Consider the following 132,020-nt stretch of genomic DNA (forward strand, 5'->3'; position numbering starts at 1 on the left):
TGTTTTTATTTGGGTTCATCTTGTTATTTGGCTTCTCTGGGCTTGTGAACTATAGGCTTAATGACCTTGGTTTATGACTAAAGAGCACAAATGAGTGAGCACATACCATATTCATCTTTTTGGGTCTGGGTTATCTCACTCAGGATAGTGTTTTCTATTTCCATCCATGTCTATGCAAAATTCATGATGTTGTGTATTCCACACTTTCCATATGCATTCTTTCACTGAGGTGCATCTAGGTTGTGTCCAGGTTCTGGCTATTACAAATAATGCTACACTTTTTTTAATCCCAGCACTTGGGAGGCAGAGGTAGGCAGATCTCTGTGAGTTCTAGACCAGCCTGGTCTACAAAAGCTACAGAGGAACCCTGTCTCAAAAAACAAAAATCAAAACAATAACAACAACAAAAAAACTCAAATATTTCTACTATGAACATAGTTGAACAAATGCTTTTGTAGTATGATTCGGCATCTTTTGGGTATATTCCCAAGAGTGGTATTGCTGGATCCTGAGGTAGGTGGATTCCGAATTTCCTGAGAAACCACCACACTGATTTCCAAAGTGGTTGTACAAGTTTGCATTTCCACCAGCAATGGATGAGGGTTCCCCTTACTCCACATCCTCTTCAGCAAAGGCTACCAATGGAGTTTTTGATTTTAGCCATTTTGACAGGTATAAGATAGTATCTCAAAGTTCTTTAGATTTGCATTTCCCTGACTACTAAGGAATTTCAACATGACCTTAACAGTCTCTTGGCCATTTGAACTCCTTCTGTTGAGAATTCTCTGTTCAGTTTAGTAACCCATTTTTAATTGGGTTAATTAGAGTTATAAAGTCCAGTTTCTTGAGTTCTTTATATATTTTGGAGATCAGAATTTTGTCTGATGCAGGGTTGGTGACGATCTTCTCCCATTCAGTTGGATGCCTTTTTTAAAAATTTATTTATTTATTTGTTTATAACAATTTCCACTTCCTCCCCTCCTCCCCATAACCTCCCATTCCCCCTACTCCCTCTCCTCCTTCCCCCCACTCGCTCCCCTCTTCCCTCTCCAGTCCTCAGAGCAGTCAGGGTTTCCTGCCCTGTGGCAAGTTCAAGTTCCACCCCTCTCCCTCCAGGTCTAGGAAGGTGAGCATCCAAACAGACTAGGATCCCCAAAATGCCAGTACATGCAGACAAAACAAGTCCCAGTGCCATTGTCAATGGCTTCTCAGTCAGCCCCCACGTCAGCCACATTCAGAGAATCCAGATTGATCACATGATCGTTCAGTCCCAGTCCAGCTGGCCGTAGTGAGCTCATATTCGATCAGTCCCCTAGTATCAGAGGGTTAACGCACCCCTCGTGGTCCTGATTTCCTTTTTCATGTTCTCCCCCCTTCTGCTCCTCATTTGGACCTTGGGGGCTCAGTCCAGTGCTCCAATGTGGGTCTCTGTCTCTTATCTCCATCTATCATCAGATGAAAGTTCCATCTGGTCCTGCCATTCTTGCTCACGTTCTTACTCCTTCTGCTTCTTATTTGGACCTGGGGAGTTAAGTACAGTGTTCCAATATGTGTCTCTGTCTCTATCTCCATCCATTGCCAGATGAAGGTTCTATGGTGATATGCAAAATATTCATCAGTATGGTTAAGGGCCAAGGCCAGTTCAGGCACCCTCTTCTCTGCTGCCCAGGGAACAATCTGGGGATCTCTTCTTGGGCCTGGGAACCCCTCCAGATTCAAGTCTCTTGCAAACTCTAAAATGGCTCCCTTAGTTGAGTTATATACTTCCCTGGTCCCACATCCATCATTCCTCCCTCCCCTCATCCCATTCCCCCAAGCCATCCCCAATCCTCCCCCTCTTCCTTCTCTCTAACCATCTCCCCTTACTTCCACCACCAAACCCAAATGCACCCAAGTTTGCCTGGCAATCTTGTCTACTTCCAATATCCAGGAGGATAACTACATGATTTTCTTCAGATTCACCTTCTTATTTAGCTTCTCTAGGATCACGAATTATAGGCTCAAAGACCATTAACTATGGCTGGAATTCACATATGAGTGAGTACATACCATATTCCTCTTTTAGGGTCTGGGTTACCTCACTCAGTAAAGCGTTTTCTATTTCCATCCATTTGCATGCAAAATTCAAGATGTCATTGTTTTTTGCCACTGAGTAAAACTCTAATGTATATATGTTCCACACCTTCTTTAATCATTCTTCTATTGAGGGGCACCTAGGTTGTTTCCCTGTTCTGGCTATTACAAACAGTGCTGCTATTCATTTGTTCAACATAGTTGAACAAATGCTTTTGTAGTATGATAGGGCATCTCTTGGGTATATTCCTAAGACTGGAATTGCTGGGTCCTGAGGGAGGTTGACTCCCAGTTTCCTGAGAAACCACCACACTGATTTCCACAGTGGCTGTACAAGTTTGCATTCCCACCAACAATGGATGAGTGTTCCCCTCCCTCCACATCCTCTCCAGCATAGGATATCATTGGTGTTTTTGAGTTTATCTATTCTGACAGGTGTAAGATGGTATATGAAAGTGGTTTTGATTTGCATTTCCCTGATCGCTAAGGAGGTTGAGCATGACCTTAAGTGTCTTCTGGCCATTCGAAGTTCATCTGTTGTGAATTCTCTGTTCAGTTCAGTACCCCATTTTTTAATTGGATTGATTAGAGTTTTAGTGTTTAGTTTCTTGAGTTCTTTGTATATTTTGGAGATCAGACCTTTGTCTGATGAGGGGTTGGTGATGATCTCCCAGTCGGAAGATTGCCTTTTTGTCTTACTAACAGTGTCTTTTGCTTTCCAGAAGCTTCTAAATTTCAGTAGGTCCCATTTATTCATTGATTCTCTTATTGTCTGTGCTATTGGGGTTTTACTTAGGAAGTGGTCTCCTGTGCCTATATCTTGTAGACTACTTCCCACTTTCTCTTCTATCAAATTCAAAGTAGTCAGATTAATGTTGATGTCTTCAATCCATTTGGACATGAGTTTTGTGCATGGTGATAGATATGGATCTACTTTCATTCTTCTACAGGTTGACATCCAATTATGCCAACACCATTTGTTAAAGATGCTTTCCTTCTTCCACTGCATACCTTTAGCTCCCTTGTCAAAAACCAGGTGTTCATAGGTTTGTGGGTTAATATCCGGGTCTTCTATTTGATTCCATAGGTCGACTTCTCTGTTCTTATGCCAATACCAAGCTGTTTTCAATATTGTTGCTATGTAATAGAGTTTGAAGTCAGGGATGGTAATGCCTCCAGAAGTTCTTTTATTGTATAAGATTGTTTTGGCGAAGAATTAGAAGCTGTTATCAAAAATCTCTCTACCAAAAAAAGCCCAGGACTAGATGGTTTCAATGCAGAATTCTAGCAGAACTTCCAGGAAGAGCTAATACCCATACTCCTTAATGTACTACACAATATAGAATCAGAAGAGTCATTGCCAAACTCCTTTTATGAAGCTACAGTTACCCTGATACCAAAACCACACAAAGACACAACCAAGAAAGAGAATTACAGACCAGTCTCACTCATGAACTTCATTGCCAAAATTCTCAATATAATTCTGGCAAACAGAATCCAAGAACACATCAAAAAAAAATTATCCATTACGTTCAAGTAAGCTTCATCTCAGAAATGAAGGGCTGGTTCAACATACAAAAATTTATCATTTCATTAGATGTTGAAATAGCATTTGACGTAATTCAACACTCCTTTATGATAAAGGTCTTAGAGAGGTTAGGGATACAAGGATCATACCTAAATATAACAAAATCAATATATAGCAAGCCAACAGCTTAGAACAAACTGAACGGAGAGAAACTCAAAGCCTTTCCACTAAAATCAGGAACACGAAAAGGCTGTCCACTCTCTCCATACCTCTTCAATATAGTGCTTGAAGTTCTAGCAATAGCAATAAGACAACTTAAGGAGATCAAGTGGATTTGAATTGGAAAGGATGAAGTTAAACTTTCGTTATTTGCTGACGATATGATTGTGTACATAAGCGACCCCAAAAACTCTACAAAAGAAGTCTTACATCTGATAAACACCTTTAGTAATGTGGCAGGATACATGATCAACTCCAAAAAATCAGTTGCCTCCTATAAACAAAGGATAAAGAAGTAGAGAGGGAAATCAGAGAAATATCACCTTTCACGATAGCCACAAGTAGCATAAAATATCTTTGGGTTTTTCTAACCAAGGAAGTGAAAGATCTATTTGAGAAGAAGTTTAAGTCTTTGAAGAAAGAAATTGAGGCAGATACCAGAAAATGGAAAGACCTTCCCTGCTCTTGGATTGGGAGAATCAACATAGTAAAAATGGCAATTCTACCAAAAGCAATCTATAGATTCAATGCAATCCCCATCAAAATCCCATCAAACTTCTTCACAGACCTTGAGAGAACAATAATCAAGTTTATATGGCAAAACAAAAAACCCAGGACAGCCAAAACAATCTTATACAATAAAAGAACTTCTGGAGGCATTACCATCCCTGACTTCAAACTCTATTACAGAGCTACAGTATTGAAAACAGCTTGGTATTGGCATAAGAACAGAGAAGTCGACCTATGGAATCCAACAGAAGACCTGGATATTAACCCACAAACCTATGAACACCTAATTTTCGACAAGGGAGCTAAAGGTATTCAATGGAAGAAAGAAAGCATCTTTATCATATGGTGCTGGCATAACTGGATGTCAACCTGTAGAAGAATGAAACTAGATCCATATCTATCGCCATGCACGAAAGTCAAGTCCAAACGGATTAAACACATCTACATTAATCTGTCCACTTTGAACCTGATAGAAGAGAAGGTGGGAAGTAGTCTACAAGATATAGGCACAGGAGGCCACTTCCTAAGTAGGACCCCAGTAGCACAGAAAATAAGAGAAACAATGAAGAAATGGGATCTACTGAAACTGAGAAGCTTCTGTAAAGCAAAGGACACTGTCAGTAAGACAAAAAGGCTGCCTTCTGACTGGGAGAAGATCTTCACCAACCCCTCATCAGACAAAGGTCTGATCTCCAAAATATACAAAGAACTCAAGAAACTAGACATCAAAACTCTATATAACCCAATTAAAAAATGGGGTACTGAACTGAACAGAGAATTCACAACAGATGAACTTCGAATGGCCCGAAGACACTTAAGGTCATGCTCAACATTCTTAGCGATCAGGGAACTGCAAATCAAAACCACTTTGAGATACCATCTTACACCTGTCAGAATAGATAAACTCAAAAACACCAAAGATAGCCTATGCTGGAGAGGATGTGGAGTGAGGGGAACACTCATCCATTGTTGGCGGGAATGCAAACTTGTGCAGCCACTGTAGAAATCAGTGTGGCGGTTTCTCAGGAAACTGGGAGTCAACCTCCCTCAGGACCCAGCAATTCCACTCTTGGGAATATACCCAAGAAATGCCCTATCATACTACAAAAGTATTTGTTCAACTATGTTCATAGCTGCACTATTTGTAATAGCCAGAACATGGAAACAACCTAGGTGCCCCTCAATAGAAGAATGGTTAAAAAAGGTATGGAACATATGCACATTAGAGTTTTACTAACCGATAAAAAACAATGACATCGTGAATTTTGCATGCAAATGGGTGGACACAGAAAACGCTTTACTGAGTGAGGTAAGCCAGACCCAAAAAGAGACATATAGTATGTATTCACTCATAAGTGGATTCTAGCCATAATTAAACGTCTTTGATCCTATTATTCGTGGTCCTAGAGAAGCTAAATAAGAAGGTGAACCTGAAGAAAATCATGTAGTTATCCTCCTGGAGATTGGAAATAGACAAGAGTCCCAGGTAACCTCGGGTGCATGGGGGGGGAGGGTTGTTGGAATGGGAGAGGGTTAGAGAGAAGGAAGTAGGGGAGGAATGGGGAAGCTCAGGCGACTGGGATGGGGGGAGGGAGGAAGGATGAATATGGGAAGAATATATCTCAACTAAGGCTGTCATTTTAGGGTTCACAAGAGACTCGATTATCAATGGGAACCCAGGTCCAAGGAGAGATCCCCAGATTGTTCTCTGGACAGAGGAGTGGGTGCCTGAACTGGCCTTGGCCTATAACCATACCGATGAATATTTTTCTTATCACCATAGAACCTTCATCTGGCGATGGATAGAGATAGAGACAGAGACCCACATTGGAACACTGGACTTAACTCCCTAGGTCCAAAGGAGAAGCAGAAGGAAAGAGAATGTGAGCAAAGAAGGCAAGACCAGAGGGAACCTTCATCCGACGATGGATGGCGATACAGACGGAGACCCACATTGGAGCACTAGACTGAGCCCCCCAAGGTCCAAATGAGGAGCAGAAGGAGGAAGATCATGAAAAAGGAAATCAGGACCGCGAGGGGTGCGATCACCCACTGATACAAGGGGACTGATCTAATGAGAGTTCACCAAGGCCAATTGAACTGGGACTGAACGAGCACGTGATCCAACCAGATTCTCTGCATGTGGCCGGATTCTCTGAATGTGGCTGGCCTGGAGTCTTTCTGAAAAGCCATTGACAATGACATTGGGACTTGTTTCCTCTGCATATACTGGATTTTTGGGATCCAGTCTGTTTGGATACTCACCTTCCTGGACCTGGAGGGAGGGGGGAAGAACTTGAACTTCCCACAGGGCAGGAAACCCTGACTGCTCTTAGGGATGAAGAGAGAGGGAGGAGGGTGGGGAGTGGGGGGAATGGGAGGGTGTTGGGAGGAGTGGCGGAAATGCAAAATTTTATAATTTAATAAATTTCAGACAGTTGGAAAAAAATTAATAAATTCATCAAATAACTTTTTCCTATGCTTAAATAAATTTGAGTTGATTATTAAAAAAAATGAAACCTGCCATTTTACCTGTTAACCAGCAGGTGGCGCTGTATCTGAGTCGTGACCAGAATCATTGGAACCATGTCAGGATAGATCCTGTGGTACTGGAGAAATTAGATGTACACAGAGGAAGAAAACCCAGAGTCCAGGCACAAAGAACAAAAATCCAGGGAGCTTCCAGCAGCTGATAAACAGCACCACTCACCCCAGGAACCCGCCCTGCTCCAACCCGATACAGGTGGTCATGACACAGCCACTGTGAGAATGGTTGACTGCCCACCCAGTTTCCCTATGCTGTTCCGCTGGGACAAAGGGTCATGGTGCAAATGCAAACGCTTTGGTGGGGATTTCAAACAGCGCTTCCACAGGATGTGGCAAGGTTTGTGCTCTGACTTGTGCTGCCCAAGCACTGTCCTTAGGAAAGCAACTGCTCAGGAAAGATCAAACCAGACAGGCAGAGACTGTCTGGGCCCATGGATCCTGGGAGGTGTGGAGTTTTTAGCTGCTGACTCCATGCACTGAGGAGGGCTGCAGTTGAGTGAGTGCCCATGCCAAGCCAAGCTGGCAGCAGGCAGCTGAGCCGGGGGATGGAGGGATGAGGGGATGGAGGGAGTGGTTCTGAAACCAAAAGTTGGGCACCAGATAAAGAGCAAAACAATCCCACACCAGTTTGGAATTATTATTAAAAGGGTTATTTGAGGGGGAAAAACTTATAGAACGCCATCCTACATGGCCAGGAAAGGAGTCTTGTAGCTGCAACCAGAGTTTGGAGCAAGAGAGCTAGAGGAGGGCTGCAGCTGCTTTTTAAAGAGAAATAGACCACGCCCCAGTGGGCTGGTATCTCAAAGGCTATGGGCTGATGGAGCAGAAAAAGCTCCTGTGGCATAGGGAATGATGTACACATTCCCAAGAGATGGGGTATAGGTGGTTTGGGGTAATCCAATGAATTATAGATTATTGTCATTTTTTAGAGTGGGGTTGGTCACAAGTTGTTATTGGTCATAGTAAAACAAAGTCAAACTAAAGAATTCAAAATAAGACAAAAAGTTCATAGTAAAACAAAACTAAAGAATTCAAAGATCTCTTTCTAAAGGGAAAAACGGTATGTGATATAGAAATTATGAGATAAAATGGTAGAATATTGAATCTACTTTAATCCATAAATCAACTACTAATCTCAAAATATTTTATATTGGTATAGATTTTTGCTTGTCTGTACAATTTGAAGTTAATTTTGTTACACTGTATGTATTTTCTACTCCTAATTGAGGTATTATATTTGTGCAGCTCTTTTAAAGATGCAATGTATAACTAAGAAATGCAAACTAATAGTCATCTACAATAGTCAACATAGTAGAGATGTTAGGTTTGTTTTGTAGGCCATACACAGATATATTTAGATAGACAGACATCCTTCAGACACTACAAAGCCTAACAGAATTTGACATATCATATGTTTAATAGTCTAACATTTATTATGACAGTGAGACACATCTGCTTCTTATAGAACAAATTTAATTCAAAAGAGAATAATGGGCATCAAAGAACCTCTCTGTAAGGAGTTTTCTTTATGAAAAAGTTAGTCATTTGGTCAAAGAATCTGTCCTTGTGGCAGTTTCTGACAATATATTGTCCAAATTGGACAAACAAGATGTAAAAATAGTGAGTGCCAAACTTTGCTGGGAAGAGATATGAGAGTCCTTCAAAATTCCCTGCTACTCAGAAATGTCTGTCAGATAATGCTACGCTTGTAGACCAAAGTTGAATGTCCAAGTTACATAAGAATTTTGGGTCAATGTTCATGCAGCTAGCTGTCCCTGTCCATAGGTGACCTTATTCCCTTCTGGGGTCTTTGAGGGAGTAAAAGATTAAATAATTTAACTTATACTTTTCCTTAGTAATGATAAAAATTACATTAGGTATAAATCTATTTTGCCTTATATCATGGCTACATAACTTTTGGGAGCAGGGAGTATAATGTAGTAGTTTGAAAGAAAATAGCCCCTAAAGGAAGTAGCACTATTTGGAGGTATGGCCTTTTTGGAGGAAGTATGTCACTGTGGGGTAAGGCTTTGAGATCTCTTTTGTTCAAGCTTCCCTCACTGTGACAGTCAAATTCTTGCCTGTGAGTCAAGATATAGGACTCTCAGCTCCAGCATCATGTGAACGGAAACAACCTAAAAGTCCTTCAACTGATAAATGAATCATAGAAATGCCTAACATATATGCAGGGAATCTCCACTCAGCCCATTGCAGACCATGACCCTCAGAAAACCCACCAAAGGTCAGTTCCCCAGAAGATGATCAAGGACACAGTTACAGGATATTTAAGAACCCAAACCAACTAACAAACACACAAATAATCAGCAAGAAAAGCACACTCTTTTGAGTTTTTGGTTAGGCTTATCTTACAACATTCAAAATATTATAAACTAGTGCTATTGATTGTCCTTGATTGTCTCCAAAAGGAAAAAGATTAGTTCATATTGGTGAAGATACAATGTACTTTGTCATTGACTTAAAGAACCCTGAGCTAGAGCTGCCCTGAAAACCTCCTCTTTGAGAATTAGCATTCATGGTATCAAAAATCACCTTGTCGGTCTCAAAGAAGAGAATCAACCAACAGTCCTTGCCCGGCTATGATACCTAAAAGAAAGCAAAAAAAAATTAATCTTTTATCTTCCTTGCTTAATAACTTGATTTCATATTGATACGGATTGAATAGGATACTGGCACAAATAAATTGAATGGTATTTTATTATTTAATAACTGTAAAATGATTAACTTAGAGTATTAATGTGTAAACAAGATTAAACATTGTTTATTTTGTTCCTCTTTCTATGACCTTTGAAATTTACCAAACTAGCTGCTGGTAATACACTGAAATTCAAAGTCATGAACAGTACTGTTAATGACAAGGCTCCCAGAAACCCCACTACTGGAGACCTCTAAGATTTAAAAAATGGGGTGGTCTAGAGTATTGCTCTTAGGCAATGTTCTAATCCTAGGGCTCTATACTGCCAAAGGAGAAAAAGGTAAGTGGAAAAAAAATTGATTTCTGTAGTTCCTAGTCAAATGTGTTTATCTTCTGTATGTACATGAGAATATTTTTAATTCATTTTAATTTTTAATAAAATGTTGCAAACTGAAAATAAACTATAAAAATGTTTTAATGAAGACAGAAAACATTTTGAATGATAAAATACAACCTATCTATGGAAATACCTTCTGACAATCAGTAAGAGAAAAATTGAGTAAAGGGGATTTTCCCTCTATTTTAAACTACAAATTGTATATAGCCTCTAAATATAATTTTGAGAGAAAAAAATTCATTTTAAAAGTGTGTAAATTTTAAACATAGTAAGATGAATTTTCAAAATGAACTTATAATTAAACAAAACCACTGGCCAGGGCAAAGCTCCTGACAGACTTTATACACCTCTGAGACTGGGCAAGGTTGATTTCATCTTCACAGATTTCATAACTTTTAACTTCCTAGTCATTAAAATGACTAGCTTTTTCAAGTTCAATTAAATCATCATTCATCAAATGTAAATATTTTTAATGAGACAATGAGGACTACTGTTACTTTTGTAATAAACCACTAACGTGCCAACAAATTGCTCATTTCTGATCTCTCTAATGTATATAGAAAGTAGGAGAGTATAATATATCCGTATTAACATTGTGTCTAAAAAGGAATTATCAGCTTTCCCTTGATGCTTCATGAAGTCACCACATAAAGTCACTAAACCCACAGAATCACAAAAAATGATTTAAACAAGGTATAGGATTGTGGAATTTAGTCATTGTGCTTGACCCTGTTTTCAGGAAGTCTTTATTTACTATTTGTGGTCAAATTTTGTAACATTATTTCAGAGATTTAAACTTATTTTGTTGTGTTATGACTTTTTGTTGTAATCATGGGTAAGCATTCCTTTAAAAATAAAAATCCATTCTGCCAAATGACAGAAAATTTTTTTTCAAATTTTTATACTTTTATAATTTTTGAGATTATAAAACAATTATATTTATTCTGTTCTTTTCTCCTTTCAAACCTTCCCATATTTCCCTCTTTGTTCTCTGAGTCATAGTCTCTTTTTTCATTAATTGTTTCTTCATACGTGTATGTATATTTATTCCTATATATACGTATGTATATGTGTATATATTTTTACAGACATATATTATGTAACATACATATATAACTATATAATATGCATATGCATATATTTTATATACACCTGCTCAGTCTATTCAATTTGACCGTAAATACTGTATATCTGGTATTCAGTAGAGTCTGGATAATGACTTACTATATATAGTCCCACTTTTCCTTTTGAATTGAGGTTACACCATGTACAGGAAGAAAATAAAAGAATAGATAGCAAATACGGGGTACATAAAAAGATGACCGATGGACACACAGACAGAAACGCACTATTGCAGGCTCCAGATGCCCAGCATTAATCGTCTAAGGTAGCAGTAGCTAGTTTATGGCACTTATCTGGACTTCACTTCTGAGAGTCCCCTTGGAAGTGACTGGTAAGTAATAGAACAAACAACAACAAATGGAGATCATATGAACAAATGAGATGCTCATAATTTCCAGCAGAAAATAACTAAAATGATTAAAATAGTAAGCTGAAATTTCCAAATGTTCACCATTCCCACCTCATGATAAACTTGCTTTGGCCAGTCTCACAGTTTTTCTCTGTTTCCCTGGGAATTCAAATGGGGAACTCTTGCTAGCTGCCTAGGACATGATTCCTCAATTTCTGATGGATAGCTCCAAGAAAATTTGATGTTGTTATTTTTATGATATTCTAGTTTATTACTTAAAAGCTTTGTGCAATAGGACATTTCTTTGTCTTTGGGCATTTTCTGCAGCCAATTTGATGAAGATTTGTTAGCAGTCTTCTCACCTGTCTGTCTATATATCTGTCGGTCTATCATCCATCTATCTATTCTTTAAATGTATTCTTTTTCTTTTTATGAGAAAGAGATTCTTTTCCCATGCAATATATCTTGGTTACATTTTTCCTCTGCCTCTACTACTCCAAGTTCCTCCCCAGTTCCCTCCCCACCAAATTCACGCCCCTTTTGTCTCTCATTAGAAAAAGAACAGGATTCTAAAAGATAAGAACAAAATATAACCAAATAAATATAATACAGTAAAACAAAAGTACTACACTGACTTTGGACAAGGCAAGGCAACAGAAGAATAAGAGCCCCAGAGATGACCTGTGTTTCATGTTTCAGATTTCATATGAGATTTTTTTTAATTTTTTTGATTTTTATTGTACTCTATATTTTTCTCTGCTCCCTTCCTTGCTTCTCCCCTTCCCTTCAACCCTCTCCCAAGGTCCCCGTGCTCATTCTCCAAATTTACTCAGAAGAACTTGTCTTTTTCTACTTCCCATGTAGATTAGATCTATGTATGTCTCTTTTAGGGTTCTCATTGCTCTTTAAGTTCTCTGCGATTGTGATTTGTAGGCTGGTTTTCTTTGCTTTATGTTTAAAAACTACTTGTGAGTGAGTCCATATGATAATTGTCTTTCTGGGTCTGGGTTACCTCACTCAAAATTATGTTTTCTAGCTCCATCCATTTGCCTGTAAATTTCAAGATGTCATTATTATTCTCTGCTATGTAGTCCTTCATTGGATAATTGTATCACATTTTCCTTATCTGTTCTTCAGTCGAGAGGCGTTTAGGTTGTTTCCAGACTCTGGTTGAGACAAAAAAAAAATGCTGCTATGACATAGTTGAGCACATGTGCTTGTGGCAAGATTGAGCATCTTTTAAGTATATACCCAAAAGTGGTATTACTGAACCTTGAGGAAGGTTGTTTCCTAATTTTCTGAGAAACCCCTACTCAGACATCCAAAGGGGCTGTACCAGCTTGCCCTCCCACCAGCAATATAGGAGTGTTCCTTTTACCCCATAACCTCTCCAGCATAAGTTGTCACCAGTGTTTTTGATCTTGGCCATTCTTACATGTCCAAGATGGAATCTCAGAGTTGTTTTGATTTTCATTTCTCTGATGACTAAGGATGTTGAGCATTTTTTTTAAGTGTCTTTAAGCCATTTTAGATTCCTCTATTGAGAGTTCTCTGTTTAGGTCTGTATTCCATTTTTTATTGGATTATTTGTTTTTTGTTTTAGCTTTAGGTTTTTTTTGATGACCAATTTCTTGAGTTCTTTTTATATTTCAGAGATCAGCACTCTGCCTGATATGGGGTTATTAAAGATCTTTTCCCATTCTGTAGGCTGTCATTTTGTTTCATTGGCCATGTCCTTTGCTTTACAGAAACTTTTCAGTTTCAGGAGGTCCCATTTATTAATTGTTTCTATCAGTGTCTGTGCTACTGGGGTTGTATTAAGGAAGTGATCTCCTGTGCCAATGCATTCAAGTGTACTTACTTCCAGCTTTCTTTTCTATGACGTTCAGTGTGGCTGGCTTTATGTTGAGGTCTTTGATCCTACTACAGAGCTACAGTACTGAAAACAGCCTGGTATTGGCATAAAAACAGACAGGAGTATCAATGGAACTAAATTAGAGGCCCAGATATTAATCCACACACCTGGGAACACCTGAATTTTGACAAAGAAGTGAAAAAATCAAATGGAAAAAATAAAGTGTATTTAACAAATAGTGCTGGTATTACTGGATGCCAACATGGAGAAGAGTGAAAATAAATCTATATCTATCACCTTGACCAAAACTCAAGTCCAAATATATCTCAGAGTAACTCTAACCAAAAAAGTGGAAGACTTGTATGACAAGAACATTAAATCTTTGAAGAAAAAAATTGAAGAAGACACCAGAAAGTGGAAAGATCTCCTATGCTCTTAGGTAGATAGAACTAACATAGTAAAAATGGCAGCCTTACCAGAAGCAATCTACAGATTCAATGCAACTCCCAACACAATTCTTCACACCTCAAAAGAATGGTATTAAATTTCATATGGAAAAGCAAAACACCCAGGATAGCCAAAACAATCCTGTACTAAAAGAACTTCTGGAGGAATCACAATGTCTGGATTCATATAAGATTTATTCAGTTGATCTACCAGTATAACAGAATACCATTAGGAATCATTTTATTATTTTATTTAAGAACTGTATATTTGATTTTACCTTTTATCTCTGGGCTATCTAGTCTCTGGCTCTTGTCATCCAGAAGTATTGATATGAGTTCCATCTTAGTCTTTATAAAAAATCAGACATTGTTTGGTGACTCCTAAAAGTGGCATGCCACTATTGCCATGGCATATTTGGCAGGCAGGACAGTATTGTATATCAAGGGTTTTGTGGTTGGGATGGTGTATATGTTTTTCTTTTGATATCCTGGGGAGTAATTTCCTCTAGCAGAGTTAATAAGACATAGGGATGAAGGTTTTATGTAGGCACTAGCTTGTCATCTCCATGATCAGTGAGTGGTGTGGGTGCTACCTTAACCAATGGTACCTTTTCATCAGTTTGGGAAGAGGAACCTATTGCCTTAACAGCTTGGGTCATTAGGGACTTTCCATGGGACCCACTAGTACAATAACTCAATTGGATATAAACCAATCCAAAGCTGAAGCTTCACTGGGTGACAAGAAATGGGACTCTACCCATACAATTTAGGAACTTCATCAGGATCACACACATATCTTTTAGGAAGATTGCAGTACAGTAAATATCCATATCACCCTTTAAATGCCCCTCAATTTTAGCTGTCTCTCCTTGCATTCCATTCCCTTCCCACCTGATCATCCAGTTCCAGTTGACCCTGCCCCCAATTTCACCCATAAAATCTATTCTATTTCCCCTTATAAGGAAATCCATGTGTTCTACCATAATCTTTTTCTCTATACTGAATCTATATGGATCTACATATTATATCATGATTATTATTTATTTAATGACTAATACCAAAATATTAGTGAATACATACTATATTTATCTTTCTGATCTATGAAAAAAAAGTGTTGTAATTTTGATGGGGATTACATAGAAAATATAGATTCCTTTTGGTAGGTTATTAATCCTACTGATCCATAGCATGGTAATCTTTCCATGTTTTGATATTTTCTTCAATTTCTTTTTTCAAAGACTTGAAGATTTATCATACAAGTCTTTCACTTGTTTGGCTATTTACCCCAGGATATTTTACGTCATTTGAAGCTATTGTGATCCATTTGTTCTGTGATTTCTTTATGCGTCCATTTATCAATACATGTATGCTTTTTTGAGTTAATTTTTATGTAGCTTCTTTACTGAAATTGTTTATCAGCTGTAGGATTTCCCCCAGTGGAATTTTTAGAGTCACTTATGTATACAATGGTACCATTTGCAAAGAAAGATAACTTGACTTCTTTCCAATTTGTGTCCACTTGATCTACATCAGTTGTCTTACTACTCTAGCTAAGACTTCATGTACTGTATTGAATAGGTATAGAGAGAGTGCACAAACTTGTCTTGTTCCTGATTTAACAGAATTGCTGCTCTGCTTAAATTAAAGCAAGATAGGGGTTTGATGTTATTTGCCTTTGTTGTGTTGATTTATGTCCCCTTTATTCATAATCTCTGGAATTGGATTTTTTTTCAAATTCTTTTCCAACTAGTGAGGTGATCACATGGTTTTTTTTTTAGTTTGTTTATATAGTAGATTATAATTATTGACCTACATGTGTTCAACCATCCCTTTCTGGGACGAAGCCTACTTGATCACACTGGGTGATTTTTAGATGTTATTGGAATAGATTTGCAAGTATTTTATTGAGTATTTTTCAAACTATGTTCTAAGTTTGAACATATGTTCAAACTATGTTCTTAGTTTCTAACTAAGGAAAACTGGTCTGTAATTCTCTTTCTTTATTGAGTCTTTGTGTGATTTGGGTATCAGGGTAACTGTGGCCTCATTAAAAGGGTTTTTTCCTTGTGTTTTTATTTTATGGAACAATTAGAGAAGTTTTAGTGTTAACTCTTTGTTGAAGGTCAGGTACAATTGTATCATCCGATTTTGTGTTACCCTCTCGGTACAGTTTGCGGGCAATGGTACCTTATGCGAGTTTGGGCAAACGATTATGAGCTTTTTTTGTAGCTCTATAAGATTTTTGACTAATTGTATAAATTTGGTGAGTAAGCTGATCAGCCAAAGCATTTTCCTTGCTCAAGGGATCAGGGAGGTCATTATGAGCTCGTAAATGTCCTACGTAAATGGGAACAGATCGGGCCCAAAGCAAAGTTTGAATAGTTAATAACTGTATCTGGATTTGAGATACAGAAGCAATATAAGATGTAATTTTTAAAGGTGTAAGAATGTTGTTTATATATTGACTGTCAGTAAAAAGTTTAAATGGAATTTCCGCATATTTTTTAAGGCCATTTGTATAGCGATCAATTTAGTCATTTGAGCAGATGTGGCATCAACAGGCTGAATATCAAAGTCAGGAAGGGAGGCCATCATAGCTCTCCCGGTGGAAGAATCATTAGTAAATATATTTTTTGTCCCGGTCAGAGGTTGTAAAGAAATGATTTTAGGGAAACATATCAGATGATTTTTGAAAAAGGCAACCAACTTATCAGAAGGATAATGATTATCAAACTTGGAGGGATTAGTACATAAAAACAAGGTTTAATCCTCAGCAAAATTTTGTAGCCAAGTTATTTTTGTCTGGGTATATGGTGTAATGACCTCATTAGGTAACATTTTAAAGGTTTGTAAATCAAGTTTATATCCTTTTTGAATAACATGTAGCATAGCTGATGGTTATGAGATAACATTTTTTATAGGTGACATATGTTTATGTACCCATAGAATGGATCCTTTTTGTCAAAAAATTTTCATAGGACTATGTTGAGAGGGAAAAATTATCAACTCATGAAAGGAAGTTGGATCTGGATTTTTTTTGTAGAATGTTTATATAACCATTTATTGTTTTAAGACCTTATAGTAATCTCCATTTATTAGACTTTTTTAATAACAAAGATAGGAGTATTTTAGGGAGAAGTGGATGTCATTATGTATTTTATTTTGTAGACCAGGCTGGCCTTGAACTCATAGAGATTTGTAGGTCTCTGCCTTCAAAGAATTGGGATTGAAGGCACGTGTCATTATATTTGGCTTTTGGGGGGGGAGGGGGCTGAATAACCATCCCTTTACTTTTAGGGCAAGTTTTTTTAATGTGTCCTGATCATTTATATTGAAAACAATTTTTAGATTTAGCTCTGTCTTGATCTTTTTTAAGGGCAGAAACAATTACCTGATTTAGCACGTGAGTGCCATCATATAACAGGATAAAATTATTTAAGTTGTTATTTTTATGGGGGTATATAGTCTTTTGACAAAATTTGTTAGCGTTTTTAAAGGCTAATTGTTTTTATGACCGACATAGCTGACTCCATATTTTCAAATATGTGACTTTTCATCTGTAGCAGGCGGTCAATAAATTTAGAATAAGGTTTTGAAGATCCTTGAAGGGTCTTAGAAAGCTGTTTTCCTGCCTCTTTGTTAGGTAAAGTTTTTTAAACTTTAATAGTCGAGGCAGCTATCTGAGCATAAATTGTAGGATCATATGTGATCTGTGTTGTTAAACCAGTATACTGTCTTTTATCATTTAACATTTCAAGGTTATGCTGGGGAAAACCTGTGATGGCATTATTTTGTGTGGTTTTTTTGTAATTTTTTGTATATCATCTCTTTATAACAAATAATCTCCCCATGAGAGACAAGCTCTGTAAAGCTGTACCCAGTCACTGGGTGTAAGGTTGAGCTCTGTAAAGGATTCTAATAAAGCCATAGTGAAAGAAGCATGCGCTCCATAGGCCATAACTGGTATTTTTTTTTTGGAAGAAAATAAGTATTGGAATTTATTATGTGTGGACCTCAAACGAAGAACTCACAAAGTTTCCATTTATAAATGGTAATAGTTGGTAAGCCTGATGCATGGAAAATCATGAAAACTCTCTGAGTTGATGCTGTCCGAGTCAGAGCTTCACGTTTAGCTGATAAAGTCCGGCCTCTAGAAATAACTGCACAGAACAGCAATGCACCATACAGAACAATATTAGGACCATCTATGAGACTTTTATTTTTTCCCTAGCACTGCAACATTTCTTTTCAAAGTTTATTAAATTATAAAAGTTTGCATTTCCACCCCTCCTCCCTACACCCTCCCACACCCCCCAATCCCACTCCTCCTCCTCCCTTTCCATCCCTAAGAGCAGTCAAGGTTTCCTGCCCTGTAGGAATATCAAGTTCCTCCCCCTTCCCTCCAGGTCCAGGAAGGTGAGTATCCAAACAGACTGGATTCCAAAAATCCAGTATATGCAGAGGAAACAAGTCCCAGTGTCATTGTCAATGGCTTTTCAGAAAGACTCCGGGCCAGCCACATTCAGAGAATCCGTCCACATTCAGGGAATCTGGTTGGAACACTTGCTCATTCAGTCCCAGTCCAACTGGCCTTGGTGAACTCTCATTAGATCAGTCCCCTTGTATCAGTGGGTGATTGCACCCCTCGCGGTCCTGATTTCCTTTTTCATTTTCTTCCTCCTTCTGCTCCTCATTTGGACCTTGGGGGGCTCAGTCCGGTGCTCCAATGTGGGTCTCCATCTGATCGCCATCCATCGTTAGATGAAGTTTCCCTCTGGTCTTGCCCTCTTTGCTCACATTCTCTTTCCTTCTGTTTCTAGTTTGGACCTAGGGAGTTAAGTCCAGTGTTCCAATGTGGGTCTCTGTCTCTATCTCCATCCATCGCCAGATGAAGGTTCTATGGTGATAAGCAAAATATTCATCAGTATGGTTATAGGCCAAGGCTAGTTCAGGCACCCTCTCCTCTATCCAGAGAACAATCTGGGGATCTCTCCTTGGACCTGGGATCCCCTTTATAATAAAGTCTCTTGTAAACCCTAAAATGACTCCCTTAGTTGAGATATATTCTTCCCTGATCTTATATCTATCCTTCCTCCCTCCCCCCCATTCCAGTCCCCCGAGCATTCCTCATTCCTCCCCTACTCCTTTCTCTCTAACCCTCTCCCCTTCCAACAACCCTCCCCCCTACCCATGCACCCGAGCTTACCTGGGACTCTTGTCTATTTCCAATCTCCAGGAGGATAACTACATGATTTTTTTCAGGTTCACCTTCTTATTTAGCTGCTCTAGGATCACGAATAATAGGCTCAAAGACCTTTAATTATGGCTAGCATCCACTTATGAGTGAATACATACCATATTCCTCTTTTTGGGTCTGGCTTACCTCACTCAGTAACGCGTTTTCTATGTCCATCCATTTGCAGGCAAAATTCAAGATGTCATTGTTTTTTACCGCTGAGTAAAACTCTAATGTATAAATGTTCCACACCTTCTTAACCATTCTTCTATTGAGGGGCACCTAGGTTGTTTCCAGGTTCTGGCTATTACAAATAGTGCTGCTATGAACATAGTTGAACAAATGCTTTTGTGGTATGATAGGGCATCTCTTGGGTATATTCCCAAGAGTGGAATTGCTGGGTCTTGAGGGAGGTTGACTCCCAGTTTCCTGAGAAACCGCCACACTGATTTCCACAGTGGCTGCACAAGTTTGCATTCCAACCAACAATGGATAAGAGTTCCCCTCTCTCCACATCCTCTCCAGCATAGGCTATCATTGGTGTTTTTGAGTTTAGCTAATCTGCCCCGTGTAAAATGGTATCTCATAGTTGTTTTGATTTGCATTTCCCTGATCGCTAAGAATGTTGAGCATGACCTTAAGTGTCTTTTGGCCATTCGAAGTTCTTCTGTTGAGAATTCTTTGTTCAGATCAGCACCCCATTTTTTAATTGGGTTAATTAGAGATTTAGTGTCTAGTTTCTTGAGTTCTTTGTATATTTTGGAGATCAGGCCTTTATCTGATGAGGGGTTAGTGAAGATCTTCTCCCAGTCAGAAGGTAGCCTTTTTGTCTTACTGACAGTGTTCTTTGCTTTACAGAAGCTTCTCAGTTTCAGGAGGTCCCATTTATTCATTGATTCTCTTATTGTCTGTGCTACTGGCGTTTACCTAGGAAGTGGTCTCCTGTGCCTATGTCTTGTAGACTACTTCCCACTTTCTCTTCTATCTGGTTCAAAGTGGTCAGATTAATGTTGATGTCTTTAATCCATTTGGACTTGATTTTTGTGCATGGTGATAAATATGGATCTACTTTCATTCTTCTACAGGTTGACATCCAGTTATGCCAGCACCATTTGTTAAAGATGCTCTCCTTCTCCCATTGCATACCTTTAGCTCCCTTGTAGAAAATCAAGTGTTCATAGGTTTGTGAGTTAATATCTGGGTCTTCTATTCGATTCCATCGGTCGACTTCTCTGTTCTTATGCCAGTACCAAGCTGTTTTCAATACTGTAGCTGTGTAATAGAGTTTGAAGTCAGGGATGGTTATACCTCCAGACGTTCCTTTATTATATAAGATTGTTTTGGCTATCCTGGGTTTTTTGTTTTGCCATATAAACTTGATTATTATTCTCTCACAGTCTGTGAAGAAGTTTGATGGGATTTTGATGGTGATTGCATTGAATCTATAGATTGCTCTTGGTAGAATTGCCATTTTTACTATGTTGACCCTCCCAATCCAAGAGCAAGGGAGATCTATCCATTTTTTTGGTATCCTCCTCAATTTCTTCCTTTAAAGACTTAAAGTACTTGTCAATACGTCTTTCACTTCCTTGGTCAGAGTTATCCCAAGATATTTTATGCTATTTGTGGCTATCGTGAAAGGTGAAGTTTCTCTGATTTCCCTCTCTGCTTCTTTATCCTTTGTGTATAGGAGGGCAACTGATTTTTTGGAGTTGATCTTGTATCCTGCCACATTACTAAAGGTGTATATCAGCTGTAGGAGTTCTTTGGTAGAGTTTTTGGGGTCGCTCATGTATACTATCATATCGTCTGCAAATAACGAGAGTTTAATTTCTTCCTTTCCAGTTCAAATCCCCTTGATCCCCTTATGTTGCTATTGCTAGAACTTCTAGCACTATATTGAAGAGGTAAGGGGAGAGTGTACAGCCTTGTCTTGTTCCTGATTTCAATGAAATGGCTTTGAGTTTCTCTCCGTTCAGTTTGATGTTAGCTGCCGGCTTGCTGTAAATAGCTTTTATTATATTTAGGTATGATCCTTGTATCCCCAATCTCTCCAACACCTTTATCATAAAGGGATGTTGGATTTTGTCAAATGCTTTTTCAGCATCTAATCTGATGATCATATGGTTTTTTTCTTTCAGTTTATTTATATGATGGATTACATTGATGGATTTGTGTATGTTGAACCAGCCCTGCATCTCTGGAATGAAGCCTACTTGATCATAATGGATAATTTTTCTAATGTGTTCTTGGAATCGGTTTGCCAGGATTTTGTTGGGAATTTCTTTGTCGATGTTCATGAGTGAGATTGGCCTGTAATTCTCTTTCTTGGTTGTGTCTTTATGTGGTGTTGGTATCAGGGTAACTGTAGCTTCATAAAAAGAGTTTGGCAATGACTCTTCTGTTTCTATATTGTGAAATACCTTAAGGACTTCAGGTATCAGGTCTTCTTGGAAGTTCTGGTAGAATTCTACATTGAAACCATCTGGCCCTGTGGTTTTTTTGGTCGGAAGGTTTTTGATAACCGCTTCTAATTCTTCATGACTAACAGGTCTATTTAGATTGTTCACCTGGTCTTGATTTAACTTTGGTAAACGGTATTTATCTAAAAACCAATCCATTTCTTGTACATTTTCCAACTTTGTGGCATATAAACTTTCATAGTAAGATCTAATGATTCTCTGAATTTCCTCTGTGTCTGTTGTTATGTCCCCCTTTTCATTTCTGATCTTATTAATGTGAGTGTTCTTTCTCTGCTGTTTGATTAGTTTGGCTAGGGGTTTGTCAACCTTGTTTATTTTCTCAAAAAAAAATCTTATAGGTCAGGTGAAAAGGTGATGTTCAAATGTGCATGATCTTATCAAATGGATGGGTCCCACATTGTGACATGTGTAAATCGCATGTGGATTGGAGAGCTGGTATGCAAAGGTAGTTTGATGCACTTTCATCATATATTTATTATAGTTTTAGAAGACTGATTAAAAAGGTCTAGCATAATTTAATGATGGACAAAGATTATCTCTTAAATCAAGCCAAAGTTGATTTATGTTTAAAATAAAATCATGAAATTGAAAACCCAATGGCTAAGCAAATGGAGTAATGGTCTCCAGAATGTGGTTCTGTGTCCAAAATCATCAGTATCTTTGGACCAGGTTGGTGAACGTAATTAATACTGAGGAGCTCCTCCTAGAGATCTTAAGCAGAAAAACATCTAGAGCGGAGACCTTGAGTCCACTGTAATTTTCCTCAGGGATTCTGGGAAAACTCAGTTTGGAAAATATAGCTGTAAACTCTAAACATTTGTAAATGTATTGTTATAGAATAATCTTTCATTTGATATGTTCTATATATCTCATTTTCTCTAATTGTTGGGATATTAGAATATTTTATTTGATCATCTTTTCCTTATAACTTTGATAATCTTGAAACAACGTTTTCCTCCTTATATTGAAAATAGAGTTTGCTCGCATGTATATCCTTACTCTTTTTTTCTTCCTCTACTTCTCCCAGTTCCTCTCCACCTCTTGTCCCATCTGAACACATAGCCTTACTGTCTGTCATTAGAAAATAAAAGCTTTCTAAGGAAGAATAAAAGAACAAAACAAATAATAAACACATAAGAATGGGACAAAATAGACTGTTTAAGGGAAAAGAGCTGAAGATAAGACACAAGAATTGATACAAAAATAAAGCTTCACTTATTTGCATACTCAGGAATCGTTCAAAGTGGTAATGGAAACTGTATGTAAACGACTTGTAGGGTAAAAAGAGAGAAGGAAAAATATAAACAAAATAAAAATTAAAGCAAATTAAAAATAAGATGGAATTTAAGAAATAAAGAAAAATGAAAGACATGACGGTACATTACGAGACAAGGAAATTACAAATATGCCCTTGAGTTGTTTGATGCAGCCTACCCTTAGGAGTAGCTTGTTTTTCATTTAATACTTCCTTGGAGAACTCTAGATTTTCATCTGCAAGTAGTTATCAATTGGAGATTGCTTCTGGGTTAGGAATGTGTGCTTATGCCACCTTCTTTTTTCAGTTTTAGGACCCCATCTGGTGCTCCTCAGTCTGTTAGTTTCTATGCACATCAATCTTGTTGATTTAAAGGGCCTTGGTTTTGCATCCTCTATCCCTTCTGGTTCTTACTCTCTTTCTGTTGGCTCCTATTCTGCACGGTTCCCTGAGTCATACAAGAGTGGATTTTATACCCCAATACAATAGAGGGGGGAGGCAAAAGACTGCCTTTATATGATACAAAGGACAACTGCAAAAGTTGCTTGCTTCAATACTTGAGACATCAAGCCATTAATTAATAAGAAAATCATTCTGTTGTTTAGGCAGTGAACCCATTTTATACCAAATATCCTGAAGGCAGTAACTCCCTAGGTCAAATCTCTTAATTCAAAAAAAGGAGCAGAAATATGTTTGAATTCTCTGACCTTTGGTAAGGTCTACGTATTGGGCCATCTTAATGTCCAAAACACCAAGTAAATATACTCTAGATCAGTGTGTGTAGCCATACTTGTCAACAGTCTCTCTAACCTTCAGACAAAGAGAAATAAGCTCACATTTTTGGGGCCTCTACAGTTTTTTAAGTTTCCTTTTTATTTAACTGATTTTTTTTCTCATATACTACAGCCAGGCCACAGCTTCCCTCACTCTACTCCTCCCAGTTTCTCACTCTCCCCTGTACTCTAGATGCACTCCCCACCTTTTCCCTTCGGAAAGGAAAAGGCCTCCAAGACAATAACTTAGCATGCCAAAACAATCTACAATAAGACAAGACAGACAGCTTCATAACTAGGCTAAACAAGGCAATATGACAGGAGGGTAAGTATCCCAAGAACAGGCAAATATATTAGAGACACACTCACTCTTACTGTTAAGAGTCCCACAAAAAAAAATGTCAAGCTAAAAACCCTAACATGTAGGCAGAGAACCTGGTGCAGAGCCTTGCAGGCCAAGTATTTACTGCTTCAGTCTCTGTAAGCACATGTGAGCCCTGCTTAGTTGATTCAGAGGGTTATGTCCTCCTGGTTGTTGTGGTTATATAAAATACTGCAGGTCTCCAAGTGGGCTGCACCAGTTCCCTAAGTGGCTGAAGGCAGCAGGCAGTGGGTCCCAAGAGCAGACAGTACTAGGCAGGGATGGTGCAATTCCCCAAGTGGCTGCAGTGGGCCACGAAGGGCCAGTCCCAGGCAGGGAGTCGTGAGGTGGTGGAAAGACCCTGATGGGACAGCCAGTCCTGTAAGGAGAGACAGACAGATGATTACACTAGGAGACTATGCCTCAGGTCTCCAAAGGCCGCCTGTCCCTGGTAGGGAGTCTCTTGGTGGGTGAAAGACAGAGACCTGCCATGCAGAGTGAGGTTGGATATTTATTTAGTGGGTTATGAAGGGGGAAGGGGAGAAGGGAAGAAGAACAGAGAGAGAGGCAGAGGGGGGAAGTGAAGGGGAGAGAGAGAGAAACAGAAAGAGAGGGGAGAGTGTGGACAGGGAGAAGTGGAAAGAAAAGAGAGACAGTATATTCCTCTTGAAGGAAAAGATGGAAAAGAAGGGACTCAGGGTGGAAGCTGAAGATAAACTTACCTAGGTAGACAGGGGAGGGAGTAGGCCTGGTTTGACTCTCCTTTTATTTTTACCTCATTTTAAAATGACTTTTATTGAGCTTTACGTTTTTCTCTGCTCCCCTTCCTGCCTGTCACCTCCCCAGTTCAACCCTCCCCCAAGGTCCCCAAGTTCCCAATTTACTCAGGAGATCTTGTCTTTTTCTACTTCCCATGTAGATTAGATCTATGTAAGTCACTCTTAGTGTCATCATTGTTCTCTATGCTCTCTGTGATTATGGTTTGTAGGCTGGATTTCTTTGTTTTATGTTAAAAAACCACCTATGAGTGAGTACACATAATTGTCTTTCTGTATCTTGGTTAACTCTCTCAAAATAAGGTTTTCTAGCTCCATTCATTTTCCTGCAAATTTCAAGATGTCAGGTTTTTTTTCTGCTGTGTAGTGCTCCATTGTGTAAATGTACCACATTTTCCTCAGCCATTCTTTAGTCAAGGGGCATTTAGGTTGTTTCCAGGTGCTAACTATAACAAACAATGCTGCTATGAACATAGTTGAGCACATGTTCTTGTGGTACGATTGGGCATCCTTTGGATATACACTTAAAAGTGATATTAATGGGTCTCGAGGAAGGTTGTTTCCTTATTATCTGAGAAATTGCCACACCAGAGGGGTTGCACCAGCTTGCATTACCACCAGCAATACAGGAATGTTCCTCTTTCTCCACAACCTCTCCAGCATAAATTGTCATCAGTGTTTTTGATGTTGGCCATTCTTACAGGTGTAAGAAATGAAATCTCTAACACCAGTAAGTTGTTTTGATTTGCATTTCTGTGATGACTAAGGATGTTAAACATTTCCTTTTATGTATTTCATCCATTTTAGATTTCTCTGTTGAGAGTTCTCTGTTTAGATCTGTACTCTATTACTTTTTATTGGAGTATTTGGTTGGTCTTGTTCAAGGCCTCTGGCTTCTGCAATGCTATTGATACTGGGCCTCCTCTTAGACATTTTGTTGTTACCCTGTGTCATTGAGATCCTGCAGATTTAGATCTGCAAAAATGGCACCTTCATGTGCTCTAGCAGTTCATAGATAGAATGGAGGTTGGGGTGGAGTCATCTCAGATTTCTGGTTCTTGTGGTCTTCTTGTTCTGGTTCTGGGTTGGTCAGCCAGCCAACTCTTCTTCCTCATTACCAAGATGATCTCTCCAGCACTGCCCAGATAGCTCACAGAAGTCAGCAAACAGCAAGAGATGGGGCAAGTTCTCCTCTCCCTCCCTCAGGGCATGCTCACTTACTTCTTCCACTGGACCAACTCTGCTTACTGTGCTGCCCAGGTGAGGAGCAGAGCCCACTCTCCCAGATGCAGAAGCCTGGAAGGGACAAAGCCAAGGTTTTCTACTCCCAAGAGCCAAGGACAAGCTCTGATATCTGCCACATGTAATAAGGGGTGAGGCGCTATGGGATTTCCTTTTTTCTTACATACTGATTTAAAAATAAAAGACTTTATGAGTACATGTCAAGACTTAATTTTATGAGTACAGAAATTTCCCAAATTACTTCAATTAGTCATTTAGTATTGAATGTGAACTATGTATTTTTGATGCAAAATTTTACATCATATCTATAAACAAACATTAACTGTCTAGTCCACTACTCAAATTTTATTTCAGATTATTTCCATGTGAAACAATTACTAGTATGCTTGATTTATCTTTTCTTTTGTTGATTTTTGTATGCTTCCTCAGTTTATCAGTCTTATTTCCCTTTTCCTTTTTCTTTAAGAAATATTTCTCAATATTTTCTGGCAAGCATCTTTTTTTTTGGTTTTGAGTACATAATTTGAGTATGCTATCTCTGTTTCCTAACTGTTGTAGGAGTTTGCATGTTTGTTTCCTGATTGCTCAGCCCCAAAATAATCACACAGAATTTATTATTTAAATCACTGCTTGGCCCATTAGTTCTAAATTCTTAATAGAACTCTTACATATTAAATTAACCCATTTCTATGCATCTGTGTATTGCCCCTTGGCAGTGGCTTACCTAGTAAAGTTCCAGCATCTGTCTCCGGTGGGGCTACATGTCTCCTTTCTCCCAGCACTCAGTATAGTTTTCCCTGCCTTCATAAATTCTACCCTATCAACAGGACAAGGCAGTTTCTTTATTAACCAATGGTATTCACATCATACAGAGGGGAACCCCACATCACCTAACTACTTGTTATTGAAGTCACCCTAGGTATTTGTATGTGAGTGTGTGTGTGTGTGTGTGTGTGTGTGTGTGTGTGTGTGTGTGTGTTTGTCATCCTTTACTAATTATGGCATTTTTATACTTCAATGGAATCTGAAAACTGCACTAAACCTTATAATTGATTTATAGTTCCCACTTGCCATGTTTTACTTAAAGATTTCTGCTACATATGAAACATTTCTGCTTCATATGTTCGTACATACTGAACACCATTCTCAAATGCTAGGTTTCCCCTCAGACATGAGCATAATTTAATGAGCAGAAAGATCATTTAGTATATAACCCTCATTTTACCAGTTACTTTTCATCTAAAGTCTTAATTTTTATTTTTATTTCTCCAATAAATTCAGGTAGTTAGTATTTCTGAGGAACTCTTTGTGTGAGATAAATCCTTTTTATCTTCTTTTATCTGATAGTGTCTACCTTGAAGGGGCTAACACCACTGGGCAAAGATTTCAAGGCTGACTCTCATTTTCTTTCATCTCCTATGGCCTCCATGGTGGTAGATGGGAAGTCACTTTCTTTCAATCTTCATCCAATGTGGATAGTGATGACTTCATTCATTTAAAAAAAATTTCTTTAAGCAGTTTCCATGCATGTGTCTGCATGAGCTTCACAACTTGTTCTGTTTGAGTTTACTCAGTTCTTAAACATGCATAATTATGCCTTATACCCAGCTGTTTTCATTTTCCTTCATGGTATAACATTTTCATTGGATCTTGAACATTTTATTTTTCTTGTAAACAACATTGGAAATCAGTTCTGTTTAATGATGTTCCTGTTGAAATCTTACTCAACAGATTATACAACCAGTACTTGATTTCAGTCTTTTCCTATGATCTCATTGGACAATCAGACACCCAAAAGAAAAACAAATGGTATAAAACATTGTACAGCTAGTTGCACCCTGAATTTCTTAACTAGAATTCTCGGTCTTCCCTCTTCCTATATTGTTTACTATATATTAGAATCCCTGTTGTACCTAGCAAAAGTATAACCTATAGATACCAATAAATATTTGTCCACTTTAGGAAATCAGAAAGCCTAATTAGCCTTCTGTAGCTTTATAAGCTTTAATTTCTTGTCCATAAATGTGTGTTTCTGCAAAATTTATGATGAGGATTGGGAATATACAAAGCAATAAATACACCAGTGTCTTAAAAACAAAGAAACCTTGACTGTCTACACTAGCATCTGTATGTTCACAAGTTGTTAAGATATTTACTAGCACTGGAAGGCTTCAGAGCAGACATGCACACTCCAATTCAATAAGTACTTTAGATGAGAAGAAAGAAAAAAAATAGTAACTGTTTATTTGATTGAAATTTCTTCAAGGATTAATTTATGCAGCATGAAATCACTAAAGTCTTGTTTAGAACTGTGCTTTCATTGGTTCTGTTTAAGGCTGTACTTTGATTTGATTTCTCAAACATTCAAATGTTGTCATTCTTAGATTAGACGGGGAAATGTGGGCCTCCTCCATCTATTGAAAATGGAGACATCACCTCCTTCCCATTAGAAGAATAAGCACCATTATCTTCAGTCGAATATCAGTGCCAGAACTTGTACCAACTGCATGGCAAAAAGAAAATAACATGTAGAAATGGAGAGTGGTCTGAGCCACCAAAATGTTTAAGTAAATAACTTGTTTTTATAAATCACAGGAGATTCAGTTTCATAATATGCATATTTTTCAGTTAATAAAGAACATTCACAGATTAAAAGCACCCTTTTGCTTAGTGCTTCACTGCCAAATATCAGCATGTGAGGAAAACAAGATTATTAGATTCCTTTTATATAAAAATAGTTCACAAATATAATTATGCAACTTATTCTTTATTATTCTGTTTTATTAGCATGTATTTATTGATGTCCATAAAATATCATGCCAGCATGATATTTCCATACCTGTTGGATCAGTTTATGTTTTCTTGCTTTGAAGAGACACCATAACCCTAGCAACTCTTATAAAAGAAATCATTTAAGTGGGAAGTGCTTACAGTTTCAGAGCCTAGTTCATTATCATCATGTGAGGGTAGCATGGTGGTACACAGGCAGATTTTGTGGTGTGGAAATAGTTGAGAGTTCTATATCTGACTCTCAAGGCAGCAGGATGCTATAGACACTGGGCCTGCCTTGGTCTTTTGAAACCTTAAAGCCTACACCCAGAGATACATTTCTAACAAGGTTACACTTACTCCAACAAAGTCACAGCCCAGTCCTATTCAAGCAGTAGCTCCCTGATAAATAAGCAACGTATAAGTAAGTGGAGGCTGCTGTAGTTAGGGTTTCTATTGCTGAGATGAAACAACATTAGTCAAACAAGTTGGGGAGGAAAGGGTTTATTTGGCCTTCACTTCCATATTTCTACTTATTATCGAAGGAAGTGAGCACAGGAACCTGGAGGCAGGAGCTGATGTGGAGCCCACGGAATGGTTATGCTCACTAGCTTACTTTTCATGGCTTGCTAAGCCTGCCTTTTTATAAACTCCAGGACTGCCATGGACTGGTCCCTCTCACACTGATCACTAATTGAGAAAAGGCTTTTCAGCTGGATGTCATGGAGGCTTTTCCTCAACTGAAACTCCTTCTTCTCTGTTGATTCCAGCTTGTGTCATGTATCTATTTGACACAGAAAATCATTCAATACAGAGGCCATTCTTATTCATATACCACACCTCTACACACCTTGCAGTTACTAAATCTATGTCCCGCATGGAAGCTACCCTTCCCTTAGATAAACGACCTAACTTCTACTAATCACTGTCAGGCAGTCTAGAGGAATTTTAGTTTTTCTTCCATTGTGTGGGAAAGAATATGAAGGACTTGTATTCCTGTGTTTGGCTCATTTCACTTAAAGTCCTTCAATGCCTTTTTCTAACTAAAATAATAAAAATTATCTATAATGTCTGAACCGTATTTGACATACAAATATACTATGTTATCTTCATAAGTTCATCAGTTGGTGGGTACCCAGACTGTTATCCCATCATAGTTACTATATCATGGCAATGTGCAATAAATGTTTACGTGCAGGTTGAGAAGGCTGGTTTCTTTTCCTCTGGGTACATATCAAAGAGGGATACAGCAATAGTATATGGAAGATCAATTTTTAGATTCTCGTGAAATCTCCATATTATTGTCCATAGTAGCTATACAAACTCATATTCCCATTAATAGATTTCAAGTTTCCTTTCCACTACAACTCATGAACCTTTGTAATTTTTAAGGGTTCCTTTCTGCAATGCCATTAAACATGGGTGATAAGGTATATAAGATTGGAAATCTGTCAGGGAGATGAGAGCTAATGATACTAAGCAACTATTCCCCCCTCACCCACATGTATAATATTCCTTTCAGAAGTGTCTCTTTATTTTACCCAGTTTTGGTGGTCTTTTTTGTTTTTAAAATATTTTCATTTCCATTTGTATTTTTGAGATAGGAAACAACTATGCCCCTGACAACAAAAAACTCAACAATTTTCTCCAGTTCTATAGGCTGTCTCTGCTTCATTGTATTGATTATGTTCTTTGATATACACAAGCATTTCATTGTGATAAACTCCATTCATCAAGATTTGTTTTTTTGTCTTGTGATCCCATCTAAACATTGAGTATCCAAACCCAATGAGGTGTTTTCCTGTTATTTTTTATTGTAATTTCAACATCTCATTCTTACATTTATATCTTTAATCGACTTTGGGTTGATTTTTGCCTAGAAGGAGAGATAGGAATTAAATTTTAATTCTTTCCATATGGATATTGATTATTCTTGTATTATTTATTGAATATGCTATCAGTTTTCCTCTATTAAGATCAATTAACTATAGACACATAGATCAATTTATCAAATGTCTTTTCTCATTCACTTTATTGTTCATCCAAGTGTCACAGTGCTCTGGCTACTGAGGGGTTTCTGGTGTATATTGAAATAAGGTATTATGATATCTCCTGGATTTTTTGTTTAAGTTCTAGTTGTCTAACATTTTATGGAACTTCTATTGAAGTTTTGAATCTCCCATCCATTTGTATAAAGATTTTATTGGTATTTCAATGGAGTTTCATGGAGTATGCTAATTGGCATGGGGAAGATGTACATTTTAATATTAATACTGATATTGATTCTTCTAAAAATTTAACATACAAGATTTTTCTATTTTTGTCTTTCATCATTCTTCCACAAGTTAAATAATAGTTATTGTTAAATTCTTGCACTTCAGTTGGTAATTCATTGCTAAATTGAGTTTTTGATGTTAATGATAATGAGGTTGCTTTGCTAATTCACAGAAAATATTGGTCTATGAAAAGATCTGATTTTCATATAAGGACAATGAATATTGACAGTTTTGTATACTGACAATGAAGGAACTACCTAACCAGTTTTGTTTTCAATTTTCATGTTTTGGTTAAATATTTAACTTTTACCATGTATAAAAATATATAGTGCTCAAGTAAGAATGATTTACTTTTAATTCAATAATTGTATATTTTATCTTATTCATTATTACAATAATTCAAGTTCTGATACTGTGGCAAAAATGTTTAGAGAGAATGAATGCATTTTTATTGCTGATCACATAGCCATTTTTCTTAATTTAAAATAGTTTTTCACACAATATATCTTTATTATAATTTTCTCTCCTTCTATTCCTCCAAATTCACACCCCATATAGCTTCCCCTCAAAATCTACTTTAAAAAGTATGAGAAACTTTTATGGCATTTGATGATTCTACTGTAATCTCTTTTATATTCTTAACTATTCAATCATTTTTAACATTGTAGATGCATCAAGGTTTCTCATATGCTTTCCCTGCTTCTATTGAAATGATCTCTTAACTTACCATTCATCCATTGATGTAATGCAGTACATTATTAATATATATGGGTTGAATTATTCTTACTTTCCAAGGAGGCAATAAAGTTGATTCTGGTGGACCATTTTTAAGAATTCCTACAGAAATATTATTTATTTACTTATGTATTCATTATTTAAAAAAAATCTTTTCTCATTTCACATGCCAATCACAGTTCCCTGTACTTCCTCTCTTCCACACCCTCTAGTTTTCCCCTTACTCCCATTCCACTACTCAAAGAGGGTAAAGCTTCCCATAGGAAGTCACCAAAGTCTAGCACATGCTGTGAGGAAGGACCAAGGGCCTCCCCATCATACAATAAGCAGTGACCCACAGTCTTCCCCATACATCTGTCATTTACATTCAAAGGGCATCGTTTGATCCTATGCTGGTTCCCCCACTGTGAGGTAAGATTGGTGGGCTCCCATTATGTCTCAGGTTGACTGTCTCATGGATATCCCCATCTTGGACTTGGCCCTTTTGTTCATATTTTTGCTCCTTCCTCTCTTCAACTGAACTACGGGAGATCAGCCCAGTGCCCTGATGTGGATCTTTATATCTTTTTTCATCAGTTGCTGGGTGAAGGTTCTATGACAACATTTAATATCATCATCAATCTGACTACAGGGCAATACCAGTTCAGGAACTCTCTCCACCATTGCTTAGGGTCTTAGCTGGGGGTCATCCTTGTGAATTCCTGGTAATTTCTTTAATGCCAGGTTTCTTGCTAGCTCCATATTGCCTCCCTCAATTAAGATATCCCTTTCCTTGCTCTCCTACTTTGTCCTTCCCCCATCTTTATTATTCTGTTTGGTTGTAGGAGTCTGCTTGTTCTTTCCTGGGTGCCCAGACCTGAAATAACCACACAAAAATTATATTAATTAAATCATTGCTTGTTCTATTAGTTTTAACTTCTTATTGGTTAGGTCTTACTTCCTAAACTAGACCATCTCCATTAATCTGTGTATTGCCATGTGGCTGTGGCTTACTGGATAAAGTTGCATCCAGCATACATGGATTCTCCTTGACTCTACCTTCTTTCTCCGTGCATACAGTTTTGTTTTCCCTACCAAGCAAAGTTTTAACTTGCTATAGGTCAAAACAGTCTCTTTATTCATTAATCAATAAAAGCAACACATAGGCAGAAGGACCTCCCACACCGCTGTTCCCTCAAGTTCTCCTCTCCCCTCCTCCTCCCCTTCCACCCTCCCTTTCTTTCTCACCCTGATGCTCCTAATTTACTTCAGATGTTGTTTATTTCCCTTTCCCAAGGGTATCTATATATGTTTCTCTTAGGGTTCTACTTGTTACCTAGCTTCTCTGGGGTCATGAACTATATGACTGTTGTCTGTTGTTTTATATATAATATCCACTTGTGAGTGAGTACATACTGTGCTCATCTTTATGTAACTGGATTAACTCACTCCTGATTTTTTTTTACTAGTTTCATTTATTTGCAAACAAATTTCAAAATGTCGCAGGTTGTTTTTTTTTTTTTCTGCTGAATAGAGCAGAATCTGTTCTTCCAGAACAGAATTTTACAAAGGTTTTGGAATCCAAAGGTTTACTATATCTTGCCAAACTCCTCTCTGTCCCAAGAAGTCCCACCTAATCTCTTCCTGCCATTCATCTCTCTATTAATCCAATCACAGTAACACGTCTTCAGACAGTGTAAAGAAATATTCCACAACAGTTAGTCACACAGATCAATGTTTATCTGATGGCTTTGAACCCAATCATTTATTTTTATGGTGTTTGTGATTTCTTATCAGAGAAGTAGTATTTGCAGTAGTACCCTAGCATTAAACCTCTTCCATGAATTTAATTCCAGGTGTCCTCCTAAATAAATCATTTATCCACTAAAGTATCAAAATACAACCCATAAAGTGTTATTTTATATTAAGTCTTTGTCTTACACTTAAGAAGAGCTTTTCAAAAAAATCATCCCAGCCTTAAATGAATTAAGTGCAGGATACAGAGAATTTAAGTCTCTTACATGTTATTTAGTGTGACAGGACTACTGCATTGAAAACTAAGGCTTTTATGTTTCTCTTGACCACTTAGTCACTTGACTAAAATCTCTTCCTTGGCATTCATTTGTTTTTAAGCTGAGAAATATGTGTGGTTCCCCAAGTGTGCTTCTGCACTTCCTAAGCTTGCTTTTATTTTTGAAAGAGAGAAAGAGAGAAGGGGGAGTGAGAGAGTGAGGAGAGACTCTACATTTAATTTTCCTTTAAAACACTTCTCAAACACAATTACAAGTCAAATGTTAAAAGTTTAAGTCTGTGGGTTGTTTTTTAAATTTATTTATTTATTAAAAATTTCCATCTCCTGTCTTCATGAGAAGTTAGTCTGATATTATTTGTAATCTGTATAATTATGGCAACACTTTCACTTCAGTTTATAATCATAATAACGTACACATGACACAAAATGTATCATTTTCCAGCCTTTTGAGACAAGATCTGGATATGTAACCTTGGTTGACCTGACAGTCACTGTAACCTGCTTGTCTTCCTACCTCAACTCCCAGGTGTGAGCTACCACACCCAGACCATTTTATATTGTTGTGCTCAGTATCATTAAATGCATTCATATCATCAAAAAAATTTCCATCTCCTCCCCCCTCCTATTTTTCTCACACTACCCACACTCCCTCTCCCCCCCCTCTCCAATCCTAAGAGAAGTTAGGGTGTCCTGCCCTGTGGGAAGTCCAAGGCCCACCCCTCTCCATCCCGGTCTAGGAAGGTGTGCCAGTTTATGAAGTTATTGCCAGTTATGGAATCATGAAGCACTATATGTGATGGTTTCAATAGAGAAATATTGCTATCAGAGAGGCACAAATACATCAGGAGGAGAGAGAGGAAGTCATACTGATATTTGAAGCATATGCAGATATGCTCATTTCTATGTCATTTTTACATTTATCAGTGCAAGTAAATTGTATCTACCATTTAATGTTCCTATTATTAAGTTTTGTGAGAATTGAGAATTAAATATTCCTCATAATTTATATATGTTTCCTTTCAGAAATGACTTGCAAAATGCCTTCTATTACAAATGGTGACTACACACCTAAAAGGATTAAACACAGAGCTGGTGATCAAATCAGCTATACATGTAATAATGGCTTTCATCCTGTAACGGGGGAAAACGTTGTAATGTGTACAAATACTGGCTGGGTCCCTGTTCCAAGATGTGGCTGTAAATTTATGCACACCTTTAATCCCCATAATTCTGAAATTATTTTTCTTAACATGGAAAAATGGAGATAAGTAGCAAATGTTTGTCTTTTTTGTCTGTGTCCAACCTTTTAAAAGTAAGTAATATTTTAAATGACACTATATTTTTCCTTTTGAAATATTTTTTTCCGTTTCTCAGACAATATATTATGATGATAACTCCTCTCCCTCCACTCATCCTAATTCTTTTCTAACTCCCCTCACCACCAGATCCACTCCCTTTCTGTCTCTCATTAGAAAAGAAATGGCTTCCAAGAGATAACACCCGAACATATTAAATTACAGTTGAGATGAAGCAAAAACTATCATGTCAAAGTTGGAAATCGCAGCCCCAAAGGAAAAAAAAGAGTTCCAAGAGCATGCACAAGAGTAAAAGACTCATTTGTTGTTGCAGTCAGGACTCCCATAAAAAAATTCAAAGCTTATAGCTATAATATATACACAAAGGACCTGTTGTAGACCTGCCTAGGCCCTGTGCCACTAATTCAGTGTCTGTGAGCTCATATAAGCCTTGCTTATACGACAGAGAAGGCCTTGGTCTCCTCGTGTCCTTCATCCCTTCTGGGTCTTATACTCTTTCCACCTGTGTTAGTCCCTGGGCTCAGTGGGGAAGGTTTGGTGGAGAACTCAAATTTAGACTCTCCATCTAATATTTGGCTGTGAGTCTCTGCATCTGTTCCCATTTGTTGACAGATCAAGGTTCTCTGATGATGACTGAATAAGGTCTACAAGTATAGCAGATTCCACTAGATATGTTCTTTCTTCCCTCCTTCTGTTCATCTTTCCTTCCTTCCTTCCTTTCTTTATTTCACAAAAATTGTGTTACAAACCTATTTAAACTGTTTATTTTATTTGATTTAACTTTGGTAAAAAGGTACCTATTGAGAAAATTACCATTTCTTTGAGATTTTTCAATTTTGTAGAGTTCAGATTTTTTAATGTGTCTATATGATTCTATGGATTTTCTTGATGTCTATTGTTATTATCCCCTTTTCATTTCTGATTTTTGTTAATTTGGATATTCTCTGTGTGACTTTTAGTTAGTTTGGAGAAAGGTTTCCCCATCTGATTGATTTTTTCAGAGAACCAACTCCTTTTTTTATTGATTCTTTGTTATGTCCTCTTTGTTTTCATTTTATTGGATTTAACCCTCAGTTTGATTATTTTATTTTTGCTGTTTAATCCTCTTGAGTGTTCTTATTTCTTTTCATTCTATAGCTTTCAGGTGTGCTGTTAAGTTGCTAGTATGAAATCTCTCAATTTTTTTCTAGGCACTTACTGTTATATACTCTTCCTTTGCATTGCTGTCATTGTATCCCATAAACTTAGGGATGCTGTGTATTCATTTTTATGGAATTCTAGGAAGTTTTTATTTTCTTTATTTCTGTCTTGAACCAGTAACCATTCAATGCAGAGTTGTTCTGTTTCCATGAGTCTATAAGCTTTCTGTTGTTTCTGCTGTGTTTATATTCAGCTTCAATCCATCATAGAGTGCATATAGTTATTTCCGTTTGCTTGTATATATTGGGTCTTGCTTTGGTTCTGAGTATGTGGCCAATTTTGGAGAAAGTTCCATGAGTAGTTGAGAAGAAGTTACCCTCTGGGTGAAATATTATGGAAGTATGTAAGATACATTTGATTTATAATGCCTGCTATGTCCGTTATTCTCTGTTCAGGTTTTGTCTGCATGACCTGTCCTTTGGTGAAAATGGGGTATGGAAGCCCTCTATTTTCTCTGTGTGACAGTCATTATGTGATTTCAGCTGTAGTAGTTCTCCTTTTACAAAAGTGAGCGTGCTTGTGTTTGGGACATAAATATCAAGAATTGAAATGTCATCTTGGGAAATTTTTCCTTTGATGTCTATGTAGTGTACTTCTCCATTCCTTTTGATTTATTTTGGTTTGAAATCTATGTTGGTAGGATATTAAAATGGCTACACCAGCTTGTCTCTTAGGAACAATTGTTTGGAATATATTTCTCCTAGTTATGACCATTGATATTGATGTGTGTTTTTAGCAAGAAGCAAAAGAATGGATCCTGATTTTGAGTCTATTTTCTTCATCTGTGGCTTTTGAGGAGAGGGGATTGAGTCCATGGATATTGAAAGTATCAATTACCAATGACTGTTAATTTTTCTTATTTTGTTGTCATTGTTGTTAATGGTCTCTTTCTCTTTGAGTGTAGGGGTGTGTGTGTGTGTGTGTGTGCGCGCGCGCGCGCTTTCTTCTTTTGGCTTTGCTGGTGTGAGATTATTAATTTCCTCTGTTTTCATGAGTATAGCTAACGTCATGGGTTGGAGTTCTTCTTTTAGCACCTTCTGTAGGTCTGGTTTCCTTGGTAGATAATGTTTCAATTTATTTTTATCATGGAATATCTTAGTTTCTCCATCTGTGGTGATTGAAAATATTGTTGGCAATAGTAATCTGAACTGGTGCCTGTGGTTTCTTAGAGACTGCTGCACATATATGAAAGCCATTCAGATATTTAGAGTTTCTATTGAGAAGGCAGGGTGTTAGGGGTATTTCTAATAGATCTACCTTTATATATTCCTTGGTCTTTTTCCCTTGCAACTTTTTTTTATTCTTTATTTGTTCTGTATATTTAGTGTTTTGATTATAATGAGGCAAGAGGACTTTCTTTTCTGGTCCAGTCTATTTGGTGTTCTGTGTGCTTCTTGTACATTTATAGGCACCTTGTCTTTTGGTAAGAAACTTTTTCTTCTTTGATTTCGATGAAAATATTTTCTGGGCCTTTGAGGTGAGATTTTTCTCCTTCTTCTGTTATTTTTAGATTTCGTCTTTTTACAATGTCTCAGATTTCTTGCATGTTTTGTGTTAGAAGTTTTTTTAGATGTAACATTTTCTTTGACTGATGTTTCCATTTCTTCTTTCCTATCTTCAACACCTGAAAGTCTCCTTTACTTCTCTTATATTCTGGTAGTGAAGCTTTCCTCCACAGTTCCTTTTCAAATTCCTAAATTTTTCATTTCCAGGATTCCCTTCATTTGTGTTTTCTTTTTTTAATTCTATTTCCATTTTCAGTTCCTGAGCAGTTTTGTTTTTTTCCTTCCACTGTTTGTGTTTTCTTGGATCCCTTAAGGTATGTAGTCATTTCCTCCAATTGTTTGTGTTTCCCTGGATTTATTTGAGGGATTTTTGATTTCTTCCTTAAGGACCTCTATTATCTTTATACAGGTGATTTTAAGCTCAGTTTCTTGTGTTTCAGCTATGTTGGAATATTCAAGGCCTCACATGATAAGAAAACCCCACTCTAGTGGAGACTTATTGCCCTGCCTATTGATTGTATTTCTATGCTTGCATCTATGCATCTGGTTTTAGGATGATTATAAGTTAGGTTCTGATTTCTGTATTTGTCTTTGCTGCATGGGTGGTTTGTTTCTTGGTTTCTGTTTACTCAAAGGAGTTTTGGAGTTTTGTGATTGCTGTGTTCTGCTGATTACCCTGGCCTGCTCAGCTGGTATGTTCACAGGGAACTTGGCTTAGCAGGGGGATGTCTTCTGGGATTGGGGGCTGGGACAAAGCAAAGTGCGTGGAAAGGAGGAGAGAAGAGGAAGATCTGTGGGATCTACAGGAGATGGAGCAGAGGGATAATATAGAAATCTGCCACAGGTGTTCTGCTACAGAGTTGTACTTGAGACTGGGCGATTGGATCTGTGGGGAAAGAGAGAAAAGATGAAGTCTTTAGGCAGCCTTCCTGGTTGTCTGGCAAGCAAGGCCTGTGGTATAGCAGAGGGGACCAACTGGAATGGGGGCTGAGAATAAGCAATAAGTAGGGAGAAGGAGGTTAGAAGTGGATAGTCTGTGAGAGCCACAGGAGATGTGGGCAGAGGGGAAGAAAGGCTGCAGCTGATGCTCTGTCTCAATGCAGAGGACACTGAAGAGTTGGTTTGTAGATAAGGAGGAATGGTGAAGGTCTTCAGTTAGCTTACTGGTCTCCCTGGGATGAGTTTTGGGAAGGAAAATTAGGGAGAGAAGAGCATAGTGATCTAGTGGGGATTGATGGGGTCAGAGAAGAAAGGGAGATAGTAGCATTTCTCCTTCTAGAGAGCTGGGGAAAAGACTAGAGGATTGAATCTCAGGAACAGGATAGGCTTGGGTCTGCCTTCAAGTCTACTTTTTGCCCTGGCAGGAACACATGGGTCAGAAGGGTGTGCCTCTTGGGGAGGAGACAGGGACAAAGCAATGAGTAAGAGGAGGGAAATTAGAAGAGGAACTCTGTGGGATCTACATGGAATGGAAGCAGGGGCGGAAAGGTTGCTACAGGTGTCCTCCTTCTAGCTGGGAATGAGAGTAGTAGGTTTGTAATTAGGGAACAGAGAGAAAAGAAGATCTGTAGGCAGTGGCCCTGGTTTTTCTTTTAAGTAACATTTAAGTTTTAAGTAATATTAATATTTAAGATTTTAGGTAATATTAAAAACAAATTTTAGAAAAATTAAGTTCATAATTCACTGCTAATCAAATTTATGTATATATGCATATGTACATTTTTCAAATTAAGAATCATGTTCAAAGACTTTTTAAATTGTTGGGAAAGAATGACATATAAGATTTAATTTTAGGTATTTATTTGCACTGTAGCAATATCAATCAAAAATATTTGCTTCATAACAAGATTTTTTGGCTTCCCATTATATGGGTCATATTTGAAGACGATTGGCTACTAGTTCTGTATTACTGTGGTACTCTCAGAGACTGTCATGGCTTTCAGTCATCAGGAGCTTTGGTTGGACTATATGTCCTATGTCCAACAAGTCACACTCACAAGGCTTTGGCAAGAGGCCTCAGTTTCTTACAGATAATTCTTTGCATAGATTGCTTGATGAAACCTAACTTTTTCGAGATTTACTGTTTAAAGAGACAGTGGGGGTCCAGAACCCATCTATGATTTACTCACAGTTGTGTTGGACATGGTAGTTCTTTACATTCTGAGTCCAACTCACATGAGAAGAGGGAAATTATGCAACCTACGCTGGAGATGGTTGCTTTGAAGGATTTCAATGGCTTCAAAACACACAGGCAGCACAGTGTCACTTAAGTCAAGACAGTTTATTTCGGTCGTGCGTCTTCCATTCTGTTCAGGTTTGGCCTATCTGTATCCATATTCACATTAGATTTCAGATCTCATAAAAATTATAAATAGGCAGTTATTACACTGGATATTAACAAATATTCCTGACCCACTTCTCTGGTGACATGTCAGGCATAACCTGAAATCCTGAGGAAAGACCTCCTCACATTCCTCAGCAGTCTGGGTCCTATTCCTCTCCTTCTCCGAACACTCTCTAGACTTGCAGTTATTGTAATTAATAGAAACTAATTCACTGTTCAAGTGGTTTATCTCTGATATGAGTGTTTTTCTGTCTTTTTGTTTTTATTGCAAGTTCCACCTTGTGGTTTTCCACAAATCAAAAATGGATATCTATCTGGTACATATGCACACCGGTCCTACTTCCCAGTACCGACAGGAACATCAGTTTTTTACTACTGCAACAGCGGATTTAGGAGTCCTTCAGGGAGTACCGGGGACTACATTCGCTGCACTGTACAAGGGTGGGAGCCTGCACCTTCATGCCGCAGTAAGTCAATTATTAAAATTGTCTGTATTAAAAATCATGTTTAACTCTATCAGAGACTAGAAAGACAACACCTACATAATTACAGTTAAGTCTCTCACAACAAAAACAAGAAACAGAGGAGTCTGTGAGCATAAAGACTAGTTCCTGTTCTTCATTAGCAGATCTTCACGGATTGGACATAAAAAATAGAGAGTATGAGAAAACCTTTTTTGCTTTCAGATTTCATTCATAAAAACTAAGATAAATGTTACTTTTTGATACATTTGGTTTTGGTTTTATTTTTGAATGCCACACATGTTTATTTACTGATTGTAAAGATAAACTTTAATTTTAAAAAATAAATGAGTGTTGTTTGTTTTAATTTAACATTTATGCTAAATTTATGGTCCTTAGAGATATGTTACACCAATCCAGTAGAGAATGGGAAATTTATACAACGGGAAAGATCCTACAGACAGGACGAGTCTGTAAAAGTCCAGTGTTACCATGGCTACAGTCTTCCTAATGGCCAAGACACGGTTACATGTACAGAGAATGGCTGGTCTCCTCAACCCAGATGCATTCGTGTCAGTAAGTAATTGGCTCTGAGATCACATATTGCTCTTGACTCCCTATGCCATCTATATTAACTGTGTCAAAATGTTTCTTTTCAAGTGTGTGTAAGTGAATACTAAGGATTCCTGATAAGTATATATCAAAGCAAACACAACTACATACATTAAAACCAAATACTCCGTAAACTTTTGTTGAATTTATAGTACTCTTAACTTTGAAATTACTTTGTTATTTAGTTAAAACAATTACAAAATATAGCTTAAAATTAAACAAATATGATAATAGCCACACACATAGTTCATATATTCAAGTAGTAACATGCCATTTTTAAGTAATGATAATTGTCTCTGAATCCTTTGTGATGTTGAAAAATTCTGAGGTATTATATATTGTCTAGTTTTCATGTTTTCTCCTATCTCTGGGCTAATATATTTGTACTGATAGTTACTTCATGTGCTATGTTCTTGTAAGTGACTGTGTGGTGTCATACATTATTTTTAAAATGAATGTCTGTAAAATAATAATCATAATAATGTGGATTTGAATTCCTTTCATTATCATTTTGGTTTTAAAAATATAATTCTAAATCAATTTGCAGTCAACAATTTTCAAATGCATTTTTAAGTCAATGCACTTGTAATTACTTTGCTGCAATATTAAGAATTCTAAAAATCAGTCTGAGTTGCATTATTCTTTAATTTAATATAGATTCTCAACTTCTTTTAAATAACCTTGGTTAGATTTGAATGGCATTATCTTGAATTTTCATAACAATTCTGAAATAATTAATTATATGAACATATTGAGACTTCTTATTTATAAATGCAATGTATACTTAAAAGTTTAATCTTATTTTGAATGTTTGACAACTGCCTCCTATTGTACGATTTAGCTGAAGAATAAATTCATTAGCATTATATTTTGATACTGTCCATTATGTATTTAATCTTTAAGAAATTTTATCATCTGTAATTTAAAATTTTATATGATTAATATTAAAATTTGTACTGAGTTCTTATTTAATAGCCTTTCCTCCATGCTGGTTTTGGTCATAGTTTAATTTTACAAATTTTTCTAGGGTCTTTGTTAATTGTGCTGATCTATTATTAACTTTCTGGTTTTTCACATTTCTGCATCTTTTCATTTTGAAAATATCCCATTTGGCTAAATTGCTTTAGCTTTTTTTTTCTCCAAAAAAAAAACTCAAAAAAAAGATCTTAAAACAACTGGCAGTTTTATGTCCACTTTCACAGGACTCATCAGTGAAAAATCATTCTATTCAGGAATAGTTCAAATATGTTTAGAGTTCAGGTAAGTGAAATTGACAAATGATTGTGCTTATATGAATACCACCCCATCAAGCTAGAATTAGTTTTAATCTAGTCAGGAATTTCTCATGTTTCCTTTGTCTTCAACTCCACCAACATAGGCAATAACTTTTCTTTTTGTTACTGTTGTATTGTGTTTCTATCACTTCATATCAAAATATTTTTTATCATGTTTTCAAACAATTTCATAAATTTTCAGTAGAATATCTGTGTTATTTTTCTATGTTATGGCTTGTATAGTAACTGATTTTATTGTTGGGAGACAACTCTACATAGATGCATAATAATTTAGCTGTTTGTACCATTTTAAAATCTTGACAACTTTTGAGCCACTTATGAAATTTAAAGATAAGTCATTGAATATAAATTTATAATGTATTTCTTAAATAAGTACTTTGACACGTGCATGATTCCCTCTGTAAGAATATGGCATGTGGATTTTCAGCATGTTTGGAACATTTTGCATCCATAACAACAATAAACAAGCTTAATTTGACTTGTTTCTCTCTAAATATCAGGAGAGTGAGATTTTATAATCTAAACATATCAGATTAGAAGTGTATATATATACTTTATCTTCCTAGTGAACTAAAAATAACAATTACATAAGAATATTTCATTTTAATTGCAAGTTTTGTTTTATAATTTATTTTATAACCCTTTACATGTCTAGAATATGATCCTTTATTAAATTTGTTAAGATTTTCTTGTATGACATGACTCATCTTATAAGTTTCTAGTAGTAAATTTTAGTAACTTTATTTTAACACAATGAGACCCAAATTTGTTAATTACTTTTGCTTACATAGGACCTTTTTTAAAATTTTAATTTTTTGAGAATTTCCTTTTTATAGGTCTTTTAAATTTCATAAAATGTTTTAGCATATTCACTTATCCCCAACTCTTCTCTGATATGTGTTCCTTCTACTACTCACCTAACTTGTGTCCTCTTTTCTTCTCAATATTTAATTATTATTTTATGTGTATTAGTGCTGTATCTGCATGCATGTCTGCAGGCCAGAAGAGGGCATCAGATCCCATTGCATGTGGTTGCTGAGAATTGAATTTAAGACCTCTGGAAGAGCAACCAGTGTTCTTAGCTGCTGAACCACCTCTCCAGCCCCTTTTGTTTTCTAAAACAATCCATGATATACAATTTATGATGTTTCTTTTTCTTCTTCCTCCTCCTCCTACTTCTACTCTTCCTCCTCTACTTCCTTCTTCTTCTAACACACTAAGAACACTTTCTGCTGTTTCTATTTTCTTGCACGTGTGGTGTTACACTGGAGCGTGGCTGATTCATCTTGGGTATGCTCATAAAGAGAACTTATTCTTCCTTTGCCAGCAGCTGTTAGGGGTGGGATCCTATGCCCATCACTTCCACCTTCCATGCAAGAACTCGTGATTGCTCTCACAACCATGCAGAATTCATATGTTCATCTTCCTTGCTGTGTCTGAAAAATGCTGCTTCCTGGTAGCCATGTAAATTTTCTGAGTCTTCTGCTCTTCCTGTCATTTCTTCTTCAGCATTCTTTGAGACTTGACAGTAGAGAATGTGATAAAGATATCCCATTTAAGACTGAATATTACAGTTCCATTCTCTGCATATTGGTCACTTGTAGATATTTGTGTTAAATGAAATCAACCTCCAATAGAAGCTTCTCTGGTGAGAGTTAGGAATGTGTTAATTTATTGAAAAATTCATCTCTCATATGCAAGTACTGTATTTATATCATTTTATTGTCTCTCTTCTCCTACATACACCTCTCCTTTCCTCCCTTCTACAATCATGACCTCATCTTTTTTTGACTATAATTGTTCACGCACACATACATACATGCACACACTCACACCCTACCGAGTCCTTTTAGGGATACTTGAATGTACATATATTTAGGCCTGGTCACTTGAGATGGGATAACTTATTAGGTGGAATCATTCCAAGAGAAAACTTATTTTCCTCTGCCAGAAAACATTAATTATCTATAACTCTTCATCTAGTGATTGAAATCCACATGCATTGGCATGTCCACTTCTCTTGTGCTGAACAACCTTATTTCTGAGATTTTGTGAGTGCAGTTTCCCTGTCATATATAAAAAGACACTATTTCATAGCAGACATCCTGGTTCTCTGGCACTCACAATCTTTCTGTTTATTCTTCTATAATATATTTAGGTCTTAGGTGTATTGATTGTCTTGAAGATGAATTAACTGGGATTTTCAACTCACAGTCAGTTGTTCTCTGCATTTTGACCTATTGTGTTTTTCTTAATTAATCTCAATTTGCTATAAAAAAGTAAAACTTCTTTGATAATGGGTGGGAGTGAGAGGACTAGGGAGACAAACCAGTGTGGTAACAGGTTCCTAGTAGCCCTGCCAAAGTCCAGACCTTAGTTTCAGTTTACTGGAACTGGCTGGAGCTGAGCAAACAGCTCTCAAAAAAAAACACAATTCAGGGACAACTAATCAACAAGCATCCCAGAGCCATCTGCTTGCTAAAGATAGCTTTCCCTGCCCTGCTGTTAGAGTGTCCCTAACCATTAGAGACACCTATCAATACTATACCAACCTATAAAAATACACCAATCAATCCCCAGACTAATTCCTCCTCCTTGTAATTTTCCTAACTCCATTTAAAGGAGCCTGAAAGTTTCTCTCAGGGTTGCCATTTGTCACTTTGTCAGGTGGTCAGATGCCTACATGGTGATAATTTTTAATAACTGCTCTTGATGATTGCACATGTGACTGGTAGTTGGTCTTTTATGGGACTTCTCATGAACCCTGTCAGGGCAGCATATATCTGTGTGTACAAGTATAATTATTTACAATGCCATTAGAAACAGTACTGGTTTGTGAAGGGGTAATAATAGGTTCTCCTCTAGGGTAGTTGTCTAGGTTTATTGCACTAGGTATGAATACTTGCTTATTTATTGGGACTTAGACCAAATTATACAGTCATTGGTTACCACTGATATATAAATTCACTATTTCACAATTAAGAATGTCTTACTCGATCCATCCATGCCTGCAGATTTCAAGATGTCATTTTTTTTCTGCTCTGTAGTACTCTGTTGTATAAATTTACATTTTCTTTGTTCATTCTTCAGGTGAGGGGCATTTAGGTTGTTTCCAGGTTCTGAATATTGAAAATAATGCTGCTATACCCAGAACCAGAAAGACAAATATAATATGTACTCACTCATAAGTGGCTTTTATATACAAATAAAAGAAAAACCAGCCTACAGTTCACAACCACAGAGGACCTAGACAACAAAGAGGATTCTAAGAGAGACATATGTGTATCTAATCTTAATGGGAAGTATAAAAAACCAAGATCTCCTGAATATATTGGGAACATGGGGGATCATGGGAGAGGGGAGGAAGGGATGGAACTGAAGAAAAATATTTAGCTCAATAAAAATAATGTTTAAAAAGCAATGATATCTTTTTCTGCCAGTTATTGTTGTGGTTTTACAGGCTTTACAGCTGGAGAGGGCTTTACTTGCTTTTCTCCCTTTGCAGGATGGATTTGCTGGATCCTTTGTAGATGTATGTTATCTACAACTGTGACTTCCATATTAACACATGCAGACTCTCTGAAACTAGCTTCTTCATATCCTGGAAATCTAAGCCTTTAGTGACATCTTAGGTCTCAGGGAACAAAGCTGAAAAACATCCTTTCTCTGCTCATCTGCCATCTGCATTTATTCTCTGAAAATGGTTCTTCAAAATGTTGTCCACTTTTTCTTTGTTGTTTGTTTTATTTGTACTGAATTTTGAGACTACTTAGTATACTGTGACTGTTAGCCTTCTGTAAGCTAGTGCTCTTCCCATGTGTTTCCTCACTTTTTCAGCTCTGCTTACATTCTATAAGTCTTTCAAGAACAAATGTTTACTTTTCACGATTCTTGTTTCTATTAGTTCTTTGAGTATTCCACACAACATATTTTGACCATATTCAGCTTTCTCCCCAAACTCCGTCCATATCTGCCTCTTGTCCCCACCCACCCATTTTTTTTGTTCTTAAAGAAAGTCATATGTGTACTGTCCCTTAGCTATTCTGTGTGTGTTCATCCACTAGAGCATTCCCAACCCTCTTGCTCTGACAGAATGAACAGCTTGTGTCAGACAAAATGCCAGCATCAATAAGGTAGTAGACACAATGTCTCACTACTAACGGTGGCTCCATTGTTCAATGATAGTAAGTTTTTGTTCTAATGCTCTTCAACAAACAAGAAAATTTCAATAATTGTTTCTTTTTTCTGGAAACCAAAGTGTCATTGACTAAGTCAAAAGCAGATGTTTTTCTAGATCATATTTTACTTTTAGGTATATGATCAATATTTGTGTTAATTATATCAGCATGAGAAAAATGTTGAAGTTTATTATTTTGCATTTAAACGCCTAAACGTTACTGTTTTATTTGATGAATATTATCTTGAGCCTGTTTTGGGGCTGAGGCTCTTGGATGGGGTGGTGAGTGCAACAGGGCAAGAGTTCCTTTGTTTCACTGAGCCTACACACAGCAAGCTAGTCCTTTTTTCTGTAAGGTCCATGGCCAGCAAGCGGCCCTGATCCTGTACCAGAAGATCCATCAGAGAGGTGAGTGTGTTCCTGACCTGTCGGCAGAATCCATGGAAAGGGAACACAGACAACCCTCAAACCCCTAAACTTTCTGGTCATTCTGTAGGGGATTCTCTCCCCAGCTACTGCCTTTCTTTTCCTATCCCAACCCAGCTTGCTCCCAGGTACCCCTTTCCTTCTATAAGGTCATAAGATCCCCCAACTCAGCCTGTTTTGGGGCTGAGGCTCTGGGGACTGGGTGATGAGTACAACCAGGCAGGAGTTTCTTTGTTTCACTAAGCCTGCAAGCAGCAAGCTAGTCCTTCTGCCTGCCAAGTTCCTGGTCAGCAAGGGGCCCTGATCCTGTACCAGAAGATCCATCAGAGAGCATTTGAAGGAGGAGATTGGCAGGCGCCAATGCAAGAATTCCTCCAATAATATGAAAAACAACATGATAGCACCAGAACACGGCAAACATACAACAGGAAGACTTGAACACCCTAATCCAGAAGAAGTAGAAAAAATAGACATTATGAAAATGATAGAATCCCTTAAGCAGGATGTGAAAAAATCCCTTAATGAAGTGGATGAGAAGAAAGACAAAAAAATTGAAGAAATGAATAAATCCCTAAAAGATACCCTAGGAAAACAAGAAAAAACTATCAAACAGATAATGGAAACAGTTCAAGATTTGAAAACTGAAATGGAGGAAATGAAGAAAATACAAACCAAGGGCCAGCTGGATATGGAAAATCTAGGTAAATGAACAGAGATGACAGAGACAAGCATAACCAACAGAATACAAGAGATAGAGAAAAGAATCTAGGATGCTGAAGACACTATAGAGAAAATAAATGCATTGATCAAAGAAATCAACAAATCCAACAAATTCTCATCACAAAACATCTAGGAAATCTGGGACATCATAAAAAGACCAAACCTAATGATAATAGGGGTAGAAGAAGGAAAAGAATTACAGATCAAAGGCCCAGAAAATATAGTCAACAAAATTATAGAAGAAAACTTCCCCAACCTAAAGTAGGATATTCCTATGAAGGTACAAGAAGCATACAGAACACTGAATAGACTGGATCGAAAAAAAAAAAAAAACCTCACCATATAATAATCAAAACACAAAGCATAAAGAATAAAGAAAGAATATTAAGAGCTGCAAAGGAAAAAGGTCAAGTAACTTATAAAGGTAAACCCACCAGACTTGCACCTGACTTCTATATGGAAACCATGAAAACCAGAAGTTCTAGATAGATGTGCTGCAGAAACTAAGAGACCATGGATGCAAGCCCAGACTACAATACCCAACCAAGCTTTCATTTACCATCAATGGAGAAAACAAAATAGTCCAGGATAAAAACAAATTTAAATAATACGTAGCCACAAATCCAGCCTTACAGAAAGTAATAGAAGGAAAATCACAAACCAAGGAATTCAACAATGCCCACAATAATTCAGACATCTAGCAACACTTCGCCAGCACAACTCAAAGAAGTGAAATACACAAATTCTACCACAGGAAAAAAAATGAAGTTAACAACCACGGGTCATAAATATCACTTAATATCAATGGACTCAATTCACCTATAAAAAGGCACAGGCTAAGAGATTGGTTGCAAAAACAGGATTCAACATTCAACTGTTTACAAGAAATACACCTCAACCACAAAGACAGTCATCTACTCAGAGTAAAGGATCAGGAAAAGTTTTTTCAATCAAACAGACCTAAAAAACAAGCAGGTGTGGCTATACTAATATCTAACAAAAACAACTTCAAGCTAAAATCAATCAGAAGAGATGGAGATGGACACTTTATACTCATAACAGGAACAATTCATCTGGAGGAAGTCTCAATCCTGAATATCTATGCCGCTAATATAAAAGCACCCACCTATGTAAAAGAAACAGTACTAGAACTCGAGGCACACATCAAACCCCACACACTAATAGTAGGAGACTTCAACACTCCTCTCTCACAAATTAACAGGTCAATCAGACAGAAACCTAACAGAGAATTAGTGGAGGCAATGAATCAAATGGACAACAGACATCTATAGAACATTCCACCCAAACAGAAAAGAATATACCTTCTTCTCAGCATCTCATGGAACCTTCTCGAAAATTGACCACATACTCTGTAACAAGCAAACTTCCACAGATACAAAAAAAAAATATTAGTAACCTCCTGTGTCTTCTCGGATCACCATAGAATAAAGTTAGAATTTAACAATAATTCTACCCCCAGAAAGCCTACAAATTCAAGGAAACTGAACAGTCAACTACTGAATCACCCCTGGGCCAGGGAAGAACTAAAGAAAGAAATTAAAGTCTTTCTTGAATTCAATGAAAATAAAGACACAACATACTCAAACCTATGGGACTCTATGAAAGCAGCGCTAAGAGGAAAGTTCATAGCTCTAAGTGCCCACATTAAAAAAAAAAAAAAAAACGGAGAAAGCTCACATTAGAGACTTAACAGAACAGCTGAAAGATTTAGAAAAAAAAGAAGCAGACTCACCTAGAAGGAGTAGAAGACTGGAAATAATCAAACTGAGGGCTGAAATCAACAAAACAGAAAGACAGAAAACAATTCAAAGAAACAGTGGAACAAAGAGCTGGTGATTTGAGAAAGTCAACAAGATTGACAAACCTTTATCCAAATTAATCAAAAGGCAGAGAGAGAACATGAAAATTAACAAGATCAGAAATGAAAAGGGGGACATAACAACAGACATTGAGGAAATTCAGAGAATCATTAGGTCTTACTACAAAAGCTTATATGCCACAAAGCTGGAAAATGTAAAAAAAAAATGGACTTCTTTTTATATAAGTACCATTTACCAAAATTAAATTAAGACCAAGTGAACAATTTAAATGGACCTATAAGTCGTGAGGAAATAGAAGCTGTCATTAAAAAACCTCCCAAACAAAAAATCAGTATTTTATCAGAACTTCCAAGAAGAGCTGATACCTATACTCCTTAATGTGTTTCACATAATAGAATTAGAAGAGTTATTGTCACACTCTTTTTATAAAGCTACAGTCACCCTGATACCAAAACCACACAAAGAGCCAACCAAGAAAGAGAATTATAGAACAATCTCACTCATGAACATTGATGCAAAAATTCTCAATAAAACTCAGGCAAACAGAATCCAAGAACACATTTAAAAATTAACCATTATGATCAAGTAGGTTTCTTCTCTGAGATGCAGGGCTGGTTCAACATACAAAAATCTATCAATGTAATCCATCATATAAGTAAACTGAAAGAAAAAAATATGATAATTTAATTAGATGCAGAAAAGCATTTGACAAAATTCAACACCCCTTTATGAAAAAGGTTTTGGAGAAGTTAGGGAAACAAGGATCATACCTAAATATAATAAAAGCAATATATAGCAAGGCAACAGCTAATATCAAATTAAATGGAGAGAAACTCAAAGTCATTCCACTAAAATCAGGTACAATACAAGACTGTCCACTCTCACCATATCTCTTCAACATAGTTCTTGAAGTTCTAGCAATAGCAATAAGACAACATAAAGAGATCAAGGGGATTCGAATTGGAAAGGAAGAAGTCAAACTTTCGTTATTTGCAGATGATATGATAGTATACATTAGTGACCACAAAAACTCTACCTAAGAATTTCTACTGCTGATTAATACTTTCAGTGATGTGGCAGGTTACAAGGTCATCTCAAAAAAATCAGTAGCCCTCCTATACACAAAGCATAGAGAAGCAGGGATAGAAGTCAGAGAAACTTCACCATTTACTATACCGACAAATAGCATAAAGTATCATGGGGTAACTCTAAACAAGGAAGTGAAAGATCTATTTGGGAAAAACTTTAAGGCATTAAAGAAAGAAATTGAAGAGGACACCAGAAAATGGAAGGATCTACCATGCTCTTGGATGGGTTAGGATCAACATAGAAAAGTGGCAATTCTACCAAAGGCAATCTATAAATTCAATGCAATCCCCATTGAAACCCCAACAAAATTCTTCACAGACCTTGAGAGAACAATAATCAACTTTATATGAAAAAACAAAAAACCCAGGATAGTCAAAACAATCATTTACAATAAAGAAACTTCTAGAAGCATTACCATCCCTGACTTCAGATTCTATTAGAGAGCTACAATAATGAAAACAGCTTGGTACTGGCATAAAAACAGAGAAGTCGACCTATGGAATCTCATAGAAGACCCAGATATTAACCCACAAACCTATGAACATCTGATTTTCGACAAAGGAGCTAAAAGTATACAATGGAATAAAGAAAGCATCATCAACAAATGGTGCTGGCATACTTGGATGTCAACCTGTAAAAGAATGAAAGTAGATCCATATCTATTACCATGCACAAAACTCAAGTCCAAATGGATTAAAGACCTCAATATTCATCTAAACATACTGAACTTGATAGAAGAGAAAGTGGGAAGTAGTCTACAACACATGGGCACAGGAGAGTACTTCCTACAAATAACCTCAGTAACATAGGCAATAAGGGCAACATTGAATAAATGGGACCTCCTAAAACTGAGAAGCTTCTGTAAAGCAAAGGACACTGCCATTAAGACATAAAGGCAACCTACTGTTTGAGAGAAGAGCTTCACCAACCCCGCATCAGACAAAGGTCTAATCTCTAAAATATATAAAGAACTCAAGAAACTAGACTTTAAAATGCTAATTAACCCAATTAAAAAATAGGGCTCTAACTGAACAGAGAATTCTCAACAGAAGAAGTTCAAATGGCCAAAAGACACTTAAGGTCATGCTCAACCTCTTTAGCGTTCAGGGAAATGCAAATCAAAACAACTTTGAGATACCATCTTACACCTATCTGAATGGCTAAAATCAAAAACACCAATGATAGCCTTTGCTGTAGAGGATGTGAAGTAAAGGGAACACTCATCCATTGCTGGTGGGAATGCAAACTTGTGCAACCACTTTGGAAATCAGTTTAGTGTTTTCCCGGGTTTTTCGGGGTCAACCTCTCCCAGGATCCAGCAATACCACTCTTGGGAATATACCCAAGAGATGCCCAGTCATGCTAAAAAATCATTTGTTCAACTATGTTCAACAACATTATTTGTAATAGCCTGAACCTGGACACAACCTAGATGCCCCTCAATGGCGGAATGCATAAAGAAAGCATGGAATATATTTGCATTAGAGTACTACTCAGCGGTAAAAAACAATGACATCTTCAATTTTGCTTGCAAATGGATGGAAATAGAAAACACTTTCCTGAGTGAGGTAACCCAGTCCCCAAAAGATGAATATGGTATGTACTCATAAGTGGATTCTAGCCATAAATAAAGGACGTTGAGCCTATAATTCGTGATCCTAGAGAAGCTAAATAAGAAGGTGAACCAAAAGAAAAACATATAGTTATCCTCCTGGATATTTGAAGTAGACAAGATTACCAGGCAAAAGTTGGGAGCACAGGGGTGGGTGTGGGGTGGGTGTAGGGAGATGTGGAAAGAGAAGGGAGAAGGGGAGGATTGGGGAGAGCTTGGGGGAATGGGATGGTAGGGATGGAGGAAGGGTGGATATGAAAGCAGGGAAGTAGATATCTTATTTAAGGGATCCATTTTAGGGTTGGTAAGAGACTTGACTCTAGAAGTGTTCCCAGCTGTCCAAGCAGATGTTCCCAGTTTGTTCCTTGGGCAGCTGAGGAGAGGGCGCCTGACCTGGCTTAATCCTATAGCCACACTGATGAATATCTTGCATATTACCATAGAACCTTCATTTGGTGATGGATGGAGATAGAGACAAAGACCCACGTTGGAGCACTGGACATAGCTCCCAAAGTCCAAATGAGTAGTAGAAGGAGGGAGAACATGAGCAAAGAAGTCAGGACCGCGAGGGGTGCACCCACCCACTTAGACTGTGGGGCTGATCTAATGGGAGCTCCCCAAGGCCAGCTGGACTGGGACTGAAGGAGCATGTGATTAGACTGGACTCTCAGAACGTGGCTGACAATGAGGGCTGACTGAGAAGCCAAGGACAATGGCACTGGGTTTTGATTCTACCTCATGTACTGGCTTTGTGGGAACCTAGTCTGTTTGGAAGCTCACCTTCCTAGACCTGGATGGAGAGGGGAGGACCTTGGACTTCCCACAGGGCTGAAAACCCTGACTGCTCTTTGGACTGGAGAGCGAGAGGAAGGAGGAGGGTGGGAGGAGGAGGGAAATGGGAGGAGGTGGAAATTTTTAATAAAACAATAAAAAAAGATTATCTTCTATGAAATAGAAATTAATAATTGCTAAATATGCACTCATTCTGTGTTGTTACTGACTCCCTGTTCTCTTCCACTGTATGTTTTTGTATATTCACCAGCATCAAAAATATCTTTAGTGACTACTGCATTATATAAGCCTTAATATCTTATAACATTAAACCTTCAATACCCTACTTTCTGAACAATTTAATTTAAAATAGTCAAACATTAAACAAAAGTATTGGTTGTAGCAATCTATCATTGGAGAAGTGTGATATTTCTATTAATTAACATATTTTATAATGCTTACATTTGCTTTAAAATATCTGGATCATTGAACATTTTGAAGTATTGTTTCACACCTCTGGTCCCTTGTCATGTGACTTTTAACATTATCTTGCTTATGAACATAAAATGTTTTCTGGAATGAAATTAGAGACAATTGATATAGCATAATTTAATTTTTATATTGATGACTACAATATACCAGTATATTTATTTAGACCTTCAGTTTCCTCTAGGATTGTTCTGTTGTATGCAGCAGAAAGGCCCTGTTTTATTTTGTATTGTTTAGGTACATGTTTTTTATACCGAAGCAATTATATTAATCTTAAACATTTTTCTTGAGTGAGTTGTATAATCTGTGGTTTTTAAACTGCATTAATTTTTAACTTGTCTAATTAATTGACATGGATGTCCATAATATTCTGATTGGTATTTTAAAATAGGTTAAAAAAATGTGATATAATTCCCATCATTACTGATATTGGTAATCTGTGCTGTCTCTACTGTTCACTGCGAAATTTGTTTAAATGTTCCTAACTTATGGGTCTTTTTATAGTATCAATGTGGAAAGTTTATTTTATGTACGAATGTGTTAACATATTACAAACTTCATTCCTTTTTCTTTTCTGCTTTATTATTTCAGTTCAGGATGTGACACACCCTCCCAAACACATTTACCCACTTTAATTTCTTCTTTTTCTAATGTCTTAAGAGAGCCTCAGGTAACTGATATCGGGCTACTGTACTTTTCAATGTGTCTGTTGAGTGCAACCAGCTTCCTCCATGTTCTCTGTTGCATCCCGTGGATTTGTTTGTGTGATTTCTCCGTTGATGCTTAGAGCCAATGGATGAGCATTACCAAATGCTTTTCTGAGAATTTTTGTTGGGGTAATAACATGTTGCCACAGTGTATTTTCTTTCACAACCACCAAAATCTTTGAATAAAGAATCAGTACCTTGCTAAAACCACTTGCTGCTAATGATTAGGATTGGATATCTTCATGAGTAAAACTGAGTTTCATTGATCATATTGGTCCTTTGAAATTTATTGAGACAGGCTTGGGAGCTTTTTCTTTCTAGCTAGTGTGTTCAGAATATCAATAAACCTCTGCTGGGATCTTATTAAAGAATTTAGGTGCTCATAAGGAAATCTTCCACTTTTTCAATTTAAATATCGCACATGGCAGGCATTCTGGGAACCTTTGACCTTAAAATTTGTGATCATTTTTTTTTCTGCTGCTGTCTTGCATCACAGAGTCTTGTACTTTGTTGTAGTATGCTGACATCTGGCCAGAGAAGCTAAGGGAGAATGGTGGTAGGGACCCGCTATTTTCTGCTCAATGTTTTCTCTCTTCTCTGCTTTTCTTTTTTTTTTTTCAAAGTTTATTAAATTATGAAAGTTTCCATTTTCACCCCTCCTCCCAACACCCTCCCACACCCCCCTCCCCCTCCTCCTCCTTCTCCATCCCTAAGAGCAGTCAGGGCTTCCAGCCCTGTGGTAAGTTCAAGTTCCTCCCCCCTCCCTCCAGGTCCAGGAAGGTGAGTATCCAAACAGACTGGATCCCAAAAATCCAGTATATGCAGAGGAAACAAGTCCCAGTGTCATTATTAGTGGCTTTTCAGAAAGGCTCCGGGCCAGCCACATTCAGAGAATCCGGCCACATTCAGAAAATCTGGTTGGATCCCATGCTCATTCAGTCCCAGTCCAACTGGCCTTGGTGAACTCTCATTAGATCAGTCCCCCTTGTATCAGTGGGTGATCGCACCCCTCGCGGTCCTGAGTTTTTTTTCATGTTCTTTCTCCTTCTGCCCCTCATTTGGGCCATGGGGGGGCTCAGTCCGGTGCTCCAAGGTTGGTCTCCGTCTGTATCGCCATCCATCGTCGGATGAAGGATCTACGATGATAAGCAAAATCTTCATCAGTATGGTTATAGGCCAAGGCCGGTTCAGGCACCCTCTCCTCTGTCTAGAGAACAGTCTGGGGATCTCTCCTTGGACCTGGGATCCCATTTATAATCAAGTCTACTGTAAACCCTAAAATGACTCCCTTAGTTGAAATATATTCTTCCCTGATCCCATATCCATCCTTCCTCCCTCCCCCCATCTCAATCCACCGAGTTTTCCCCATTCTTCCCCCTACTCCCTTCTCTCTAACCCTCTCCCCTTCCAACAACCCTCCCACCCACGCCCCCATGCACCCGAGGTTACCTGGGACTCTTGTCTATTTCAAGTCTCCAGGAGGATAAGTACATGATTTTCTTCACTTTCACCTTCTTATTTAGCTTCTCTAAGATCTCGAATAATAGGCTCAAAGACATTTAATTATGGCTAGAATCCACTTATGAATTTGCCTTCATTTCAGGTTTCAAGTCTTGAGCTGTTTCCATTACCTGTTTGATCACTTTTTCTTGATTTCCTAGGGTATCTTTGAGTGATGTCCATCCATTTGCATGCAAAATTCAAGATGTCATTGTTTTTTACCGCTGAGTAAAACTCCATTACTTTTCTCTCATTTGGCTTCTGCATGATGTGTTTACCTTTTGGAGTTTTCAGGGTTTGTGCTTTTGTTAGTATTTAGTTCCTTTCCAAGTTAACAAAGTGAAAACTTTTATTGAATTTTAATCCTCATTGAATTCTAAACTTTATTGTTTTTCAGTTGTTTGATGAAGTTTCTGCCCCTTCACTTTTTATTTTTTCCTCCCAATATATTATCTAAATTTTTTATTGGCATTTATATAAAACATGTAGTGTTTTCTTCTTTGATTTCCTACTTATCCATAAGCAAGCAAATATGTGTTCTGGGACGAAATCTAGTAACTGGATTTAATTATTATTTTTATGAAATATGTTTTTTTTCTGGTAAATTTCACAATTTCACAATGAAATATTATTCAACTGATAAGAAAAGTGAAATTTAAAAATTTACTTTTATGCTTTCAAGTCCAGTTATTTAAGACTTAGGGGACATCATGTTGTCATGAGAAGATTAATTTTTTGTTTGGTTCTCGTGATCTTTTTTGAATATTGCACATCCATTGTATTTTAGTCATGAGGTTACAAAGGCATTTCAAATTCTTGGCACTGGATTCCGTTTTAACTGTGTAAACAGATATTTTCCAAGATTTTCACCATACCTCAGGAACCCTAGCTGGGTAAATAAGTCTAGGTGCCCAAGAGAGCTAATTATTCTCAGGTTTAAAGAAACTGCAGGAAAAAAAAACATATTGTTTATAGTTCCGCCTTTCTGTAGAATTGTGGATAGCCTTGAACAAACAAAAGTAATACATTTTAGATGGAATTATGAGTGATTTAAATCTTGATATGTTAGAAAACATTTTAGACTATATATTGTATATCTTTAAACCTATTATTTGTTTTCCTTGTTCAGTAATGTGAATGATTTTGATTATTTCAAGTATTCATGTACAAGTGATTAATGACTATTTTTAAAATATTATTGTATAACATGCTCTCAACCTTTTTACTTCTTTCCCATTTAGAGACATGCTCATATTCAGATATAGAAATTGAGAATGGGTTTCTTTCTGAATCTTACTCTACATATGATCTAAATAGAAAAACACAGTATAGATGTAAACAGGGATTTGTAACATCGAATGGAGAGACATCAGGAACAATTACCTGCCTCGAAAATGGTTGGTCAGCTCAACCTTCATGCATCAGTGAGTACTTCATTTTATTGCTGCCATTATACTGGTGATGTATAAAGGTTTAGCTTTATTCTTCTATAAGTGGCTGGTGTTAGTTCTTGATGAGTTTTAAACTTCAAAAAAATGTGCTATTAGTTTTTCATTTTGGACTCATTTTTGTATTATAGAGTTTCAGCTCATATCCATGTTAAATGCTTCAAAATACCCTATACTTTTAAACATAGTGAAGGTTTTTTGACCAGCTCCATTTTTAAAGATGTTCTTCCTTGCATATCAATGACTTTGTTCCTAGAAATAAAAGTAAATTTCTAGGTGAAGATGTATGTATGTTTATATCTCAGAATATGTGATAACATTATAGTATATATTTGACACTATCAGTTAAAGTCAATTTCAGAAGGCCTCCCTCTTAGAAATTCTTTCCAAATATCATGATATTGAAAAGAAAGAAGAAAATGCTTATAAGTAGCAGCAAACCTTGGTGTTTTAGGACCTACAGATAATGAAGGTTTTCTAAGAGTAATTAATTCAGCTTGTCTTACTTATCAGAAAGCTAGCCAGTGCTATTTTTTAAAGAACTATTTAACATAAATTAAATGTTAAGTGTGGTTTATGATATTTACTGCTTTCATAATTTCTAATTTTCATTTATTGTAGTTTTACAGGATCTATTTAAAGATAAAACAATGAAAATTATTACCATGTAAGATTTATGTACATTAAATTATAATTAGCAAGACTTTTTGGATTTTCTTTTTGTGAAAGAAAAATACCTCTAATACAATATAACAAATGCACAAGGTTTAAATTTAACTAATCTATTTTTCTAGATTCTATGTTGCATATAAACTACTAAATATACTATTTTAATTCACAAACTATTATTGCACTTCATAAAATAAATATATTTGCACTTGTCTATTTATTTATAATATATTATAAGTATAAGAAAAATAAGCTAAGAAACTATTTTTAAAATAAAGTTTTATAAAACTTAATTAAGACAGTAAAAGCTAATAGAAGTATATTTTCATTTAATAACTGCTTTGGGATAATGATTTATTGTTGGTCTTCTAAGGTTGTTTTTATATAGTATTTAATTGTTATCAAATACTAACCTGGAACCACTTTTGTTCTCATGGGAATTGCTAAGATTGTCCACTGACACATTAAAAATAAAATCTTCCACTTTACTTTGTTTTAGAGTCTTGTGATAGGCCTGTATTTGAGAATGCTGGAACTAAAACTAATAGCACATGGTTTAAAATCAATGATGAATTAGACTATGAATGCCATGTTGGATATGAAAATAGACATAAAGATACTAAAGGTTCCATAATATGTACAACTGATGGATGGTCTGAGAAACCCTCTTGCTATGGTGAGTACTATTTTTTCTGAATATTTTTTTACATAGCAAAAAAAATTATTTATGTATTACTTAAAACATGAACTTCCCAGAATCTTCCTTCTGTTTTAATATGAACTGGGAAAAGCATTTTTTGAGGACTAAGAATGATCCTATTTGTTTTTAGTATTTCATTGCATTCATTTGTTTAACCTGTATGTTTACAAAGAGTGCTTATGTTTCTCAATGGAGGTTTGCACACCACATTAAACATGAAAAAGTCAGAGAACTTGTGAGTCAGCTCTGCCTTTTCCTCATGTGAGTCCCAGGGATTGAACTCCTGTCACTGAGCATGGAGGTAAGCTCTCTCACTGACTGAGCCATCTCAGCAGTTTAATAATCTGGTTTTTTTAAAAAATAATGTGTCCATCAGATGTAGATAGCACATTCTTGTGTTTCTTATGAGCCTGGAACACGAGGTTTTAGATTTGAGAACATGATGGGCTACATGCTGAGTCTCTGTTTCCATAAACAAATAAACAACAGGCAAAAATAAACTAATTATTCCTTTTTTGATCTGAGAATATCAAGGATCTATGATTAATATATAATTGTTTCATTATCATATAAACATGCTTTTAGGTATTTAAATTAGGTCTCCAGTACCAGAATTATTGATTTGAAGTATAAAACTATATCACTCAGATTTGAAGAATGAAAAGGAAAGAGATGGACAATTTGGAAGAGAAAAAAATTGAAAGCAAAAGGAAAGTATTGGCTCAGGACAAAGAACTGCTTCTGGATAGAGAGGAGACATAGGAAAAATGGTGATTTATAAAGGTAGAAGGGGAACCTGTTGTTAGGATTGTAAGGTCTGAGGAAACATTGAAGGAAGACTCCAGACTCAAATAGTAAGCAAGAGCAAAGAGAATTATTAATGTTTCAGAATGCATGCAGAATCATTCACTTGTCAGAAATGGCAATTATGCTGAGAGGAGCGTGCTGGCTCCTTTTTAGCATGAATAGAGGAATTTCATAGATAGCTAGGTCATCTTAAACATTATTGGTTACTCAATAGTGTATTTTTAATTGATTGAGGCTTTATCTTTGGACATACTTGGGTAAGTTTCAAGAGGGTGGCAGGAACTATGCTTGAGATATTGTGGGGCTGACTCAGGCCTTGTGCTCTTTCCCTTATCTCAGAATGTAATTTGTTGATGAATGACCATTTATTTGAAGAGATACACGTTTGCCCTTCTGTGAGAACTGAAACCTTAATTCTGTTGTGAAAGTGGGAAAGTTTAAACACTTCATGATGAGGTGTACAATTTTATTTGGGATTGTTATTTAGGTAAGCAAAAGGGGGCTTTTTGTTGGACATCAATACTTTGATAGCTGGAACTTAGTAGTCAACCTCAGGAGGAAGAAGAGGCCAAAAAAGGACTAGACCTTGGTGGGTAGTTTCGGGATGCAATCTAATGGTTTATAGCCAAGCAGAGGGAACAGATAGAAGGGCAAGGCCTGACAGAGCCATGTTTGCCATGCCTGGGCTGGCCAGAATCCCTTCGGAAAGGATAGCATCAGAAATTTAGAAATTTGATTTGCAGTATCAAGGGTCAACTCAAATATAAGGGATTAAGAATGTCTATATCTGTCAAGGTGATATACACCTGTAATCCAAGAATTTGGGAGGTAGAAGTATGAGCATCTTGAATTTGAGATTAGTCTAGGAGACATATAAAGATGTATCATAAACAATTAATTCACCACAAATAAAAAATTCAAACTAAACAAATGGTAACAATTAATTTCCTTCTGATTATAAAAAGTTCAAGAGTATGAAATTAGGGCTTTCTACAATATAGTGCTCAAATAGAATGTAAGGGTAAGGGAAATTACTTCATTTGGAAAATAATTATCCCTCGGCCTCAGCATTGGTCTTAGCATTACACATATAAAATTTTAAAAGCTATGAAATTATTGATGAATGTGACAAAAGTTTTCCTGTGGAGATGTTATATAGGCATCCACTCAGTCATTCCAGATAAGGAGTTCATGACAGATCAACATACAGATACCACCGAAGCCCAGCTTTATGACCAATGAGTTTTATTGGGGTTACTGAAATATGAGTGAAGAGTTACTTATAAGAATAGAAATGTCTCAAAGACAGCTGTATCACCAAGGCCCACCCAGCCTGGGTAACTACCCACAGAAGCATGGAACGTAGAATACACTGAACAGCCTGCAGGTAGCTAAACGGGTTGGAAAATGTTTTCCAAGTGACTCGGTTGATTTAAACTTCTTCCAGGCAGATGGACTTGTTTTTGCTTCTTCCAGGCAGCTGATATGGTCTCTATGAAGTCTTCTATTTTGTATCTATGCTTGTCTGAGTATCTTCTTTGCAGCTTGCCTTGTCTGAGAATGACTCATCAGCTTGGCTTGTTTACTTGGGAGTAAGGGGCCTACTGAATCTGGCCACTTTCAGGGAATTCCTGAACCTATTTAAAGTTCTTTACATACCTGCTAAAGAAGCTTCCCTACAAGATGAGATATTTTAATCTCGGATGAACTCCAAGACTTTCACAATCTGGTTCCACACCCTTGGTAACTGGTTACTAAACAAAAACCCTCTTCTTATTAGAATTTATTTATGGTCATGGTGAATATCTGAGTGACCCCAGACTTTTAATAGCTGTGAGTTTTCTAAAGGCTGATTTTTCTCTACTAATCTAAAATAATCAATATTAAAATAATTATGTGGGAATTGTTTCCAGACACTCTAATATTTATGTCATTCTTGTGTGTTCTATTGCCAGGCCCAATGTGAGGTTTTGGTTATTTGCTTTAGATATGGCTTTTAAAGCTTCCATTTAATTTCTGTTGCTAATGGTATTCTAACACTTGATTCTTGAAAGTAGGAATTTTATGTATAACCATACTTTTAAAATTGCAATCTTTAATTTTATAAATTAGAGAGATTTCAAACAAAAACATGTTTATTTTTGTAACAATTAACAATGTCAAAAAGTTTTAAAAAATTAACTGTAATGGAGAATGTTACACATTCTTAATTTGAGTCAGAATAATTAACAGTTAATAATAAGAGTTGAAAATACAACAAAATTACTTAGTGTGTTGTAAATATTCAAACATTCAACTAAGGTTAAGGTTTTGTATATGTTTCTTATGCTCTTTTATATTTTAAAATACACTCGTTTTATTTTCCTAACCTCAAATACATTAGAAATTATTTTGCCTGTTCTACTTTCTCAAATATATTAGACTGAAATAACTTTGAAGATGTTATAAATATATGGTATAGCATTAGTTTCAACTATAAAAGAATGATTCTGTGTGGTCAGAATGGAGTAGTTATGGTAGTTGTGAACTTAACATTAATAATTCTTTGCAGAAATTCATATCTAGTAAAAATAAGTTATATTATTCAATCCTTTAACAAATATATTACATCAGCAAACATTTCTCAAACTTCAATGTGAATTTGGGGGCTATACAAAATGTAATATGCAGCATTTTTCATAAGCAAGAGGGTTACTAATGTTTTCATGTGAATGTATATGAGAGAGATAAAACTACTTTTCAGTTAAATATGCACTCTAATTATTTTACATTTCAAGAAAGATAATGCCCCATTCCCTTTCTACAACAATACTTATTTGTTGAAACCAAGAAAGACAAATGTAAAGTTGGAGATTTGCTGAAATTTTCTTGCCAACGAGGATACAGAGTTGGACCAGATTCAGTGCAGTTCTGAAGAAGAAGAAGAAGAAGAAGAAGAAGAAGAAGAAGAAGAAGAAGAAGAAGAGGAAGAGGAAGAGGAAGAGGAAGAGGAAGAGGAAGAGGAAGAGGAAGAGGAAAAGGAAGAAAAAAGAAGAAGAAGAAGAAGGAGGAGGAGGAGGAGGAGGAGGAGGAGGAGGAGGAGGAGGAGAAAGGGAGAGAGAGGGAGAGAGGGAGGGAAGGAGGGAGACAAGGAGGGAGGGAGGGAGGGAGGGAGGGAGAGAAGAAGAAAGGAAAGAAGTGTCTTGATGTCTTGGGGATAACTCTAACCAAGCAAGAAAGAGACTTGTAGAGTATAAACATATAAAATTTGAAGAAAGAAATTAAAGAAGACATCAGAATGTGGAAAAATATCCAATGATTATTGATTGGCAGGATTAATATTATAAAAATAACAAATGCTTCTATATGCATTCAACAGATTTAATGCACCCACCTCTCAATAGTCCAGCACAATTCTTCACAGAAATTTAAAAAATACTCTTCAACTGCCTGAATAAAAACTAAATCTCAAGATGACTGAAACAATCCTGAATGATAAAAGAATTGCTGGAGCTCTCACCATTCCAGACTTTAAGTTATATTACAAAGTGTTAGTAATAAAAATAGTATGGTATTGACATACTGATATAAAAAGACACATTGATTAAAGGATTACAATTGAAAACCCAGATATAATTTCACACATCCACAGATGTGTGAACTTTTGACAAAGGAGACAAAAAATACGCACTGGAGAAAAGATAGCATCTTCAGGAAAAGATGTTCAATTTGGATAGTTCTATGGGGAAGATTGCAAATAGAACTATGTCTTTCATCCCTAGAAAAATGAAAACTCCGGATGGATCTTCATATCTTCATAAGACTGAATACCCTGAATATCATATAAGGAAGAGTTGAAAATTCACTTGAACTCATTGGTACAGTAGAGAATTCTCTGAACAAGACACCATTAGCATAGTCAATAGCACACTTTAGTGAGATAGAATCTCCTAAAACAAAGGGGTTTCTATAACAAAAGCTACAATAATCTAAACAAAGTGGCATCCAAAAAAAATGGGGAAATTTTTAAACATAAAAAGAAAGAGATCATATTCCCAATCACAATAAACTAAAAAAAATACTTAGGAATAAACCTAAGCCTGGGTCTATAGGACCTGTACTGTGAAAAAATGTTAAACCAGATTCAAATTCAGGGGAAAAAAGCATAAATACCCAAAAGTTATTCAGAAAAAAGCAATAATACAGGGAATACCCTTCAGATTTTAAGATATATTACAGTCATTGTGTAAAGACAGTATGTGATAAGCACAAAACAGACATGTATACTAAGAAAAGAATATCAAACATCAAAACATAAGAACATGTAACTTCAAGCACTTAATATCTGACAAAGATGTGAAAAACATATCCTGAAAAAATTATTTTTAACAAATGCTACTAATAAACCCAGATGTCTAAATGCAGAAGAATGAAATTATGCCCGTATCTACCACCTTGTCAAAAAGCTATCAGGCATAAAAGACCTAAACCTGCAATCTGAAACAAACAATGAAACTACTAGAAAAAAAAACATAGTTTGTATCCTGCATAATATAGGTATAGACATAGTCTTTCTTTGTAGTTCTACATTGTCACAAGAATTAAGGATAACAATTGATATGTGGAATTTCATACAACTTGTTTCTCTATAGTTAAAGAAACATTCAGTGAGATGAAGAAGCCCACAGAATGAGGAAAATATTTGTTAATACCCCTTTGAATATATATTAATTACTACACAATATTAACACATATTACTTAATATATTTATATATTATTTTTCTATTTATTATTATGTATAATCTTATATATATAAGATTATAAATATATGTATAAAATTAATATCCTGAATACAGAAAGAACTCAAGGACAAAAATATCAAACAAAAACATACAAATGACCCTTTCAAAAATGGGCCTGTAATTTTCAGAGAGAATTCTCAAAAGAAGAAAAACAATAGCTAAGAAATATTAAATAAAATTTTCCCTATTAGGCTGACAATACTTCCTCTAAAAACCAAGCACAATCTAAGAAACACACTAAAACTAGGCAAGAGAAACACTCTTCTGGGTTATTGAGTCCAAAGCAATACAGACTATTGTTGATTACAGCTGGTTGTTCACAACAGATGGAAGATAGGTCTCTACCAATGAAGAAAAACACCATGTTGAAACACAGGGTCTGAAGGACCTGAGCTGGGCCTTTCATGAATGACTCATCACTGATGACCAGCATTAATGACACCGGAAGTTGACAGGCAAACTTCGAGAAAAGAGAAGCAACCAACAGTCCTACCAGCAAAAAGGCAAAAAGGTTTAAAAAAAAAAGTTTACTCTCTCATCTTTTTCTCTCATTACTTCAGTTTGATGTTCCGGGAGACTGGCTCTTTCATTGCTTAATAATTCTAAAATGATTAACGTAGAGTATTAATGTGAAAGCAATGAGTAAACATTGTTTGTTTTGCCCTTCTCTTGTGATCTTTGATATTTACCAAAGTAGCTTCCAGTAATCAAAGTCATGCACAGAGTTCCCAGAACACCACCACTGCTGGAGCGCTTTATGTTTTAGAGAATGGGATGGTATAGTGTGTTGCTCTTAGCCAGTGCCTACCTAACCTTGTGCCTTTCTGCAGCTGAAGAAGAAAGTAAGTGGAAAAATATTTGCAATATCTACTCTCTAGTCAGATGAATTTTCTGTTATGTGTACAAGAATACTTTTTAAAACATTATAAATTTTATTAAAATATTGGAAATAGAAAATAAACTATAAAAGTACTTAAGTGAAGAAATAGGAAACATGTTGAATTATAGAAAAAAATTATTTATGGATATAGTGTGTGTAAGCAATTAAAGGAAAAATTGAATAAAGGTGGTTTTCGCTGTTTTATGAACTTCAAAGTGTGAATACCCTATAAATATGATTTGGAGAGAATAAATTTTATTTTTCAGATTCATAAAGAGCTAATGTAACCAAATGAATTCTCAAAGTTAAACAAAAATTGACTAGTACAAAGCTCCTGACAGACTCTAAACATCTCTCGGTCTGTGTGAGGTTCATTTCATCTTCATAGATTGCATAAGTCTTCACTTTATAGTCATTAAAATGAGTAACTTTTTCTATTTCAATCAAATCATCTTTTATCAAAACAGAAATGTCTTCAGTAAGACAAGGAAGAGCACTGTTATTTTTGTTGTAAACTATCAAAAATGCCAGTCATTTGCTCTTTTTCTGAACTCTCCAATGAACATAAAAAAAATAAAATGAAATTATCTTTCCTTTAGACTGACATTGTGTCTGAAGACAATCCCTCGGTGTTTGACAATTCCATCACATCCCCAGAATCACAATCCCCAAAAGAGGAGTTCGATTCAAAAATTTAGTCACTGTGCTTAACTCTGGTTTCAGAAAGACTTTATACTGCTACTTAGGTTTTGCTGATCTTTATAGATAATTAAGGCAATTTAGATAGTTCTTCATTTCTCACATAAGTAAAAAAGATAGGAACAAGATAATGCTTTCTAAGATTCACCCTTACAAGATTTGTAATATTATTTCAGAGATTTAAAGATACTTTGTTTATTGTGTTACCACATTTCTCTGTGAGTTATGGTCATCCTCTTTAATGAGAAAAATATTACATCCTGCCAAATGACAGAAAATATTAATTTCATTTTTTTCTTTCAAAACTTTTAGGCTTATTTTTATTTATTTATTTTCTTCTAGGCAGAGAATGTCATTAACCCTTTTCCAAACTTTATTCCCAGGCTTCTTCAGCTTAATTTGCTGCAAAGAATGAATTGTGTTTAAGCAAAAACTGAAAAGAGCTGCAGTGTCCCAGGGGCTTGGGCTTAAAAGTATTAGCGATCTAGATTTGATCAGATCCGTAAACAAAAGACCTTTAAAAAGCAGCCATGATGTAAAATAGCAGCTCCTGTAACTTCTGCAAGTGTCGCTTCTTCAGCCTCATCAAAATTCTCCACCAGGTCTGGGACTTCATCAGCATCATCCTCTCCAGTAGCAAGGGGTGCTTTTCCATCCACAGATTGCCTGGGCAGAGCTGCAGCCAGTCTCCGTAAACTAGTCAGGCTGCCTGCCCCAACCTGGTTTAGAATGCTGGGAAGCATTTTCTGTCAGTTGCTTTGTCTCGGCGTGGCCTGTAATGGTGAAGGTGTTTGCTGCCAGAGACGCCTGAACTTTAGGGTTGTTAAAATGGATCACTGTTCCTTGGTTTGTAAACATGTTCACCTCTTCAATACCAGAGATACTGTTCACTCCTAACGTCTTTAAAGAGAACTGCAGTTTTTTTTATCATCTGCTATGGCTGTTCTGTGAACCACCTTCTTTCTGTGAGCAGTTCCTTTCCCATCAAAGCGCACTTATGCCTGCAGCTTGGCCAGTTTTGCCTGGTTCATGATCGTTTCTTTCATCTTGTAGGAGTGGAAATGGGGCCGTGCGGTGCAGGGGACTAGGATTCGCGCTCAGGGGATCTCGGGCGGACCAGTTGAGATAAGGTGCACACACACATACACGCGGGGACGCAAGATGGCAGCCAATTTTTAGATTTATAATAGTTTATGTTTCTTTCTTTCCTTTCCTCCTTACATACCATCCCATAGTCACCTGCTGGTTCTCAAACCATGCCATGGCCTCCTTTTTGATTAGTTGTTAATGCATATATCTATCTATATCTATATCTATATCTATATCTATATCTATATCTATATCTATATATATATATATATATATATATATATGTTTGCTAGCCCAGATCATACTATTGTATTGGCAGATACTGTGTGTCTGGTTCTGGACCAACTGGAAAATGACCTACAATAGTAACACCTTTGATTTTGAATGAGTGAATTTACTAAGAAAGAAGGAAGTCAGAATAAAAGAAAAAGTCGTATATAAGAGCTTGACAAATAGATGAGAGATGAGCCAACAGAAAGACAAACAGTCAAAATGTTATTTCAGGCCCTGAAGAAATATGAGGCAAGCGTTGGCATTAATCCTCAAAGGTGGCTAATTTATGACAGCCATCTCAACCTGCCCTCTGAGAGTCTTCTTGGGTGATGTTTCTATGTAAGAATATATAGCAACATATAGAGATCACATGCTCAAATCAGATACTCACAACTTTCAGAAGAAATTGTCTGAGAAAGTAGAAACAGTAAGCTGGAGTTTCCAAACGCACTCCTCCCAGTACTGAAATTCACCATGGTTTAACTTTCATTTGTTTTCTCTGCTCTGCCTGGGAACCCAGAGGGGGAATGCAGTTGGCTGCATTAACGTGATTACTCAGTTTCTATACAAAATCTACAAGCTAATTTGAAGATGTTGTCTTGCTATATATATATATATATATATATATATATATATATATATATATAAATATATATATATTGGAAGCTTCATGGTTCTATGTTTTGAAAGCAACCTGACTAGAAGAAAAAAAAAAGATTGCCTCATAATTCTTCAGGGTATTCTGGTCAGTCAATCTGGTATTTTGCTATCAGTCATTTTGTCTGTCTATCATATATATATACCTATATATATAATATATATATATATATATATATATATATATTCTACCTAATATATATTCTACAAACCAATTTATTATTTTACTTTGGCTTGTCATATTCTTGGTCAACTACGTTAGTTGAAACATAAGATATGGACATTATATATAATTTTTCAGACAGTACAACTATTATCGTAAGCCTGAAATGAAAGGCAGTTGTTCAAAGACCATCACTGATCTTCTATATGCTTTAAATCTCAGTTAGAGATGATGTTAATAAGGAATTTATAGGAAGGAGAAAAGAAGATGGTGGAAAATACAAATTGTATGAATGATATAAGGACTTTTGATATCCCCAGAAAAGAAAGTTGAAGGAGAATTTAGGGTCCTGGGGAACGGTCATGAATCTCTATCATAAGTACCTGAAGCAAATACTTGTGTGAACTGTATTTTTTGTTATCTGTTCACATATTGACCAAACAAAAAGAATCAATACACTAAAGTCACATTTTTATATAAACAAAAACTTTACATACTTACAGCGGCAAAGCATTTATGTATTATGCTTCATTAGGCACCAAGGAAATTGTGAAGGATTTTAATCCACAAATGGAACACACTGTGATATGCAAAAGAAAGCAAACACATAAACAGGCAAATAGGTTGCAAGGCAAATGTGTGTGTGTGTGTGTGTGTGTGTGTGTGTGTGTGTGTCCCATATTAAAGATATTTTCAAATTTCTATCAGAATGTACAGGGAGAATAATCATTTCCATTTTTATTGTTTAGGTGAATAAGGAAAACTAGGGAGGTAAATATTCATAGCCAGCAGCATCGCTATTAGATGAGTGGTGTGGGAAGGGTTTTAAAGGAGGTTGGCGTACAGTTAGAGGATGGTAGCAGTGTTATTCAGGAAAGACAAGAACATGTGCAAATAAATGAATGCAAATAAAATTCTGTCATTTGGGAAATAGACAAAGAATATCTGAAACCACATCCTACCACATACATGGAGGTTTTACCAACAATATCTTCAAAAATACCTAACACCAAATATAGCAGGTTAGCAGTTTCGGGTTCCATGAGGCTAAATCACATAGGAAGAATAATTTTAAATATCATGCAAAATTGAGAATTAACCCTCAGTTAATGAAAATGAAATGTTTCACTATTTGTGAGGATATGACTGCAAAATATTACCAAAATTTCTAATATACACTATGTAGTCTAGGTAAAAGTTAAATTGACAACAAGGGAAGCTATGCAGTGTGCATGTAAGAGCACCATATGATTTTTGTGTTCTATTAAAATTTCATGTGGAATAACTTTCCTAAAACAAATCTAAAAGTGTTTACCTGTAGAAAATTGTAAAAATTTGATAAAAGACCTAACAATTTACATGTTAACTATTTTAATGTATTTATGCCTTTATATGTAGATATTGAACATACACATTATTCTAGGGAATTGTATTTAAAGACTTAATGTCATCAGATTTAAGCTGTAGTTTTATGTTAATTGGATTGATCTCTTTGATTCTTTGTGCCTTGTTAATTTTAATGAAAGTACATTTATCAGAAGCCTGACAAAATAAAATTATGTTCCTATATATCATACTAAACTAACGACTCAACATATTTACTACTCCCATGAAACATACACTAGTGAAAATCCTGGAAGACACATTAATGATATCAATGAGAAGAACGAGGAAGGATGGCAAAGCCAGCCCTCCCATTCACCCATAACTCACTAAGCAGTCAAGTTTCTATGCTAGCATTCTATTTCAGTTTTTAAAAAGTCTTGTTGGGCCACCTTTTTGAATACTCCCAAAAACTTTATAGTTCATATCAATCCAAAATATAAACTTCATTTTTATTAATAATAGCAGTCTCAAATATTCACATACTCAAGGAGTACTGGCTAATTAAACATAGCAGTGGGTTCATAGAGAAATTATTATACTTATTTACAAGCTTCTTGGTGTTTCTTGGTTCTTCAGTGATGAAATGATACACCAGAAGGCACTTAAACTATATCCACTTAACCTATATGAAATAAAAAATGATCATCAGATACAAAAATATTGATGTTTCATTAGTGATGATTAGCATTTGCTTTTTTGTCTTTGTTTTATTTTTCCAGAGAGACTTTGTGATTTTCCAAAAATAAGCCATGGAATATTATATGATGCAAAGAAATATGACTCACTGTCCCCTGTTCCTAGTGGGAAGGTTTTATACTACTCTTGTGAATATAATTTTGTGTCTCCTTCAAACTCCTTCTGGACTCGCATAACATGCACAGAAGAAGGATGGTCACCAACACCAAAGTGTCTCAGTGAGTAAATGCCTATTCTTAGAAGAATACTGACTGAAAGAAAGAGAAGAAGGGTCCGTGGGGTCCAGAATGTGACAGAGTTGGGCTGTGGAAGGGTCAGGTGCAGTCTTTACTTTGTGAGCTATTTTTCTTAGAAAAATACAATGAAGAACATATTGTCAACAGGTGATCTACAAAAATAGTTACTAACTGAAAGCTGATAATGAATATATTTGACAACTAACGGATCTTGTCAAACATACACTTAGTAGCAACGAATAATATAATAATAATGCAAAAATAAGTCACTTTGTGTATCCACTGTGTTTGGATGATCTTTTCTCTCAAATATTCTTTTTTAAATTGTTTTTATTGAGCTATATATTTTTCTCTGCTCCCCTCCCATTCTCCCCACTCACCTTCTAACCTATCTTATGATCCCCATGCTCCCTGTTTACTAAAAAATTCTTGTCTTTTTCAAGTGCCTATATAGATTAGATCCATGTGTATCTCTCTTAAGGTCATCTTTGTTGTCTAGGTTCTCTGGCATTTTGAATTTTAGACTGGTTTGATGTAGGAGTCTCTCTGTATGCTGTGAATATATTCGATTAATGAATAAAGAAATTGGTTTGGCCGATTACAGGGCAGAATAGAGCAGACAGAATTCCAAGCAGAGATAGAGGAGGAAGTAGACTGAGTCAGGGAAACACAATAAAGCCACCAGAGAAACAGACTCCTGAATCTTGCTGGTAGGCAACGACCTCACGGTGATGCACAGATTAATAGAGATGGTTTGATTTAAGATGTAAGAGTTATCTAGAAATATGCATAAGCTAATAAGATAAGCAGTATTGTAATTAATACAGTTTCTAAGTGATTATTTGGGGCCTGGGAAGCTGGGAATGAAAAAGCAGTATCTGCCAGCAATGGAGAAATGTTCACTTTACCTCACAGCCTCTCCAGCATAAAGTTGTCATCAGTGTTTTTGATCTTAGCTATTCTTACAGGTGTAAGATTCTTAAAACTATACTGAAAGCAGGCTGATATTATCATAAAAACAGAAAGGAGGACCAATGGGACTGAATTGAAGACCTGGTAATCAATCCACAAACTTCTGAGCATCTGATTATTGACAAAGAAGCAAAAAATATCAAATGGAAAAAAAGAAAGTATATTCAACAAATGGTACTGGCATAACTGGGTATCAACATGTAGAAGAATGAAAATAGATGCATATCTATCACCATGCACAAAACTCAAGTCCAAATGGATCAAAGATCTCAACATAAAACCAACCACACTGAACTTCTAAGAAGAGAAAGTGGGAAGTACACTTGAACAAATTAGCACAAAAGACTGCTTCCTAAATATAACACCAGTAGCACAGACACTGAGAGAAATGATTAATAAATGGGACCTCCTGAAACGGAGAAGTGTCTGTAAAGCAAAGGACATGGTCAATAAGACAAAGAGGCCATCTACAGAATAGGAAAAGATCTTCACCAACCACATATCAGATGGAGGACTGATCTCCAAAATATACAAAGAACACAAGAAATTGGTCATCAAAATAACAAATAATTCAATAAAAAAATGTGATGCAGATCTAAACAGAGAACTCTCAACAGGTGAATCTAAAATGGCTGACAGACACTTAAGAAAATGTTCAACCTCGTTAGTCATCAGAGAAATGCAAATCAAAACAACTCTCAAATATCCTAATAAAAGACATTTTACTTTTGCATATTCCAAAGCTTATTATATCTTTAGACTTGTTATCTATAATACATTGATCTTTTAGAGAATATGTGCTGCACACTCTGGCAAGACAGGTGTTTAAAAAAAGATAAGAAACAGAATAGCTAGGGTCAGTACAGCAGATAACATCATCACTTGTTGAAGAAACATCCAGAAATTAAAAAAAAAACAAGTCTATACAATATAGTCTTCCAAATGTGAACATGGAACACCTTTCTATATGTATGTCTTCAGTTTCTTTCATCCATGGTTTGTCTTCATTATAGCTTGATTACCTTCTCAGTTAAATTTATTATAGGTTTTGGAATTATATTTATTTTTTTAACTCTTATTCTCTTGATTTCCAACTAGTTTATTATTTTGGCATAGGACGTCCTTCTGTTTATGTGTTGCCTTCATTGGTTGAATAAAGAAACTGCTTTGGCCTCTTGATAGGGCAGAACTTAGGGAGGCAAAGTAAAAAAATAATACCATTTTATGAAGATGTCTTTCAGTTGGAAAATATTGAATTTGAAAAGTTATTTCAAAAGTAGAGACATGGTATTCTGTAGAGAACTCACACTGTAGACTACCGGGAGTTGGCAAGATTCAGAAACCTTATTCGTATAGCTTGCTTCAGGTGTGTCGGTCTTCTAACCATCCTTTAATACGCAATCTAATTTTTCTTAATTTCTCCCATAGTGTGAATTAATCTTTTTTCTTCTGAAGGGCTGTGTTTCTTTCCTTTTGTGGAAAATGGTGATTCTACATCTTCAGGACAAACACATTTACAAGGTGATGCTGTACAAGTCGTTTGCAATCAAGGCTACACCCTTCACAATAATCAGAGCAGCATTGCATGCACTGAAGAGGGCTGGTCCATTCCTCCCAAATGCATTTCCACCAGTAAGTACCACACTGTGCTCTCATTTCCTGCCATTGTCTATAGTGTTCAAAATCAAGCTTACTGTTATGGGTTAAAGGTCTTTCTCCTGACTTTTGACACAAGTCGTTTCTACTTGATTTACAGTTACATCTAAAGGGATATCCAAATATACTGGGTTTTGTGTCTCGTTCAAGTGGATATAATAAATAGAAATATCATAGGAGTACATTCTGAAGGCATACTGCTCAAAATAAAGTCAAACCATTCTCTGTCTGCAAAACCATGATTCATAGAAATCAAGACATGATTAAAGAGATAAAGACCTAAAATGAATTATAAATATAAACTGTAATGTGTACATTTTTAAATTCCAATAGACTTTAGGGAAAAGCTAATGAAAATGTTATCTTTTAAACTGATTTCTGTATTGTCAAGGGCCTCATGGCATTGTTAACAGCATTGTAAATCACATACTTTAGAAAATGAATGTTAGTGTCTTGCCACTGATCAAACATTTTATTTTTTATTAAAGGTTTAATATGGACATGCAAATGTAATGAAAACATTAGCAAAATATTCTTACACTTGAAGATAGGGTATTAGTTGATGCTCAGGATGACCTGAAACTCACTTATGTAGGCCAGCTTGTCCTTGAACTCAATGAAGATCATTTTGTATTAGCCTAAAGAATGCTGGGATATCAGACAAGAGCCACCATTCTTGCTGCAAATACCTTTCAAGTAACTCTTCATAATAATAAACTCTTCAAATAGTGCTGTGAGTTCAATAAAATAATACTAACTTTTGAAGTGCATTTGTCAAGCACAGCAAAGTTATCACCAGTGCAAATAATTATAACAAAAATATAGTCTATTTTCAGAAATTAAAGCCTGCATGTAGTTATAAATAAGTCTCTGGCTTTCCTCTTTAAATTGCTGAAGAATCTGAAAAGAAATGTTATTCTTTTAACAAGAGTTAAATGCCCACTTGCTTGATCTCAGCATTTTCTACTTAGACTTAATACTCCTCCAGTCTCACTTGTCCATTTACATGTCTTTGCAGCCAGTGGTTCAGTGTGAGGGGTCATCAGTGTTCAGATTCTGTTTCTTCTAGATTTTACAGTTTATTCTCAGCAAATGTTTAATACTGGTCTTCCCTGGAGCAAAACTAAAGAACAGATTTCAGGAATTTACCCCACATGAGTTCTTAGACAGCCCCTCTCATTGACTGGTAATCAGGATCTGTGATAAGGTTGCTGGCACTCCCACCAATGGAGCCTGCTGTAACTGTCCAGTTCACACTTCCTCCTCTAGTGGAGAGTTCTCCCCAAGCAAAACATTGTTACCATGTCAGTGTGTTGTAGCTCACTTTCCTTGGCACTGTTACATGTTTCTGTCTCCTACAAAGTTTCTATCTCTGATGATTTTCAAACCTGGTTCTAGGTTTCAGAATGGGATGCTAGCATGGGGTGTCTCCATTTATTCTTTTTATCTTTTTCTCTGATGATTATTTTTATTGTTAGATACAAAAAATATGTTAAGAGCTTTTGAAAAATTTTTGAATAATTAAATATACATAGACACTTTAAAATGTTCCATCAGTTTTAACAATACTTTTGGCCTTCCACTTTTTGTTCTGTTTTGTTTTTTTGTTTGTTTGTTTGTTTGCTTTTTCTGGTTTGTTAAGACAGTGTTTCTCTGTAGATTTGGAACCTGTCCTGGAATTCCCTCTGTAGATCAGGCTGGCCTCAAACTCATAGAGATCTGCCTGACTCTGCTTCTGCCTCCAGAGTACTGGGATTAAAGGTGTGTGCCACAACCACCCAACTGGTCCTCTAGTTTTTAAAACTACTCTTGCAATTATAACTTCCTAAACTACCATCTGGTTAAAAATTCTTTTGATATAACATAAAATATACTGAGGGGGAAAAATGTTTCAAAACAGTACAAAATCTAAATGTTCAAAGCCCTTGTGCTTTGAGTTTAAATCCCACATATGTTCAAAATGAACATGGGGGGCTGGAGATGAACCAGCACTTAAGAACACTGACTGCTCGTAGAGGACTGTATTTTCTGCTCCCATGTGTCAACTGACAGCCCTCTATATCTCCAATTCTGGATTTTCCAATGCCATCTTCTTACGTCTCAGGACACCATGGGTACAGGTGATGCGTGGATACACATTCAGAAGAACACTGCCACACATAAAAACAAAAATTAATGTAATAATTTTTAATATGGTTGTCATTTCTCAACCATTGCTGAAAAGAAAACAGTCATGTTTGATTGTATGAGATATGTTTATAAACATCAGTTGATAATATTTGTTAGAGAAAAACAAGAAAACTTTTTTTCCTAGTATTGAACTCTCACAAAATGGCATATCATTGCCTTGGTACAGTTGGATTTCTTTCTCTGACTACCATGACAAATCACTACAAATTTAGTGAAGTAAAACAGTATAATCTCTTCCATTATGACTTTGGAGACAAGAGATCCAAGGCATTGCCTCTTGGCTCCAGTCCAAGTGTTGGCCTCCGTAGTTTTTTTTTTTTTCTTATTTTCTCTAAGAGCAGTTCTATTCACCTGCCTTTTTAGTAGCAAGATTCTACTTATTCTGTCTGGTGAGGGTCATCTTCCTCCAATTTCAAACTCAGTAGTTTGTCATATCTGAACATTTTCCTCATGATCCTTACCTCTGCCATGGCATTGTCTTCTGCCATAGCAGATAGTAAAAATAACCACCTCTTTCAAGATCCTTAATTACAATTCTGAAGTTACATTGACTTATAAAGTCATATTTTTTTGGTTTGGGAGTTTAAAATATAGAATCGGGTGGGGATATCATTAAACCTACCAAAGTAATTAACAATAAAATAGCAAGCTTGTAATCATTTTATAAAAATTTTTAACTGAAAAAATTTATTTTTCATTCAATATACAAATTCCCTTTCCTCATCTTCTCCCAAATCCTCCCTATCTCCTATCTCCCCTCATTCTAACCCCATGACTCCTCTCCCTCTCTCTCTCTCTCTCTCTCTCTCTCTCTCTCTCTCTCTCTCTCTCTCTCTCTCAAGAAAACAAACAGGTATCTAAAAATATGAATAAGAGAAAATAAAAACAAAGTCAAGTAGGACAAAACAAACAAGCAAATAGAAGAAAAAAAGGCAAGGAAAAAGTGAAAGAAATACAGCTAGCCGTAGAAAAACTGCTGTGGATTCTCTTGTATGCTGTAAATATTTACTATTCTAATTGGTTTCCAAGCAGGAAGCATCTGCAGGGTGACCAGACTAAGAATGCTGGTAAGAACAGCACAGTCAGTAGTCAGTCAGACACCAAGGAAGCAATATGAGATGCTTAACTGAGAAAAGGTACCAAGCCATGTAGTGAAACATAGATAAGAATTATGGAATAATTTAGTATAAGAGCTAGTTAGCAATAAGCCTGAACTACCAGCTGAGCATTTATAATTAATAAAAGTTTCTGAGTGATTGTTTGGAAGTGGCTATGGGGTAAAAAGAGACAGAGAAACTTCTTTTACAAAAACACGCATTGTAAACACGTTGTAAGGAGGTCACTAGTTAGTTTTCACTTGCTCAGCCCAATAATAATCTCTCAGAAATAATCTCCATATTATTTGCAATACTATTTGGTCAATAGCTTAAGCCTATTTCTGGATAACTCTTCTATCTTAATTTAACCCGTTTCTAGTAATTTGTGTATTGCCATATGGCTGTGGCTTACGAGGTAAAGTTCCGTCTGACTCCATTGGCCTACATGGCTTCTCCCTGACTCTGCTGCCTGCTCTCTCCCAGCATTCAGTTTAGTTTTCTCCACCTAACTAAGTTCTGCTCTATTAACAGGCCAAGGCAGTTCTCTTTATTAGTTAACCAATCGTATTCACAGCATATGGAGGGTAATCCCACATCACATGCACAAAGAAAACTCATAAACACAAAACTGAAAACAATAATATGCAAAGGACTTGCAAGTTTTATTATTTTAAAGCTGTGAGAATGTCATTGAGTTCATTTTGTGCTAGCTATCTGCTACTAGGCATGAGATATGCCATTATCATTATTTGTATACTCAGCAAGACTACCTTGGAGAAAATTAAAATTTTTTTCTGTTGTGAGTTGTAATCAATGGGAGATAGATTTTGGGCTTGTGTCCACTTCTATCTAAAGGACTGGGGCCATATCTAGCTTTGTTGTAGGAGGCTGCTTATTTATTTCCCAGTCACTCTGACCTTAAATAACCACACAGAAATTTGTATAAATTGCAATACTGTTTGACCAATAGCTTAAGCATATTTTTGACTAGCTCTCAAATTTTAAATTAACCCATTTCTGATAATTTTATATTTTACCATGAGATACATGGCCTGCTGGCAAGATTCTGACTGGCAGTTCATGTCTTTCTCATCTGGTGGCTCCATAATTTCTACAGACTTTGCCTTCTTTCTCTGAGAATTCAATTTAGTTTTCCCGCCTAGATCCACTCTGATAAGACATTGGCCAAAAGCAGTTTCTTTATTCATTATCCAATAAAATCAGCACAAATACAGAAGGACTTCCCACACTATTTCCCCTTTTCTGTTTAAATAAAAAGGAAGGCTTTAACTTTAACATAGTAAAATTACATATAACAAAACAGGTATCAAACAAAATGTATAGTTACAATATTTATATCTACTGTATATTTTTTCATAACTAAGGAAAACTATTACTATAACTACCTATTCTTCAACTTCATCAAAGACCCCAGAAGAATATAATATTAGTTAGATAAACAGGAAGTACAGGAACTTCCAAAGCTCTTGTCTCATTGTCATGAATAGTTTAAGTTCTTAAAACATTTTAAATGCAATAATCTGTAGTCTTTGAAAGATTTGCCTATTTAACTGAAATATATCTCGATATATCTAGAAAACCTAACAAGACTACAAGCTTGACTATTATAGATGGTTATCGATTAACCTATATTTCTTAATTATACTTTACATTTTTAAATGAGCTGCACAAACACAATACCTTAATCAGGAACAAAAATATACATATAACAAAATTGGCCTTAAATTTTTATCAATAAACTCTGATCTATACCAATGCAAATCTCTATAACATAGCACCCTTTAAATGTAAACAAACATTTATGAGTAATCATTTAAGGTATTTGGGCATAGTTCTATCCAAACTGCTTCCTGCTTTTTGTTGTGTGAAATAATTTTGGGGGAGTTCACAATAATATTTCAGGTGGTCTTGGTCCATCAAGCCACATTACTCTTAAAGAAATTCATAGGCTCTCATCTTCTGTGAAAACAAAAGACGAACCTCTTTTCCAAAGCAACAAATCTTTAGACCCAAATTTCAGAATCAAGATACCTTTAAAATATCTATGTTAGTTTAGTTGAGCATCCTATACACTGAAATGTCTTGCTTTACTTAGCTCCTTCACAGTCAAAAATTTAAAAAAATACAATAATATATGGAATCCAGACTCTGTGTATATTTAATCTTTATGTGACTTATTTTTCTTATTGTATTATTTTTTCTACAAGGTTAATATTTATTTTGTTATCTGTACTCCTTTAATCTAAGCTGAGGCAGTAGGCTTTGGTTTTAAAAAATGAAAGAATAGCAATTGGTTCTGATTTTATAATCTCGGGGGAAAAATGCTATATCTTGTTCAGTGTAAGGAAATTGATTTAAAGGGAATGAAAGCAAAAGAAGTAACTTTGCTTTACTGTTAAGCCAATCCTGCACCATACACTTGTCATCTCAATGTGATGATGAGTGTTGGTTGTCAGCAGGAATTACCCAGTCAACAAGCATCTGGATATATCTCTGAGCATCTACTAGACTAAGATAACTAGATTGGGGTAGCTGCATGGGAAGGAACACCCTGCACCGGTAAACATTGCTCCACGTGCTAGAACCTCTAACTCATAAAAGGAGACAGTAAGCTGAGTAACAACAGTAACCTCTCTCTGCTTCCTGACTACAAACACAGTCTGACCAGCTGCTTTGTGTTCTCACCACTATGACTTTCAGAGCATAATGACTGGTCCCTCCAATTGTGAGTCAAAGCCAAAGAGCAAAAAAAAAAAATTCCCTTTGTAAGTTCCCTTTGTCAGGTGTTTTGTCATAGCTACAATATCAGTTACTAATACATTCTGTGCTGCTCATTTAAGGTGGGTTTCCACTTAACTATTTTTTATTTTCTTTCACTGTTTTTCTTCTCAAAAGTACTCCATAAATAAATATAACATGTATTTTCTCTGTTTATATAATTAAACTTTCTTCAAGCAATAATTTCTGTAACCACAAACTACTAAAACCTTGATATTATGTTTAATCTGTTCTTTCATTGGTTCTGTTTGAGCCTGTACTTTGGCTTGATCTCTCAAACATTCAAATATTGTGTTCTTAGGTTCAAAAGGGAAATGTGGGCCTCCTCCATCTATTGACAATGGAGACATCACCTCCTTCACCTTATCAGAATACCCACCATTATCATCAGTCGAATATCAATGCAAGTTATTCAATAAAATGCAGGGCAACAAAAAAATAACATGTAGAAATGGAGAATGGTCAGAGCCACCAAAATGTTTAAGTAAGTAACTCATTTTCATAAGATCATGGGAAAGTCAGTTTCATAATTGGGATATTTTTATCTTTACAATAATACATTCATACATTATAATTATTGTTTCTCACATGCACAATTATCAAATATCAGCATGTAAAGAAAGCAAGATTATTAGATTTTTTATATAAAAATAGTTAACAAAATTACATGTTATTCATTATAGAAGTTAGCTCAATTGGGGAAATAACTAGGCTAGCCAAAAGATAAAACAATTATATTTTTATTTATTATAGCGTGAAAACACATGAAACAGGAATAAGAAGTCCAAGCTCAGCTGTTGCTGCAAGGAAACCACACAGAGAGAGGGCACCTGGGCCACATGCCATTTTTTGGGGGTCCCAGAAAACCACACCCTAACTTGGTCCCACCTCTTACAGATAATTGATTGGTAAAGATTCCCCATCAATTCATTATTGAGTTTTGATTAACATATATTGATAGTCATGAATTTTCATGCCAGCTTATATTTCCATACCTGTGTACATTTTGCTGTGACTAAATCCAGCATCTCTCATACACCCTCCCCTTCCCTTAAATATACCATCTGATTCGATTAATCACTGCCAGGAAGTCAGGAGCAATCTGTTTTTCTTTCCACTGTGTAAGAAAGATCACAAAGAACTTTTCTTCCTGTGTTTGTCTTATTTCACTTAATGTCCCTCCACCTCTGTTAGCTCACCCTCCCACTCATACCACTCAAACTCTACTATTGCTACATATTCAGGAGAACTTTTCTTTTTTTTAATTTTCACTGTAAAAGAGAATACAAGAAACCTATCATCCTCTCTTTGTCTCATTTCACTTATTGTCCTGCACAGTCATTTTCTCACTCAAATAATATAAAATTATCTATGATGTCTGAAAAATATTCCATCATATGGATATATGACACTGTCTTTATGCATTCATTAATTGATGGTAATCAAGATGGTTTCCCATCTGAGCCATTTTCAGCACATTCATCCTGAAATATCTCAAAGGGACTTTTAAGAGAATGTTTGCACCTATATTTGCTTCTTCCTCACACTCACTTTATGTATCTTCTTCTATGGTGGGATTTATATGTTCTCAATGTTTGATATTGGCAGCTATTTTTTTCATTTTTAAGTGCTGCTCTTACCAGAGAATATTATATTATGGAAACTATGTTAGAGATGCACTCCTTCAGTTTTTTATTTTCTTTAGGCATTTTTTGGTTGGCTGCTTATTTTCTAGTTTGAATCAGACTTACTGTATTAAATTCTTTTCTTCCTTAATTTTATGAACTTTATTACAAATAACTTTCAAAAATACCATCATGCATCAAAGCAAACAAGATTAAAAGATGATACATATCAATGACCTTCTCAGTAGGTAGAATTGCCATTTTTAGTGGTCAGAATTTTGCTGCTATTGACATTTTCAGTCCTATTTGTATATAAGTTGTACAGCTTCTAATTTCAAATTCTTCTGTCTCAATCTGTTGCAAACCACATGTTGTTTATAATTTTTCGATTCATTTTCCCATTACCTTCCTTATTTCCTTTAAGAATTTTTTAAAAAATGGTTCTTTTCAACTTCAACATTTCCTCTGACCTTTTATCAATGTCAGTACATTTAGAGTTTATTACTGAAGAAATATGAACCTTTGAAAGAGTCTTGATAGTCTTAGTAGATTTAATGTTTAAAAACTATCAAAAGATTCATGATTTGGTAATCATGATTCATAGTTATCATTTTTTGACTGAATGATGAATATTATGAGGTCAATTATGACTTGTCTTTCTAACCACAGTAACTTTAACTATGGTAATCTCACTGATCATTAGATATGAATATCATAAGCATGCCAAAGTCAAAATTCTGTATTTTGACCCAATACCTAAATCAAAACAAACAGCATGAAAATCTTTTTTTTTGAAAGTAATTTTATTAAATTATAAAGAGTTTCCATTTACGCCCCTCCTCCCAACGCCCTCCCACTCCCCCCCTCCCTCTTCTCCTCCCTCTTTGTCCCCAAGGGCAGTCAGGGTCTCCTGCCCTGTGAGAAGTCCAAGTACCTCCCCCCTCCCTCCAGGTCCAGGAAGGTGAGCATCCAAACAGACTGGATCCCAAAAATCCAGTATATGCAGAGGAAACCAGTCCCAGTATCATTGTCAATGGCTTCTCAGTAAGACTGCAGGCCAGCCACATTCAGAAAATCCGGCCACATTCAGAGAATCTGGTTGGATCACATGCTCGTTCAGTCACGGTCCATCTGGCCTTGGTAAACTCTCATTAGATCCGACCCCTTGTATCAGTGGGTGATAGTATCCCTCGCAGTCCTTTGTCATTTTCTTCCTTCCATTTGGATCTTGGGGGGCTCAGTTCCGTGCTCCAACGCGGGCCTCCATCTGTATCGTCATCCAACGCCAGATGAGGGATCTATGGTGATAAGCAAAATATTCATCAGTATGGTCACGGGCCAAGGCCGGTTCAGGCACCCCCTCCTCTGTCCAGAGAACAATCTGGGGATCTCTCCTTGGACCTGGGATCCCATATATAATCAAGTTTCCTGTAAACTCTAATATGACTCCCTTAGTTGAAATATATTCTTCCCTGATCCCACATTCATCCTTCCTCCCTTCCCCCCATCCCGGTCAACAGAGCTTTCTCCATTCCTCCCCTACTCCCTTCTCTCTAACCCTCTCCCCTTCCAACAACCCTCCCACCCCCCCATGCACCCAAGGTTACCTGGGACTCTTGACTATTTCCTACCTCCTGGCGGATAGCTAAAAAATCTTCATAAGGTTCGTCTTCTTATTTAGCTTCTCTAGGATCACGAATAATAGGCTCAAAGACCTTTAACTATGGTTAGAATCCACTTATGAGTGAATACATACCATATTCCTCTTTTTGGGTCTGGCTTACCTCACTCAGTAAAGCGTTTTCTATGTCCATCCATTTGCATGCAAAATTCAAGATGTCATTATTTTTTACCGCTGAGTAAAACTCTAATGTGTATATGTTCCACACCTTCTTTAACCATTCTTCTATTGAGGGGCACCTAGGCTGTTTCCAGGTTCTGGCTATTACAAATAGTGCTGCTATGAACATAGTGGAACAAATGCTTTTGTAGTATGTTTGGGCATCTCTAGGGTATATTCCCAAGAGAGGAATTGCTGGGTCCTGAGGGAGGTTACAGCATGAAAATCTTGATATACAAGTGTCTTATTTCATTGATGTTAGGAAACTTTGATATTGAAAACTAATTTCATATTAAACATATATTTTGATATCATTTAGTTACAAGTATTTTCTAATTCTCTATGTTGGTGTTATACAGGTTTTTCAAATAAAGGAATAATGCCTGAAAGCTGAGTTTCTGTAGGTTTATGAATTACTTAATAATATTTTGGTATTTTTTTCTTTCAGATGCATGTATAACATCAGAAGAAATTATGGGAAAAAACAATATAAGTCTCAAATGGAGAGAAAATGGAAAGCTTTATGTCTTATCAGGGGAATATGTAGAATTTATATGTAATAGTGGATATCAAAGGGCAAAAGCATCACCTCCATTTCGTACACTGTGCATTGATGGTCACATTGATTATCCCAGTTGTTCAAAAAGAAGTCCTTGGTTTAGTGGATGAATGAACTTTTATTAAGAAATATGCATGCATATTACTAATACAGTTTCAATTTATGTTTGAAGTATTGTTTAACTCATTTCTTCTCATAAGTATAAACTTGACTAATTTGAAGCCTGACATATGATTGTTACAAATGCAAAAGAGTGCATTCGAAATACCTAAACCAGAAAGTGGTATGTCCTAGCACAATAAACAATGACAAGAAAATGCAATTACTTCAGTGTCTGTTCTCCACTTTTCAGTTTTCAAATTTTCTTCAGTACTTTGAAGTTAATTCTCTGATTGACAGTTAACTGAACCTATATTGTCTCAGTCTCCAAATTAGTATTATTTCACAAATATATAACAACCAAACTATCATACTTAGCATTAATAATTAATATAAATAATGCTACATAATATTTTATGCTAATAAACAAATCTAAAAGTATTTTTATTAATTTCCGAGCATATTAATTTCTCAATTTAAATGTTCAATAATTACATAAAGAAATTAAAATTAACTGGGTATATAATTCAATAACTATCAAAATGCCAATATTAAAAACTATAATTATTCTGAACAGGCAATAAGCACATAGATACTTGTACACAAAGTAATAGAAAAGAAAATTAACAATAAATACAATAAAATTTATTTAAAAACTATATTACTCTTTAGAGGTAATAGTGTTAAGGGTTTCTATTTGATATCTTTAAAGACAATTTCTGGTTTACAGTATCAAACATGACTTGTGTGCCTTATGACAGTGAAAAAGTGATATATATTCAGCAACTAATGCTACAGTCTTATATTTTTATTACTGGGCTATAAATATGTAACATGATTCTGTAAAAATGAGTGGCAGTAACTCACCATAGCTCCTGTTTGACCAGTGAAAACAAGCAACATTTCAAAAGCCCTGTGTTGCTAACTCTGATTAATAAATCATTAGTATGTAAAATGAATTTTAAATATTGTTATTCAGTGTACCATGGCTAGTAAGGATGTAACTCTTGCATAAACTGAGGAATATAGATGTCTATCTTTATTTTTCTATATCTCTACTATTAATACAATCAGTTTAAAACCATAACAGTAAGTTACTTAGGACAAGAATTTCAAAAAGGTTTACTAATACCTAGGAGAACTATAAAGATGTCAGTGATGATTTTAATATCAAATAGCAGTTCATTGATTTATGGTTTAGAATATTCTTTTTTATAAACTTAATATTAATTTATAAAAATTTCCACTTCCGCCCCTCCTCCCAGTATCCTCCCACGCCCCCCACTCCCTCTCCTCCTCCCTCTCCAGTCCTAAGAGCAGTCAAGGTTTCCTGCCCTGTGGGAAGTTCAAGTTCCTCCCCCCTCCCTCCAGGTCTAGGAAGGTGAGCATCCAAACAGACTAGGATCCCAAAAAGCCAGAACATGCAGACGAAACAAGTCCCAGTGCCACTATCAATGGCTTCTCAGTCAGCCCCCATGTAGGCCACATTCAGAGAATTCGGTTTGATCACATGCTTGTTCAGTCCCAGACCAGCTAGCCTTGGTGAACTCTCATTAGATCAGTCCCCTTGTATCAGTGGGTGAATGCACCCCTCACGGTCCTGACTTCTTTGTTCATGTTCTCCCTCCTTCTGCTCCTCATTTGGACCTTGGGGGCTCAGTCCAGTGCTCCAATGTGGGTCTCTGTCTCTATCTCCATCCATCGTTGGATGAAGGTTCCCTCTGATCCTGTCTTCTTTGCTCACGTTCTCCCTCCTTCTGCTTCTCATTTGGACCTAGGGAGTTAAGTCCAGTGTTCCAATGTGGGTCTCTGTCTCTATCTCCATCCATCGCCAGATGAAGGTTCTATGGTGATATGCAAAATATTCGTCAGTATGGTTATGGGCCAAGACCAGTTCAGGCACCCGCTCCTCTGCTGTCCAGGGACCAATCTGGGGGATCTCTCCTTGGACCTGGGAACCCCTCTATAATCAAGTCTCTTGCAAACCCTAAAATGGCTCCCTTAGTTGAGATATATACTTCCTCGCTCCCATATCCATCCTTCCTCCCTCCCCCACATCCCATTCCCCCAAGCTATCCCCCATCCTCCCCTACTCCCTTCTCTCTAACAATCTCCCTTTATTTCCACCCCCACCCCCCTCCCGTGCACCCAAGGTTGCCTGGCAATCTTGTCTACCTCCAATATCCAGGAGGATAACTATATGATTTTCTTCAGGTTCACCTTCTTATTTAGCTTCTCTAAGATCACTAATTATAGGCTCAAAGACCTTTAATTATGGTTAGAATCCGCTTATGAGTGAGTACATACCATAATCCTCTTTTTGGGTCTGGGTTACCTCACTCAGTAAAGCGTTTTCTATTTTCATCCATTTGCATGCAAAATTCAAGATGTCATTGTTTTTTACCACTGAGTAAAACTCTGTGTATATGTTCCACACTTTCTTAATCATTCTTCTATTGAGGGGCACCTAGGTTGATTCCAGGTTCTGGCTATTACAAATAGTGCTGCTATGAACATAGTTGAACAAATGCTTTTGCAGTATGATAGGGCATCTCTTGGGTATATTCCCAAGAGTGGAATTGCTGGGTCCTGAGGGAGGCTGACTCCCAGTGCATTTCAGCATGTAATTCTGGAAATTTCAAATACATAATTCAAGGTGATCTTTTTCACTCATCTTAAACAGCCTTCCTTTAATTACTTTGGCCAAAAAAAAAGTCTAAACTTTTAAAATGTTGAAATCTAAAAGATAAACAGAGCAGTTTTCTCATATATTATATAATATTAAAGAGTGGACATACTGTTGAAATGCCAAGAAAATGCTTAACTATTACTAGTTTAAAATAATTTTTAAACTCATTGTATTTAACTTTAACACTTGTGAAGGCAGTTGTGTGCCAGCACCACTGGAACAAGTGGCTGTAAACTGAATGTGCTCCCTTAAAAGGCACTCACATCAGAAAGTTGTACAGAATGGCATATCTAACATGATGCCATAAAATTTAGTGACATCCCATGACACGCTTTTTTCTTATGTAGGTGCCACTGCATGGCAGAATTCGGCAAGGAATTGCTCTGCAGAGTCTTTTTAATGAAACTAACTCCATTAGTGAGGAAAGGCTTCTAGACACAATTACCTGGAAAACCCCTCTACGGTATCATTATGAAGAAGATGTGGAAGCAACATGCATTGTTAGGGAGACACCACATTAAGACTATCGCAATAAATGATAAAGACATTCCATGAAAACAGAAACCAAAACCACAGCAGGATGGTGATTTACATCAGAGAAAACAGAACGTAAAACAAAAACTCAAAAGGAAAAATTAAGATCATTGTAAAATGATAAAATAAATTTACTAAATATATATACATAAATTGTATATGTGTGTGACTTAATTAATTTATGAAACATATTTATAAATATGAAAATGAAATACATGTAAGTGAAAAAATGTTCTTCCATAGCCCTTTTTTAAATGTGAATTAATCAGACAGACAAACACAATAAACAACACCAGACTTAAATGGTATATATACACATTCTCTTGATCTTCAAAATTCCATTAGTCCACAAGTAAGTGAAGCAAAATGGACACTCTTCACATTACTAACAAATATAGGTAATTGAACCTATTTTGAAAATGCTACCTAATAAGAGTACTATACGCATCAAAAGGCATATAAAACACTGTCCAGGATAAATCAGAGACTATGCAAGGAAGTCAACTTGAAAACCTAACTGAGATTTTACTCCCACCTCCTCACAAAGTTACTCCATGCCATCTGAATATCAGCATGATGACCCTCTGAAGCCATGTGCATGTCCACCCCACAGGTAGCATTTCACAAGCCTGGGACCCCAAGCCCTGAGTGGAAAATGTCTTGCATTTCACACCCAGGTACACTATAAAGGAACACTCTGCTTCCCCTCCTCCTATCACTTGGGAAGCTAACAGTGTCATCTGAAGTCCTATGATGGTTGCATTCCTGTGTGCCCTAATGATCACCCACACCTCAATTTTTCTTCCCTTTACTTCTGAGGAAACATAGTGACAACCTTCTTGGTTTTTAATGGAATAAAGATTTTTCAGTCAATATCTTCTAATTATGGTTTTCTTTGCCCCAAGTTCTCCCAGACTCTCAAAACACTATCACCCACCCAATCCACACACTTTTTTCTTTCTCTTTTTTATTTTTATTTTCATTTTTATTTTTCCATTCAAAAATTTCCACTTCCCCCCTCCTCCCATTCCCCTTCTCTTCCCTCAACCATCCCCCTCCCTCCCCTTCCAGCCTTATGGGAGGGCAGGGTACCTTGCCCTGTGGGAAGTCCAAGGCCCTCCCCTCTACATCCAGGCCTAGGAAAATGTGCATCCAAATAGACTAGGGTCCCAAAAAGCCAGTACATACAGTAAAAACAAGTCCCAGTGCCTTTATTAATGACTTCTCAGTCAGGCTGCATTGTCAGCCACAATCAGAGAGTCCAGTTTTATCACACACTCGTTCAGTCCCAGTCTAACTGGATTTGGTGAGCTCCCATTAAATCAGACAAACTGTCTCAGTGGGTGGACAAACCCCTCGCGGTCCTGACTTCCTTGTTCATCTTCTCCCTCCTTTTGCTCTTCAACTAGACCTTGGGAGCTCAGTCAAGTGCTCTGATGTGGGTCTCTGTCTCTATCTCCATCCATCGCCAGATGAAGGTTCGATGGTGATATTCAAGATAATCATCAATGTGATAGTGGGACAAGGCCAGTTAAGGCACCCTTTCCTGTGTTGTTCAAGGACCTAGCTCGGGACATCCCCGTGGACACCTGGGTTCCTCTCTAGAGCCAAACCTCTTGCCAACCCTAAAATCGCTCCCTTAGTGTAGATATCTTCTTCCCTGCTCCTATATCCGCCCTTCCTCCATCTCAGCCCTCCCACTCACCAAGCACTGCTCAATCCTTCCTAACTGCATTTTCTTTCTCCCTCTTCCCCCAACCCCACCCCCACCCCGATGCTTCCAACTTTTGCCCGGCATTCTTGTCTGCTTCCAATTTCCAGGAGAATTTTTTTTTCCTTTGGGTTTACCTTGTTATTTGGCTTCTCAAGGATTGTGGACTCTAGGCTCAATGTCTTTTGTTTATAGCTAGAGTCTACTAATGAGTGAGTACCCACCATATTCATCTTTTGGGTCGGGGATATCTCACTCAGGATAGTGTTTTCTATTTCCATCCATTTGCATGCAAAATTCAAGATGCCATTGATTTTTACCACTAAGTAGTACTCTAATGCGTATATATTCCACACTTTCTTTATCCATTCTTCCACTGAGGGGCATCTAGGTTGTTTCCAGGTTTTGGCTATTACAAATAATGCAGCTATGAACATAGTTGTACAAATTGCTTTTGTAGTATGATTGGGCATCTCTTGGGTATAGTCAAAAGAGTGGTATTGCTAGATCCTGAAGTAGGTTGATTCCCAATTTCCTGAGAAACCACCACACTGATTTCTAAAGTCCTTGCACAAGTTTGCATTCCCACCAGCAATGGATGAATCTTCCCCTTACGCCACATCCTCTCCAGCAAAGGCTATCATTTGGTGTTTTTGATTTTAGCCATTCTGACAGGTGTAAGATGGTATCTCAAAGTTGTTTTGATTTGCATTTCCCTGATCACTAAGGAACATGACCCTAAGTATTTTTGGCCATTTGAACTTCTTCTGTTGAGAATTCTCTGTTCAGTTCAGTATCCCATTTTTCAATTGGGTTATTTAGAATTTTAATGTATAGTTTCCTGAGTTCTTTACATATTTTGGAGATCAGACCTTTGTCTGATGTGGGGTTGGTGAAGATCTTCTCCGATTCAGTAGGATCCCTTTTCATCTTAATGACAATGTCCTTTGCTTTACAGAAGTTTCTCAATTTCAGGATGTCCCGTTTTTGCTCTCATTGTCTGTGCTACTGGGATTATATGTAGGAAGTGGTCTCCTGTGCCTATGTGTTGCAGTCTACTTTCCATTTTCTCTTCTATCAGGTTCAGTGTGGTAGGATTTATATTGAGGTCTTTAATCCATTTGGACTTGAGTTTTGTGTATGGTGATAGATATGGATCTATTTTCATTCTTCTGTAAGTTGAGATCCACTTATGCCAGCACCATTTGTTGAACATGCTTTCTATCTTCCATTGTATAATTTTAGCTTCTTTGATGAAAATCAGGTGTTCATAGATTTGTGGCTTAATATCTTCAATTAGATTCCATTGATCGACTTCTCTGTTTTTATGTCAATACCAAGCTGTTTTCGTTACTGTAGCTCTGTAATAGAGTTTAAAGTCAGGAATGGTAATGCCTCCAGAAGTTCCTTTATTGTATAGGATTGTTTCAGCAATCCTGGGTTTTTGTTTTTCCATATAAAGTTGATTATTGTTCTCTCAAGTTCTGTGAATAATTTTGTCGGGATTTTGATGAGGATTGCGTTGAATTTATAGATTGCCTTTGGCAGAATTGCCATTTTTACTATCCAAGAGCATGGGAGAGCCTTCCATTTCTGGTGTCTTCTTCAGTTGCTTTCTTCAAAGCCTTAAAGTTCTTGTCAAATAGATTATTCACTTCCTTGGTGAGAGTTACCCCAAGATATTTTATGCTATTTGTCGCTATTGTGAAAGGTGAAGTTTCTCTGATTTCCCTCTCTGCTTCTTTATCCTTTGTGTAGGGAAGACTACCGATTTTTTTTTAAGTTGATCTTGTATCCTGCCACATCACTGAAAGTATCTATCAGCTGTAGGGGTTATTTGTTAGAGTTTTGGTGTCACTTATGTACACTATCATATCATCTGCAAATAATGAAGGTTTGACTTCTTCCTTTCCAATTCAAATCCTTTTGATCTCCTTATGTTGTCTTATTGCTATTGCTAGAGTTTCAAGCACTATGTTTAAGAGCTATGGAGAGAATATACACCCTTGTCTTGTTCTTGATTTTAGTGGGATGGCTTTGAGTTTCTCTCCATTTAATTTGATGTTAGCTGTTTGCTTGGTGTATATTGCTTTTATTATATTTAGGTATGATCCTTGTATCCCTAGTCTGTCCAAGACCTTTATCATAAAGGGGTGTTAAATTTTGTCAAATGCTTTTTCAGCATCTAACGAAATGATCATATGGTTTTTTTTTCCTTTCACTTTATTTATATGATGGATTACATTGATAGATTTTTGTATGTTGAACTAGCCCTGCATCTCTAGGATGAAGCCAACTTGATCATAATGGATGGTTTTTTTTGTTTGTTTGTTTTTTTGTTTGTTTGTTTGTTTGATGTGCTCTTGGATTTGGTTTCCCACTATTTTATTGAGAATTTTTGCATCAATGTTCATGAGCGAGATTGGTCTGTAATTCTCTTTCTTGGTTGAGTCTTTGTGTGGTTTTGGTATCAGGGTAACTGTAGCTTCATAAAAATAGTTTGGCAATGACTGTTTCTATTATGTGAAACATAATAGAAGTATGTTAACGAGTATAGGTATCAGCTCTTCTTGGAAGTTCTGGTAGAATTCTGCATTAATACCATCTGGTCCGAGGCATTTTTGGTTGGGAGGTTTTTTTTATGACAGCTTCTATTTCCTCACAACTTATAGGTCTATTTAAATTGTTCACCTGGTCTTAATTTAATTTTGGTAGATGGTACTTATCTTTAAAAAAGTCCATTTCTTTTGCATTTTCCAACTTTGTGGTATATAGGCCTTTGTAGTAAGATCTAACGATTCTCTGGATTAACTCAGTGTTATGTTCCTTTTTTCATTTCTGATCTTGTTAATTTGTGCATTGTCTCTCCGTCTTTTGATTACTTTGGATAGGGGCTTGTCAATCTTGTTGATTTTCTCAAAGAACCAGCTCTTTATTTCATTGTTTCTTTGGATTGTTTTCTGTGTTTCTATTTTGTTGATTTCAGCCCTCAGTTTGATTATTTCCAGTCTTCTACTCCTCCTGGGTGAGTCTGCTTCTTTTTTTCTAGAGCTTTCAGCTGTGCTGTTAAGTCTCTGTGAGCTTCCTCCGTTTTTTTTTTTTAATGTGGGCACTTAATGCTATGAACTTTCCTCTTAGCACTACTTTCATAGTTTCATAGCACTAGTTCCATAGGTTTGAGTATGTTGTGTCCTTATTTTCATTAAATTCAAGGAAGACTTTAATTTCTTTCTTTGTTTTTTCCCTGACCCAAGGATGATTCAGTAGTTGATTGTTCAGTTTCCATGAGTTTGTAGGCTTTCTTGGAGTAGAATTGTTGTTAAAATTCTAACTTTATTCCACGGTGATAGAATAAGACACAGGTGGTTACTAAAGTTTTTTTGTATCTGTGGATGTTTGCTTTTTTACCTAGTATGTGATCAATTTTCGAGAGGGTTCCATGAGATGCTGAGAAGGTATACTTTTTTCTATTTGGGTGGAATGTTCTATTGATATCTGTTAAGTCCATTTGATTCTTTACCACCATTAGCTCTCTTATTTCTCTGTTAGGTTTCTATCTGGTTGACATGTTCATTGGTGAGAGAGGAGTGTTGAAATCTCCTACTATTAGTGTGTGTGGTTTGATGTGTGCTTTGAGTTCTAGTAATGTTTCTTTTACATATGTGGGTACTTTTATATTAGGTACATATATATTCAGGATTGAGACTTCATCTTGATGAATTGTTCCTGTTATGAGTATAAAGTGTTCCTCTTCATTTCTTCTGATTGATTTTAGTTTGAAGTCAATATTGTTAGATATTAGTACAGCTATGCCTGCTTGTTTCTTAGGTCCATTTGCTTGGAAAACCTTTTCCCAACCCTTTACTCTGAGTAAGTGTCTGTCTTTGTGGTTGAGGTGTGTTTCTTGTAAACAGCAGAATGTGGGATCTTGTTTTCATATCCATTCTCTTAACCTGTGCCTTTTTATAGGTGAATTCAGTCTATTGATATTAAGTGATATTAATAACCAGTGGTTGTTACCTCCACTTATTTTTTTTTTGGTGGTAGAGGTTGTATGTTTTCTTTCCTTGGGTTGTGCTGGTGGACAGTTGTTAGATGTCTGTAATATTATGGGTATTGTTGTCTTCCTTTAGTTGTGGTTTTCTTTCTAGCACTTTCTGTAAGGTTGGGTTTGTGGCTACGTATTGTTTAAATTTGTTTTCATCCTAGAATATCTTATTTTCTCCATAGATGGTGGAAGAAAATTTTGCTGGGTATAGTAGTCTGGGCTTGCATCCATGGTCTCTTATTTTCTGCAGCACATCTATCCAAGACCTTCTGGCTTTCATGGTTTTCATAGAGAAGTTAGGTGTAATTCTGATAGGTTTACCTTTATATGTTACTTGACCTTTTTCCTTTGCAGCTCTTAATATTCTTTCTTTATTTTTTTACATTTCTTTATTTATAAAAGTTTATTAATTTATAAAAGTTTCCATTTCCGCCCCTCCTTCCAACACCCTCCCACTCCCCCCACTCCCCCTCCTCCTCCCTCTCCATCCCTAAGAGCAGTCAGGGTTTCCTGCCCTGTGGGAAGTTCAAGTTCCTCCCCCCTCCCTCCAGGTCCAGGAAGGTGAGTATCCAAACAGACTGGATCCCAAAAATCCAGTATATGCAGAGGAAACAAGTCCCAGTGTCATTGTCAATGGCTTTTCAGAATGTTTTGAGTTTTGATTATTATATGGCAAGGGGATTTTTTTTAATCCAATCTATTCAGTGTTCTCTATGTTTCTTGTACCTTTATAGGATTATCCTTCTTTAGGTTGGGAAAGTTTTCTTCTATAATTTTGTTGAATATATTTTCTGGGCCTTTGAGCTGAAATTCTCTTTCTTCTACCCCTATTAATCTTTGGTTTGGTCTTTTCATGGTGTCCCAGATTTCCTGGATGTTTTGTGTTGTGAATTTGTTGGATTTGCTGTTTTCTTTGATCAATGAGTTTATTTTCTCTATAGTATCTTCAGCGTCTGAGATTCTTTCTTCTATCTCTTATATTCTGTCGTTATACTTGTCTCTGTAGTTCCTGTTCATTTACCCAGATTTTCCATATCCAGCTGTCCCTTGGTTTGTGTTTTCTTTATTGCCTTCATTTCAGTTTTCAAGTCTTGAGCTGTTTCCATTACCTGTTTGATCACTTTTTCTTGATTTCCTAGGGTATCTTTGTGTGATGTATTCATTTCTTCTAATTTTCTTTGTCTTCTCATTCATTTCTTTAAAGGAGTTTTTCACATCCTCTTTAATGGTGTCTATTACTCTCATAATGTTACGTTTAAAGTTGATTTCTTTTACCTCTTCTGGATTAGGGTGTTCAAGTCTTCCTGTTGCATGTTCACTGGATTCTGGTGTTATCAAGTTGCTTTTCAGGTTGTTGGAGGAATTCTTGCATTGGCACCTGCCCATCTCTTCCCTCAAATGCGGTCAGGATAATCTCAGCAGCTTGTTCCCATCTTTGCTGTGGCTGTGTACTTGAGGATTTTTCTTGTTCTGCCCTCTCTTAGATCCACTCAGCACTGGAGTTCTCTCAGATCTCCTCCTCCCTGAAGTAGGCGGTGAATCTAAGTGGTGGTGGATCTAAGGACCAACAGATGGAAAGGAGTGCTTGGGGCAAGATGGATTAGGATAAATAGAGAAAGCCAGTAGCCGGGAGAAGCCCTACTGAATGGCCAGAAAGTTTAGGGCATTGGAGGGTGCCTGTACTCCAATCACTGTGAGTTCGGCCTGCTGGGCAGGCACACACTTACCCCTCCAGAAGGATCTACTGCTACTGGATCAGGGTCACTTGCTGGCCAAGGACCTCGCAGACAGAAGGGCGGTCTTGGTAGATGCTGGCTCGGTAGAGCAAAGAAATCCCTGGAGCCTTGCATTCACCACTGTGTCCCCAGACACTCAGCCCTGAATCAGGCTGAGCTGAAGGATCCTAGGACCCCACAGATGGAAAGGGATGCTTTGGGGCAAGCTGGGATGGAGTAAGTAGAGAAAGCCAGTAGCAAGGGAGAAGCCCGGCTGAATGGCCAGAAAGTTTAAGGAACTGGAGGGTGCTTGTACCCCCTTCCCTGGGAGTCTGGCTGGTTGGGCAGGCACACACTTACCCCTCTGGTTGGATATACTTGTCATTTTCTTTCTTTTGGCAAAGCAATGAAACAGGACAAAAGAAAAAAACTAGCAAACAAAACAAGCAGAAGAAAGAGATAGAAAAGGAAAACATAAGAAACCAATACATATACACGAGCAAAAACAATAAAAACACAACTTTGGAAATCACTATAAAAGCAAAAGGGCAGTATGCCTCCAAAAAAGAAATCTGAGATTAAAATCTATATAAATATCATTGAGTTTGTTTTGTGTTGGCAATATAATTCTGAGCAAGGGGCCTACCTATAAGTGTGGTTAATGATGATGAACTCCAGCAGGCTCAACTGTGGCAAACCTGGCATCAACAGGTCTTGCCCTCCCATTCCATCTCCTTTGCTGAACCTTTAGGTTGCATTCCTAATAATAGTAACCATGATCTATTTGGTCACTTTGTTATGCCTGACTCCTTCCTGAAGTTGATCAGAAAGATACAACTATCAAAACATCAAGGTCCAGCAATCAAAAATTCCTATTTGGCTACCCCAATTAATGTGTCCAATCAGAACTTAACAACCCATCTTAGACCATTCTAACACAGACTGGCCCTTTGTCCCTCTTAAAATTAACACCTGCAAAGCTATTTGTTTCTGTTTCTGCCCAATTCATATTCTTAAATCTTAAATCTCTTTGTTTGGGAAACTGGTGTTTTAGTGTGGGCTGTGACTAATACTGATTTCAGAGGGGAACACCCTGTGGTCTGTGAGTCTCTTCAGTTAATATGCCCAAGAAAATATAATTGAGAAACCATTTGTTTTTTACAGGCAAATATCAATTATAGATAGTTTCTTAGTTAAAAGTGGGAACCTATATTCACTTCCCTTTCTCAGCACTGAAATGACTCTTTAGGACATTTTGTTCTGACTATAGTTGAGTTCTTTGCTCAGCCTCTGGCAGTAGATGGGAAGTAAAATGGAGGTCCACAACTAGACAATTTTCAGAGTCTGAGAAATCTGGAAACATGAAGTACTCAATGGGATATCTTCATCAATCCACTCCTCTCAAGGTTCAGTGAGCTATGCAGAAGAGGAGGTGAAAAGAGTGCAAGGCCCAGAGGGGAATGATGATGCCAAGGAAACAGTGTCCTCCAAACACAGTATGATTGATACAAATAAGAATTCACAGAGATTTTTAGCATTGTGCACAAGTTCAAGCCAGACAGGGTCCTAGGATGACCTTCTTGCTCTAGTTCCATGGCAAAACTAAAAATGACATGAAAACACAATATGATATGTCTTCTCTAAAATTAGTACTCCAATAATAATGTTCATTGAGAAAATAAATTAAATGGCACAAAAACAATGAACTCAAATTAACCATTTTTGGAGCTGGAGAGGGTTCAGTATCATGTACCACTCTTTCAGAGGAATAGAATTTTTATTTTCATGGTACACACATCAGGAGGCTCAAAACTAATGTCCTTCCTGCTCCACATGATCTCATGCCTTTCACAGGAACACATGTGCACGTAAATAAAACACACAGAGAAACACACTCACACAGAAACAAGGGGGTAGGGAGAGATGTGGAAGAAATAAACTTTTAAGAAGTAACATGTACGAATATGTTTCAGGAACTCAGAGAGGGTATGACTAAACCATGGACTAAAAACCAAGAAAACACAAATCAGAAGTTGTATGAAATAAATAATACAATTTTGGATCTGGAAATAAAACTCAATAAAGAGAAATCTAGAAGAAAACCAAAGTGAAACTTGAAATGAAAGTGGAAGTATGTCTGACAGAAATCTGAATAGAATGGTTAACTTTCTTCCTGCTAACAAACCTTTAAAAAAATAGGAACATGAGACTCAGATCTCAATAAAATGATAGCCATACAAAACCAAGAAACAACATTAAACTGAATGAGGGAAAATGAATTATTTTTTGACATTCTGAGATAAGGATGCCATCAGTCACCACCATTAATCAATATAGTACCTGTAATATTTGCTAAAACTAGTCAAAAGAAAAAATGAAAGGGCTGACCATTTTGGTTGGAATAGCCATTAGGAAGTTCAGTCCAGAGAAAAGCTAATTCTCCCACTCTTGGCAGTCTTTAGTGGCCTAGATTGCTCTGCCTGGGATGGAACCCATTTAGATTTCTGCCTTTTTTGTCTGTTGACATGGCTAACATAGACAAGTATAATAAGCTAATATAAGTTATAAGAGTTAATGAGAAGTCTGAGCTAATGGGCCAATCCATTTATAATTAATATAGATCTCTGTGTGATTCCTTGAGACTTTACAACAGTGGAAATTGGGCAGGACAAAGACTGGATGGGACAGAAAACCTTGGTCAACAACTAGGAAGTTGTTCATTACCACCAATAGAGGAATGCCACAAATGCAATCTTACCATATTTGTAATTATTATAATCATTATATTATATAATTATATTTTAACTATTATAGTTCATGGCATTCCAGTTAAAATAGGACTATTGATTGCTTCCTGCCCTTAGCAGTTCACACAGTTCTTTCTGGGATTCCACTTTCACAAACTGTATAAGTTTCAAATACACAGTGATTTAAATGAGTGATTTGTCCATTTTAGTCAAATTATGATTTCTTTCAAACGGAACTGTCTTTTAATAAGACAGTGAAAAATATTACCACGTTTTTGTATAAACCACCAAAATGAAACCACTTTGCCTCTTTATATTTCTTCAATAAATGTACACAGTGAAAAGAAATCCTGTTACCTCTGTAGTAATTCTGTATGTGTTACTACTGTTTAAAAAATCATTCCTAGTTATTTCATAAAGACACTGCATTCAAAAAATTTCAGACAATACTTTAAGAAACACTGGAAGCTTGAATTTAATTAATGAGTTTGACACTGCTTCCAGAAAGTCTTTATTTTGACTATTTAGCTCCTTGCTAATGTTTGCATATAATAGTGGCTTCCTTTAAATACTTTTATTATGTTGCCACAGTTTAGTGTCTTGAAATTTAATATCAAGAAAACAGAAACCTAATGATAAAATTATGTCCTTCTCAATGACATAAAATGCTTGATTTCAATTTAAAATATTGTATATTCTGGCATTTTGTATATGCCAGAGAATTGATCTCTGATTATCAAATTTTTTACTTTTAATCTTGTATCTGAATTTAAATACAAGATTAAACAAGAAGACATGAGATAGAAAACAGACCTAAACTTATCTACCATTCAAATTTCATACAAATTAACTTCCTTAAAAGTAAGACTATATTCATCTAGAATAAGCAATGTATACATATAGAAATTTTAAATTTAAGTAAAAAGAAACAACAATTGTGCATATTCTCTAAATTGTTTAATGTGCATTTTGCACCTTTTTGTTGCTTCAAATATTATGGTTTGCTGGATTGGGTTTTCTCTGCCTTCCTGTTCCCAAAGTTGCTTATAAAATAACCACTCTGAGGATTAATATTAATTGCATACTCTTTGACCTGTTAGTTCATGATTTTTTTAACTAACACTTACATCCTAAATTAACCCATTTCCATTGTTTCATATTTTACCACAAAGCTCCTGGTTTGTTACCTCACATCTTTATTCTTGGGTAACTACATAGTATTTGACTGACTCTGCCTTCTTTCTCCCTGCATTCAGTTTAGATTTTCCACCTAACTTTATTCTGCTCAAAGTAGCTTTTTAATAACCAATGGTTATAAGACATATTCACCCCTTTTGTCTCCTGTGTCCTTGGAATACCAGCTGTCCCTATTTCAGGGCTGAGGAGTTTCAAACAGAGGGGTGAGTCCGGGCTATCCGGGAAGGACTGTCCCGGAAGAGAGCACAGCCCCTCTCCTCAGGTTCTATGGCAGGGTCTTTGGTGTTCCACAGGACTCTTCCCTGCCCCCACTGTCGCACTTTTGTCTCCTGTGTCCTTGGAATACCAGCTGTCCCTATTTCAGTGCTGAGGAGTTCTATCCAGAGGATGCTGAGGAGTTCCATCCAGGGAGGAAGAGATGGGCAGGCGCCAATGCAAGAATTCCTCCAACAACCTGAAAGGCAACATGACATCATCAGATTCCAGGGATCATGAAACTAGAAGAATTGAACACCCTACTCCAGAAGAAATAGAAGAAATCAACTCAAAGCAGATCTTTATGAAAATAATGGAAGAATTTAAACAGGAGGTGAAAATGTGCCGTAAAGAAATGGAAGATAAGTATAACAAAAAGATTGAAGAAATGAGTAAAGAAATGGAAGAGAATTATAACAAAAAGTTTGAAGAAATGAGTAAATCTGTAAAAGAAATTATGGGAAACCAAGAAAAAACAATCAAACAGGTAATGGAATCAGTTCAAGATTTGAAAACTAAAATGGAGGCAATGAAGAAAACACAAACCAAGGGCTGGCTGGCTATGGAAAATCTAGGTAAACGAACAGAGACTTCAGAAACAAGAATAACCAATAGAATACAAGAGATAGAATAACGAATCTCAGACTTTGAAGACACCATAGAAAAAAATAAACACTCTGACCAAAGAAAGCAGCAAATCCAACAAATTTTCATCACAAAACATTCAGGAAATGTGGGACACAATAAAAAAAAAACAAATCTAAGACTAATAGGGGTAGAAGAAGGAGAAGAATTGCAGATCAAAGGCCAAGAAAATATTTTCAACAAAATTGTAGAAGAAAACTTCCCCAACCTAAAGAACAATATTCCTATAAAGGTTCAAGAAGCATACAGAACACCGAATAGACTGGATCAAAAAAAAATCCCCTCGCCATATAATAATCAAAACACAAAACATTCAGATTAAAGAAAGAATATTAAGAGCTGCAAAGGAAAAAGGTCAAGTAACTTATAAAGGTAAACCTATCAGTCTTACACCAAACTTCTCTATGAAAAATATGAAATCCAGAAGGTCTTGGATAGAGGTACTGCAGAAACTAAGAGACCAGGGATGCAAGCCCAAACTACTATACCCAGCCAAGTATCGTTCACTATCGACAAACCCCTATCCAAACTAATCAAACGGCAGAAAGAGAATGTTCAAATTAATAAGATCAAAAATGAAAAGGGGGACTTAACCACAGACACAGAGGAAATTCAGAGAATCAGTAGATCTTACTATGAAAGTTTATAATCCTCAAAGTTGGAAAATGTAAAAGAAATGGACATTTTTTTAGATAACTACCATATACCAAAGTTGAACCAAGAACAGGTGAACAATCTAAAAAGACCTGTTAGTTGCGAAGAACTAGAAGCTGTTATCAAAAATCTCCCTACAAAAAAAAGCCCAGGACCAGATGGTTTCAATGCAGAAATCTACCAGAACTTCCAGAAAGAGCTAATACCTTTACTCCTTAATGTATTTCACAATATAGAAACAGAAGAGTCATTGCCAAACTCCTTTTATGAAGCTACAGTTACTCGGATACCAAAACCACACAAAGACACAGCCAAGAAAGACAATTACAGGCCAATCTCACTCATGAACATTGACGCAAAATTCTCAATAAAATACTGGCAAACTGAATCCAAGAACACATTAGAAAAATTATCCATTATGATCAAGTAGGCTTAATCCATGAGATGCAGGGCTGGTTCAACATCCGCAAATCTATCAATGTAATCCATCATATAAATAAACTGAAAGAAAAAAACCATATGATCATTTCATTGGATGCTGAAAAAGCATTTGACAAAATTCAACACCCCTTTATGATAAGGATATTGAAGAGATTGGGTTTACATGGATCATACCTGAATATAATAAAAGCTATTTACAGCAAGCCGACAGCTAACATCAAATTGAATGGAGAGAAACTCAAAGCCATTCAACTAAAATCAGGAACACGACAAGGCTGTCCACTCTCTCCATACCTCTTCAATATAGTGCTTGAAGTTCTAGCAATAGCAATAAGACAACATAAGGGGATCAAGGAGATTCTAATTGGAAAGGATGAAGTTAAACTTTCGTTATTTGCAGACGATATGATAGTGTACATAAACTCTACTAAAAGAACTCTACCAAAGAACTCCTACAGCTGATAAACACCTTTAGTAATGTGGAGGATACAAGATCAACTCCAAAAAATCGGTTGCCCTCCTATACAGAAAGGATAAAGAAGCAGAGAGGGAAATCAGAGAAACTTCCCCTTTTACGATAGCCACAAATAGCATAAAATATCTTGGGGTAACTCTAACCAAGGAAGTGAAAGACCTATTTGACAAGAACTTTAAGTCTTTGAAGAAAGAAATTGAGGAGGATACCAGAAAATGGAAAGATCTCCCTTGCTCTTGGATTGGGAGAATCAACGTAGTAGAAATGGCAATTCTACCAAAAGCAATCTATAGATTCAATGAAATCCCCATCAAAACTCCATCAAATTTCTTCACAGACCTTGACAGAACAATAATCAAGTTTATATGGCAAAACAAAAAAAAAACCAGGATAGCCAAAACAATCTTATACAATAAAGGAACTTCTGGAGGCATTACCATCCCTGACTTCAAACTCTATTACAGAGCTACAGTATTGAAAACAGCTTGGTATTGGCATGAGAATAGAGAAGTTGACCTATGAAATCAAATAGAAGACGTGGATATTAACCCACAAACCTATGAACACCTAATTTTCGACAAGGGAGCTAAAGGTATACAATGGAAGAAGGAAAGCATCTTTAACAAATGGTGCTGGCATAACTGGATGTCAACCTGTAGAAAAATGAAAGTAGATCCATATCTATCACCATGCACAAAACTCTAGTTCAAATGGATTAAAGGCATCAACATTAATCTGACTACTTTGAACCTGATAGAAGAGAAAGTGGGAAGTAGTCTACAAGACATAGGCACAGGAGACCACTTCCTAAACCGAACCCCAGTAGCACAGACAATAAGAGAATCAATGAATAAATGGGACCTCCTGAAACTGAGAAGCTTCTGTATAGCAAAGAACACGGTCACTAAGACAAAAAGGCTACCTTCTGACTGGGAGAAGATCTTCACCAACCCTTCATCAGACAAAGGTCTGATCTCCAAAATATACAACGACCTCAAGAAGCTAGATACTAAAACTCTAATCAACCCAATTAAAAAATGGGGTACTGATCTGAACAGAGAATTCACAATAGATGAACTTCGAATGGCCAAAAGACACTTAAGGCCATACTCAACCTCCTTAGCAATCAGGGAAACGCAAATCAAAACAACTTTGAGAAACCATCTTACACCTGTCAGAATAGATAAACTCAAAAACACCAATGATATCCTATGCTGGAAAGGATGTGGAGGGAGGGGAACACTCATCCATTGTTGGTGGGAATGCAAACTTGTGCAGCCACTGTGGAAATCAGTGTGGTGGTTTCTCAGGAAACTGGGAGTCAACCTCCCTCAGGATCCAGCAATTCCACTCTTGGGAATATACCCAAGAGATGCCCTATCATACTATAAAAGCCTTTGTTCAACTATGTTCATAGCTGCACTATATGTAATAGCCAGAACATGGAAACAACCCAGGTGCCCCTCAATAGAAGAATGGTTAAAAAAGGTGTGGAACATATACACATGAGAGTTTTACTCAGCGGTAAAAAACAATAACATCTTGAATTTTGCATGCAAATGAATGGAAATAGAAAACTCTTTACTGAGTTAGGTAACCCAGACCCAAAAAGAGGAATATGGTATGTACTCACTCATATGTGGATTCTAACCATAATTAAAGGTCTTTGAGCCTATAATTTGTGATCCTAGAGAAGCAAAATAAGAAGGTGAACCTGAAGAAAATCATATAGCTATCTTCCTGGATATTGGAAGATTGCCTGGTAATCTTGGGTGCATGGGCGGGGCGGGGGGGGGGGGAGTAAGGGGAGATGGTTAGAGAGAAGGGAGTAGGGGAGGATTGGGGATGGCTTTAGGGAATGGGATGGGGGGAGGGAGGAAGGATGGATATGGGAGCAGGGAAATATATATCTCAACTAAGCAAGCCATTTTAGGGTTCGCAAGAGATTTGATTCTGGAGGAGTTTCCACGCCCAAGGAGAGGTCCCCAGATTGTTCCCTGGACAGCAGAGGAGAGGGTGCCTGAACTGGCCTTGGCCCATAACTATACTGATGAATATTTTGCATATCACCATAGAACCTTCATCTGGTGATGGATGGAGATAGAGACAGAGACACATATTGGAACACTGGACTTAACTCCCTAGGTTCAAATGAGAGGCAGAAGGAGGTAGAACGTGAGCAAGGAAGGCGGGATCAGAGGGAACCCTCCTTCGACGATGGATGGAGATAGAGACAGAGACCCACATTGGAGCACTGTACTGAGCTCCCAAGGTCCAAATGAGGAGCAGAAGGAGGGAGAACATGAAAAAGAAAGTCAGGACTGCGAGGGGTGCATTCACCCACTAATACAAGGGGACTGATCGAATGAGAGCTCACCAAGGCCAGCTGGACTGGGACTGAACGAGCATGTGATCAAATCGGAGTCTCTGAATGTAGCTGACATGGGGACTGTCTGAGAAGCCATTGATAATGGCACTGGCACGTGTTTCGTCTGCATGTACTGACTTTTTGGGATCCTAGTCTGTTTGGATGCTCACCTTCCTAGTCCTGGAGGGAGGAGCGAGGAACTTGAACTTCCCACAGGGCTGGAAACCCTGACTGCTCTTAGGACTGGAGAGGAAGGAGAGGGAGTGGGGGGAATGGGAGGGTATTGGGAGGAGGAGAGGAAGTGGAAATTCTTATAAATAAATAAATTAATAAATTTTTAAAAAAAGAAATAAGGAAGTATAAGTCAGTGAGGCGAGAATGTCAGCTCCTGTGTAGATCATGTTTAGTTTCTGAATCGTGTGATTCCATTATATGTTGAATACGCATCTTGCTTCTCCTTCTCAGGGGCAAATTGGAAAGATACCTTTTGTTCTAGAATGTGTAGCTAAACCCCGACTTTCTTCCTTTGTTTTAGTAACCCATGCCCTAATGAAATTGTAAACTCATTGTGTGTGTCTTAAATTTCAGTTTCCTCCAGCAATGTCTGTAGTAACTTGTGATTCACAAATAGCTGAATAAATAAATGAATGCATATTCATTATCATTGTATGACAACCAATGTCATGTCAATAAACATGCATGCATACAACAAATATCACACATTTGCCAAGTTATCAGAGCCAATATTCATTCTTCAAGAAATCACTAAGTTCTTGTGCGCAGTCATATCTTTAATTCATTAGTTATTTTTAGATCTTTAAGTAGCCATATTTGGAATTGATAATGTGCGTAAATGCTTAGTGCTTGCAAAAAAATGTGTTGTAAGTATGGAGAAAATGCTATTTCTATAATTTGAAAAATGATCTGTGATATACTACATTTAAAGGAATGACTACAGGTAATTACTTTTCCCAATACTGTAATTCTATTTGGGCATACACTATTTAATTACAAAGGTTAGCAGATCTTGTCTCACTGTGGCTTGAAGTTAATAGGAATGAGATATTCAAAGTTTAGTTGACTGACCCTTGATTCTGTGGCTTCATGCCTGTTTTCTGCTTTCTGGCTACATCACTGACCTCTACCAAGAGTTCTGATTTTCAACTGAAAACCTTGCTTAGATAGTTCTGTTCAATATGATGTTTCATGAGGAGCTATATGTCTTGTTCTCCAGTCCCTCTTCACACCTCTCTCCTCCACAAGCTAATTTCATGGAACTGTGCTAAATGACATCACTCTGTGATCAATTATTTCATCCTTATTGAGTAGAGGCAGTTTTTGTGGGTTAGAGTATACTTACCTCACAGGCGTTCAGTTTCCCTGTCAAGAATCCATCACATATTCCTGATGATATAGCTCCACCATACACATTCACTTGGTTACATACATCATCACTTATGATCTCTGTTTCAACCTCTTGGAGAGAATTGGGAAAGGGACCTAAATAGGGAAACAATAAATGGATGAGAAACTAGATAATTTCAATTTATAAATCATTTAGAAAGACTAGCATTATCAAGAATCAAGTTTCATTTTATGGGATCCAATTGCTTCATGAGAAGGATGATGTGTACAAAGAAATTGGTGTGGCTTACTGTTTAAAGCAAACATCAGTACAAATAGAAAGACAGCACACCCATCTTGCTTTTTTCACTAACTGCATTACTTAATTTGTTTGCATTGACTGTAATGCAAAATTGCCATTTACTTGAATGTAATATTGTTTTAATCTATTATATTTTCACGTTTCCATTTACAGCTTCAGTTAAAAATGCCATTCATAGAAATTCTTGTTCTTTTTATAAAAGAAGAATTGGCATAATTAAGAAATTGGGAACTTAGTAGTCTTTAAATATATACTATGGCTGTTATCTTGGTGTTTTTGTGGGACTCCTAACAGTGGGAGCAGGTGTGTCTCTGAATCTTTTGCTTGCTCTTGGAACTCTTTTCATTCTGTTGGGTTGCCTTGTCCAGCTTCTATATGAGGGCTTTTGTCTTGTCTTATTTTGTCTTGTTTTGTCCTGATTGGCTGTTGTCTCCTCTCTTTTTTTAAGTTTCTTAAAAATTGTTTTTAAAACAATCTTTTTTATTAAACATATCAATCCCAGTTCCCTTTCCCTCCTCTCTTCCTACTCTCCCCAGCTTCCCCCATGCCACCCACTATCCACTCCTCAGAGAGGTGAGGCCTCTCATAAGAGTCAACAAAGTCGGTTACATCACTTGAGGCAGGACCAAGGCCCTCCCGCCTATATCTAGGCTGACAAGGTAACCCTCCAGAGGGAAGAAAAGAGACATATTGAAAGAGGGAGCCATTATGGGGTTAGCAAGAAACCTGGCTGTTGTCTCTTGGAGGTTTGCTCTTTCCTAAAGGAAAACAGAGGAGTAGTGAATCTGGAGATAGGGAATTGGGGCAAAATCTAGGAGGAGTAGAGGGAGGCAAACTAAGGTTGGGATGTATTATATGACAAAAGAATCCATTTTCAATAAAAAATGAAGGAAGAGAAGAATAAAGAAGAGGAGGAAGAAGAAGGAGAAGAAGAGGAGAAGGAGGAGGAGAAAAAGGAGAAGCAGCAGCATAGGAACCCAAAACTCATGCCTACATCTAAAAGTCTGTGCTTGCTATTGTTTGAGTATTATTTAGTGGAACAAAATGTCATATGTCTCAACTTGATATTGTTACCAGTTTCAGAGATACACAGATCTGAGGCTCCCATTTAATATTTAATGTCAGGCAGAAACAGCTATTTGGAATCCTTGCCAAGGCCCTTTCTGTTTAGCACTATGGCCCTCTAGGATTATTATGATTAGTGCTTGCAAATTGTATGAGTCAGACAGACATAACCGACTTCCTACACATAAAATATGCAGGCAGAAAGAAGGATATTTGAGTGAATCTGCTCTGATAAGCTTTGAAAAGAAAGTTCTAAGAGTATGAAAATATAGTCTATAAAATGACTGTCTATATATTGATATCTTAACTCACTATATCAAATGTAAGTACATGAATACTGTTTATAGCTAAAGTTTTCATAGTTTTTTTGCTGTGACAGTCATGGGATTATCTTGATTTATACTTTATATTTTTGTATTTGATTAGGAATTTCCATGCAGAAGCAGCTTAGGTTTGCATTGTTGAATCCTTGTTTTTCCTGATATACTCACCATTTGCTTTCAAAGCTCCCCATCCAGTGACAAACATTTTACTCTTTGGCAAGACTTGAAAGGTAGCATCGGGGAGACAGACTCTGCGAAGGTTTTCAGAAAACAGGACAGGGCTGGAGAGCATGACCACAGCAATATCATCATCATGCTTGTGAGCTGCGTAGTTCTCATGAATAATAATGGATGCTATCTTTTTTGTCGTCAGTGGATGGCTTAGGGTTGTCCCAAAACTGACTGTCCACAGTTTGGGGTTTTTGTATCTGATCACAAATTAAAAGAAACAAACACAGTGTCTTTATTTCTGGTCTAAAGTTGCCCAGGATTCTGGATGAGCAATTGGACTTAAATGTGGGGGCAAATTCTTTAAGGTCATAGTTGATTTGGACTTTTCCACTATCTTGTTTTTAGACTTTTCCATCCTGATAATTTGCTTTCTAGTTGACAAGAAACATTCCATTAAAAGGTTCAGTTACCCTCTTTGAGAATGAATAATCATTTTAAAGGAAACAACATATTACTGTTATTTTATATAAATAATATATAAAATATATTATTTGATAAAATAAAAATACTAGATATAATTGTCTACATATATTCCTGTATATACAAACCCATACATACCCATAATCAATCACAGTCAGATATTTTTATTCATAAGTCCATAGAGAGGAAGACATAGACAAAAAAAAAAGAGTGAAAAAGATGGAGGCTCAGAAAAATAGATAAATTTGTAGCCATGTGTTATATTTCTTTAATGACTTCTTTTCCATTGGACATTTTATTCAGAATATTTTCTCCATTTTATTTGAATTTTACTAGGGTTATTATATCTCCTCTTTCTCTCTTACAGTGACATATGACAAATCTTTAACAGTGTACAAAGAATAAAAGCATATAGCCCATGATATTCATGTAGAATATCAGACGTTAGTTTAAGTTGGGATAATAATTAAAGGCACTAAAAGAAAACTTCAATCTATTTCAGGAAAACTGGTGAGCATACTTGATTTTTCACTGTTGACTTGTTTCTAGTTAAAACTGAGATTACTACAAAAGATACATTCAGTTAGAACTGAAAGCAATCTATTCTTTGCCCTCTTCTTCAGGAACTGATTTTCTTTTCTTCTCCTGACAACAAGGGGCTAAGAGAGCCATGGAAAGGATGAAGAAGAGATAAGAATTATGGGATATGAATGTGAAAAGCAGAGATGCTTGGGAATTCAAGAGAGCAACCTGAGGACTCACGTATCAAAGCAGTGAGCAGAGGTCAGGAGCCACTGGGAGCCAATCAGGGATGCACCACAGAGGTGGATACCATCCACTTGCAGGCTGCTTTGCCATGGCCAGGAAGCTTTGTCTGCAGGTTTGTCATTAGCAAACCTTGCTGTGGGTAGGTACTCCATCCCCGAGCCACAATCTGCCAGCCAGAACAAAATAACATGGTTATATGCAGAAACTTGTAAGTGTATCTAGATGTCTTCAGCAAAATTAAGCATGAAAATATTTCAGGATGTGTCTTGTCTTGAAAATATTTATTAAAATTAAAAGTATATGTCATGAGGATGATGGATAGTCAAGTTTACTGATTATACATATTTTGCAATTAAACTACTAATAGTTAAAACTTAACTATCATCTTTAGTGTATTTGAAGTAATTTTCCTTTGATATTTGTTTTTTATATTTTCTGAGTCCTGTTATTTACAACAGGTTATTCCAGTGATTGTTTACAATTATTGCAGATAAATTTTAGCCATAATATTTTTAAATCTAGAGGAGATACAATGGAGGGGTAAGTGCGTGCCTGACCCGCCACACAAGCCCAGTAAGGGAACACACTATCTTTCCGCCATCCCTATCTCCCTGGGTATTCCGAAGGGGTGGCTTCCACCACCTACACCCTCTCTTTCCCTACCCCATCACTGTTTTCAGCCTGGAACCCCTTCCCTTCCTCTCTCCCTTTTTCAGGGCATAAAATCCTCCAACTTAGCCTGGGTGGGCACTGCCGGGATGGGGCAGTGAGTGCAAATGGGAGGGAGTTCCTTTTGTTTTAATAGCTTGCCTGCAGCAAGGTAGGAATGCAGGCAAAGTGATTCCTGGCCAGCAAGGGGCACTAATCCTGTAGCAGAAGACCCAGTGGAGGGAGGAGCCATTGGAGAGCATCTGAAGGAAGAGATGGGCAGGTGCCAAGGCAAGAATTCCTCCAACAATCTGAAAAACAACATGAAAACACCAGATCCCAGCGATCTTACGACAGAAGGACTTGAACGCCCTATTCTGAAAGAAGTGGAAAACAGTGTCATTATGAAAGCAATAGAGTCTCTTAAACAGGGTATGAATAACTCACTTAAAGAAATAGAAGAGAAATATAACAAAAAGATTGAAGAAATGAGTAAAGAAATAGAAGAGAAATATAACAAAAAGTTTGAAGAAATGAGTAAATTCGTAAATGATACCCTGGGAAACCAAGAAAAAACAATCAAACAGGTAATGGAATCAGTTCAAGAATTGAAAACTAAAATGGAGGCAATGAAGAAAACACAAACCAAGGGCCGGCTGGATATGGAAAAGCTAGGTAAACAAACAGAGACTTCAGGAACAAGCATAACCAATAGGATACAAGAGATAAAAGAACGAATCTCAGATTATGAAGACACCATAGAGAAAATAAACGCTCTGACCAAAGAAAACAGCAAATCCAACAAATTCTCATCACAAAACATTCAGGAAATCTGGGACATAAAAAAAAAACCAAATCTAAGAATAATAGGGGTAGAAGAAGGAGAGGAATTGCAGATCAAAGGTCCAGAAAATATATTCAACAAAATTATAGAAGAAAACTTTCCCAACCTAAAGAACAAAATTCCTATGAAGGTCCAAGAAGCATACAGAACACCGAATAGACTTGATCAGAAAAAAACATCCCCTCACCATATAATAATCAAAGCACAAAACATTAACATTAAAGAAAGGATATTAAGAGCTGTGAAGGAAAAAGGTCAAGTAACTTATAAAGGTAAACCTATCAGTCTTACACCAGACTTCTCTATGTAAAACATGAAAGCCAGAAGGTCCTGGATAGAGGTACTGCTGAAACTAAGAGATCATGGATGCAAACCCAAACTACTATACCCAGCCAAGCTATTGTTCACTATCAACGGAGAAAACAAAATATTGCAGGATAAAAACAAATTTAAACAATACGTTGCTACAAATCCAGTCTTCCAGAAAATATTAGAAGGAAAATCACAACCCAAGGAATCCAACATTCCCAACACTGCCTACAATAAACCAGACATCTAGTGACCCTTCACAAGCACAACTCAAAGAAGGAAAACACATACACTGTACTACCCACTAAGAAAAAAAATTGACCGGAGTCAACAACCACTGGTCATTAATATCACTTAGTATCAGTGCACTCAATTCACCAATAAAAACGTACAGACTTAGAGACTGGATACAAAAACAGGATCCAACACGCTGCTGTTTACAAGAAACATGCCTCAACCACAAAGACAAACATCTACTCAGGTAAAGGGTTGGGAAAAGGTTTTCCAAGCAAATGGGCCTAAGAAACAAGCGGGTGTGGCCATTCTAATATCTAACAAAATCGACTTAAAATTAAAATGAATCAGAAGAGATGGAGATGGACATTTCATACTCATAACAGGAACAATTCATCAGGAAGAAGTCTCAATCCTGAATATCTATGCCCCTAATATAAAGGCACCCACATATGTAAAAGAAACACTTCTAGAACTCAAGTCAGTCATCAAACCACACACACTAATAGTAGGAGACTTCAAAACACCTCTCTCACCAATGGACAGGTCAATCAGACAGAAACCTAACAGAAAAATAAGAGAATTAATGGAGGTATTGAATCACATGGACTTAACAGACATCTATAGAACACTCGACCTAAATAGGAAAGAATATACCTTCTTCTCTGCAGCTCATGGAACCATCTCAAAAATTGACCACATACTCGGTAACAAAGCAAACTTCCACAGATACAAAAAAAAATTAGTAACCACCTGTGTCTTCTCTGATCAACAAAGTAGAATTCAACAACAATGCTACCTCCAGGAAGCCAACAAACACATGGAAGTTGAACAGTCAACTAATAAATCAACCATGGGTCAAGGAAGAAATAAAGAAAGAAATTAAAGTCTTCCTTGAATTTAATAAAAATAAAGACACAACATACTCAAATCTATGGGACACTATGAAAGCAGTGCTAAGAGGAAAGTTCATAGCACTAAGTGCCCAATTAAAGACAACAGAGAAAGCACACATTGGAGACTTAACAGCACAGCTTAAAGCTCTAGAAAAAAAAGAAGCTGATTCACCCAGGAGGAGTAGAAGACTGGAAATAATCAAACTGAGGGCTGAAATCAACAAAATAGAAACAGAGAAAACAATCCAAAAAATAAATGAAACAAAAAGCTGGTTCTTGGAGAAAATGAACAAGATTGACAAACCCCTATCCAAACTAATCAAATGGCAGAGAGAGAACTTACAAATTAATAAGATCAGAAATGAAAAGGGGGACTTAACCACAGACACAGAGGAAATTCAGAGAATCATTAGATCTTACTACGAAAGTATATATTCCTCAAAGTTGGAAAATGTAAAAGAAATGGACATTTTTTTTAGATAACTACCATATACCAAAGTTGAACCAAAACCAGGTGAACAATCTAAATAGACCTGTTAGTTGCGAAGAATTAGAAGCTGTTATCAAAAATCTCCCTACAAAAAAAGTCCAGGACCAGATGGTTTCAATGCAGAAATCTACCAGAACTTCCAGAAAGAGCTAATACCTTTACTCCTTAATGTATTCCACAATATAGAAACAGAAGAGTTATTGCCAAACTCCTTTTATGAAGCTACAGTTACTCTGACACCAAAACCACACAAAGACACAACCAAGAAGGAGAATTACAGGCCAATCTCACTCATGAATATAAACGTGAAAATTCTTAATAAAATACTGGCAAACCGAATCCAAGAACACATTAGAAAAATTATCCATTATGATCAAGTAGGCTTCATCCCAGAGATGCAGGGCTGGTTCAACATCCGCAAATCTATCAATGTAATCCATCATATAAATAAACTGAAAGAAAAAAACCATATGGTCATTTCATTGGATGCTGAAAAAGCATTTGACAAAATTCAACACCCATTTATGATAAAGGTGTTGGAGAGACTGGGGATACAAGGATCATACCTAAATATAATAAAAGCAATATACAGCAAGCCGACAGCTAACATCAAATTGAATGGAGAGAAACTCAAAGCCTTTCCACTAAAATCAGGAACACGACAAGGCTGTCCACTCTCTCCATACCTTTTCAATATAGTGCTTGAAGTTCTAGCAATAGCAATAGAACAACATAAGGGGATCAAGGAGATTCTAATTGGAAAGGATGAAGTTAAACTTTCGTTATTTGCTGACGATATGATAGTATACATAAGTACCTCAAAAACTCTACCAAAGAACTCCTACAGTTGATAAACACCTTTAGTAACATGGCAGGATACAAGATCAACTCCAAAAAATCAGTGGCCCTCCTATACACAAAGGATAAAGAAGTAGTGAGGGAAATCAGAGAAACATCACCTTTCACGAGAGCCACAACTAGCATAAAATATCTTGGGGTTACTCTAACCAAGGAAGTGAAAGACCTATTTGACAAGAACTTTAAGTCTTTGAAGAAAGAAATTGAAGAAGATACCAGAAAATGGAAAGACCTCCCCTGCTCTTGGATTGGGAGAATCAACATGGTAAAAATGGCAATTCTGCCAAAAGCAATCTATAGATTCAATGCAATCCCCATCAAAATCCCATCAAACTTCTTCACAGACCTTGACAGAACAATAATCAAGTTTATATGGCAAAACAAAAAAAAACCAGGATAGTCAAAACAATCTTATACAATAAAGGAATTTCTGGAGGCATTACCATCCCTGACTTCAAACTCTATTATAGAGCTACAGTATTGAAAACAGCTTGGTATTGGCATAAGAACAGAGAAGTCGACCTATGGAATCGAATAGAAGACCCGGATACTAACCCACAAACCTATGAACACCTAATTTTCGACAAGGGAGCTAAAGGTATACAATGGAAGAAGGAAAGCGTCTTTAACAAATGGTGCTGGCATAACTGGATGTCAACCTGTCGAAGAATGAAAATAGATCCATATCTATCACCATGCACAAAACTCAAGTCCAAATGGATTAAAGACATCAACATCAATCTGTCCACTTTGAACCTGATAGAAGAGAAAGTGGGAAGTAGTCTACAAGATATAGGCACAGGAGGCCACTTCCTAAGTAGGACCCCAGTAGCACAGACAATAAGAGAAACAAGAAATAAATGGGACCTTCTGAAACTGAGAAGCTTCTGTAAAGCAAAGGACACTGTTAGTAAGACAAAAAGTCTGCCTTCTGACTGGGAGAAGATTTTCACCAATCCCTCATCAGACAAAGGTCTGATCTCCAGAATATACATAGAACTCAAGAAACTAGACACTAAAACTCTAATTAACCCAATTAAAAAATGGGGTACTGATCTGAACAGAGAATTCACAACAGATGAACTTCGAATGGCCAAAACACACTTAAGGTCATGCTCAACCTCTTTAGCGATCAGGGAAATGCAAATCAAAACCACTTTGAGATACCATCTTACACCTGTCAGAATAGCTAAAGTCAAAAACACCAATGATATCTTATGCTGGAGAGGATGTGGAATGAGGGGAACACTCATCCATTGTTGGTGGGAATGCAAACTTGTGCAGCCACTGTGGAAATCAGTGTGGCGGTTTCTCAGGAAACTGGGAGTCAACCTCCCTCAGGACCCAGCAATTCCACTCTTGGGAATATACCCAAGAGATGCCCTATCATACTACAAAAGTATTTGTTCAACTATGTTCATAGCTGCACTATTTGTAATAGCCAGAACCTGGAAACAACCTAGGTGCCCCTCAATTGAAGAATGGTTGAAGAAGGTGTGGAACATATATACATTAGAGTTTTACTCAGCGGTAAAGAACAATGACATCTTGAATTTTGCAAGCAAATGGATGGACATAGAAAACGCTCTACTGAGTGAGGTAACCCAGACCCAAAAAGAGGAATATGGTATGTACTCACTCATAAGTGGATTCTAGCCATAGTTAAAGGTCTTTGGGTCTATAATTAGTGATCCTAGAGAAGCTAGATAAGAAGGTGAACCTAAAGAAAATTTATATAGTTATCCTCCTGGATAATAGAACTAGGCAAGATTGCCAAGCAAAGTCGGGTGCAAGGGGGTGGGGGGATGGAAGTAAGGGAAGATGGTTAGGGTGAGGGGAGAGGGCGAGAATTGGGGATGGTCTGGGGGAATGGGAGGGGGGAGGGAGGAAGGATGGTTATGGGAGCAGGGAAGTTTATATCGCAACTAAGAGAGCCATTCTAGGGTTTGCAAGAGACTTGATTCTTGAGGGGTTCCCAGTAAAAATTAAATAAATAAATAAATAAAAAGAAAAATAAAAAAAAGAAAAAGAAAACTCTTTACTGAGTCAGGTAAGTCAGACCCAAAAAGAGGAACACGGTATGTATTCATTCATAAGTGGATTCTAGCCATAATTAAAGGACTTTGAGCCTATTATTCGTGATCCTAGAGAAGCTAAATAAGAAGGTGTACCTGAAGAAAATTCAGGTAGTTTTCCTCCTGAAGATTGGAAATAGACAAGAGTTCCAGGTAACCAAGGGTGCATGGGGGGTTGGGAGGGTAGTTGGAAGGGTAGGTGGTTAGAGAGAAGGGAGCAGGGGAGGAATGGGAAATGCTCGGGGGACTGGGAGGGGGGAGGGAGGAAGTATAGATATGGGTTCAGGGAAGAATATATCTCAACTATGGAAGTCAGTTTAGGGTTTACTAGAGACTTGACTGTAAATGGGATCCCAGGTCCAAGGAGAGATCTCCAGATTGTTCTCTGGACATAGGAGAGGGTGCCTGAACTGGCCTTGGCCCATAACCATACTGATGAATATTTTGCTTATCACCATAGATCCTTCATCTGGCAATAGATGCAGATAGAGATGGGGTCCCACGTTGGAACACTGGACTTAACTCCCTAGGTCCAACCGAGAAGCAGAAGGTAGAAGACCGTGAGCAGGGAGGGCAAGATCAGAGGGAACCTTCATCCGGCGATGGATGGCGATGCAGACTGAGACCCACATTGGAGCACCGGACTGAGCCCCCCAAGGTCCAAAGGAGGAGCAGAAGGAGGAAGAACATGAAAAAGCAAATCAGAACCGCAAGGGGAGCGATCACCCACTGATACAAGGGGACTGATCTAATGAGAGTTCACCAAGGCCAGTTGACTGGGACTGAAGGAGCGAAACCAGATTATCTGGAGGAGGCTGGATTCTCTGAATGTGGCTGGCCCGAAGTCTTTCTAAAAAGCCATTGACAGTGACTCTGGGACTTGTTTCCTCTGCATATTCTGGATTTTTGGGGATCCAGTCTGATTAGATACTCACCTTCCTGGTCCTGGAGGGAGCGGGGAGGAACTCGAACTACCCACAGGGCAGGAAACTCTGACTGCTCTTAGGGATGGAGAGGGAAAAGGAGAGGGAGTGGGGGGAGTGGGAGGGTGTTGGGAGGAGGGGCAAAAATGGAAACACTTATATATTAATAAACTTTGAAAAAAAATACTGGCAAACCGAATCCAAGAACACATTAGAAAAATTATCCATTATAATCAAGTGGGCTTCTTCCCAGAGATGCAGGGATGGTTCAACATACGCAAATCTATCAATGTAATCCATCATATAAATAAACTGAAAGAAAAAAACCATATGATCATTTCATTGGATGCTGAGAAGCATTTGACAAAATTCAACACCCATTTATGAAAAAGGTGTTGGAGAGTTTTGGTATATGAGGATCATACCTAAATATAATAAAAGCAATATACAGCAAGCCGACAGCTAACATCAAATTGAATGGAGAGAAACTCATAGTCATTCCACTAAAATCAGGAACACGAAAAGGCTGACCACTCTCACCATACCTCTTCAATATAGTGCTTGAAGTTCTAGCAATAGCAATAAGACAACATAAGGGGATCAAGGGGATTAGAATTGGAAAGGATGAAGTTAAACTTTCGTTATTTGCAGACGATATGATAGTGTACATAAACTCTACCAAAAGAACTCTACCAAAGAACTCCTACAGCTGATAAACACCTTTAGTAATGTGGAGGATACAAGATCAACTCCAAAAAATCAGTGGCCCTCCTATACACAAAGGATAAAGAAGCAGAGAGGGAAATCAGAGAAACTTCCCCTTTTACGATAGCCACAAATAGCATAAAATATCTTGGGGTAACTCTAACCAAGGAAGTGAAAGACCTATTTGACAAGAACTTTAAGTCTTTGAAAAGAGAAATTGAGGAGGATACCAGAAAATGGAAAGACCTCCCCTGCTCTTTTTATTGGGAGAATCAACATAGTAGAAATGGCAATTCTACCAAAAGCAATCTATAGATTCAATGCAATCGCCATCAAAATCCTATCAAACTTCTTCACAGACCTTGAGAGACAAATAATCAACTTTATATGGAAAAATAAAAACGCCCAGGATAGCCAAAACAATCTTATACAATAAGGGAACTTCTGGAGGCATTACTATCCCTGACTTCAAACTCTATTACAGAGCTACAGTATTGAAAACAGCTTGGTATTGGCATAAGAACAGAGAAGTCGACCTATGGAATCGAATAGAAGACCCGGATACTAACCCACAAACCTATGAACACCTAATTTTCGACAAGGGAGCTAAAGGTATACAATGGAAGAAGGAAGGCATCTTTAACAAATGGTGCTGCCATTACTGGATGTCAACCTGTAGAAGAATGAAAGTAGATCCATATCTATCACCATGCACAAAACTCAGATCCAAATGGATTAAAGACATCAATACTAATCCGACCACTTTGAACCTGATAGAAGAGAAAGTGGGAAGTAGTCTACAAGATATAGGCACAGGAGGCCACTTCCTAAACAGAACCCCAGTAGCACAGACAATAAGAGAATCAATGAATAAATGGGACCTCCTGAAACTGAGAAGCTTCTGTAAAGCAAAGGACACTGTCAGTAAGACAGAAAGGATACCTTCTGACTGGGAGAAGATTTTCAGCAACCCCTCATCAGACAAAGGTCTGATCTCCAAAATATACAAAGAACTCAAGAAACTAAACACTAAAACTCTAATTAACCCAGTTAAAAAATGGGGTACTGAACTGAACAGAGAATTCACAACAGATGAACTTCGAATGGCCAGAAGACACTTAAGGTCATGCTCAACCTCCTTAGCGATCAGGGAAATGCAAATCAAAACCACTTTGAGATACCATCTTACACTTGTCAGAATAGCTAAAGTCAAAAACACCAATGATATCTTATGCTGGAGAGGATGTGGAATGAGGGGAACACTCATCCATTGTTGGTGGGAATGCAAACTTGTGCAGCCACTGTGGAAATCAGTGTGGCGGTTTCTCGGGAAACTGGGAGTCAACCTCCCTCAGGACCCAGCAATTCCACTCTTGGGAATACACCCAAGAGATGCCCTATCATACTACAAAAGCATTTGTTCAACTATGTTCATAGCAGCACTATTTGTAATAGCCAGAACATGGAAACAACCCAGGTGCCCCTCAATAGAAGAATGGTTTAAAAAGGTGTGGAATATATACACATTAGAGTTTTACTCAGCGGTAAAAATAACAATGACACCTTGAATTTTGCATACAAATGGATGGAAATTGAAAATGCTTTACTGAGTGAGGTAACCCAGACCCAAAAAGAGGAATATGGTATGTACTCATTCATAAGTGGATTCTAGCCATTGTTAAAGGTCTTTGAGCCTATAATTAGTGATCCTACAGAAGCTATATAAGAAGGTGAACATGAAGAAAATCATATAGTTATCCTCTTGGATATTGGAAGTAGACAAGATTGCCAAGCAAACTTGGGTGCATGGGGGTGGGAGGGGTGGAAGTAAGGGGAGATGGTTAGAGAGAAGGGAGAGGGGGAGGATTTGGGATGGCTTGGGGGAATGGGATGGTGGGAGGAAGGATGGATATGGGAGCAGGGAAGTATATATCTCAACTAAGGGAGCCATTTTAGGGTTTGCAAGGATCTTGATTTTGGAGGGGTTCCCAGGCCCAAGGAGAGGTCCCCAGATTGTTCCCTGGGCAGCAGAGAAGAGCGAGCCTGAACTGGCCTTGGCCCATAACTATACTGATGAATATTTTGCATATCACCATAGAACCTTCATCTGGCGATGGATGGAGATAGAGTCAGAGACACACATTGGAACACTGGACTTAACTTTCTAGATCCAAATGAGAAGCAGAAGGAGGGAGAACGTGCGCAAGAAAGGGAGGACTAGAGGGAACCCTCATCTGACGATAGATGGAGATAGAGACGTAGACCCACATTGGAGCACTGGACTGAGCCCCCAAGGTCCAAATGAGGAGCAGAAGGAGAGAGAACATGAAAAAGGAAATCAGGACCGTGTGGGAGGCGTTCACCCTCTGATACAAGGGGACTGATCGAATGAGAGTTCACCAAGGCCAGCTGGACTGGGAATGAACGAGCATGTGATCAAACTGGAGTCTCTAAATGTGACTGACATGGGGGCTGACTGAGAAGCCATTGACAATGGCACTGGGTCTTGTTTTGTCTGCATGTACTGGCTTTCTGGGATCCTAATCTGTTTGGATGCTCACCTTCCTAGACCTGGAGGGAGAGGGGGGGAACTTGAACTTCCCACAGGTCAGGAAACCCTGACTACTCTTAGGACTGTAGAGGGAGGAGGAGATGGAGTGGGGGGAATGGGAGGGTATGGGGAGGAGGGGAAGAAGTGGAAATTTTTATTAACAAATAAATAAATTAATAAAAACAAACAAACAAACAAAAAGAATAAATAATTTTTTTGTTTCTTAGGTGTGTACTTCTTTTCTTTTGTGGAAAAGATACCTCTGCATCCAAATTAAAAGCACACATAAAAGTTGATATTGTTCAAATTGTTTTCAATTAATACTGTAGCCTTCACAATCACCAGAATACCATCAAATGTATAGAAGAAGGCAAGTCCATTCCTCACAAATGTAATCCATAACATGTAAATCAATATTCTCTTATATCCTATTACATTTTTTGCTGTTTAAAAAAATTACTTTCAAGGATTAAACATGATAATTTATACTTGCCTTTACCTTTAGTTATAGTGTTTCCAATTGTGTCTGAGTAGACATAAAAATAATCTGGTTCATAAATCTGTGTAATTCACATGGAAGTAATATGTGAAAATTTTATATCAATACTGATGACAAGTGGCTTATGTTGCTCACATCCACTTACTGAATGCAAAATCAAGATTAAAAGAAATAAAAAAATAAATAGGTAAACAAAAATTAAGATCTAAAATTAGTTATAAACATAATCTGTTATGTAGAAGGAACGGCGGGCTGGGTCCCCACCCGTCACCCGTCTAGCTTTACCCGAAATAATTACACGAAAACTGTATTCATTTAAACACTGCCTGGCCAATTAGTTATAACCTCTGATTGACTAGCTCTTACACTACCTGGCCAATTAGTTATAACCTCTTATTGACTAGCTCTTACATATTGATTCAACCCATTTCTATTAATGCATGTTGCCACTTGACTGTGGCTTACTGGGACAAGTCTAACCAGGGTCCATCTCGAGGAGGAGAGCTATGGCGTCTGACTGCCTCTGCTTTCTTTCTCCCACAATTCTGTTCTGTCTACTTCACCCACCTAAGGGCTGGCCTATCAAAAAGGCCAAGGCAGTTTCTTTATTAACCAATGAAAGTAACACATAGACAGTTAACTCTCCTCCATCATTTCCCCTTTTTCTGTTTAAACAAAAAAGAAAGGCTTTAACTTTAACATAGTAAAATTACATACAACAAAACAGTTATCAAGCAAGAATTATATTTACAATATTTATATCTACTTTATCTTTTATCATAACTAAGGAAAACTATAACTATAACTAGCCATTCTTTAACTCAATCAAAGACTCCAGAAGGATATAATATTACCTAAGCAAACAAGAAATAAGCAACTTCCAAACTCTAGAAATGACAGAGACATCTCGCTGCCTGTACAGTCACCCTAAGTTATTTTGTACCATTGGGGCATCCATCTTTAGCCTTCAGGCCCATAGTTTCCAGCAGACATTTCCATGAAGCAGGAAATTTCAAAGGCAGTTTAGTCACTATCTGCTGTGTCCTGCAGAATGTCTCGTAGACTCTTTCATGAATCAGGAACCCCGAAAGACCATCTCACCCTTAGACAAGTTTAGTAGTCCTCTTTCTGCAGGTTCTTTGTATCCAGTCTATGCATCAGTCCAGGCAAGAGCAGTTTCGTGCCCAAATGGCTATCAAACTCCATAAGGAGCCTCTTCGGTGCCCATCTTCCTCTTGAAGTAGATTGTTGTTACCAGGAGCAGACGTGTCTCAATGTCATGAAAAGCCCTAAGTTATTAAAACATTAAATGTCATATTCTGAATTCTTTGAAAGATATGAAGAATGCCTATCTAACTGAAATATATCTCTGTATATCTAGAAAATCTAACTAACCTGACTACAAGATTGACTATTATTGATAATTATCCATTAACAACCTATAGTTCCTAATTATATATTATATTTTTAAATGATCTACACAATCACAATACCTTAATCAAGATCAGAAATACAAATACATATAATAAAATTGACCTTAAATTCCATACCAATGCAAATTATTCATATCTATATCACTGTTACTTGCATAATTTTATCTCTAAATTATGGTTGTAAAAATGCTAACAAAATTGTTTTTTAAATTGATCAAAAGGTGTGTGTGTGTGTGTGTGTGTGTTTTCCAGAATTATTAGTAATGTTGTATATCACATACTTTAGAAAAATTAATATTAGTATTAGTGTCTTAACAAGACATTGATCATATCTGTTGTTTTTATTTAAGGTTTTATGTAAAAGTAAAGGAAACTATGTCTCACACTAATATGATTCTCCTATTTAAGGTGCTGTCATACTTGTAGCCTAGGCTCCCCTGAAATTCACTTTTGTAGGCAGGGTTGGTCTTGAGCTCAGTGAAGGTCTTTCTTTCTTAGCCTTCAGAATGTTGAGGTCACAGACACAAGTCCCTGTTCCCAGTTGTAAATACCCTTCAAGAAATTCTTCAGTATTATAAAACTCTTCAAACAGTATGAGTTATTTATAATAAAAATAATATATCTAAGATTTTATTTTCCAAGAATAACAAAGTTATAACCAATGAAAATAACTAACAACAAAATATAGCCATATTTTGGAATTGTTTCCTGCACACAGTTATAACTGTTGATCTCTGAATTTCCATTCCAGAGTTTTGATAATTTGAGACAATGTGCTGTTCTTCCTTTCTAAATTTAGCAAAATTAAGCACTGTCCCATTGATCCTAGCATTCTCCTTCAGACTCACTTGTCTATTTATACTTCCTTGTACTCTGTAGTTCTATGTAGCGGTACATAGATAATAATTTCTTCTTGATTTTCCAATTTATTCATGTAATGCTTCATGGTAGTGTTTCTTGATCCATAAGTTTGCAATTAGTTCTAGGTAAGAAAGTCCCACCTAAAGCCCCTCCTAATCATGGTTACCAGCATTTGCAATAAAGTTTCTGACCTCCTCTTCAATGGAGCCTGCTATAACGTTCCCAGTCATACTCTCTCCTATGGTAGAGATTCTGCTCTGTAATGGAAACAGTGTCACAGTATCAGTGTGTTGAAAACCAATGACTCTTGAACTATTCCTGGTCTATTTAAGCTAACAGTTTTTGTTTCATCCTTGCTGGCTTCCGGTGTCAAGTCTAGGTTTCCAAGTGAAGGTTGAGTAGTTAATGTCTCTATTTTTCTTTTAACTTTTGTCCCCTCTTATAAATGGATACTTTGTTCATTCCTGGCCATCCAGACCCAAATAATCACACAGGAACTATACTAATGACAATACTGTTTAACCTATTCACTCAGGCTTCTTATTAACTAATTTTTACATCTTAAATTAACCCATTTCTATTATTTTACATTTTATCACAATGTTCATGGTTTGTTACCTCTTTTTTCTTGGACAGCTATGTGGTATCTACCTTGTTTGTCAGCTACATGGCATCTCCTTTATTCTGCCATATATATATATATATATATATATATATATATATATATTCCAGCCTGGTTATATTCTGCCCTGCTATAGGCCAAAGTAGCTTTATTCATCAACTAATAAAAGCAACACATACACATACACAGAAGGACAACCCACATCATGGGATTTTATTTTTATTAAAAATAGACCCTTTTATCACCTAGTCTATCCTAATTATAGTTTCCCATTCCTTCCCTCTCCCCAGTTTCTCCCCACATCCTCTCCAGGGCCACTCCCTTTCTGTCTCCCATTAGAAAAGAACAGAATTTTAAGAGAAAAAACAAACATAACAAAATAAAATACAAGATGAAGCAAAAACTATCATATTGATGTTGGACAGGGTAAGCCAACAGGTGGCAAAGAGTCCCAAGAACAAAAATAATATTCAGAGACAAACTTATTTCTCACAGTCAAGAGTCCCATAAACGCACACGCACACACACACACACACACACACACACACACACACACATGCGTGCCCTAGTGTAGACAAATGTAGACTTTGTTCTTGATGCTTTAGTCTCTGTGAACTCACATATACCTGGCTTAGTTGATTCAGAGGATTGTATTCTCTGCTGTCCTTCATCCCCTCTGGCTCTTACAGCATTAATGCTTCCTCTTCTGCAGAAATCACTGAGTTCTGAGGTGAGGGTTTTGTTAGAGATGTCCTATTGATATTCTCTTTTCATAATATCTTGCTGTGAGTTTCTTCATATATTCCCATCTACTGTTGGAGAAAATTTCTCTGATGATGACTAGATAAGGCACTGATCAGTGATGATAGAAGAATAATCAGAAGTCATTTTATTGATACATTTTTATATCAGTATTTCTAAACTATCTAGTCTCTGATTCTTGATTACCCAAGCAATAAGACATATGAGTTCCTTCTTGTAGAGTGGGCCATATGTCAAATCGGACATTGGTTGTCAACTCCTACAAGTTCTATCTTGTTGTAGTAAAGCCACTTGTTTGTTTTCTGGCACCTGGAAGATCAGATCCAAAATAATCATAGAAACTATATTATTTAAAACACTGTTTGGCCCATTAGATCTAGCTTCTTATTGGCTAACACATATTTTAATTTAACCCATTTCTAGTAATATGCTTATTGCCATGTAATTGTGGCTTAGTGGGTAATATTCCCAGTGTCTACCTCTGGCAGGGATACATGGCTTCTCCCTCACTCTGTCTCCTCTCTACCATCATTCAGTTTAGTTTTCCCCACCCACCTCTATTCCCTATGTAGGTCAAAGACAGTTTCTTTATTAACCAATGGTATTCACAGCATACAGAGGGGAATCCCACATCACCTCCCATTTTCTGTTTAAAAGGTTTTATCTTTAATATAGTAAAATTACATGTAACAACACAGTTACAAAGCAAGAATTACAGTTATAATATTTATATCTACTGTATCTTTTATCATAACTAAGGAAAACTATAACCATTTATTCTTCAACTTTATCAAAGACTCAAGAAGGATATAGTACCTAAGTAAACACGAAGTACATTGTAAGCAACATTTAAAATTTAGAATTGATACAGACATTTTGCTGCCTGGACAGTCAAACAAAGTTGTTCTGTATCATTGGGGCATCCATCTTCAGCCCTTAGGCCCATAGTATCTGATAGACTTTTCCATGAAGCAGTAAATTTCAAAAACAGTTCCACCTATATTGGTAGTTTGTCAGTAACTCTTTTGTGCCTTGCAGAATGTCTTTCAGCCTCTTTCATGACACAGGAACCCTGCAGAATGGTCTCACTTTTAGGCAAGTTCAGTAGTCATTTCTCTGTGAGAACTGAATGTTCAGTTCACACAGCATACCATGAAGCATTACAGGCAAGAGCAGTTTATTGCCCAACTGGCTAACAAACACCATAAGGAAACTTTTTAATGTCCTTCTTTCTCTTAAAGTAGATTGATGCTGCCAGGAGCAGATGTGTCTCATTCTCATAAAAAGTCCTAAGTTATTAAAACATTTTAAATGCCATATTCTGAAGGTCTCTGAAAGATTTGAAGAATAGCTATTAGCTGAAATGTATCTCTATATATATCTAGAAAGACTAACTAACGTGACTACAAACTTGACTATTATAGATGATTATCTATTAACCTATATTTCTTAATTATATATTACATTTTAAAATGAGCCACACAAACACATTACATTAATCAAGAGCAGAAATATATATATATATATATATATATATATATATATATATATATATATATATATATAATATAACAAAATTGACCTTAAATTTGTATCAATAAACTAAGATCAATACCAATGAAAATCTCTATAGCATATCCCCTTTTAAATGTAAGAAACATTTACAAACAATATTTGGGAAAATTGGCATAGTTCTCTCCAAACTGCTTCCTGCTGTTTATTGGGTGAAGTAATTTTCTGAAGTGTGTTCAAGGCAACCTTTCAGGTATATCAAACCACTTTTTCTGGAAGTATTCCATGGGTTCTCATCCTCTGTAGAGACAAAAGAAAACCTCTTTTTCAAAGCAACATATCCTTAGACCTAAATTTTGAAATCAAGATAACTTTAAAACATATATGTTGATTTAGCTAAGCAGGTCATACAATGAAATGTTTTTCCTTATGAAGCTCCTTCAGAGTCAAAAAATTCAAAGAAAACACAATAATATACATAATCCTGATGCTCTGTGTATATTCCATCTTTATGTGGCTTATTTGTTTTTATTCTATACTTTTAAATATTTATTTTATTATCTTTACTCCTTTAATCTACAACTGTTTGTACTCTTTAACAAATTTACCTTTTTTAAAAATACCATTTACTTATTTTTATAACTGTCTATATTCTTTTTCTTCTCTCTCCAAAACCAATAAACATATTTTTCAACGCTGTGACCCATTTAGAGGTCTTTTCCATTTGAATTTGTCTTTATTGTGTATTTATAATTATTTTCTGAACAGGTCCGCTTCTTAAAATGATAAATGCTTCTTAAAAACCTAAGCTGTGGCATTGCTAGAGCAGTTATGGCCCAGTCTTCTTGCTCCACCCAGTCCAGCATGGCAGAGCTGTTTGCTGCTTCTGAGAGCCAGATACATTGTCCCAATTTTAGGCACACAGTGGGTCTATGTCACCGTTAAGCAAGTTGCATCAGACTGCTCATGAACCCCATTTAAATGCTCCACAGCTTGTTCTTCCAAAAGAGTTAGAGTTCATGCTGGCATCGTGACCCAGGAAGTTGCCATTTTAAAACCACGTGGCTTGCCATCCAGAGGGCCTTCGGAGTGGTGAGTTGATTCGGGCCCGCGACAGGGGCCCGGCAAGGGGGAGCTAGGACTCTCCCCGACCCCATAGACTCCCAGGTCAGCCTGCTCTGCTGGCTCCACCCTGCTAGCTTCCCCGCCAGCCATCCCAGCTTCCATCCAGAGGGCCTTCGGAGTGGTGAGTTGATTCGGGCCCGCGACAGGGGCCCGGCGAGGGGGAGCTAGGACTCTCCCCGACTCCATAGACTCCCAGGTCAGCCTGCTCTGCTGGCTCCACCCTGCTAGCTTCCCCGCCAGCCATCCCAGCTTCCATCCAGAGGGCCTTCGGAGTGGTGAGTTGATTCGGGCCTGCGACAGGGGCCCGGCGAGGGGAAGCTAGGACTCTCCCCTACTCCATAGACTCCCAGGTCAGCCTGCTCTGCTGGCTCCACCCTGCTAGCTTCCCCGCCAGCCATCCCAGCTTCCATCCAGAGGGCCTTCGGAGTGGTGAGTTGATTCGGGCCCGCGGCAGGGGCCCGGCGAGGGGGAGCTAGGACTTTCCCCAACCCCATAGACTCCCAGGTCAGCCTGCAGTGCTGTTTCCACCCTGCTAGGCTCTCCCACCTGCCATCCCAGCTTCCATCCAGGTACAAATTTCTATATTTCTCCCCTCCCACTGAGCCCATAAAATTTCCCCAGTTCAGCTGCCTTGCACACTGGGCCTGCTCTGTAGGGGCATCCCGGAAAGAGGCAGTGCCTGTGCTTCAATACCCTACTTGGGGAAAGGTAGGCATTCTATCAGTGAACTCCCTGCCCAGCAAGGGAACCTGACCCAATACCAGAAGTTCCAATAGAGAGCATTTGATCGAAGAGATGGGCAGACGCCAAGGCAAGACCTCTTCCAACAATCTGAAAAACAACATGAAAATATCAGATCCCAATGACCCTACAACAGAAGGATTTGAACACTCTAACCCAGATGAAGTGGAAAAAAGTGCCATTATGAAAGCAATAGAGTCCCTTAAACAGGATATGAATAACTCCCTTAAGGAACTGGTCGAGAAGTATAACAAAAAGTTTGAAGAAATGAGTATAGAAATGGATAAGAAATATAACAAAAAGTTTGAAGAAATAAGTAAATCCATGAGTGATACCCTGAGAAACCAAGAAAAAACAATCAAACAAGTAAAGGAAACAGTCCAAGAATTGAAAACTGAAATGGAGGCAATGAAGAAAACACAAAACGAGAACCGGCTGGATATGGAAAACCTAGGTAAGCGAGCGGAGACTACAGAATCAAGCATAACCAATAGAATACAAGAGATAGAAGAACGAATCTCAGATTCTGAAGATACCATAGAGAAAATAAATGCTCTGGTCAAAGAAAACGGCAAATCCAACAAATTCTCTTCACAAAACATTCAGGAAATCTGGGACACAATAAAAAAACAAATCTAAGAATAATAGGGATTGAAGAAGGAGAAGAACTGCAGATCGAAGGCCCAGAAAATATATTCAACAAAATTATAGAAGAAAACTTTCCCAACCTAAAGAACGATATTCCTATGAAGGTTCAAGAAGCATACAGAACACCGAATAGATTGGATCAGAAAAAAACATCCCCGCGCCATATATTAATCAAAACACAAAACATAAATATTAAAGAAAAAATTTTAAGAGCTGCAAAGGAAAAAGGTCAAGTAACTTATAAAGGTAAACCTATCAGGCTTACACCGGATTTCTCTATGGAAACCATGAAAGCCAGAAGATCCTGGATAGAGGTACTGCAGAAACTAAGAGACCATGGATGCAAACCCAGACTACTATACCCAGCCTAGCTATTGTTCACTATCAACGGAGAAAACAAAATATTCCAGGATAAAAACAAATTTAAACAATACGTAGCTACTAATCCAGCCTTACAGAGAATATTAGAAGGAAAATCACTACCGAAGGAATCCAACATTCCCAACACGATCTACAATAACTCGAACATCTAGCGACCATTCACAAGCACAAATCAAAGAAGAAAAACACATACACTCTACTACCTAAAAAAAAAAAAAAATGACCGGAGTCAACAACCACTGGTCATTAATATCACTTAATATCAATGGAATCAATTCACCTATAAAGAGGCACAGACTTAGAGATTGGATACGAAAACAGGATCCAACATTCTGCTGTTTACAAGAAACACACCTCAACCACAAAGACAGACACTTACTCAGAGTAAAGGGTTGGGAAAAGGTTTTCCAAGCAAATGGACCTAAGAAACAAGCGGGCGTGGCCATTCTAATATCTAACAAAATCGACTTCAAACTAAAATCAATCAGAAGAAATGGAGATGGACATTTCATACTCATAACTGGAACAATTCATCAGGAGGAAGTCTCAATCCTGAATATCTATGCTCCTAATATAAAGGCACCCACATATGTAAAAGAAACTCTTCTAGAACTCAAGGCGGTCATCAAACCACACACACTAATAGTAGGAGACTTCAACACTCCTCTCTCAATAATGGACAGGTCAATCAGACAGAAACCAAACAGAGAATTGAGAGACCTATTGGAGGTATTGAATCAAATGGACTTAACAGACATCTATAGAACACTCCACCCAAATAGGAAAGAATATACCTTTTTCTCTGCAGCTCATGGAACCTTCTCGAAAATTGACCACATACTGGGTAACAAAGCAAACTTCCACAGATACAAAAAAATATTAGTAACTACCTGTGTCTTGTCAGATCACCATGGACTAAAATTAGAATTCAACAACAATGCTCCCCCCAGGAAGCCAAAAACTCATGGAAACTGAACAGTCAACTACTAAATCACCCCTGGGTCAAGGAAGAAATAAAGAAAGAAATTAATCTCTTCCTTGAATTTAATGAAAACAAAGACACAACATACTCAAACCTATGGGACACTATGAAAGCAGTGCTAAGAGGAAAGTTCATAGCACTAAGTGCCCAATTAAAGAAAGCGGAGAAAGCACACATTGGAGACTTAACAGCACACTTGAAAGATCTAGAAAAAAAAGAAGCTGATTCACCCAGGAGGTCTAGAAGACTGGAAATAATCAAACTGAGGGCTGAAATCAACAAAATAGAAACAGAGAAAACAATCCAAAGAATCAATGAATCAAAAAGCTGGTTCTTGGAGAAAATCAACAAGATTGACAAACCCCTATCCAAGTTAATCAAACGGCAGAGAGAGAACATGCAAATTAATAAGATCAGAAATGAAAAGGGGGACATAACCACAGACACAGAGGAAATTCAGAGAATCATTAGATCTTACTATGAAAGTTTATATGCCACAAAGTTGGAAAATGTAAAAGAAATGGACATTTTTTTAGATAAATACCATATACCAAAGTTGAACCAAGAACAGGTGAACAATCTAAATAGACCTGTTAGTCGCGAAGAGTTAGAAGCTGTTATCAAAAATCTCCCTACCAAAAAAAGCCCAAGACCAGATGGTTTCAATGCAGAATTCTACCAGAACTTCCAGGAAGAGCTAATACCTATACTCCTTAACGTATTCCACAATATAGAAACAGAAGAGTCACTGCCTAACTCCTTTTATGAAGCTACAGTTACCCTAATACCAAAACCACACAAAGACACAACCAAGAAAGAGAATTACAGGCCAATCTCACTCATGAACATCGGCGCGAAAATTCTCAATAAAATACTGGCAAACCGAATCCAAGAACACATTAGAAAAATTATCCATTATGATCAAGTCGGCTTCATTCCAGAGATGCAGGGCTGGTTCAACATACGCAAATTTATCAATGTAATCCATCATATAAATAAACTGAAAGAAAAAAACCATATGATCATCTCACTAGATGCTGAAAAAGCATTTGACAAAATTCAACACCCATTTATGATAAAGGTGTTGGAGAGACTGGGGATACAAGGATCATACCTAAATATAATAAAAGCAATATACAGCAAGCCGACAGCTAACATCAAACTGAATGGAGAGAAACTCAAAGCCTTTCCACTAAAATCAGGAACGCGACAAGGCTGTCCACTCTCTCCATACCTCTTCAATATAGTGCTTGAAGTTCTAGCAATAGCAATAAGACAACATAAGGGGATCACTGGGATTCGAATTGGAAAGGATGAAGTTAAACTTTCGTTATTTGCAGACGATATGATAGTGTACATAAGCGACCCCAAAAACTCTACCAAAGAACTCCTACAGCTGATAAACACCTTTAGTAACGTGGCAGGATACAAGATCAACTCCAAAAAATCAGTGGCCCTCCTATACACAAAGGATAAAGAAGCAGAGAGGGAAATCAGAGAAGCATCACCTTTCATGATAGCCACAAATAACATAAAATATCTTGGGGTTACTCTAACCAAGGAAGTGAAAGACCTATTTGACAAAAACTTTAAGTCTTTGAAGAAAGAAATTGAGGAGGATACCAGAAAATGGAAAGACCTCCCCTGCTCTTGGATTGGGAGAATCAACATAGTAAAAATGGCAATTCTACCAAAAGCAATCTATAGATTCAATGCAATCCCCATCAAAATCCCATCAAACTTCTTCACAGACCTTGAGAGAACAATAATCAAGTTTATATGGCAAAACAAAAAACCAGGATAGCCAAAACAATCTTATACAATAAAAGAACTTCTGGAGGCATTACCATCCCTGACTTCAAACTCTATTATAGAGCTACAGTATTGAAAACAGCTTGGTATTGGCATAAGAACAGAGAAGTCGACCTATGGAATCGAATAGAAGACCAACATATTAAACAACAAACCTATGAACACCTAAGTTTCGACAAGGGAGCTAAAGGTATACAATGGAAGAAGGAAAGCACCTTTAACAAATGGTGCTGGCATAACTGGATGTCAACCTGTAAAAAAATGAAAGTAGATCCATATCTATCACCATGCACAAAACTCAAGTCCAAATGGATTAAAGACATCAACATTAATCCGTCCACTTTGAACCTGATAGAAGAGAAAGTGGGAAGTAGTCTACAAGATTTAGGCACAGGAGGCCTCTTCCTAAGTAGGACCCCAGTAGCACAGACAATAAGAGAAACAATGAATAAATGGGATCTACTGAAACTGGGAAGCTTCTGTAAAGCAAAGGACACTGTCAGTAGGACAAAACGGCTGCCTTCTGACTGGGAGAAGATCTTCACCAACCCCTCATCAGACAAAGGTCTGATCTCCAAAATATACAAAGAACTCAAGAAACTAGGCACTAAAACTCTAATTAACCCAATTAAAAAATGGGGTACTGAACTGAACAGAGAATTCACAACAGATGAACTTCGAATGGCCAGAAGACACTTAAGGTCATGCTCAACCTCCTTAGCGATCAGGGAAATGCAAATCAAAACCACTTTGAGATACCATCTTACACCTGTCAGAATAGCTAAAGTCAAAAACACCAACGATAGCCTATGCTGGAGAGGATGTGGGGTGAGGGGAACACTCATCCATTGTTGGTGGGAATGCAAACTCGTGCAGCCACTGTGGAAATCAGTGTGGCGGTTTCTCAGGAAACTGGGAGTCAACCTCCCTCAGGACCCAGCAATACCACTCTTGGGAATATACCCTAAAGATTCCCTAACATACTACAAAAGCATTTGTTCAACTATGTTCATAGCTGCACTATTTGTAATAGCCAGAACATGGAAACAACCTAGGTGCCCCTCAATAGAAGAATGGTTAAAAAAGGTGTGGAACATATATACATTAGAGTTTTACTCGGCGGTAAAAAACAATGACATCTTGAATTTTGCATGCAAATCGATGGAAATAGAAAACGCTTTACTGAGTGAGGTAAGCCAGACCCAAAAAGAGGAACACGGTATGTATTCACTCATAAGTGAATTCTAACCATAGTTAAAGGTCTTTGAGCCTATTATTCGTGATCCTAGAGAAGCTAAATAAGAAGAAGAACCTGATGAAGATTATTTAGCTATCCACCAGGAGGTAGGAAATAGACATGAGTCCCAGGTAACCTCGGGTGCTTGGGGGGGTGGGAGGGTCGATGGAGGGGGAGAGGGCTAGAGAGAAGGGAGTAGGGGAGGAACAGGGAAAGCTTGGTGGCCGGGGATGGGGGGGGAGGGAGGTAGGATGAATATGGGATCAGGGAACAATATATTTCAACTAAGGGAGCCATTTTAGGGTTTACAGGAGACTTGATTATATATGGGATCCCAGGTCCAAGGAGAAATCCCCCAGATTGCTCTCTGGACAGAGGAGAGGGTGCCTGAATCGGCCTTGGCCCATGACCATACTGATGTATATTTTGCTTATCACCATAGATCCTTTGTCTGGCGAAGGACGGCTATGCAGTCGGAGGCCCACATTGGAGCACCGGATTGAGCCCCCCGAGGTCCGGAGGGGGAGCGGAAGGAGGAGGAACATGAAAGACGAAATCAGTACTGTGAGGGATGCTATCACCCACTGATACAAGGGAACGGATCTGATGAGAGTTTACCAGGGCCAGTCGGACTGGGACTGAACGAGGACGTGATCTAGCCAGATTCTCGGAATTTGGCCGGATTCTCTGACTGTGGCTGGCCCGGGGTCTTTCTGAAAAGCCTCAATGGCTTTATCAATAGTCAATCTATGACACTGGGACCTGTTTCCTCTGCATATGCTGGATTTTGGGGATCCAGTCTGTTTGGATGCTCGCCTTCCTGGACCTGGAGGGAGGGGGAGGGAGCTGGAGCTTCCCACAGGGCAGGAAACCCTGACTGCCCTGGGGGATGGAGGGGAAGGAGGGGGGAGTGGGGGGAGTGGGAGGGTGTTGGGAGGGGGGGCGGAAATGGAAACTTTTATAATTTATTAAAATTTACTAAAAAAAAAAAAAAAAACCACGTGGCTTTTTTCCTGCTACTGCTCAATCAGGGAAACCTCTCTTAAAGGAGCCATGCCTGTGCTTGCTTCTAGCAAACAGAGCCCACTCAAGAAAATGCCGCTACCAAATCATGATTAACTCTGTTCTTTTATGTCTAGGATTCGTTTTTAAGCTTTATCAGGTTTTGGGTGGATTTAGTAGAGCATGTTGATATTTTCAGACTTTAAAACATATATGTTGGTTTAGCCTAACTAACATGACTACAAACTTGACTATTATTGATGATTATCTATTAATCTATTACTGGGAAAAGATATCATGACTGTGGCAATTCTTATAAGGAAAATATTTAATTGGGGTGACTCACAGTTTCAGAGTTTCTGTCTATAATCACAATGGCAGGGAGCAGACTGGCATGATGATGACTACATCTTGATTGAAAGACAACAGGAAGTAGACTGAGTCACTGGGCATAGCTTGAGCATATAGGAAACTTCCAAGCTCACACTCATAGTAACTTACTTCAAAAACCACACCTACCTCAAAAAAGCTAACCTTCCTAATAGTGCCACTCACTATGAGCTTATGGAGGCCAATTGCTTTCAAACTAACACGAGTTAAACTGCAGTTCATTTCCAAATTTGTGTTGAGAACTAGTCAAAATATTTTATGATAATCTCCATTGTCTTCTTCAATTCTTTTAGTATTTTACTCTGTTTCTTAGAAATTATAAATTTTTGGGTTTTTTGCCATCCGTGTTTGGTTCTATCCTAGGACTCTAAGGTATCCCAGCCCTGAGTTCTGGCCCTCAGTGTTTGTTACCACAATTTCTGTGCCATCTTTACCCCACTATATCTTGGATGAAGGACAAATTATTGGTTGAAGGATTTGTGGATGGGTTGGTGTCCACCGGAAGTCTTTTCTGGCAACATGAAAT

The 132,020-nt window shown here is 37.1% G+C and overlaps 2 protein-coding genes and 1 pseudogene across 8 annotated transcripts; 1 reads left to right on the forward strand and 2 right to left on the reverse strand.

Moving 5' to 3' along the window:
- The first annotated feature begins 9,695 nt into the window (after positions 1-9,695).
- Positions 9,696-83,225, forward strand: LOC125398368 (complement factor H-related protein 2-like). 7 transcript variants are annotated; one of them, XM_087906453.1, is made up of 10 exons: positions 9,698-9,870; positions 34,640-34,813; positions 40,254-40,448; positions 40,842-41,018; positions 56,923-57,105; positions 58,298-58,474; positions 69,953-70,147; positions 72,593-72,769; positions 79,181-79,363; positions 82,793-83,225. In XM_087906453.1, exons 1-10 carry the CDS (start codon positions 9,798-9,800, stop codon positions 83,011-83,013), a joined length of 1,755 nt encoding a protein of 584 aa, XP_087762579.1. In that variant the 5' UTR covers positions 9,698-9,797; the 3' UTR covers positions 83,014-83,225. The 7 variants fall into 7 exon arrangements, with proteins under 7 accessions (XP_087762583.1, XP_087762579.1, XP_087762580.1 ...); XM_087906454.1 differs by having other exon boundaries at positions 34,640-34,729; XM_087906457.1 differs by lacking the exon at positions 69,953-70,147 and having other exon boundaries at positions 9,696-9,870.
- Positions 66,018-66,711, reverse strand: LOC148122126 (transcription factor BTF3 pseudogene; annotated as a pseudogene).
- A 10,506-nt stretch (positions 83,226-93,731) lies between the features above and the next one.
- LOC148122127 (transmembrane protease serine 11G-like) lies at positions 93,732-120,510 on the reverse strand. The gene is made up of 5 exons (XM_087906649.1): positions 120,447-120,510; positions 106,949-107,120; positions 105,704-105,963; positions 103,842-103,981; positions 93,732-93,887 (listed from the first exon to the last, which is right to left on the reverse strand). Exons 1-5 carry the CDS (start codon positions 120,508-120,510, stop codon positions 93,732-93,734), a joined length of 792 nt encoding a protein of 263 aa, XP_087762775.1.
- Positions 120,511-132,020: the final 11,510 nt, after the last annotated feature.

The sequence above is a fragment of the Myodes glareolus genome, chromosome 5, assembly GCF_982192425.1.
Source record: "Myodes glareolus chromosome 5, mMyoGla1.1, whole genome shotgun sequence".
Lineage (NCBI taxonomy): Eukaryota > Metazoa > Chordata > Mammalia > Rodentia > Cricetidae > Myodes > Myodes glareolus.

Bases quoted from the DNA above. Each gene is read 5' to 3' on its own strand.
- LOC125398368 (XM_087906453.1), top strand. From the start codon at position 9,798: ATGGGGTGGTCTAGAGTATTGCTCTTAGGCAATGTTCTAATCCTAGGG. The intron at 58,475-69,952 runs GTGAGTACTATT...TTATTTTTCCAG, and splicing joins TGAGAAACCCTCTTGCTATG to AGAGACTTTGTGATTTTCCA. The intron at 72,770-79,180 runs GTAAGTACCACA...TTGTGTTCTTAG, and splicing joins TCCCAAATGCATTTCCACCA to GTTCAAAAGGGAAATGTGGG.
- LOC148122127 (XM_087906649.1), bottom strand. From the start codon at position 120,510: ATGACTGGGAACGTTATAGCAGGCTCCATTGAAGAGGAGGTCAGAAAC. The intron at 107,121-120,446 runs GTAACCATGATT...TCTGGCTGGCAG, and splicing joins AAACTTTATTGCAAATGCTG to ATTGTGGCTCGGGGATGGAG. The intron at 103,982-105,703 runs GTGAGTATATCA...TTCCCTATTTAG, and splicing joins GGGAGCTTTGAAAGCAAATG to GTCCCTTTCCCAATTCTCTC.